Raw genomic sequence first — 142,174 nt, forward strand, 5'->3', positions numbered from 1 at the left:
CCCCCAGCCTCCTCGCTGGTGGGGTGGGGTGAGAAGCAGAAAAGGCCTTGACCCTGTGTGAGCACTGCTCAGCAGTAACAAAAACATCCCTGTATTATCAACGCTGTTTCCAGCACAAATCCAAAGCATAGCCCCATGCTAGCTACTGTGAAGAAAATCAACTCTACCAACATGCGCATAGACGCTCTAATAAATTTTGCTGGGGTTTCCAGTGCATCTTTGTCCTTCACAAAGCTTGTTTAAAGTCTCATACTTCTTTATAATCTTGGCAAACAGTTCCACTGTCTGTCATGAGAGACGTCAATCTTTCCTGCTTCCTTCTCGTGAGAGACAGATGAAGTGGTTGTCTAGCTCAGCGGAACTAAGGAATAATAAAGCTGCAGCGAACAGTGGTGCGGGATTTATATAGGCACAGCCCAGGTAGCTTGCCAAAGGCACTCCGCAGTGCTTCGCTTGTAAAGTCAGTCATAACTAACCGTCCCCCTGAATTGCGTGCAGAATTGTCACAGCGTTTCCTGCTGCTTTACTACACCAAAATGATAAAATAGGAGGCGGCAGAGTAACACTTGCTGCTCTAGGTGCTCTGCCATCTAAGCAGTGATTGCATCTGCCTCCGCACACTCGAAATGAGGGATGCTCTCCGCCGACCGGTGGCACGGGCGGTGATGTTCGGCTGCTGTCCTGCCTGTTCGTTAGCGTCACCCAGGGGCGCATCATCTCATGCAAAGAACACGCCCAAGCTAAAGCAAAGCTCCTTGTTTTCTGTACATTGTCAAGCCTTTGCTACTGGTCTGACTGATGCCTCCCAGGTGCTTACGTGTAGTTAATTACATCTTTATTTCCCTATAATTTGGAGTCTGAACTGCCAGATTAGAAGGGAACGCGTAGTCGGGAATTTATCCATTAGCTCCAAAGCCAGATCTTCCTGTAACAACTGTGCTTCTTGCAAGCTTTTCTCTGCGTGTGAATGCAGAATTGCCTTTGCTGTTTTCTCTCTTTCATGCACTCAGGACTGTTTTCAATACCAGAGAAAAAGAGGAGCGCTCTTCTCAGCACAGGGGGAGTTGTCACGCCTACAAACTAAAGGATGCAGTCCCAAAAGTTCATAGCCTCAGGTTCTGAAAGATAGTCAAAAACTGTGTCTACAGTATTAGGCTTCTCTAAATGCAGCTGTTGAAAAAGAAAGGTGTTTCTGGCCAAGATGCTACTAGTTAGTATTCTCACGGTAGGAGAGCGTTAGACTGACTGGGTGAGTGACAATAAACGAAGGTGGTTTCTCCTCTTCTGCTCTCCTTCCTGCGCCCCAAAGGAACGAAGGAGAAAGTGGCATCTTCCATCCATCATTATTACTAAGACAGGCTGGAAAACACTCTTCAGCTCCAGCCACAGGAGTGTCTCAAAGCATCTGTGGGTGGCGAATGCACTCACTTAACCATGACAAAAGCAAATTGCGAATAACGTGCTTCGGGTTTACAGGCTCAACCTGAACTGGAAGTAAAAAAAAAAAAACACTTTCAAGTTTTACTTCCTTTGGGCATGCGTTGGGGTTATTTTCCAGCTCAAAAGGTAAAGTGGAGCAACTACGCAGAAGACCTAGAAAAGCAGTTAGTTCCCTGATGACCGTAGCTGGAGATCATTTGGGGGGGGAGTTGCCCATAAATATTGTAATTTTCAGTGAATACTTTGGTGAATAATTTTGTTTCAGCTTCTGAGCTTTAACATTGCAAGACAGACAAAACCTCCCTTTGTACCCCCCCAAAAAACTGTAGCTTCCCAAGGAATATCGTAAAATAATTACAAATGCGAATGAAAGCAGTATTGTCTTCCAGAATTTCCCCACAGCCTGAAACAACGGTTCTGAGAGGCACAAATGGGATGTTGAATGCTGAAGTTTTAATGTGATATTTAAAAGCTCAGTATTGCTAATTAACTTCAAATGCTCATTCTTTTAGCGAAATTTGCAGCCAGCGTGCTTCCCCTGCATTCTCACACTGTGAATGTTTATGCTATCGAAAATGCCTCCAGCTAGCCAGACCTTCAGTCCCTCCCCGGCAACTCTTAGGGCAGTTGTGATGAGCAGGACAGGACTTTTCTTAAAGGTAACCTTTCCTGAAGGAAAATTTTGCTTTTCATTAAATAGAGGAAAAAATGGAGAGAATAGAGATGTATTTCAATTTTCCCCAATAGCAAAGATAACTGAATTTAAAGAGTAGTTATAAAAGTAGAAATTAATAAATCCCTGAGTTCATTTCTACAGTAAGAGAGCACAGGAGCTCTAAATCCATATGAACATGCCATTTTTAAAACAACTCTACAAGTGTGACCCTTTATTGCCATTCCTCACCTCAAAAACCGTGCAGCCTGTGGTTGGTGTAAGGTGGCTGATGGCCGCTCCTGTAGCTGCTGTACTTGGAGCCTTTGGCCGCTGCCATGACAGCTGTCCCCAGGGGCTGCTCTTGGGGAGCGTATCGCTGCAGGCCTGCCATCGCCAGTCCCGCCTAGCCCCTTCCCTCACCAGCAGCCGGAGCGTTCCTGCTGGTGCCTTGGGCAGGTGTCCTGAAAGCCTCTTCCCCTCGGAGCAGGGAGGAATGGTCTTGGAGAAGGAGCGTGGAGCCCTGCCCACCATCGGTGCTGACTGACCCACCTCCGAGTGCCTCCTGCTGCTGGAGACCCCCTTCCCTCTCCTGGCTGCAGGCACGAGCTGGGGGATGTGCAGCCCTGTGAAGAAGCAAGGGGAACTGCAGTTCCCCACAAAATACCAAGAAGGAGGGGAGGAGTGGACGGATCAGAGGACAGCACCTGCAAGGCAAGGCTACTCCCTTCCACTGCAGTGCTGCGGGCAACAGCTGCGTAAGAGCTTGCGGTTGTTTGTGAGGTGGGGGTAAAAGGGAATGAGGCCACGAGCCACGGAGAAGGTGCTGATGGTGGTAAGGGGCTGGCCTGGAGGGAGGAGGGTAAAGAAGGTTTGGGATTTTATTTCCTTTCAGTTTAAGCAAGTGTGGGCAGGGGGACCGGAGGGTGTCACCCTGAAGAAGCTTAAGAACATGCTTCATGGACACCTTGCAAAACTTCCTGCGACACATCGCTGTTTCAGCAGACTTCATACGAATTTGCAGTACCGGTTCAAACAGGAGTCACATTCCTGCGGGGGCTGTGCTTATTCACCTTCGTAATGGGCGCGGTGCTTCCCCCAGTCGGGCTGTGGGCTGTGGTTTAAAGGCATTCGTTCCTGTGCACGGCCGTAGCCGGTGAGGAGAGAAGCAATCTCTGATTACGCAGGTTTGCAGGTTGACAGCAGGTGAGGCCATGGGCACAAACTTGAACACAGGAGGTTCCCTCTGAACATCAGGAAACACTTTTTCACTGTGAGGGTGACCGAGTGCTGGCACAGGTTGCCCAGGGAGATGGTGGAGTCTCCATCCTTGGGAGATACTCAGAAGCCTTCTGGACGCAGGCAACTGGCTCTAGGTGGCCCTGCTCGCACAGAGGGTTGGAGCAGATGACCTCCAGAGGTCCCTTCCCACCTCAACTGTCCTGTGATACCCTAAAGTTCAAAGCATGGCTTCAAGTACCCCATTTGGCACTCGGCAGTCAAACGAGCAGATCAGCCGGGGTTGGTACATCTGCAGCTGGCAGACCACCGCTGGCAGGGGAATCGGGCAGTAACGGTGAATATTTCTGTTTGACCAACAGCCAGACACGCATTTCTGACCTGCTATTTAGAAATACTACTTATGGATTGCAAGACAGGAGTTTCTTAAGATTTTTGTTTCTTCCCTGTTGGCGACAGCACAGTTCTAGTTATTAGAGTCAACTTAAAAATAAGAGGATAAAAATAATGAGGATAACAAATGTAAGTTTGAAGGCTTAAGAAGGTTTTAGCTGCATTTAGCATGAAGAAATTGAGACCTTTACTGGATAGCTATGGTATTTATCTGTCCCTTTGCCTAGTTACTTATTGCCCTCAGCAGAGGTCAGATAAGAGCCCAGGTCTCCCAGGCTACTTGATTGACTATAAGGCAACATTAATCCTCAAAGAAGAGAAAAAAGTGCAATTTACAGCTGTTAAAGTGAACTAACTGATATCATGATGCAATCAGTATCATTGAGGGGCTTAGTGTGGAAGATGGAGTCTAGGGGCAATGTCAGAAGCCGCTGTTCTCTAACAGAGCTGTGATTTTAAGTGGGACACTGTGAAAAGCTGATCTCTAAAAAAGACTCCTGAATAGGACAGAGATGATTTTCCAGCCCACCTATCAAAGTTCCTGCGATTCCCCATGCAAAGCTGCCCTAACAAAGCAAATCAAATACGATTGTATGCAGACATACTGCTTCTTGCCAGCACTTTTCTTCTGAAATGAATTCAGCACAGCTGAATTTCAAAGTCTAGTAAAAAGTAACCAGCTTTGAATGTCATTAAAAAGTAGATCTGCTTCTGGTAGTTCAGCTTCCCTATGCCCACTAAAAAAAGCACCTGCACAAGCTGAACCTCAGGGCTCCAGATTAGCTGTAAAACTCGCTTCTCTATATTAATCCCACTATCAAAACATGAACAATACGTAGGTGTTGGTGGCTAATGCAGGGAGCTTTTCATGCTTCGCCATTTGGGGAGATCTTAGATAAGGGTTGGTTCATCGTGGGTGTTAAGGAGGCTGCACGTGCTTCCTCCTCCCCTGTTACTCCTGCGTGATGCTCCATCTGCTCCATCTCACTTGCTAGCGACCGGCTCCACAGCCCCCTTGCGCCCTGAGCCCTGATAAACCCAGCGTTGCTCCTGACGCCGTGTCAGAACACGCAGCAAGCAGCGTGACGAGGTTGCTCACATCGATAGACAAATGATGTATCGTCATACTTCAGCACTTGTCTAGAAAAACCACCTTTGCAGAGCCAGAGGATAACACAGTAATTATGCCAATTAAAACTTCTTTATCTCCTAAGGCTATTTTTCTTAGGTCATTAATGGTGATAGATTTATGATGAGCAGTAACTGTGGAGTGAGACCAGGACTTCGATAATAATTTCATAACAAATCTGAGTAGCAGAGTTTAGATAGCCATCTCCCTCTTTGGTAGGCATTGCGACAGAGTTTAAACAAAATTCTTCTGAGATAATGTTACTCTGTCTTCCTATGGCTTTCCACATTGTATAAGAAATTTGACAATTTTGGAGTGATGTTTGTTTTAAGTATTGGTAAATGCCCATGTGCTGAAGAGCTTGTGTTTCTGGTTACTATAGAGCAGAGGAACCAAAAGGAGGTGGGAGAAGGGTAAGGAGATGAGACAAGCACAGGAGGGCCTGCGGTCTCGGTGTTAAGAGGCCGTGTGCGCTCCTCTGGCAACATCAAGTCTTGGCTAATGCTTGCGTTTTGCCTCCTACCCCTGGCTGCTCGGGGGAAGGTCTATGAGAGGCGTGAGCTGGCAGCAGCTATGAAGCACCTTGGACAGAATAACTTTTGGGGACACAGCCTGGGACCCTGTAAGTCTGCTCTCGTGACTTCCAGGGGGCACGCGGGGTGGGAATTTCCATCTATCGAGCTTTGTTAAAGCGAGCAGGTCCATGTGAATGCCAGAGCGTAGAGGTTAAGATCCCATCAGGTTAGTCCGTCTCTGCTGGCACAGACTGCAGGTATTTTCTACAGCTTTGCTCCTCACTGCCTCTTTCCCTGCCGCTCTTCCACAGTCTAATAGAGCTGTGGTCATCAGGAAGCTTTCCCCAGAAGCAGCCTGTCTCATCATACCTCCCCCGTTCCTAATTGCGCTGCTTTTACTTGCTGCAGTTTCTTCCTCTGCCGGTCATCTGCCTGCGGTGGCTGCGCAGCTGGAGCGGGGCAGGCGGGTGAAGCTGCGGAGCAAGCAGGAGTGGGAAAGCCGAGCAAGGCAGGCGGCCGGGCAGAGGCACTGCTATGGGACCTAGAGACAAGGAGTGGCGGGCAGTGGCAACAGACCATTGTTAAACCCGTTTCATTCGGAGGGAAGCACGCACGGGCTCTGATCCAGGGCCTGGGGAGCAATCCATGTGTTGGCCATGGGATGTTCATGTTTCAAATGAGAATCACTGTCCCCATCCCTCCTCCTTCCTGCTGCCCTGACGTCAATAGGACAAAACAGGGCAGGCAAGTCATAAGGAGGGAAAGCCAAAGCCCTGAGCGTGGTCCCTCACCAAAACCTCTGCTCCTGCCTTGGTGAGCAGGTATTTGTGCAGCAAGAAGCTCCCCGGGAGCGTGCCTGGCGGCAGGAGCAAGGTGAGCAGATCTGTTTGGATGCGCCTGCAGTGGTTGCCCAAAGCACCCTCGGGGCCACCCGTGAGAGCAGCTCTGCCCGCTACGGCTACCGACAGCTTCAAAGCCTGACAGGAGCTGCCACTGCAGAGCACACCCTGCCTGCCGCAGCCCACCCGCTAGTCCACGTCCCACGAGATGCGTGTGCAGCTGGGCCACCCGCACTCATCCGGGCCGGAACCAGCAAAGAAACAAGGTTATCTTTGGCAGGAATTATTTTTTTTGGCCATTCCCAGTGTCTGCATTTTCACCCTCAGGGCAGTAACAGTGGTGAGAAGGCCCCAACACTGCACTGGTTTCCTGAGTTGTGCTTCATTTCTGTCCAGGTGAAGGCCAGCATTGATTAAGTACGGTCAGAACCACTGCATAAATTGGATGTGGCAGTATTTTCCTCTGTTGTTTTTTGTGGATATGTATGTTGGGCTTGATTCGTGCTTCAGTATAGAGCGAGCAATGTACAGAAGCATACTGGAATTTATTTCCAAGAGGAGAAATCCCGCATTGGGTTTTCCAAGGACATTTTGAAGTTAAGACATGTTGCATGTGTTTTTCATATTTGGTTGGATTAAAGAATAAAAGGACTCCCCTTTTATTGGGCATATGCATTCCCTATACAACCATCTTTTTGCTTTTCTGCATCAGAATCACGGCTCTGACAGACCAACAGCCGCTGGTGGTGCCATGGTGGCGGGACCCCGAGGGCCAAGCACGTGCACAATACCCCCTGCTCAGGTGAGCTCAGTTTCTGCAGGTGGTGCTGTGATGGCCCTCTCATATTCCAGTTGCAAATAGATTAGCAAAGGCTGGTTACAGCCCTGTATTTAAAAAACAAAGCAGAACAACATTCAAGCCCACCCTTCTCCCCTTCCAAAGGGAGATCTGCAGGGCAGTCATCACACATGGGAGGAAAAGGTTTCTTTACAGCAGGAACTGCATCATTCCCCTTTTTGTCCGGCTTAATGTTTCCAGAGTAAAGAGGTTTCCATAGAAGCTGTTTATTCATTAGAAGTTACACTAACCTCAGGAAATTTAGTTTTTCTTTGAAGACAGGGAGAGCCTGACCGCTTGCAAAACACTGGCCCGCGTGCCAGTCTTGCCAACTTGCTTCATTTTAACAAGAAGAGCTGAGCAGCACTGTCCACGTGAGATCTAGTTCACGCAAGGAGAAGGGTAGGGAATTTTTGCTTCCTGGGAGAGGGTTAGGCATGGTGTTCACCATCTTCTCATCTGCCAGGAGCCCCAACACACGCTTTGGGGGGCCACGGGAAGGGGAGCTCTGGAGAGCGGTTTGCAGGCAGGGTCTGGCTGCGGCTCCCCAGAGGAGTCCCCCAAGTTCCCCGGTCCATCGTAGGAACAGACAGAGCTGGGCTAACCGGAGGGTGCAGCTGGGGCACGGAGCAACCCTGCAAATCAGCAACTCCCTCAGACTCACCTCCTTCTGAAATGGAGAAATTAATTACCCTTGGGTCAGCACAGCCCCCGACGTGTGACCCTGCTTAGGGGCCACAGGGGCATCGCTCTGGAGTCACCAGCAGTCCAGAGAGGGCTGATGGGCTTATTCACAGGTACAGCACAAACCCACGTGAACACGGACCTCTGGCTTCATTCAGCCCAGCAGGCAGGCAGGCTCCCTGCCCCAAAGTGAATCAATAACGAAAAATAACATCAGATGCTCTTCAGGCCTGCCACTGCTGGTAATTAACATGGGTTTAAGAGCTGTATGTCTTCGGCTGCTGTTTGGAGTACCATGGGAAGCTGTCTGCCTTCCTACAAGAAGAAGGAAACATTTCAATCATATATTCTGTTATATTCAGCTGTGCTAGCAAGCAAGGTAAATGACAGGTCCTGCTAAGCCAACTCACTTTGATGAAGACAAGGACCACCGACACAAGTCGCTGACACCTAAGCAGCATGGAACGGTGTCAGTTAATTTTTAATACTTTGTTCACCCAAAGAACCATCAGGTTCACAGAGCAAACAATACAGCTGGAATCTCTCCTTCTCATGTCTTTTTATACTTTTTTTCATTACGGGTGTTACTTGCGTACAACTTTGAACCAGAGGCGTAACTTGTTAGCTTGCGGTGGTATATCCCTCTTGCTGTACTGCAGCACAACTGAATAGTTACCTACCAAGACAACCAACTGACAATGCAGTTATCTACCCATGGGCAAAGGAGCTTGGTTGCAGATTAACCATAAAACGGTGGCAGAAACTAGTTTGTTGTCACCCTAGTAGCCTCATTCTATATTTTAAATTTATCTTGCAAAGATAAATGCATGAAACACAGCATCCTCCTGCAGCCTAGTTTATTTTGCCTCATTTATGGACTTGATTCACTGGGTTTATTCTGCTTGTATTCTGGTAACTGAAAGTTGCCAGAGGGAAGCTCTTTGCTTTTCCTCAGAAACTAGGAGAGGAACAGAGAAAATTGCCACACATCTCTGGCTTTTGGTTCTTTTTGTCTAGAAGACAAGATGATGTCTTATCAAAGAAGGCGATATCCTATGTATGCCAGAGATGTACCAAGATTTCTGGAGCAGTCAAGCCATAGACTGAGTATTTTGAAGTTCAGAGCAGCTGCGCAACTTTTAGTATGCTTGCCACCTTCCTTTTCCCCCTTTTTTGCGTGTTGTGTATGCTTTTCCCTCCCATTGCATGTCTTGCCAGCAGGTCCCGCGCCCTCGCTGGGACTGCGCTGCGCAGGCCGCCTCGTGAACCCGGCCCCGCGCGAGTCCTTGGGAACGGCTCGCCATCAAACCGGTGAACGCCGATGCACGCTCGCTAAGGGGGGGTGTGGAGACTATCAAAGCAAAAAATATGAAAAGAAGAAAAAATATTGACTGCTTCCTTTTTTAAGCACTACTGAGCTCGGACAGAAGAGCCTCCCTCACCGGCGCGCAGGGGGCTGTCAGCGGCGGGAAGGGTCTGGGCGCCTGGTGGGTGAAGACGAGGACGCTGCGCTGGCAGCACCCGGCCGCCAAGAGCGGGAGCACCGCTTTAAGCCGCCCAAGCTTAGCGAGCAGCAGCACCCCGCAGCCCTCTTCCCCGTGTCCGTTTCAGCCCGCAGGAGCGATGAGGCAGCGGACGACAGCTCCGCGCCCGCCATCTTCTCCACATCGCGGCGAGGACCCGACGCCTCACGCCCGGCCCCGCCCCGCCCGCGGTGACGCCATCGCGCCGCCGGAAGCCGCGGGGGATGGCGGTGGCGGCGGCGGCGGCGGCGGCGGCGGCGGGGCGGGTGCCACCCCCTGGGCTGCGGCGGGGCCGGGCCGGGCCTGGCGGCCGCGGCGGGGGAGCGGGACCGGGCGGCGCGGCTGCGGGCGGCGCCCCCTCCGGGGCAATATGTTCAAGAGAATGGCTGAGTTCGGGCCTGACTCCGGGGGCAGGGTGAAGGTGCGGCCCCGGCCCCGGCGGCGGGAGGCTCGGCCGCGGCGGGCTGGGCGGGAGGAGCAGCGCTGGCCGCGGCGGAGAGCGGGGCCCCTGCAGACACCGGCTTAATTCGGGTTGCGAATAGCAACTCGGCAAATGCCTTTCAAAACGCGTCGGGTTTGTTTTGTTGTTTTTTTTTTTTTTTCTTTTTAAGGGCGTTACCATTGTGAAGCCGATCGTGTATGGGAACGTCGCGCGGTATTTTGGGAAGAAGAGAGAAGAAGACGGTCACACTCACCAGTGGACGGTTTACGTCAAGCCTTACAGAAACGAGGTGGGGCGTTAAGATGCCGGTGGTCGCCGGCCTGTGGAGGGGTGACGGGAAGCCGGTGCCGCTGGCGTCACGCCTGGGCGGCGGGGCGCGGGGAGGAGAGCGCGGGGCGGGCGGGAAAGCGCCGCGCCCGCGGCCCCGCCGCTCTGCGCCCGGCAGCGCCCCGCAACGGCGAGCTGGGGCTTGGGGAAGCCGGGACGCGGGGAAAGGGCGGGCGGCTGGTGGCTTTCCAAAAGGGAAAAAAGAGAGGGAAGGCACTCCTATGCCTTTGGAGTGATCTCCCAGGCCGGGGGAAACTGGAGAGCATTCACGGGGACAAAATAACGACAGGCCTGCGTGGCAGTGCTAATCCTTGGATTTACCGCCTTGCTTTCCTGCTGTTTTTAAAGGGAGCTATGCCAGAAGAAATGATAGGCGCGTGGGACGGATGAATAAACGGTAGTTTGGTGGGCTGTGTAAATAATCGGAAATAACGATGCTTCTATTTCAGGATATGTCTGCCTACGTGAAAAAAATTCAGTTCAAGTTGCATGAAAGCTACGGTAATCCTTTAAGAGGTGGGTTTTGCATTTGGACGTTTGTTCTAGAACTGGGATTTTGATTAGTTCCACTGAGGCTTTATCACCCGTGTGAACGCTTCTGTTTCCTACTGCAGTTGTTACCAAGCCACCATATGAAATCACCGAAACAGGCTGGGGTGAATTTGAAATAATCATTAAGATATTTTTCATTGATCCAAATGAAAGACCTGTAAGTACGCTGAACTTTTAACAACACTTAATTAATTGTGGTGGCCTAAAGCTGTGCTGTAGGATGTTGCTAGTCAAAATAAGTCTCATCAGCCATGGAAGTAATAAAGCCTGTTCTTGTAGGAAAGGTATTTAAATGATTGGCCACATTTTCCTGTTTCTGTGCTTTACTACTGGCATTCATGACTGCTTTTCCTGCACTTGGCTTCTCCGATGTTAACTAATAGGTGACTGCATGTTGCACGTGAACTGGGTGGAGGACCTACTGAGGACTTCTCTTCCATGTAGCTTCCTAGTTTTAGGATGTTTGAGTATTTTAATTATCTTTTTTTTTTGGTCTATCAGATTTGATCGAAATCAGTCAAAAAGCAGCAAAGGTATTATGCTAGCATTAGTCTCTTTCTTAAGAAAACCACATTAAGACACTTCTCTAGTTGAATAAAGCATTGGAATGAATTTCTTTCTTCCCATCCTGTGTTTTAGACATATCTTGCAGGTTTTATTCATCCAGGTTTAGGTAGGAAAACTTGATTACCGTATTTTAGGTGAAGAGGGTGTTTATTTCTGAAAAGACCGAGTTCCTTCTATCACAAGAACTACAGTGATCCTTTTGCTTTAGCCATTTTTTGCCAAATGAGGGGAAACCTTAATTTCATGTTTTCCTTGAGTAAGTGGGAATTGATACTCGACTAGAAAGGAGTTCCTGCACTGTCATGCTCAGTAGCACCCTGACCTGTCGTACTGATTCCGTTCACAGCTTGACCAAACTGACCAAGCTGTCCTAGAGTTGGCTGGGTTGTCTTAGAGTTGGTTGGGTGTTTTTTCTTTGCTGCTGTTCTTGGAAGGCTGTTTCGGTGCCTGTTGTCTTCTTCCTTTCCGGGAAGTACCAGCCAGAGTAAGGTATCGCTCTCTTCCGTGACCATTCATGGGCCTGTTTGTGCAAGGAAAGAACTGTGGGCTGGTGCCCTCTTCCCAGGTCATGGTCCAGGCGGCCAGCGGTTCCTCGGGGCTGGGCAGAGGGCTTCCGTTCCTCTCCGGCTCCTGCCGTTTGCAGTGCAGTAACGGAAGAGTAACTCCGCAGAGAGAAATTTCAGTGAGAAGCTATTCACAGGCCCCCCTGGTGTTTTTCCTTCACAAGAAGGGATGATAAGGTCACAGAAAGCACTTTCTAACTGATTAATTGGCAAAGTCGGCTTGAACTAAATCATCTATTTGGAAATGTTTATGAGAAGGTCTTTTAGTAGCTTTTATACACTAATCCTAAACCACTTGCCCAGACATCTTTAAACTAGTAAGAAGCCTTTGGATAGCTGGTGTGTTTAATACTGAATATTAAATTTAAGTAATTCTACTGAAGTTATATGACATTTATTTTCGCATTCCTAAAAGATTTTTAAATCCTATACAATTGTTTAGTAAGAACAAATACTACTTGTTGATACCTAGAAGATTTGTATTTCCCTATAATTGCCAAACTAATAAAATTTTGTCTTTTTATAGGTAACCTTGTATCACTTGCTGAAGCTTTTTCAGTCTGATACCAATGCCATCCTGGGAAAGAAAACTGTAGTTTCTGAATTCTATGATGAAATGGTAAGCAAATTTTTAATGTAATCCTCACTTTATTTTGAGAAGTATTAGTGATATCATATATTTTCTCCTTCATTAGATATTTCAAGATCCTACTGCAATGATGCAGCAGCTGTTAACAACGTCTCGTCAGCTAACACTTGGTGCTTATAAGCATGAAACAGAGTGTAAGTTGAAACTTAAAATGTTTTCATTTTGGAAATAAACACTAGCTGGTTGTGGTTTTAGGGTTTTTTTTCTGGGCTGTAGCAGTACAATGGATTTGGATGCTGCTAAAAAGTGGTATTTTTGCATTAAATTAGCTTCGACTTTTGCAAAGATACTGATACTTACTTGATAACTTTTAAGATCATCTGATCTGTATGCCTGCTGAAAAGGGAAGAATTATGAATGGAGTATGAAGAGTGATGGCATGATCTACACCTGGTTTAACATCTGAAATGTGTTAAAACGGAGAATAAATCAAGACCACTTTATTTGTGATAAAGTTCTGTTCAGCTCATCAGGCTGTTAACTGCAAGCAAAGATCACACTTAAGCACTGAAATATGGAACAGTTAGTACAGTTTTAGTCAAAGCAGCAACCCTTTTGGGAGGAGTAGTGTCTGAAAGCTCTTCCTGTCTTTTTCCTTTCTGTCTGATTCTTTACCTGTAGGTCGTTTCATAACATACTTCTTCATTATAGCTTAATGTTCTTTGCGTCCTTATCTAATCTGTCTTTAAATATAAACCAGAATATTACGGGAATTAAAGAAATGAAATGAGAATACATTGATTCATAAAATATAATGCATTTAGTGATGGTTTCTGTTCTGATCTTCTGAATTTCATCTCTTATCTTCTACTCTCAGAAAGCAAATGTAATATTTATTAAGCCCAAACCCTACCTTGTTAGCTACAAACTCTAATGCCATCGTAGTCTGGCTCACCTGGCCTTTGGCTTATGTGCATGTTCCCCTGGCAACAAATGTCAGGTCTTTTTAAGACAGTGAATACCTAGAGCTAAGAGTGGTTATGAGTTCGAAGCTCTACAAAGTTAGGGTTCTGGTTTGCCTTATGTCTGTTTGGGTGTGTGGACACGTGAGCTTCTTGTATTTTCTACCTCACTTTAGCCAGTCTTGAGATGGATTTTTGTTATGTTGCATGTTGTTGTGGTTTACGTGTAGAAAATATTTAATAATTTGAATCATAAAAAAGTTGTGTCCAAATCTAAACTTTTCTCACTTAAAATTCCTGGATGTTTCTCCCAAGTGTAGATGGAAATTTTTAGTGGCGTTTTTAAAATATATTCCCTTAATTTTCATCTGCCTCAGTAGCACATTTTAAGATTTTTATTTTTTTGCCACTGCCCACAATTATGCAATGTATGGGATACGAAGGGATATCCATGGCCTTCATAGATTTGTTGGCTTTACCAGCTTTGTCCAAAAACTTGTGCATGAACAAACCAAAAAAAAAAAAAAAATAGGACACCTCAGTAAACCAGATTGAGATGCCCTAATGTCAGATATTCATAAAAGCAAAGGCAGCATTTTTAGATACATAGAATTAAACTCCAATGAGACGAGAGTAGAAAGTGGTGACAGTACATGGAAAAGGAACCACAGAATGGTTGAGGTGCGAAGGCATCTCTGGAGGTCATCTGGTCCAACCCCCTGCCTGAGCAGGGCCACCTACAGCAGGTTGCCCAGGACCATGTCCAGATGGCTTCTGAGTGTCTGTATGGATGGAGACTCCACCATCTCCGTGGGCAACCTGCGCCAGTGCTCGGTCACCCTCACAGTGAAAAGGTGTTTCCTGATGTTCAGAGGGAGCCTCCTGTGTTTCAGTTTGTGCCCATGGCCTCACCTGCTGTCACTGCACACCACATATAAATAATTTATAATTCTCCGTAATCTCCCATTTATTTTCTGTTACCATGTCAGGTTTTTTCCCCACTTAATCATTAAAAAAACTCTGGAAAGTGAGTTAGTGAATCTAGAACTCCATCCACAAAACTGATGGGCTGAATGAGGCCAAAAAACAACAGGGTTTTTTTTGGTTTGTTTTGTTTTTTTGTTTTTAATTCCAGGGTGTTGGGGGTTTTTTAATACCATTTTGAGTACCATCATTGACTCTCTAAGGCTAACAGCAATAGTGGTTTTTTTTTTTCAGGACACACACCATCCAAATTACTGTTGCAATTAGAAAAAAAAAATTACATCTTTTCATGGTACTTACAATATTTATTTTTCTTTATTACCACCATAGTTGCAGATCTTGAAGTGAAAACCAGGGAAAAGCTGGAAGCTGCCAAAAAGAAAACTAGTTTTGAAATTGCTGAGCTTAAAGAAAGACTAAAAGCAAGTCGTGAAACCATCAACTGTTTAAAGAATGAAATCAGAAAACTTGAAGAAGATGATCAGTCCAAAGATATGTGATGAGTGTTGACTTGATAAAGAGCCTATACTGAAAATGGAAGGACTTCAATCATGGAACTGTATGTGTTCTCTTGAATTCTGTAACTGAGACTGTGAATTTCACTTGCAAATGATTGAAGTATGTGGCAAACGACTTCATAAATGGAAGAAAAAAGAAAGAATGTATCCTTCTTTTATAGTTAAAATCTGTGGGTACTTAATGATTTATTTCAAGTAGAAGGGGTCTTGGAGACCAGACTACTTTTTTTTTTTTTTTTTTTTTTTGTAACTGCATTTGAGTGGTATATGAAAACTTTGTATTAAGTCTTGTATTAGTTCAATGTGATGTTACAAAATGCCGGTGTTTACTTTTTTTACTTGTTTTTTCTACTGATTGTTTAGAGATGCATCTTTAAAGCTGAAAATAAAATATGCAGTTTTTTAGTTTAATATTTTATGTCTCTGTCCAGTTGTGGGCTTCAAGAGCAATTGTAAATAGCATACCCTCATTTAAGGCAGAGGTTGAAATATAACGGTATGCAAGTTGCTTAAGTCTGGTTACGGTGATTTCTGCATGTCTGTCTGTTCCCACCACACTGAAAAAACTTTCTGAAAACAGGATTTTAAATAACTTGTATATCTACACATAAGAGTTTCTAGCACCACATCTGCTTTAACATATATAAATGCATCAACTATACAGGTTATGCTCAGAAGCAGGAAATGATTCTGGTCCTGTTTTGTAGAAGTTTGTTTATTCTTAAGTAACTAGCAAGTGTTCCTCCTGAAAAATCAATACATGATCTTTTGCCTGTAACATCTCCCTTTTTTTTTTTTTTTTTTTCGTTTGTAGAGGTTAAAGAGCCTGATAGGGATGGCGCTACCTCAGGTTTTGAAAAAGCTTGGGCATCTTTTCTATTGCTTCAAGATACCATGTTGCAGTAAACTCTGCTAGAGAATCAAACATCCCACATCTCCTCTCCCATAGAAAACAGTATTATCAATACTTTGAGAATAAAGCGCTAATTTCTTCATATTTGAAATAATTGATGATTGGCTTTTACCATGGCTTGGTAAAGATTTAGAACTGCAACCGTTTCACCACTCAATATGTAGGCTTAATTTTTTCATTAAGAAAAGTAACTGTTAAAACTTGGCATATTTTGTTTATGGTGTTATATACACATATAGGCTGAGGAACAGCTTGTAGCAGTGGTGTCCACACAGATCCTTCCTAGCACTGCATACTATCCAAATTTTTCTGGCTACCTAACTGTTTTCTGGCTACCTAACTGGTTTGGTTTATTGATTCAGTAGCCAATTTCCTTTTAAGCAGTAGCTGAAGAAGAACGTGCTAGGCAATTTCAGTACAGTAGAATGTGCCATTTTCAGAGCTGTGCACTGAAAACAAGACTTGCGTGGGCCACAGTATATTACACATTTTAAGGCTGAAAGAACACTTTTAAGTGAAAAGTTAAAAAACAATTCATAGAATTTTATTCTATGATACCTTATTCTTCAGGTGTTTATTTGGCTGCTTCCTTGTCTTTGACGATCATCATCAGATTTTTAAGGAAAAATATAACAGGGTTAGCACAAAGTGAGTCCTTCCACGCGTATTCTCTTAGCTTCCTGCAGATTTATGCCATTTCCTGAGGAGGTTTTTAAGGTCCATTTGTGCATGCTGAAAGAAAAACGGGAACGGAAAGCACAGTTTTGGTGATACTAGGTTGTATTCAACATTATCATCTTCATATTTGTCATTTAAAATAATACTAATGTAGAGTAACTCAGATGGAATATTAAATAGGTTCTGCAAGAGCTGTGACTAACAAGAACAGAGCTGCTGCAACAGGCTTGAACAGACCACAAAAGGAGTCGTACCTTCTGAATTCAACATTTTCATAAGACCCTCAAGTATTCTTTTTGTTCGCATTTTTAATAACATCCAATAACCAGTCTAGTATTCAACTTTACAGAAGCAATGATCCTGGCTCCACTGTTAGTAGCCATCAACATGCTAGACCAGCAATGTAATTTTTGTTTGTGGTTAGCGGTTTTTTCCCCCCAGTTTTTCTTTCAACTTTTTGTATTTTTTTTTCTTCTCTTTTGTGCTCTCTGTAAAGATTATACAAGAGTCATTAGGTTCCCCTATCAATACTAAGGCAAGAAAACGGTGCTAACATCTGTCTGTCCTGAGCAGTTACTGTTGATAGAAAACAGGAAGAACATCTGCTTTACAAAGTTACTTATTATGTTCTGTGTTTTCATTAGAAAAATACTTTCTTCTTCAGATGCTGAGAAAGCAACTGAGCCCTTTATTAGGCAGTAATTAAATTCTGGAAAAAGTTCATGAGAATTAAGTGGTTTAGGATTTTGGCTTGAGAATAAATGTCAAAAAACCCCCCCCACCTCCATGTGTTTGACAAGCAAACTTACAGCTACCTTCTCTACGTGCAACTGCATGGTCCTCAATTAATAGATAGGTTACGTTTGGACCTATGTGTTCTGCCATTAAAAGAGCTGTTGATGCAAGCACCGGAGATAGCATGTGTGCACAGTAAAGGTACAATACAGTGTTGACCTTCTAGTGTTCATCATTTTCGAAGTTACTAGAACTGAAATAGAGTGGGGCACCTGGAGACACAGTTGCATTGCCTCGAAGAAAAAGAAAAACCCAAACACTACACTCTGCTTTATTTTTGGCAGCCCTATGAAGATGTGATTCCAGACAAATAGTTACAGTTTGTGCTTGCCAGGGGTGCTAACTTAAATGCCAGCTCTTTATATTGCTGAGACTGACTTTAGACTGTGGTTGCATCCTGAGTTATAATTGTGAAACACAGATGTATTTAAATTTGCTTTGCAAAGGAGGGGAAAAAAATCCGTCATCGTGCTATAGGTACAGTTTGAGATCACTGAATTGCACAGTAATTTGTCCAATTGCCTACGCTGAACCTTTAGGCTCCACTTGAAGTAACCCTTTGGTAGGTAAAGATAAAACTTGGTTTATCTCAGTTTATATGCTTACTGTTATCAATTTTACCAATGAGGAATGTTTACTTCAGGCATCAAACACGCAAAACTGGTAGTTACTGTCATTGCCGCTTCCACTATAAAGACTTGGGGGTTTTAAGTATTTTAGCTAAGGCACATTAATAGTCATCACAGTAATTTCAAACACTGACTGTTTACTCACTTACTACCCAGTATTATTTATTGCTAGTCCTTTTTTTACCTAGCTCCATCTCATAACTTACTTCTTTCCTTTGCCTTTGGGTTTGGCACACTGTAGTTTACAGTTAGACTGTGAAGTTGTATAAGGCCGTGCCCAGGAGGTTTCTCATCAAAAGTGCCATTATCTGACAGGAGAGGTGTAAATACGCTTCATTCAAAGATTTCCTTGAGAATTTTTGTGGTTAGCAGAGATGGGACTGGAAGGAATGTTAAGTCACCCTGTTCCTTTTCTTTCTAGACAGATGCTGGTAATAACACCAACCTAAAGACACTTTTGCTGCTTATGCATTTAATCCATATTAAATACGTAAATGTTTGCTTGCTTCTTAATGGGAATACAGATTTAAGAGCATTTCAGGTTGTTTTCAGACATAAGGTTGTTTTCCAAACACCAGGTGGCAGGTATGTCCAAAATATTCTCCAGTCTCAACAGCATTTTAATTACTGGGCTTTTGGCAGATCTGTGGTATCTTTGGTTGATCTCATCTGCTTTGAGACTTGATCATCTGATTAGACAACTTGTATTTGTTTCTGTAAAGGTGACCAAATTATTTCTTGCATGTTATGCAACTGCTCAGCAGCCTTGTGAGCAAAGCGAATGTGCTGTGCCAGGAAGCAAAAACAAGCGTGAATGTTTGTTCACAATTTTTGTTCATTTAGCAAGGGAAGCAGCTTTCAAAATACAAATCTCTGAGCCTGTTTTTAGGCTTTTTTTTGCTTTTTCAGGCCGAGACTCTGTGACAGTATGAATGAACAAAACATAACTTAGGTACTCTACTGGACTGCGTATTTTGCTTGCACTCAATTGCTTGCACTCAATTGCAGGTGCAAAATGGCAGGATTTTCCACAAGTAAAAGTAATTACTTTTTTAAACTTGATGTTACTGGAGTTTATACACTTCTTTGACTACTTACTGCTTAGTGAACGCTATGAATGAACCTTTGGCTTCCAAGTATGTTGAAACTTTTGATTTTCCTGAATACAGTAGGGAAGAACAACTTACCTTAAGTAAGGGGAAGAAGAGAGAATTAGGATGGTAAAAAAGAATAGCAACAATGAGAAATTCTTGTAATATATGCATCGTTATATAATAAGTTGGCATGTACTTTAACATTCATTTATGAAACATTTATACTATTTCTGTTTTAAAATGTTTTAAGCTAGAACATGAAACTAAACATGAACACATGAGCACTAAGTTTCTAGTGAAACATTTACCTATGCAAATAGCTAATACACATCCAAAATTAAAATTTACATTTCAGTTTTCATAGGAAAAACCTCTTGAATACCTAGTGATTAGGCCATAAACAGAACTCATTAGCATTGGAATATGCAGTATTTTTCCCATTCCCTCCCTGATAATTACTATACTTTTTAAGGTGTTAAATGAGTGGCTGGCACTTCTTATTCCCACAGTTATGGATAATTCTGTACTTCAGGACAGAAACAAATTTCATCTGATCTACTGGCTTCTGCTTTGCAAATACTTTCACCTGAAGTGATCAACAGCTTTTCTTCTTCAATATTTAATGTCTGGTAAATCTCACATTTTTTCACACTCTACAATTTAGTTTTATTTCAAACAACATATTTCATTTAACCTCTGATGTAGAATGTCATTAAAATGCATGGTGGAACACGCTTCTAAGTTTCTCAGTGAAACAATCTGGTATCTTTATTCATAGGATCAAGAAACAAGACATAAGGCTAAGAAAGGTCGTCTTCACCTGCTGAATTGATCAGACAAAACTGCACCTCGGTTTAGTGACTCCAAACAAAAGACCTGAAAACATTTCACAGTTAAATCATAGTTTCTAAGCTTGCATCTGTAAGCACCAGCATGCTGGGTAAATACAGGTATTAAGAGTTGGCAAAACCAACAAGGTTTATGCCTCTATGCATTTAACAAGGGTGACAGCTTTTGGACTTAAAATTTGGAGAATGAATAGTGCTGCAGCACTCTGCTGTTTCATGTGCTGAGTCTGTTGAATGTAGCAGGGCCAGCATGGCTCCTTTTTCCTGTCTATATTTATTAAAGCAAGAATTAATCCAGGTCATTTTTGTTTTAATCACAGTCATAATTAGAGTGATAACTATGTCCCACCTAAAGCTCCATTCACGTCCTAAGCCACCTGAACTCTGAGTAGGTAATATGGAGAACCTTGAAAAGTTAGGTTTGAAGGGCTTGTGGTTAACTTTTGGTGTTATTTCCTGGTTTCTGTACAGAAGTCTATGTAGTAGTTAAAACATTTACTCTGTAAACTAAATATTCCTGAGGAAGACTGAAGCTGCATCCGCAGTTTTAGAAGTTCTTAAGCATGAGGTCCTGAGAGTACTCTCCATAGCTGCTACTCACAGTGAGCTGTAGACAGTCAGCTCTGCAAGACTTCTCTAGGACCGGACAGGGAACAGGCGAAGGAAAACCATAACCTCGCTTGGTAGTTAGGGCATTGGAGAAAACCGAGTGCTTTTTTTTGAGCTGAATAAAGCCACCATCTCAGAAAAGGGTTAGGTCCTTAGTAAATGAACATGTCTAAATTAGATGGAATTAATTTCCCATTAGCTTCAGAAGTTACACACCCTTTTAGTGACTGCGGAAGAAATGTATATATGGGACAAACTGGAAGTGATTTTTTTCCTACTTGCTACAGGTTAGGCAAATCTGCATGGTGAGGCAAGACAGGATAGGCACTTAAACCAGCCAGACTGGACTCCACCACCCTCCTACATAGTGTTTGGAAATGATCAAAGCATCCGCTGCTTTGCAAAGCTTTGTGGTTGCTCTGAATCTTCCTTTTTCAGTCCTTATCAGGAACAGCCAGGAACTGCAGTGTTAGATGCATTGCCCTGCATCATGACAGAATGTCATGGGCAATGTCAGAGTGCAAAACTGATTTGGTATGTAGTCAACTGCCAGGCGTGCTGCTCCTCTTGGGTAGCAGTTCATACTCTTTGAGTATCTCATCACTCATCGGTCTGCTAGTCCTGCTTCCTGCTAGATTCATTCTACAGTATTTAACAATCATGAGTCTGCAATTTCAAATAGCTAATGCAGTCTAGCTAAATTTAAAATAAACTGTGTTTTGAGTTTTGCTTACTTTTTATTAATAACCAAGCAATGAGTCCTAGTCCTTGTGCATTTGCTGAGGATGGAGAAGATAGATTTCTAAGGCTGTGAATTCTTTCTAGTGCTTTTTTTTCTCCCCTCAAGGATAAAAGGCAGAAACAAAGTTGTAACTGTAAAGATGATGAAATTAATTTGTATGAATTTCAGTGTTACTTTCTTGGAACAGGCTGACACAGTACGTGTATTTTAAAATGGACAAGCAGTAAAACTTTTCATGGTTTCGTTGTCTGAAAAGTGAATTTTAATTAAAGTTTGTTCATAGTCTAATCTGACCCCATATGTGTCGTGGTTTAACCCCAGCCAGCAACTAAGCACCACACAGCCGCTCGCTCACTCCCCCCCGGTGGGATGGGGGAGAGAATCGGAAGAGTAAAAGCGAGAAAACTCACGGGTTGAGATAAAGACAGTTTAATGGGTAAAGCAAAAGCCGCGTGCACAAGCAAAGCAAAGCAAGGAATTCATTCACTACTTCCCATCGGCAGGCAGGTGTTCAGCCATCCTCAGGAAAGCAGGGCTCCATCACGCGTAACGGTTACTTGGGAAGACAAACGCCATCACGCCCAATGTCCCCCCCTTCCTCCTTCTTCCCCCAGCTTATATACTGAGCATGATGTCATATGGTATGGAATAGCCCTTTGGCCAGTCTGGGTCAGCTGTCCTAGCTATGCTCCCTCCCAGCTTCTTATGCACCTGGCAGAGCACAGGAAGCTGAAAAGTCCTTGACTAGTGTAAACTCTGCTCAACAAAAACCAAAACATCAGTGCGTTATGAACATTATTCTCATCCGAAATCCAAAACACAGCGCTCTACCAGCTACTAAGAAGAAAACTAACTCTATCCCAGCTGAAACCAGGACAATATGGTACTAAATGTTTGCAAGTGCCTTGCCTCTGCATTTGGAGCTGGAAAGGCTTAGTACTTCACGAAATAAACCTGATCTTCAATCGTTGTGAAGTCAGTGCATTTCAATCAGACCTCTGGTGAATGAAGATAATAAATCAGTAAAAGAAGAAGCCACATTTTCATAATAGAAGGGCCACTTGAGAAAAAGGCCACTTTAGTAATGTTTTGTATTTCATGACAGTTAGACTTTACAGCATTCCTTTACAAGTATTAAGCTAAGGCTTTTGGAAGGCTGATAGATATCTACGCATAAATTTAAACAAACATTTTTTTCAATTTGTCACCTACCATTGCTACTATATGCCCTCTTGTTGACTTTGCAGTAAAATTATTTTCTAGTAGTGTACTTTGTACATTTGCCCAAAGATTTGCCCTTTGTAAGTTCCATCTCTCTCCTCAGTTCTATGCTACAGCTCCTTCACCACTCAACAAAGAGCACAAAAGAGAAAGGATCTATAAGACCAAAGCAAAGTATAACATGTTTTTGCTGCTGCTGTTAATTCCAGAGCTTTATCTGACACTGACGCTGTAGAGTGCAACCTTCAGATTCTTACCTAAATCTAGAGATAGTTTGTGTGGCAACTCTGAATACATTTTGTAATCGCCTAACAGCTGTCCACACACAAGCATGTTGAACTTGGTTAGCGGCCATTGTACCTCTGTCACCTCTTCATGGCCCTTAAAAATACCCCCAAAACCCCAAACCCTGTGGCTGAACCTCTATTGTAGTGTCCCTGATACAAAAAATAAAATTTGCTGACCTACAGTATTTTAATAATAGTAAAACATTTTGTAAACTGCATCTAATGCTAAATCATTGATGCACTGTGTCAGACACTTGTTATCGTTACAGCTTTGGTTCGAATTTCTGCCTAAAAAAACCCCACCACCAAATAAATCAACTCAGTTACTTGGGTGCATTCTGATCTCTTTACTGCTCTGTAGTCATATCTGTTTTTCGAGGACTGACTGTGGTTTACTCCACTTGGACTAGAATTGCATCCAAACTAACTTCAGTAAAGACACTTTGTAATTGTGAAGCAGAACTGGATTTGAAATAACATTCTCATGATCAAAGATTCTAAGAAGCTTTTGTAGTAATTGGAGAATAACAACTATATAAAATGTGTTTGCCTCTCATATTTAAATTAAGTATAAAGATAAAATGTATGAGAGGTTTATTAAATGAACATAGAGATACTGCATCTGATAAGATCAAAGCAATCGAGTGGGATTTTAATTTAGGCATTTGACTGACTTTGTCTAAAAAAAAATGTTTTTGAAGTAATGCTGGCCATGTTCCATAATATCTGAGAGGTTCTCTCAGTTGTGGATTGCTCCACTGGGCTATTCTCTCCACTGCTGATATATTATTGTTTATATCATATCCTGAGAACACTGTACATGCAAAATGCGCAGGCAGAGTTCCAGGCCTGAAGGCCTTCAATCTAAATGGGCAATATAGATGGGTGGTATAATAAATTGCAGTTCTTTACTTGAACTGTAAGCAATGTCTTTCAGCTCTAAAATTATACCCTTCAACCACTTTGAACTGAAGAAGCATTCAATACAGTTCTCGTCCTGTGGCAACGCAACTCAGTCTGACTATAGTGGATAAGTGAAGAGACTGCTGTCTATGGGTTTCACCATCTTTAACAAAACAGGCTTCTTTTAAAAAATTAGTATTCCTGGAAGTCACTTGCATGAAAATTGTTCTTATGGTTTTAAAAAAGGAGAGATGGAAGTAAGACTTCAGCCAAAATTCTCTGAAAATCTCCCGTTTGTATCAAAAAGGCTTTGGTTTGGGGGTTGGAGTGGGCATGCAGCTGTTTGGTACAGAACTAAGTAGCCTTGGGAAGAAACACTAAGAACAAAAACTCTAAGCATCTCGCTTCATTACTTTGACAAAATAAGCCTGTACCCACCCGCCAATTGTGAATGTAGAACAAAAACCCAAATATTTCAGGCTGCTTCACAGAGGTTTGCACTGACAAGTGGGTTGTAAGTAAGATCAGGATATGCAGCCTGCCCTGAGCTTTAACACGAAGAGCAACTATTTGAACATCTCGGGAAAGGCCAAGGGTATGACAGAGAGAGAAGGAAAAAAACATCAAAGATATAAACTATGGTCCACAGTTTCCAGTTTGGTTCTTCTGTCACAATGAAGGTCTCTTCCGTGAGGAGGCTTTCCGTGAGCTATCTTAGCAGTGGAATGAACTTCCCCAAGAGTCGAAGACTCAAAGCTTCAACTTTTCTCACTTCATCTCAATGATCTCTTTCTTTGGGGTTCTTCAATATCAACACAAGCCTTTTTTTTAATGTCTCATTAAAGCAAAAGCTGTTGTCATCTTTCTCTCCTCCTGCTAACAGGCAGTATGGAAAAACAAACACAACGGGACAAATATCTCTCTACTGTAGAGTTATCTAATCCCGCCTGAGTCACACTGCTTTGGGAAAAATGCCATGAGCAGGACCTCCTCGGACTCCATCCTTCAGACTCTTCCCCACGCTTGTTTCTGCATGAGAGAATAATGTTGGTATATATTTTGATTCTGTCCCTGATTTGGCTTAAAATATATGCTATTATACATAATTGAAGGGAAATCTAATTATTTCTGCTTAAAATAATTATTGCTTAAAACGCCATTAAATTAACAAGTCAGCTTTTATTTCCCTTGTTTCAAGCAATTATGTAGTTTGCTTAGACCAGCTTTATGTGTGAATTTCAGCAGTCCTAAAATTGAGAAATAATATGCTGGCTGCAAAATGAGGCACTGGTAAAAGCAGCTTTCTATTCCGTTACCAGTAATTCTGCTTTGCCATACTTCATCTGTTCTTCTGTGCCTCTTCTGAGGGAACGTGCCCAAAGTTATCTCATAGACTTTTATGTTGGCTGTCTCAGCTCTAATTTTAAGTGTTATTTTTTCAAGAGTTGGAGTGGTTCCTCACCTTGGATGGCCTGTTACCCTCACTTAGTGGTTTCTGCCCACGTGGTAAGAAGGTTCTTGCTTTCCTGAAGGAGCCCACTCCTTATATAGTGGGGAGAAAGAAAAAAACCCTGGCATTTATGTTCTTCTTCTCTTTAAACATCAGGCTGTGATCAGTAGTTCAGCAGCGGCTTCATAACCTGAGCCTTCCCCCAAGCAGGGGTGAGACCCTTCAAGAGAAGGGTAGGTGGTATCTTTCACAGTCCTCCAATTTCCATCTATCTGTATAAATCACGATGCTCAGTTATCCATTCACATCTAGTTGTGATTTTGGAGTATGTGGAACAAAGGCACATGAATGAAGGAGAGCAAAGCCTGCTGTACCAGTGTTCAGAACTGTTGATCTTGCACTTTCTCTGACCACTGCTTTCACTAACAAATTATGATTAAGAGGCAGGAAAGAAGAGTAATCCTGCCAGTGTGAGCTTGGGCTCTCTCTGCGGATTTACTGCTGAGCAGGCAGAGCTCTTTTGGAAGACAAAAAGAGAGTGTGTTTCACTCTTCTTCAACGTGACAACTTGACGTCTTCAGAGAAGGTTTTACTTCTTGCATAAAGTAATATACCAACCCCAGAGAAACTGCACAAGGTCACTGTGGTCCAATTTACTTCACTAGTTGCATCAAAGTTAATTTGAAGTAATTTACTTTATCTTTTGTACTCCAGATAGGGAAAACACTGAATGAAAACAAACACAATTATATCTGATTTTGCTAAGTCAGATCTATCACTGCTAGGGGAAAAAATCCAGGTTGCAACTTTAAATTTTCCTTTAAACGTTCTTCCCGAGCACACCAAAAGGCAATTTTCTTGAAAAAGCCAGGCTATCTCTCTCATTGCACAGGACACAATAACTTGTGTGTTAGAGAAAGGAGTTTCAGAAAGGCAGAGAAGTAACTCTGGTATGTAATGTAGATTAGAATTTGACACTAAAGACCATTTCCCAAAGACAATTCAGTCATTCTGCCAACCACAATGTCCCGTAGTTATGCAAATGACCAAGTAGAGCAGCGATTGTCTGCCAATGCAGGTCTTTCCACACGGCTAACTATACATTTTTGTGAAGGTACCTTCTGTCCCTATAGGCATCGTTTCCCCTCGGAGTCATTTTAACAATCTCTGACCATGAAAAATAGTTTATTTAAATGTAGTCCTGGAACCTGGAATGATTAATCCATCCATTCATGAAAAGCATCAAAAAGATAGTTTCAAGGTTTTATCAAAATGACTTATTCTGTAAGTCATTCTGTAAGTAATTCTGTAAGCTGATGACAAAATACACAGCCAGTAACAGCTGTTCTAGTAAAAGTTTACATCAATTTCCCAGTTTCCTTTTCTCGCTGGTCTCAGATCCTGTATGTTGTCATCCTATGGCCAACTTTCTGTTACTGCAATGCTTCTCCTGACTGGAAACCATAGCAGGACATATTTTTGTAAGGATGCAGGCCCAAGGAGAAAGAGGCGTTATTCTTAACATTTTCGCTCTAGTAGTCACCATTCATAACTTACAACATACACTGTGAAAAGACTGAGAAAACCATTGATTGATTTAAATCTGCCTTAATTTTTTACCAAAGGCAAAAACTGCGCACACTGGTCCTTAATCATACTTTGCATCATGTACAAGCACGCACTTTTCCATACAAATTCCATAAGGTGTTTAATCTGCTATTGCAAAAATACTTATTTGCATACAATCACACCCTACTGTGGTTTTAAATGTTTTCTGAGAATACATTTTGAGCCTATTATCTTAACCTCACTGCCTTTCTACCCACATATAGACTAGCAGACATGCAAACCCTTTAATTTTTATTCAGGCCTGACTGCAATTAAGTTGAAGTGCATTTGTTCTTTAAAACTATAGGACTCAACTTATTCCGTAAGTATTGTTGGTGAATACACTGTCGTTCAGCTGCTGAGCTCTAGCAGAGTCTGCATCTTATAAATAAAAATTCTTATTACAGGAGAAAAGAGCAATGGGCAGTTTGGGTATTTCTGTAGTCTGAATTGTTTGTTCATGCCATGCATGCCAACTGTTGAACAGAAGCAGTCGGTCACAAACAGCACTATCTTATCTTTCAAAAATCTTAACCCAAATACCAAGAAGCACTGACCCTAGTTAGAGAAATCAAGGTGAAGAAGAACACCTTTTTACCGGCTTTCTTGTTGGAGACAGGTTTGATCCAGATGCAGAGAACATGCACTTACACAATCACATCGTGTGACATGGCAGTATGCTAGGTACACTCTTCCCCATCATTCAGTGTCTGACAAACTAATTATATATCATTTGTTTAAAGAAGACATTGGAAGTAAAAAACAAAAACTGTAAGCGTGGACAACAGTGCTCCTGCTATAGCTGCACCCTGACAAACAACTCCTCTCCATGACGTATTTTAACCAAGTATTTTAATGACTACTGTCAAGCCACTAGACAGAAAGTACCACAGCTGGCTCTTGCTTTCTTTGTGGCAAATCCAAAGTGTCTTGTCCCCACTATGTTCTTGCACTGAGTTTTAATATATATTAGTTAACCCAGACCAAATATATTCCAGTTTTGTCAATTAATATACCATATGGAAAAAAGTATAGTTAGGGCACAAGCACATGGTAAGAACCCGTCTTAAGAAGACAAAACCACGTAGGTTGCAGCGGGCCTCAGGAGGCCACCTAGGACCACCTACTGCTCAAAGCAGGGCCAGTTAGAGCAGACCGTTTCTAGTCAACTCTGAGTATCTCCGAGGAAGGAGGTCGCACAACCTCTCTGGATAACTTGTTCCAATATTTGACCACCTTCATGATATAAATAAATAAGTAACTGTATCTAAGCAGAATTTCCCGTGTTTCAACATGTATCCATTCCCTCTTTGGCCTATCACTGTGCTCCTCTGAGAAGAATCTGGCTTCGTCTTCCATCCAGACAGCATCAGTAAGATCTTCCCCTAGCTGCCTCTGTAAGGCTGAACAATATCAGTTCTCTCAGTCTTCTAGAATACACCATTTTTCCAGTCCTCTGACCATTTTGGTGTCTCTCTCCTGTACTAGCTGCAAAATGGCCATACTGTATCAGACTACAGAGGTATGCCTAACTTGCTTCTGATCTTAATGACCAGGACTAAACAGCCAGGAAGAGAGTATAAAGAACAGGTCAGGTACAGCACAATCCTTCTTGATACATATTCAGAGATTTCAGTAAATCATTGGTTAGGGAAAACCTGAACCAAAGGCCACTGTATTCCATTCCATTTACTAGCTGCCAATGCACTGCCTTGCTTTTGAGTTTACTCCCTTTTTGAAAGTAATGATAGTTTTAGCTTCCATATTTCTGGAAGCAGTGAGCTCCATACTTTACTTCTGCAGCATCTGGAAAAAAGACTACCTTTTGGTTGGTTTAAACCTGCTGTCCATTATTTTCTGTGTGCCCACTTACTAGAAAAAGTGAATGAGAGCTCCCTACCTTCTCTCCACAAGCCACCATTTTATATAATTCAATCATCTTCCCTCAGTCGCCCAGGCATTGTCACTTTTGTCTTTTGCAAACTGGAAAGTCCAAGTGTTGGTAGTCATGTTTTAAACAGAAATAATTCTTTATGTTTCATTATTCTTTTCTACCTTTACCTTCTTTCTGACCTGGGAAACCAGAGCTTCATACTGTTCTCTAGATGTGGCCATACCACTGATCTACGCAAAGATGTCACAACGTTTCTGCTCCATTCCGTCTTCCTTTTCTAATAATTCCTGGTATTTTTGACTTGGAGCTGGCAAGGAAGTTTCCAAAGAATTACCTATAGATACTCTAAGAACTCCTTCTTCAGCAACAACAGCATATGTAGAACTTACCACTAGGCACATATAAGATTGGGTTTGCCTGTATGCATTACTTTACATTTATTGAGACTGAATTTCAACGTCTAGTTTAACACCCATGCTGCTCAGCAGAATGAGATCCTTTTGCAACTCCTTGCTGTCAGCTTTATACTCCACTACTGTAAAGGATTTTGCATCAGCAGCAAACTGTGCTGCTTCCTTACTCACTCTCTTTCCAAGACCTTTTCTGAGTATGCTAACTAGTGCAGGTCCCAGCATGAATCCCTGTGGGAGTCCAATCGTAACTCTCCCGCAGTGTAAAAAATTACTATTTATTGCTACCCCATTAACCCTTCTCTTTCAGCTAGTTACTAATTCACAAGACAGCCTTCCTTCCTTCCTTCCTTCCTAACCTATGGCAGCTGATGTTCTTTAGGCAGCACTGGTGAGGGACTGTGCCAAAAGCTCTTTTGAAATCACTACAGTGAATGTATCACCCTGGTTTATCAGTTTGTTGATTTCGTCAAAGAACTTCATAATTATGACAAAGCTTCTCTATCTACAAAAACCCATGTTGATTTTTCCATAGTCTGACGTATTGGTCTGTATGCTGAAGCCTCACGCCAGCTCTCTGTCACTGATTTGCTTGTGTGACCTGAGACAAGTCTCAGTGACTACACCGGTAACAGGACTCAGATGCTGCAAATGAACACTTATGATCCTTAAATCCAAAATTACTGTCTTCAAAATTCTCATCCAGATGCTTTACAGCTATGGAGGTGCTTACATTCCATAAATTCTTATTTCAGTGAGGTTCCCAAAACATCTCTGACTGGTTTAGCCTATAATTCCCAGCAAGCTAATTCTACTCCTAAAGGTCCAGCCCAGCCAGTCACAACTAAACGATTTCAGTGGCAAGGTTAAGGAAGCTGTAATAACCATATGATGGTTATAGCACACCCTGAGTAAAGGAAAATATTAATTTATGTGTTCACAGATGGAGGATGAAACCAACCCAGGTCCCCCACAAGCAGAGTTTTGGGGTTTCTAATCACTGAACTATAGGAAAAGGACAGGACGGTTTCTCCTACCCCTTAAATGTTCACGTCCTGTATAAAGGGACCCCTTTAGGCATCTAACATGAAAGTTTACTGAAGTGAACTCCAAGTAGAGCAAGCAGCTTCTTCCAACTCAGTTAGTTTTGAGGATGTTGAGAGACACACTTGTGAGTTTTGCAGCTGTACTTGCCTGCCTGCTCTGCCTCTGCATTGAAACACCTCCCATGTAGCTGTGTTGGCAAAATGGACTATTTGTCAGTGTCCTGGTTATGAACTTGCAGTGTGGACCTAACTTAACATTCCTGAATTAGCACTGCAGTGGCTGAGACAAATGCGCATAGTCCATCTGCCAATTTTCCAATAGCAGTTGTAATACCTGCTCGTTGGGACACAACAGACACAAGCCCAGCATCTTACAAGATTCTTTGGCACTAAGCCCCAGTCACTGTGACTTCAGTCACATAAATGTCATTGGCCTTTCACAGTGAAAAGTTTAGCCAGCTTCTTGTTAGAGTGGATCCCACTTGATCCCGTTCCTTCACTTGCTTCCGCCACGTACCATATAGCAGCAAGGTTCTTCAATGGTAACTGCCACAAATCCGAGCACTGTAGCATCAAGACCCTCTGTAGACCTAATCCACACTCCCTTGTAAGTAAAACGAAACAATATTTCTTCTCTTGTAACAGAAACACAGAAATAATTCCACTAATGCTAATGAAGTATCAACTAACACAATGACAAATGCCCTAAGAATACCTAAGTAGTTATTCACTGAATGAATAAATAAATAAGTCAAAGGGCACTTGCTGCATGCAGAGATTTAAAATAACCAGCTGTTTTCTCCTGTGAGAGGCATCTCTTCTGTGTCCTGAATGAGGAAGGGGCAAAATAGAAAAATGGTGTATGACAGGCTACTTAATTCTATCCTTTGTGCCCACAAGGGAGTCAAAATTACAGTTGCACAAGTTGCCTCATTTTTAAAAGTCTGACATTGTGACAATGCTCTTTGAACACTGTTTTGTACATAGTACATAGTCAAGTGCGCACAGTTCTGAGGCCCTGAAACTCTGAAATACAAAGGGGTGAAGTAAGGGCATAGCAGCAATCTTCACTGGAATTTCCTTGCTTTTGTCAGCTGAAGTCAAATTTTGAATGTTATTGCAACACACTGTAGCTTTTTTGCATTTAATTAGATTTACATCCCACTTGGTTATCACAGGCTAGTTGGAAACAGACGTGTGTACATTCTACAGTCAACACATCGATGCTCCTCCTGGGAAGCAGCCAGCAAGAAGTTACAGGAACTGCATGTGGCAGCCTTTGTTAGGGGAGTGAAAACAGTTCAATTTGGTTAAGCAAAACATTCATTTGAACTGAATTTGTGTATACACTTGGGAGACTCAAAAAGCAGCTTTGCTTGCAATGATGTTTTTCAGGCTTTCAATATTCAAATGGTAAGGGACCAAATATCTAGCATCTCAAGGAGTAAAATACATAGTATCTGAGACAGCAAGCTTAGCCTAAAATGAGGTCAGAGAAAATACCTATGTTTAAAATGATGTTTTTGCAGCTCATTTTGTTATCTTTAAAAGTCTACTGACCAACTGCCACAGTGACAAGTATGTGTATCTCCTTCACAGTACATTACTTAGAGCTCATGGATCCTTTAACCATGTCAGTGGTATATTTGTACAAGAACAAGACATCTGAGAAAAAACAAATTACAATACAAACAGCCACCTGAGGAATTCTTGAATGACCAGGTCTGCTCCACTTTTCCTGGGATATCACAGGAAAAAGGGCAGGTTTGTCATATTCTAGCAGTCATTTCAGGAAAAATTTCACTATGTGAATTAAAATGTCCAGCTGCAAGATGCCTTTATTTACTATTGGATTGAAATGTCTTTTTTTCATTTTTACCTGAAATGTTGACAACTTAACTAATGATGACAGCATTCAATGAAGTAGTGAACTACTGGTTTAAATTACTGGCTCAATCTTTTACTTCCTTCGGGGGGGGGGAGGGGGGGGGAAGGGGGAGACTATTAACTTCACCAGGACAGTGTTTGTTCTTAAGAAGTGCAGGATCAGGCCATAAGTGGATGGTGTATAGCCCTTACTGTATGCAAAGGCAAAACTTTTTGATTTATATACAAAGGGTCATTCTACTTAGCATGCAACACATGAGGGGAGGCAGAATGGGACGTGACTGGCGTTACTCTGTTCCGCTAGCACATTAACTCCAACTCTCTCTCTTTGTAAATCTGTTTTCCAGCTCCCAAAATGTTACTATAGACTGAATGTGTGGGTTTTTTTTTAAAGAATTTTTTGTTACAGTGTCACATGGATTTTGGAAAGGGGGCGGTCAGAATAAAATTACACTCTAGGTAGCCTCTTACAGCAGTGAAAGAGAGTGAGCTTCTGTACCACATTTCAACCAGAAACATGCTTTTGCTGCTGAGTCATAAACCCCGAAAGACAGTGTTTATAATACAGCCCTCACCTATAGCTGGGTTAGGTGGTGCCTACAGCAATATCAAAGGCCTTCTTTATTACAAAACAAAGTGACTGCAAAGTTCTATGATTTGTCATGAGGCTGTTGCTATGGCTTTATTTTTAAGAGAAACTGTTTACTCTCCTATATTTACTTCAAGAGTAGAATTTATAGTTGAAACATTAAGGATCTGAATCAGTATCCATCTCCAAAAATACATCCGGGCTTCATGCTGGGGTATACACATCCCATACTGATCAGAAAAGACTTCCCTGATGAGAAGACAAACTATATGTGAAATGGGATAGGTTCCAAAGTTCTTGGGAAGAAGAAATATAACTCTTTCACTTCATACCCTTGAGAAGTTTGTTGCCATGAATCTCTGAACAACATATAAAAGGAAACTGCAGAAACACAATGCAGAATTTGGCATTCTATTCCCCAAGCGTCCCTTCTTTGTCAGGCCCAGGCATTAAGAAAGAATACAAGATAAATAAGGGATCACTTTCTTAATCGGATAAGTCTGCTATAAATCTGCTGTTAAAATATTGTATGTGACTGGACTGCTCTCTTGCATTACAGAATTGAATACTGCCTAAATCAACACAGGTCACAGGCAAAAGCACTTGATCTGCAGAGTTCAAATTTCATGATAAAACCCACTACAAAACGTTGGTACCATCTTGTAAGAATCCAGGAACTGGAACAAGAGGGGTCTATGAACCGGTAATGAAACACATTAGGACAGTGAAATGAGAACTTCTGGAAATACAAGCTACAGTATATCTGACACAGTTCAATCTTATTTCCTCTTCAAAGACTAAGAATCTTTTCAAAATATTTATACGACCGTCTAATAAAAAGGAGGTGTTAAACTGAAAATTTTCATTTGGGGTGAAAGTTTCATTATTAATATAGGAGTAAATTCTAAATAGTACTAAAATTTAACACCTTTAAAGTGAACATTAAATTGGGTAAACCAATTATGAATCAGAGAACGGTGAAATGTATGATTACTTTTGTTGCCTCAGAAAAGCCATGCATTTAGCACACCCAGTAGCCACTGTGTAAGACCATATAAGAAATGCCCAAGCAAACAAACTGAAACATTTAGCTACTAAAATAATAATTTTACAAATTTTAGCTACAGGCTAACCACTTATGGAAAAGCTTTAAAGGTGGCAGCAGCATCTAGTTTTTAAAAAGCTATAGTGAAAGAACAGAGGAGGCGTCTGACTTCAAAGCTGATCTAAAGAAAGTTTAGGAAGATCTAAGAGAACTGAAGGATTTAAAGGATTTTTAATCCATCAAAGGATTTTAAAGCAATGTAAGTTCATAATTTGCAGAAGTCTGCAAGCAGCTATGCAATCTTCGAAAGACTAGCAATCTCTACAGCATCTGGATGAAGCTGCAATAATCTCAGTTTGGGATGACAAAAATGATTGTAGATATGACCAGCAACCAATATGCCACAGATCCAAAAGATCTATGAAGTGAGAAAGCAAAGGAACAACAATGTGACCAGTTAGAAATTCCTAGCAGGAACGAGACACAGCAAGGTCTTAAGGAGCCAGAAAACGACCTGGAGAAAGATATGTAACAGCCACAGAGCACAGCAAAGTTCCAGTATCTAAGTACACAATTGGTCTGTCAGTAAATCTGAGTGAGCTGGGTAAGATAACACTCAGGTAAACGCTGAAGATGACCAATCTGACAGGTGAACAAAACCAGCACTTCACCTTTGATGAAGACATTGAACTTGACTGTCTAAGAGATGCTATGCTATCTAGATTTAATAGAAATCCTGACATACAGTTTAAATACAGCCATTCACATGAGCTGGTGAAGGCACGGTGAGAGCTAGAGGGAGTAGAAAAAGAAATAAATGACCCAGCAGAAGAGACGTGTGGAGATTTTGTTCCTTGCTCATCCAGATGCTGCTGAGAAAGGCTACGGAAAAATTGCAAGGTACGAATACTCAGTTGGATGTGGACTCCCAGATCAAAACCAACAACGGAAGCCAAGTAGACTTTAAGGCAAGTCTGCATAACAGAGGACCTGAACGTCACAAGGAATCCTGCAGATATTTGTCTTAAGAGCAGCTCATTGCTTTGTAGCCCACTGATACATGACATTGATGGGATATGAGCATATACAGTATGTTAGATGGAAGAGTTTGCTATGGGACTTCACATATTATGTGACTCAGCTACAGGAAAATCCCATTCACTCTGCTTTATCCATCGAGCTCTCTGAGCACTGACTCACACGCACAGAAGCCAACAGCTGCAATGGTACAAACGTTAAACCACAGTTGCGTTCCCTCTCCCCCTTTCCTTCTAGATATTATCACCTTTCTAGCATGTACATCTGAAGAAAATCTTTGCCTGGGCTTCAGCTTCTCCAGCTCTCATACAGCCTACAGATTAAATGAATATGGGGGTAGTGGAGTACTGTCATCCATTTGCTTCTGCTACAAAGCAGTAACTGCCAAGGGAAGGGAAGAAAGGTGAGCAACTGTCAGAGCAAGATTCTCCATTCTCCCTGCCTAAGACTTCAGATAACTGAAACACAGTGAAAACATGAGTTGCACAACCCCTCAGAAAGTAAGGTACATAGATCAGTTCTGTGAAGCAACTAGGTGCTAGGCATTGTTTGGTGGAGAGGTCAGAAGTTAGAGCAAGGCCAAAGAAGCTAGGCAACAAGAGGGAAACATGTAGCATGATCTGAGACAAAGCTAAGAGTTTTGTGCAGGCTGCTGGCTGCTCTAACTGCAAGCAATGTGTTTGATTTGCGTGATGTTGGGACATTGATCACACATTCAAGATTAATTATAGGTTACAAGGTCTTCTGGCCCAAGACCTGTCACACATATTGGTCTCTAAATAGGCAGCAGACAAGATGACGTATAGGTAGTGACAGTGAGAACAAACGCAAGGTGTTTTTTTGCACTGGCTAACAGGAGTGTTAAGTGTTTCCACAAAACTGCACAACATGCAGGTGCGGCACCTAATCTCACTCTTCTTCTTGTTTCCCACGCTTCTTTTTGCAGTATCTTTGTTTTTAATATCTACGCTGCCTACCTTTGCTTTCAACTGCACGTAGCGTACTTTCTGAAAACAGCACAACTTCAATGGCTGTAGATGAATTACCATAGCAGTGTCTAAAATAACGCTGTAACATCGTGCACAACCCAACTGACGGAGGCTGCCTCGCAAGAAATTTAAAACAAACCACACCAAACCGACTGAGCCATTCCTTTCCAAAGCTGTGCGCGCAATTACACCTTTAATTCTTTTTTATTATTATTATTTTTTTGTTTTACCTGAGGAACCAGTAAGACCCGCTTCGTGGCCGCCTCCCTCACAGCTGGCCCCGGCACCGCTCGGAGGCGCGCTCTCCGCTGCCTGCCGCTTCCCGGGAGAAGCCCTGCCGGCTCCCCCGCCGGCCGGGTGCCAGGCGGGTGACGGGCCGGGGCGGGTGACGGGGACACTGCCGCCCCCCGCGCCGTCCAGCGGCCCCGGCGCCGCCCGCGCGCGCCCCCAACGGCTCCCCGTTGCCGCTGCCCCCGCCCCCTGGCCGCTGCCCCCGGAAGGCGTTCGCGCCGTGCCCCGGAAGTTGTCGCGGGCAGAGTCCGTCCCAGAGCGAGGCCCTGTTGCTGCCGCTATCGGGAGGCGCAGCCGTTACCCGCGGCGCGACGCGGGGCCGCCGTCTCGCCCGTCACAGGCGGCCCGGCCGGCTCGGCTCGGCTCGGCCCGGCGGCCAGCGCGGGGCTCATGGCGGAGGTGGGTGCTGGTCCTCCCCCCTTCCCTGGCTCCTTCACCGCGGGGGTGCCCAGCCGGCTCCGCTGGGAGGGGGCGGCAGCGGAGGCTCCCGGGGCCGGGCCCGGCTCTTCCATGGGCGGGAGCGGCCCCGCGTCTCGCCTCCTCCCGTGGGAGCCGGGCTGGACGTGCCCTGCGGTGGGACCTGCCCTCCTTCCCCGTCCGAGGTGTGGGTCTGGGGTGCGGGGGGCTCGCTGTGGGGGTGGAGAGAGCTGGCTGGCGGCTGCCCGCCCCCCCCCCCCCGGGGCGGGGACCGGCGAGGGCACGGGGTAGGGGCTGCGGCCGGGGGTTGTTTGTGGGCGGGCAGGCCTGTGGGGGGATCACCGCCTGGCTCCGGGGCGGGGGCGGGAGGGAGCGGGGGTGGATGAGCGGAGCGTGAGTTTAAAAACAAAAGAGGAGCCGTTAACGTTGTCCCGGCGGTTGGTTTGCTGGAGGCCGGTCTGGCGCGGGCTGCGGATCCCGGCTGCCTGAGCGCCCGCCTGCTCGGTGCTTGGGGTGTCTGGGAGTCGAGTCTCATCTTGCGTGACCTGTCAAGCGCTTGCACCTTCCTCTAGGTCAGCTGCTCCTGTCACATGCCTCTCAAGACAAGTTTTCTGCTCCACGTCGCCCCAACGAGTCCAGGGGCTGTCGAGGTGCAAGCCCTGAGACTAACCGAGAGCCCTGTCGGGTCAATGGGTTAGGGTCAGCAGACAGAGCCTCCCGAGGGGAGGGGGGTCCTCCGGGCTTCTCACAGTGGTGCTGTGCGTGTGAATGAAAGCGATATGTAGCTTGCTTGCTTGTCGTTTTAAACTCCCCGTTCTCTGACATATCCCTGTATGCGAATGTGGTAAGGATAGATCTGAAGAATCACAAAGGTCAAAAGGTGTCTCAGTACTCGTTTGGCTCGGTTCTCCATCTAAACCTGATTTTCTGGAAAATGAAAGCACGTTTTCTCATATTCCTGGTCACTGCATCTTGTTCAATGTTAACGTGTAAGAAGTGATAATCATGATTAGAAATCACTAGGAATGTTGTTGGACTGTGAGTTGAAAATAATACTGTTATTGCAATGAATACATACTGTAGAAATCAGGGTTGATTTTAGTAAGTGTTGAAAAAGTTGCAAACTGTGGTTTGATGTTAATATTTTTAAAAAGTTTTTTCTTTGTGACTTCTTTGAATAGTCTGAAATTTTTTTAGCTTTTTTTTAGTTAAAGTGCTAGTGACAAAGTGACAGTTAGTGTAATAAGCAAAGAAGTTTTCTGAATAAGTATTTTTTATCTTTCTTTAATGGTGTTAATGTTAGCAGTAATTCTATATTATGAACCTGTCATTAAATCTGCTCTGCTAGCTCTAAAACATGTTTGTATTTAGGGAAATGAAAAACTAATTTTTTTAAGATTTATTGCTGTGTTAAAAGTGATTTGGTATTAAGACACATGGGTTCAGGTCCAAGAAGCATCCTGTTTTCTTGTTAAAGTCAGCAGAACTGCCAGGCAAGTCTGTTGTTCGTTTTCCTCAGATAGCAAGTACATTTGAAAAGCACACCTGTCTATGCCTGCTTAAAAAGAAACCTGTATCAGGGTAAATCACCAGTTCAAGTCCAAAAACTGTTAACTCCATTCCAAATGGAAGGTGATTAAGAACATTATCCTTGACTGAGATTCGCTGAGTTTATTTGCCTCTGTGTCAAGAATGTTTTGAAAATGCTTGTTGAAACAACGTGCCAGCAGTTGTATGTGTATATGGTTAAAAGGCTTTCCAAGGTTTTGCTCACTTTCCAGTTCAGTGTCTTGTCTTAAATGTTGGTGGTGAGTTGTAGTCAAAATAAACTGTTCTCATTTCTGTGTAATTCTTACAGGCAGAGTAGTTTGAAACACTTTTTCATCGTACAAGAAATTTCTGTTAAAGAGAAGAAAGGTTGTCTTAAATTGTTGCAATGGGCAGGTGGTAGTTTGTGGAAGAATCTATCCTTGTAAGAGAAGGAGAGTTTCATAAACTGGAAAAATGTATGGCACTTGGTAAGTTTGCAGATACATGAATCTGAGTCTGCACTTCAGTTGTACCGTTCTTGAACTGTAACGTTGGTATGTTTTGTCTTTTGAATTGATATGATTATGTTTCTTCGTTAACTGGATGAATGTAAACAAATATATTTACTTGCCATGGAGATAATTCCCTGCTAAAACTAATGATCCAGTAATAAACTCTATTGTTTGGAAGTCAGCAAGATTATTTCTAACAGTCTGTCTGTACTCCTACAGACAATACTTCACTGTTCAAAAATTAGCTTGACAGTAGCTATATCCATGTTTATTAGGGGTCTGATTCTGAACTCATTGAAATGAATTTTGTTCCCTTCTGTGACCATTGGGTCTTGCAGTTTAAACAAAACAACTTTTTGAATAGTGGATGAAATTCACTTCACAGCAGAGAGGTTTATAAGACCACTTTAGTCACCTGAACCATTGTTTAAATTCCTTGGAAATACTAAACTACAGTTAAGATAATACTTAACATGACTGCGTTCGTTTTATTACGTGTATGTTCTTCCTATGCAAATATCTGAGGTGATTTAATTAATGATATTTAAAAGAATATCTGGTGAAAGTATCATTAAGTTAGGGTGACTAATGCTCTATCTTCATGTTATTAAACACGAAGAGTGAAACTGGTGAATATAGTGAACTGGCCTCTCTTCCTGCTGCCTGTGCCCAAGTAGACTATGGCTGCTTAGGTTTCTGGGGGAAAAAAAAAATGGGACAAGGTTTAATCTTAGGAACAAATTAATTAAAAATAATCACATTCAGCTGCTCTGGCAAGTTTCTAAATTTAAAATGTGGCGGCGTACAAGTGTGTTTCCGCAAGTGTCATAAGCTGATCAAAACTGGACCTTCTGCCTTCCCAGCCTTCTTCTTCCTCTTTCTTCCTTCTGCCGGTCAGGATTGCACTGGGAGCTGGTTCAGGAAGCTGAACTGGCTGAAAACTACCAACTTTTTTTTTTTTTTTATAGTTAGTTTTTTAATTGACTCAGCACCTTGAACTGACTCACCCTGCAGTTGCATACCTATCACTGACCGTTTGAGCGAAGAGATGGGATCCGAGAAAGGGAGGGGAAGAGCGGCACTGCGTAGGCCTGAACCTGTGAGACTGATGTTACGGGACTCTGGCCTGCAACCTACTGCTTTGCATAGGCGTACAGCCGGCATGGACCAGCTCCACCATTGAAAAACATGGTCCTGTTTGTTGCCACCCTGCTCTGCTGCTTCCTCCTTTGTGCAGGCAAATACTTGTATGGTTATGTGGTGAACTGGGTTGAGGTTTGAACTAACTTGGGGGAGGGGCAGGGAGGGGAGGGTTAGGTTTAAGCTGGATCAGTTTGCTGCACAAACATTTGTGCTGGCGCAAAGATGGGGGTGGAAGCAAGCAGTAAGGGGAGCAGGGTGTGTCTGTTTCTTTTGGTGACAGTGACACATTATGCCAGTTTAAAGTATATTCGATACTGGCCTAATTCAGTGAGGTTAAGCTCATACGGCATTGTGGGTTTGAATACATTGTTCAGTTATGGTTCATGGGCAAATTTTACATCTAGGACCCCTTAATCCTTGGCAGCGTGTCTCTGATTTCGTGATGTACTTCGAAGGGATTTTGAGGGAAGAATCTGGCCTTTTGTATAGTAACTCCAATTTTTAGTATTTTTATTTGGTACCTATTGTTTCTTTTAGTGGTACTTAATGGGAAAAATATGTTCCTGTTTATAACTGCTGTTCATCCATCAAATTCTTGAAACAATGAATTTGTTCAGCATGTATATCGAGTTTTTAAATTTAAAAGACTAAAATCAGAAAAGACAGTGATCAGAGTGTCCACTAAGAAAACTGCAAGATATTTTGTAGTAATAAGTAGATTAAAAAACCCAGACGAACAAACCTATGAAAATGATGAGGCTGGCCTAAGACATATAACTTCGGACAGTTTCCTAGGAGGCAGTATGTGACTTTTCTTCTTAAGTAACTATTTAATGTTTAGTAGTTTTCAAAATCTGTCTTAAGGCTTTCAGGCTATCACAGAAGTTGTACTTAATATTTCAGGATGTGGATAGGCATTGGTGTGTTTTTTTTTGTTGTTGTTGTTGTTGTTGTTTTGTTTTGTTTTTTGGCAAACATCTGTGAAAATTGTAGATACTGTGTCCCCCAGCTGTTTGTCTCTACTGCTGTGCCGTAGATTGCCATACTTAATGATCCTTTCCACCAAAGAAGCTGTATGCAGTGTTATGTGCTTCAGGCATAATCAGCGGTTAAATGGGCAGTATTAGCTCGATCTACCTTCACTGGTCAGTTACCTTGATTAATTTTTCCTTAGGTGGATTAGTGTGCTCTTACACGATTTACTCTCTTGCAAGTCTCTATGGGTGGTAACCTCTCTTTGCTGGGTGGCGATGAGTAACTGTGGGCAGCAGCTACTGCTGGAAGAGGTGACCTATCTGCAGCTTTTCAGTGACGTTTTCTGAAACAAACATAATGGGTTTTATTTTTGTTTGCTACTGAATAACATCATTTTTTTTTTATCAAAGCTATTTGAGGAGCTGTTGGCTGAAAACTGCTGTCCAGAGATATGTGTAATTTCATGCAGTGTATACAGATGGTATTTTAGTTGTGTATATGTTGTAGAACAGCAGTCCTAATAATAACAGACTTTGAATTTTCCACTCTTAAGCATCATCTTTTCTGGTTGGCCCTTCTGTGTAATCAATTAGATGTGAACATTCTATTTGAACTTGAACTGGTGATAAACTGATGTGTGGTGTTTTCTCATATAAGTATGTATGCATATAAATGTGTGTGTATATGACATGTATTCTCCAAGTATAACGTACTCTTCAAAGTTTCCTCTTCACTGCTTCTGGTAAGGTGGCAACAATCATGACAACCAATTCAGCTCACTCTTTATTGAGGCACATGTTCCTGGAGCCCTGTGGTTCTCCAGAATTTCAATCTTTCCCTCAAGCTTGAAATGACAACAGAAATAATTATACCTTGGCTTTAATAAAAAGAACTAATAACTAATTTCTGATGTTTATACAATAAAATTTCATGATTATTGCATGATTGGGACTGACTATGCATTCTTTTCTAATTTGTGCAAATGGCATGGTTACTGACTGTTTCCTTCTCTTGTCTTAGACTACTTTAATTTCATGTCTTATTTGTTGTTCTTCTAAAATGCTTTCACATCCATATGTGGAGTAGTGAGATGAGAAGCTTCTTGTCACATGAGCTGTACTTAATCTGTCACTGACTTCTCAGGTGGTCCAGGATAATCCCTAAACTTTTTGCCTGAATCTCAGTTGACAAAGTAATGCTAATATCTGTGTTAGGGAATGTGTTCCTCTGAATTACTGCAAGTGTAAAATGGTTGTGTTGCGTGTCGTTGCTATCATAGCCGCCCATGCTGGACGGCCACCTTTATTTACGTCAGCTTCCAGAAGCAGCCACAATTACTAGACCTGCCACTTCTTCTCACAGAGCTTTTTTTTTTTTTTTTTTTGGATGTAAAGGTTCAGGTTCAGTATTGGCTGTTGGTAGAAACATCTCTTGTGTTGGTACATTTATGAAACAGGATTTAAAAAAAAAGTCCCCAATGTAGGTTTTAGCTTATCCTTTTTCTTTTCCTTTATTTATGATGAGCGTGTATCTTGTGGCAAAGGTATTTCGTGCTATTCAGCTGTTTCTTGTACATGTGTCTGTTACTGTTCTGTTGAGGAAAATGTGATTCAGAAATAATGTATGAATTGTCTGTGCTTGTAATAAAAGCTGGAAACTATAGGGCAGTTGGCGTATCTGAAATAGTGATGGCTTTCCTGGACTGTACTCCAAACTGAGGAGAGACTGGGGCACCATGCTTTTAGTCTGAAGAACTGACTTCTTTTCCTTGGCTTTTCTTCATAGTGATTTTGGTCCTGGCAGGGTTGAGATGCTGCTGCTGTCATTCATACAGTGGTGACGGTTACTGTAAACCACTGATCCGTTACTGTGTGCTGACTCAATGGTGAAAAGTTGCTTTAATTTCCTGCCTTTTCAAGGGTAAAATAGACTCTCTATCCTGTATGCCGGTACCTGGATTCCTGTGTTTCTAATGGATGATACAGAACTTTGATCTGTCTCTCACTGGAGCTGCAGTTTAAACTGGTGTGTTGATATTTCCACTGTTTTCCTTTGGCTACTGCCAAAGAAGTTAAACTGCGTAGTAGTTCCTATCTGCTGGGATTACTCACCTTGACACAACTGAAGCATTTGTCTTTCGAGCAAATTTTCTTAACTGCTTTGCACAGGGATAGTATCTTCTTGTGCGTTAGTATGACACCTGGCACAATATGCAGGTGGGGACATTTCATTCTTAACATAATTTAATCAGTAAAAGTGATTGTAGTAATACTCTTGTTTAGAATCATAGAATATTGCGAGTTGGAAGGGACCCGTTATGTGAACATTGGAAAGATATTCATCAGCACAGTATTACACGTATTTCTGAGATGGAATGTCTTCATTACTTGCAAGATGTTTGACAGGGTGGAGAGTTGACTGGTTTTGCCATGCCTTAGGACAGTGTGACATCTTTTTCCCAAATGGAAATTTTGAAGCAGTAGCTTTAAAGGGGAAACTGCCACTATTTTTTTTTTTTCCCTGCAGAGATGAAAACTCTGGTTTATATATAAGCTTAAAGTGAAAAATGAATGATCTAGTGCTGTGTTCGATCTTGGTAGCAATGTATCTTATACTGAGCTTTTCTAAAATGACAGCAGTAGCTTTTTGCTTAGCTGCACAGCAAAGCAAAACAGAGCTGACTGTGCAGCAGTTATCCTTCAGACGTGTCTAAATTTTTCAGTCTGTTTATGAGTATCAGCAAACACTTTGTGCATACTTTTGCCATGCGTTGAATGCTTCTATTTTCTTTTAATTTAGCTTAAAACTAGTAATGGAATTCCTGAGGTTTTGAAAGGAATAGCTCTTGGCAAGCCTAGAGTTTTGAAACCAAAGGCAAATAAGATACCAGGCAAACACAGGGAGGGCTACTTCTTCAGGGAAGTATGTTAAGATTCTTCTGACATCTTAGAGTTTGTTGTATTTCTGTTTAAAAAAAAAAAATCTATTTCAATTTATTCTTTAAAGCACATTTGTAATTTTTCTTTTAAAAAAATCTTACTGGAACACAAGGGAACATTTTTTTTTCCTTTATGTCACTCAACAAGTTTAGCCTTTTCAGCCAACCATTAGAAGTAGAGGGTGTAATACTCCTTTCTTTGGAGCTGTCTGTATTTTTCAGTAACTCAAACACTGATCGAAGCATGTAATTAGATTACACATTTTAGTTTAAATAAAATATGCTCTTGATTTTAAATCACTACAATAATTGTAATTGAAAGTAGTTGTTATGCATCTGTCAGGTGGTACAATAGTACAATAAAAAAAATTATTTACATTTTCAAAGTGTAGTTGCACTTTTTATAAAGCATATAGCTAAGCAGCTTTAGCTTTGTGGGAATAAGAAGAGATGTGACGTAGGGAAACTTGCCTGTCTGTCACAGCCTTGTCCCTCTTCAGCATCTGTGGTGCTACTTGCTGCAAGCATCTGCCCTCTTTTGTACCCTCTTCCCACTAATCCTGAGGTGTACAACGTTGATAGAAATCTTGCATGCCATCTTCTTTATTTAGGTTACTGCATTTCTTTGTGGAGTTTCATGGCTCTATGTGCCTTCATTCAGTCCTGCATTTCCTTGCAGTGTTTCTGATTATCATAAACATTTTGAATGTCTTGGAACTCATTATCATCTCTCTCAAACTTAACGTATTTGATTGCCATTTGTGATGCTGCATACAGTGGTATAATCCTCTCTAGCCCAGAGCAGTTGTTTGGGAGTAACTCTCTTTTTTTTTCCCCTCTTCTCCTTGAATCCACAGTCATGTTTTATTCATATCCTTCTTCTTCCTTGTCCAAACAACATTTTCAAGACCACGTTTTCTTTTTCTGTCTTTACAAATGAAGTTTAGGCCTGTATCTGTCATCTGGAGTACTTCAAGTACCTCCTCCCTCTCCTCCTGATATTCCTATCTCTGCACTCTGTTTAAAATACAGCTGGTACGATTTTTCAGTAGTCTGACTGCTAGTTTTCCTCATCAAGCTAAAGCTCATTGTCTTTGAATTCGAAGACCTGCATCTCATATTTCTGCATCATATTCTTCTTTTTCCCTGCTACCCTTGGCGCTCAAATCTATCTTTTTTTCCTCTTTTTTTCCTCCCCTCTCCATGTCTTTACTTATATTTCATGTCATATTCTTCACTTTGATTTAGGACATTTTTGAGTATAATTGTATGTTATGTACATTAATACCACTACATGAGAAAATGATTGCACCTCTGACTTTTCTTCATGGGTATTAGAGCATCCTGTTGCCTCTCCACTTGTACAGATGAACTACATTTTTATCTGCCAAAGCTGACAGGGATGCGTGTTACCTTTGGACCTTTTCTTATAGAGACCTGTGAAATGTATGTTGCTGTGTATCTTCCAAATCCGGTTCGCTTGTCTGATGACTATACTTTTTACTTTAGAGTAAGCAAAGAGCACTGGTGGCATTCTTTAAACTCTATTGTGTGAGTATAATGTCAGATTTTGCAGACTTTTATTATCGTATGTGATTTCAGTTAGTAAATGTTTTCTTCTTCACGTGGCAGGTTTCTTTGGTGAGACAAATCAGATGTAATCTGCAGCTTTTATTTAAATGATACACAAATTGAATTAAACTGGCAATAAAAGTAGTATTAAGTGCCATCTCCTAGACTTGACTCATTGCAGAACTAAAGCTAATATTAACAGAGGTAATACATTTTTATTAATAAGGAAAGCCAAGTGACTCTAAATATTTTTTTTTTCATCTGTCATGAAACTTTGGGTCACAAGGTTTTTGAGTCAGTGACTTGTGTTTTGGATTTGGGTTTTTTTTTGGCTTTTTTTTTTTTTTGTGAAAGTTAAACTTTTGGGGCTCCTCATTATTTGAATGTTTTCGGCTGGTAATACAATGCAAAAAGTAAAACAATTATAATAGTTACAATAATCCATTTTAATATATAGCTTGCTGTACCTGACTTAGAAATGTGTTAGGATAGTAGAATCAAATCGTTGTGAAATTCTTCTGGGTTATGGCAGCTGCCTTGTGTTTCATGCTCTTAAAATCTGAGTAGGCTTTCATGCCTTGAAATTGAGAGTGCGGTGTATGTGTTACTCATCAAGTTGTATTGCCATAAATGTAAAAGGACTAGAGCAGTGGTAGTTTTAGTGGTAATTCTCTTAGGTGTACAAATGTTAATGCTAAAGTAAGCTGGATGTTTCATACAGTATTTGTGCAGCTAGACTGGAGGTAGTCTTAAATGCTTAAATAATTAGCTCCTACTTCAAGGTTCCTAAAAGCATGTACTTGGCAAATGTTTGGATGCTCTGTGTGAATGTGAATGCCTACTTCCTTATCTTTCTGATAGCTGTCTCTTTCTTCATTTACTGTATAAATTTTAGGCGATGATGTTCAGTTCCTGAGAGAACTTCACTTGGAATTTTGCTGAGAAGGATACCCTTACATTAAACTTTGTTGTTACGAGGCATTTGGTTAAGATATTTTAGGTCTTAAAAAGTAATGAACAAGACAGTATTAAATACAATTTTATCCAATAAATTGTGCTCTAAACTTGAACTTTGTTGTATTTATTTAGTAGTATTATAATAATATTGTTATGCCTATATTTAGAGGCATTGAGTAATACATGCCAGTCAGTCAGTCCTGCAACTCCAGAGTACTCCATTCCTAAAAACTGCTGGACTAGAAAAGAATGTATACAGGAAGGGAAAAAGGGAATATGCTACGTAGGCTTCAGACACACTATTTTCTTTTTTCATTTTTTTTCTTCCCACTTCTTCCTTTTTTTAGTAGACAGGTAGATGGACGAACCTTTCTTATCCAGTGCTTATATCCTCCCTCCCCAAGTTCCAGAACTTTTTCTGATAGCAGAGGTGGGGAGGCATTTCCAGCTTGTCCTCTGGGTTTTCAGTTCTAGAGCAACGTGTGTTTCGTCTCAGAGGCACAACATATACCAGAAACTTAGATAAGCTTCTAGTTTCTGTTTAAGTATATATTGTGACTGTTACTTTAAGATACTTATGGCCACTTAGCGTCTTGAAATATTTCTACTAGTAAAGGGCAACAAAGTGCCCTTCAAAATCTAAAGTTCAAGTTATTTGTCTTGGATTTTCTGTGCCTACAGTGAATGTGGATCATTTGACCTTCACGAATGTGTTTTCTTTTACTATTACTTTAGTCCATAAGTGTCAGTGCGTTTGCTTAATAAATTTTTATTTCTTCCTGCTTCAGGGTTCCTTGTTCTGTTAAGTCCATATATACTGGTCCTGTAGAGCACAACTTCATATATGTCTGCTAAATTTAATGTTACAGTTTCTTGAAGAGTTTGTATTTCTTAACGTCAGCTGTAACATAGAATTCTATTTGTTAAATGGATGTAACTTAGTAATTTTAAATGGTATGTTTTTTTAAATAGTTTCATATTAAAGTAAAAAGTAGTTTAATGTTGTCAGTAGTGTGAAACTAAAAAGTACCTTTCCACAGGTTTGATTGTGCCAATACCACATCAGTTTAGCATTTTTCTGTGAATTCTTCACTGCTGATGTTAAAATAAATCAATGCCACTTATTTATACTCAAGGTGACCCCTATCCTGTCTTCCCCCTTGAAAGACATAAGCACCTCTGATTTACCCTGGGGCTCAGCCTAAGGCAAGCAGTAAATGTTTGTGCCCTGGTTTAAATATTTGTGAAGTTTTAAGGTTCACAGGTACAAGCGTGTAAAAAATTAATTGGCAAGCCATTAAATTAAGTTTTATGTTCGCATCTCACCTCTGATAGCTTCATGTACTCTTTATCTATTGATAAGTAAATTGGAGCACAGCTTTGAGCAGCTCTTTCTTTGTTTAGATCCTGATTCATGTAAGATTTTGCTTAGTGTTTTGACTTCCCATTGAACTATAGGTGATAAAACTTAGCGAGATATGTAGAAAAAACAAGGTTCAACTTAATCATATGCCGGTCAGTTTGGAATTTACTGGTTATAAGCTCTCCTTAGGAAGGATGATTTCTTTGTAGTTCAGAGTAGGAAGATGTCTGAAGAGGAAGAAACCTGTACAGCTGGGGCTTTGAGGACAGACTGAAGTACTTAATAAGTAGCATACTCTAGGGAAAGCTCTTCATAAAATGATTAAGTGTTGACTACCATGAAATACTTTATACTAATAAGTAGAGTGATATTAACCAGTTGTTATGTGATATGTCAAACTCCTCTTGCATTGATCAGAAGATGACTGGTTGCAGTGGTACTATTAGATTGATTGGCTCTAGTGCTGACTTACAAAGCGAGCAGTGCATTAAGGATGGTGCATTGGATTCTTATGAAGTGTTCTATCATAAGCATCAGTTTTTATATTGTACACGAAATATGTAGTTTTAGACTTTTGCACCAAAAAAAGTTAAGTATTTGTTTCAACGTGTATGCATTTAGTAGCTAATTCCTTTGAAATTGACTGACAGAGTTTTTTTATTAACTGCTGTACTGCTTGATTACATACAGTTCTAGATTTTTTTCAAGAAAATAAACATATTTGAAGTAAGCCCTATTTTCTAATCCTGCTGTCAGATGTCAAAATGTCTAGAATAGGTATTTCTTTATGTTGCTTTCCAATGCCCCACATAAAAGTGTGTGACCTAGATGTGTGTGGGTTTTATTTTTTCTTTTAATGGAGTTATGCAAGTTAACATAGCTTTTATTGTTGATTAATAGCTAAATTTTCTTTTTGGGGGGTAGGATGGGGAAGGACAGCTAGTGTTCATTCTTTTATAGAAAGAAAATCTTTAGCTCTCTTCCATCACTTGAGTGCATTCAGCTTTATGTTCTGCTCCATCATTAGTCTGTAGAAATGCTAGCATTCAGATTGTCAAAAATTGGACATAACCCAGGAGCTGAAAAGAATGTAAACTCTTTTATAATGAAATATATAAAACTTCCTTGTCAGCAGAATAAGTGAAATACTGTATTAATGAGGTTTTTAAGGAGTTAGATTTTAGGTTTGTTCTGTATGAAATGTTATTTCTCAAGTGTGCTATACCAAGGAAATGTAGCTTCAGAAAGCCTTCTATATTCTTGACTTCAGAACAAACAAGGAACTATCACAGAAGAATGCTTGAGACGATGGAATAATAAAGCCTAGCAGTGTATGGTGAACAGTAGAAGTATTTTACGTATTACTTTGAATAGTAAATATTGTGGGTTGGCTGTTAGTGATTTTAGAGAGATCTTGGTTTACATTCATTGTAAAGGCTTTCTATGAATTAATTCCAATACAAACACAACTTCAGTGAAGTTACATCACTGATTACCTTTCATTATGAATGGACTATTTTGAGGTGGGTAGTTATAGGAAATTTTGTAACTACATAGGGGCATGTAAAAAGAACATAAAACTAGAAAGAATAAGGAGGTGTTGTCTTTGAAATGCAAGTCTAGAGTCATGAATAAAATGTACCTAAAACTGTCACCAAGATGTTTGATGTTAAATTTTGTATGTTAAAAGCTACTTGCCGAGTTACTCTTAGTCTAGCCCTAATAACAAACTTTATTTAAACTTTCTTTGGGCTTCAAATCTGTATTTGTGAATATACTGCTTTTATGCTACTGGTGAGAGTAAAACCATTGTCGAATGGAAATGTGTTAAAAATCTCAGAAACCTAGAAGATTAGTTTCTTTTGCTCTGTGCTAAAATCCCATCACACTTTCTTTCCAAATCAAGATACTGAGAAGAAGAAAATTCCACTTTTTTTTGTTTGTTTGTTTTGTTAAATAGTGTGTAATTCAGGACTAGGGACTTTTGCTGTTTTTAAAAAAAATATTTTTATAGAAAGGCGTTATTACTGAGACTTGAAATTTTTGTGCTGGTGCAGAGGCACAGTGAGTAGATCATTCCCACTTCCTCTAAAGATATTTTTAAGTTGTTTGAATAGCACAGTTTTGCCCAGCTGCTTTACACTTGGGTGAAGTGTTAACAGTTAAATTGGGTGTCAGTAGGTTTTGGTTTTTTATTTTAACTCAAAAATAGTGACAGCATAGCTTGGGGAAGGCAGTGCACTTTTTTATACGGTTTGCTTTGCATGATCATCTTGTATGTGGATGATCAAACTATTTGTAAATCAGTTTACGGTATGCCTTACAGTATTTTTTGTTTGCTTGCTTTAAAAGGCCATGATGTGAACTGCAGCAATTTAGCAGCTGATTCGTGAGTGGTTCAGTGTTTCGCTCCTGAATGAGGTAGGGATTTTGCTGGGGGGCTGGCACCTTGTGAGGATAGTGAATTTATCCACTGGCTCCTTGGTGATGGTGGTTGCTACTTCCCAGAACTTCATTTTATTTCCAAGAAAACTGTAAATGCTTCCCTAAGAAGTGTGTGCATTCATAGGCACACATTAGGACTGTGCCTAATGTAATGAATTGTACTAGTGGGTTATGTGGTGCCCTGCAACTTTTCATACAGATTTTATGCATTATTTATACATCTATTTTAGTAGTTTATTTTACTAAGCTACTAGATGTGCTTCATCTAAGGTTATATTTCACTATTGATGGCATAAGTCTATAGTAGTGACTTGGCAGAGATTTTAAATGCTTGCAAATGTAATTAAACTGCTCAAAAGTGTCAACTATAGATGATTCTCTAGGGAAAGCCTCAAATGGTTCATGTACAATACCACACAAGTAGTAGACTGAGTTTTGAGGATCGTATGATTACTTGTTCCCTAGGCTATCTGATGGCAAGGAAGCCTAGATATGCTAGAGATTAAAGAACTCTGCTATTGCTTCAGAACATAGTGAGTTACAAAAATGGCTAAAATTAACATACCCATACAATTTTGTTCTATCCAGTTTGGCCCTAGTTCAGTGAATATAATAGACAAAAGGTATCACTTCAGCAACCCAGAATTAATGCATTTTAGATTGAATAATGTAAAAATTACACCACGGAGGCTAACTGATCCATGTTGCTGCTGTGTAGGGCTGTTAGAATGGGGAAAGTTAACGTGCTCATGATCCTGCTTGAAGTAGGCTAGTGCGATAGGACTGCCTGCAAAGGTCGCTTTCTCTGCTGCAGAAGAATTTGCATCAGTCTGTAGCACTAGGCAAGTTTCAGAATTTGACAGCAGCCCTCCTTGCAGCATACCACAGGGTTTCAGTTGCTGGCACAGCAGAAGTGAGGGATGAATATAATCTGGCTGTGGTTCCATCATATATTATTTAGAAGTTTTCCAACTGTTTGTTTTCCCTTCTGCACTAGACTTTGCTGCCCTCTCACTTGTGATGTTATAGATGTATATAAGGTGACTGAAATAATGTAAATCAAAAGTCCTCTCTCCTTTCCAAGGAAAGTAACATCAGTACACGTGCTTTGCATAATGTTCTTGCTTCTCTAGTTACTTTCCAGAACACTTGTTAAGCAGTATTGACTTCTAAATGAAAACCAACAATTTTCTCCTACTGTAATTTAGTGGGTAACGTACAGAAATTGATCTGCATATTCAGATAGTCAGCATAGATAGGTTGGAATTTATGAAGGAGCGTAGGGATGTTAGGTTAATGATCTTCGAAATGTTCAGGGTTAAATAATTTACTTGAAGTTGTACACAGTATCAAAGCACATATGTTTAGAATAAGCAAATTATTAGTGTGTTGTAATGATCAGCTATTATAGAGAATACATTCAATTCGGATGTAGAACTGGACCTGTGGAAACCTGGGGTGTTTCACATAGGTGAGCAGCCCAAAGGTTGGTGGAGTTAAACAGAAGTTGTAGGAGCTGGCCAAGATAAGATAAGGTAGTGGATGAGCATAGGGAATTGAATGGGAACTGATAAAGAAAGGGGACTAGGAATCAGTTAGGAAAAAGCTTGTTTTTTGTTTTTTGTTTTTTTTTTTAATATTTTGAATTTTGGGTACTTGACTTAATTTATCCTAATATCACCTGTTACATATAGAATTTGAATTACAGTGTTTTACTGTCTTACCAGTTGCTAATTGTCATGTTTCTTAGTTCTAAATTACTTTCAAAATATCTGCAATATTGTTAGGCAGGGATAAGTGGCTTCTGTGCTTTTGTTTTGGGGTGTCTTCCAGTGTAGACAAAGGGTTTGCAATAAATGGATAGAATATCTGGGATTAAAGTGCACCGTAAGTAGCATAATGGTTATTTCACACTGCTTATGTAACTGTATCTAAATTTTCTTCAGTTTCTTTCTATTTCTGTTCTAGAAAATAATGTAGCTTTTGCAGATTTTGTTGTTGGATTGCAGTTTCTGTAACGTACTCTTGTTGACTAATTGCTGGATGTAATGTGTTGCTTTGAGAGAAGCTTGTGTTTTGTTTGCTTGTACAGTCTGAGACACACCATTTTCATTTGCTTTTGAATTTTTTATATTAACTGCAAAAGTACAGAGAGAAAGAATAGGAGTCATGGTTTATCTTGGATTATCCAAACTTGCTTTGGAACATTATTGCCAAAGGCTATTACGCTTAGTGATTATTATGTTTATGAAGTTGTTGCATTTTCTCAAACCACAATTCTTGTAAAAGGATAATTAAGTTAAAACTTGGGCTATTCTTTGCAGATTCTGTGCCAGCGCCAAAATATTTTCAAACAATATGTAGTTATAATTTCAAAGGTATCCTTTTAACTTGAAATACTAAGTAGTGTAATAAGTTTTTAAAACATACTACTGTCCTTCTAGTTTACTGAATATTAATTTTAAGGTGAAAGCAAGCCATTTATCTTGCACTGCCATTAGAAATCAGATGTGGAATGTGCTACTTCATATGAAGGTTTAAAGTTTATGTTCTTGCTCTAAATTAATCTTTATGCTGTCGATCACAGAGAAGGCCTGGTGGGTGATATGACGTTTGGAGGTCGTCTTGGGCATAGCGGTTATGAAATGACAGAGTTTTTGATTCTTGGAGAAGGAGGGGGGTCAGCAGAACTGCTGCCCTGGGCTTCCAGAGGGCAGACCTTGGCCTGTTCAGGAGCCTGGCTGACAGAGTCCCTTGGGAGGCAGTGCTGAAGGTAAAGGAGTCCAGGAAGGCTGGACGTTAATTCAAGAAGGAAATTTTAAAGGTGCAGGATCAGGCCATCCCCATGTGCCAAAAGATGAGCTGGAGGGGGAGAAGACTGGACTGGCTGAACAGAGAGCTTTGGATAGAACTCAGGAATAAAAGGAGAGGTTATGACCTCTGGAAGAAGGGAGGACTCAGGAGGACTACAAGGATGTTGTGAGGTTATGCAGGGAGAAAATTAGAAGGGCCAAAGCCCAACTAGGACTTGATCTGGCTACTGCTGTAAAAGACAATAAAAAATGTTTCTATAAATACATTAGCAACAGAAAGAGGGCTGAGGACAATCTCCATCCTTTACTGGATGTAGGGGGAAACATAGTGACAAAGGATGAAGAAGAGGCTGAGGTACTTAATGCCTTCTTTGCCTCAGTCTTTAACAGTCAGACCAGTTGTTCTCAGGGTACCCAGCCCCCTGAGCCAGGAGACAGGGGTGGGGAGCAGAATGAAGCCCCCATAATCCAAGAGGAAATGGTGAGCGACCCGCAACACCACGTAGACGCACACAGGTGTATGGGGCCAGATGGGATCCACCCAAGGGTACTGAGGGAGCTGGTGGAGGTGCTCACCAAGCCACTTTCAACCCTCTATCAGCAGTCCTGGCTAACCTGGGAGGTCCCAGATGACTGGAGGTTATCAAATGTGACACCCATCTACAAGAAGGGTTGGAAGGAGGACCTGGGGAACTACAGGCCTGTCAGTCTGACCTCAGTGCTGGGGAAGGTCATGGAGCAGATCATCCTGAGTGCCGTCACGCAGCACGCACAGGACAACCAAGGGATCAGGCCCAGTCAGCATGGGTTTATGAAAGGCAGGTCCTGCTTGACTGACCTGGTCTCCTTCTATGACAAGGTGACCCGCTTAGTGGATGAGGGGAAGGCTGTGGATGTTGTCTATCTGGACTTTAGTAAAGCCTTTGACACTGTTTCCCACGGCATTCTCCTGCAGAAGCTGGCTGCTCACAGCTTGGATGGGTGTACTCTTTGCTGGGTAAAAAACTGGCTGGATGGCTGGGCCCAAGTTGTGGTGAATGGAGTTAAATCCAGTTGGCGGCTGGTCACAAGTGGTGTTCCCCAGGGCTCAGTACTGGGGCCAGTTCTGTTTAATATCTTTATCAATGATCTGGATGAGGGGATCAAGTGCACCCTCAGTAAGTTTGCAGATGACGCCAAGTTGGGTGGGAGTGCTGATCTGCTGGAGGGTAGGAAGGCCCTACAGAGGGACCTGGACAGGCTGGATTGATGGGCCAAGGCCAGCTGTATGAGATTCAACAAGGCTAAGTGCCAGGTCCTGCACGTGGGTCACAACAACCCCATGCAACGCTACAGGCTTGGGGAGGAGTGGCTGGAGAGCTGCCTGGTGGAAAAGCACCCGGGGGTGTTGGTTGACAGCCGCCTGAACATGAGCCAGCAGTGCGCTCAGGTGGCCAAGGCAGCCAATGGCATCCTGGCTTGTATCAGAAATAGTGTGGCCAGCAGGACCAGGGAGGTGATAGTGCCCCTGTACTCCGCACTGCTGAGGCCACACCTCAAATACTGTGTTCAGTTTTGGGCCCCTCACTACAAGAAGGACATTGAGGTGCTGGAGCGTGTCCAGAGAAGGGCAACGAAGTTGGTGAAGGGTCTAGAGCACAAGTCTTACGAGGAGCGGCTGAGGGAGCTGGGGTTGTTTAGTCTGGAGAAGAGGAGGCTGAGGGGAGACCTTGTCACTCTCTACAACTACCTGAAAGGAGGTTGTAGCGAGGTGGGGGTCGGTCTCTTCTCCCAAGTAACAAGTGATAGGATGAGAGGAAATGGCCTCAAGTTATGCCGGGGGAGGTTTAGATTGGATATTAGAAAAAATTTCTTCACAGAAAGGGTTATCAAGCAAGACTTCCCATCCCTGGAGGTGTTTAAAAGACGTGTACAGGTGGTTCTTAGGGACATGGTTTAGTGGTGGACTTGGCAGCACTAGGTTAACGGTTGGACTCGATGATCTTAAAGGTCTTTTCGAACTTAAATGAATCTATAATCTTTTGTGGGGTAGGGGGGGATGGACAGACAGACAAAAATCTTGCTGTTCACAGCTGTTGTTGCTCAACACTTCAATAATTAGGTTTAGCAAATCACAAACTTCCAGAGGTTTCATGCTGTGTGTTTATGTAAAGTATAGTGTAAATACTGAGTTGGATAATGCTTGAGCTGGAATTTGTAAGGATGCTTGACATCTGTAGTTGACTTTTGAAAAAACGATGGGAATGACTTCCATCAGTCAGATGAAGCAGCTTACATGTCAGGAGCTTAATCTTAACTTGTACACTTAAATGAAGTTTTATGTTCTTATTTTGAAGGAAATGCAAAGTAAGTGGACTTTTTTTTTTAAAAAACCAAAATCTGTACTGAGTAAATGGTCACTAATCCTGTTCCTAAACATTGAGGAACTTTTGCAGCTGTATTTATGCAGAATTTTTCATACTTTTACTGCAGTGTAAATGGAAGTTAGAAATAGCACTGCTAGCAGTTTCAGAATGCCAACATGCTGCTTGTTTAAGTCTAGGTTTCATAAGCCTTATCAATACTATTCTTGATATTGCAACTGAACTGCTATGTCTTTTATAAAAATCTTCCTTTTCCCAACTTTTAAACAGATTTTAGTACTTGCTTGAAATTATACTTTGCACACATAACTGTAGCTTTATATGAACTTACCTTTACATAAAGTACGCTGAAAGAAAGCAGTTTTGGAGGCTACAGCCTGTTTTCTTTTCTGTTAGGTGTTCTATAGGTTTCTGTAAAAGTGGTATATTCTGTAAAAGTTGATCTATTTTAGCAGATCCCTGTAATATCTCTTTACATTATAATGAAGCTGTATTTTCGTGACCACTTTAAAATGGTCAAGGTGTGACCTGTTGCCAAAAAAGAAGAGTATGATTTCTCCTTAGGCTTCATGGTCCAGCCTCCCTTTTGTTGGTACTAGTAACAGCGTGGCCTTCTGATCAGCAAGATGAGCACAGTGGTTTGGATTGAAGCTTGTCTGGCTAAATAGAAGATTAGCCAGAGCAGGGAAGACCATGTCTTTCAGCTGCAGTCACCTTTAGATCAGCTGAAGGTAACACAAAATAGCATTCTGAGAAAGAGCACAGCAGTTAATTTAAAATATCCCATCTCACAATGACTGTTCAATTCACAAAAGGAAAACTTCACACTACTGGATAGCCATTCACCTATTGTCTATACATGGGAAGAAATAATAGTCCTTTGTTATAAATTGAATTTGTATTATCTCAGAAACATAGGCTTGGTTTTGAAAAGGGGTGTTTTTGTTATCTCTTACCTCCTGTCAGTTCTATTAGACATAATTCTAGTAGAGACTTTAAAATAACGATTTATTTTTGGTATTTTTCTGGGCTTCAGTGTCAACATATAAAGAACAACAAGTTGAGTGGGACATAGATATGTAAATATTAGTATTGAGTCATTTGGACTTCTCTGTGATTTCACAACAGTAGTAAGAAATTATTTTAATTTTTTTTTTTTCAGGGAAGCAAGCAGGGGTTGGCAGTGTAAAAGTTTATGGAGTAGTCCAATATTTAATCTGCAATATTTAGAGTGGCCTTTAGTTAGTGTTACATAACTGTTTTGATTATCAATATTCACTGGTTTAGCTTTTTTTTTTTAAAGGCATACAGTCATCTTAGTTATTCTCTTTATGTAACTAATATCAAATGCTCTGGTTAAAGTACATCAGTACTACTCATAATGGAAATGATATATGAATAGAATACAACTGAATTTCTTCTGTAAATGGGATTTTTTACGTCCTTTTCCCCACCTCCCAGTCATTCCTGTACCACACATACTTAAATATGGCTACTGGGACACAATTAATGTAGTGTGTTTTTTTTAAATTGTGAAAGAGAATATTTGAGAGAAACTCAAAACTTTTACAAGTTTAGCTTTAATCTTGCCTATATGGTTAAAAGAGCTTTTGCAATTCCAACTGTTTTGAAAGCTGTCTGCCTGTAATATTAAAATCGTTGACATAAAATGTGACCCTTATTAACATGAGCATCTGCTTATAAGAGTAGAAAAAGCACCCATTTTCTTTAACCTTAACCTTAATATTTTCTTTTAAGTATAAATACTTGTTGCTACCTATAAATTAATTGTGCTTTTGGTTATGTTCAGCCTTCTCCTGTTCTGTCTGCCTAGATTAGTGCTGTTCCTTTGATGTGCAGAATAAATTAAGATGCAAAATTATTTGGGATTTCTCCTCACTGTTAAGTTCAGAATGATCGAAAGATTATTACATGAAACTTAAATTCTTAATGCTAACTTGTAGTTTTACTGACTGTGAGGGGTGGTCTTAGACACACCTTTTCACAGGAATTTTTTTTCTCTGTTCTCCCCAGAAACATCTTATCTGTTCCTGTTGTTTGAAGGCAACAGAAGCCCCAGGTTTCTGGGGTTGCACTGAATCAGTGGCAAGCTTGTGATGTTAATTGCATATTATTAGTAACATCTGGTTTTGCTGTTCATACTGCTGTCTTTTTCTGGATAGACTAAATAAGCAAGAACACTTAAATACTTCGAATTTGAAAGCATCAGTTTCTGGTAATTGAAGATGTGGCTTTTAAGGAACGACTTGGAAAACACATATACATCTTAATGGCATCCTTTAATGGTTTATATTTATCTTGATATTGTTTAAAATGTTATTATATTGTGTATATAAGTAAATTTCTATGGGAAAATGTGCACAGAGTGTGATATACATGCCTGTGCTACCATTAATTTGTTTGACTGTTTTTGGTGGTGGTTTGTGGGGGATGTTTGTTAACTCAATGTGAAATGATAATCTTTGTGTTAGTCCTCACAGATCCATTACAACTTTTTGAGAATGCGTGTTTATGTTTACAAGTCGCATGATTTATCTAGCTAGCACAGGCAGCAGCAACAGCAGTGAAGAGATGGAGGCACAGGCAGGTAGTTGGTGCCTTAAAGGTTCTAGAAGGCTCAAAGAGACTACTCCATTTTACGAAATGAAGACGAGCAACCTATTTCAGAGTTAGCACTGCAGATACTATATTTGTGTGTTGTGAGACCACATGTAAAATCCATCCTGCTTAAAACCAGTCACACTGGGTAACTGGGGGGTTCTTGTGTGTAGTAAAGCTTTGGAAAGGAGAAACAGCATGCTCAGGAACTAGCTGTGCCTGCATTACCATGCCAGTGGATACAAATGATCATGTCCTTCTGCTTGTTTATTGTGTAGTTTTGGTAAAGATTGACCTTTTTGCATTAGAGACTGTTAACTTGGATAATTCTGTGTATTTTGGGACTAAGTAATTAATGGATGTTTCAATCCAACTGATGACCAAAGTTCTTTGAACCTGTCCAGCGTACCTGCTGATGTTGTTTCCAAAACATGCCAATATCCAAAGTTACAAGCTTGTTGGGCCCCTTGGGCAGATTGATGAGGTAATTTTTGTGCACTTGGTAGAAATAAGTTGTACCGTCCTAATAACTATTCATTGACGTTCTCGATGGTTGTTCATGGTGTAATCCATACTGGTACATGCTCAACTTCATCTGCCTTGCAGTAACAATTTTCTTAAATGTTTGCTGGGTACATGGTCTCCTGACCCACCTTCTCTACTTGCCACATAGACTTTTCCTTGTATAGCCCTCAGATTGTAAGGGAATGGTGAGAGACTTTTTGACAAGATGGCCTTTCTGCCTTAGCATATATGAGCAAAGCTCTAAAAATGGCTATGAAAAAGATTTTAATCTCACACTATTGAGCCTCCTACATATGGACCTTTGGACTCACTAGTCGTATTATCTCTAAGAATACAGTTCCTGTAGGAAAAGTGAACTACTTCTGGCACAGCATGTCTTGAGAATGTCTTTATTTCAAGGTCTTCCACCATTACTTTTTCTTCCCTTTTCTCTTGTACTGTTGCAAGACAAAGGTTTCAAATAAAAATTAAAAAGTGGACTTTTCAGCACTGTGTGCTGACTGAAAGTAAGGTATAGCTGCAGTTCCTTAGGAAGATTTGTCTAAATCAAGTTTACTGACAAGTTGTACGCTTTCCCCTTTCAGGCCTGTATCCATCAGCTGTATGTTTGATGTCTTTACCGTTGTGGTTTTGAAGGGTTATAAGCAGTACAATATCAAATAATACCTCTATTTAAGCATAGAATTGCACGTAAAAACTCATAACTTGTACTCAAATTAAGGGTGAACTGCAAGGCACTTAAATTGTATGATAAGCATACCACTGTTTTAACACGGTTGAAATGAGTCTGCTCATTGTTAGTTCTTGGACAGAGCGTATTTTCACTGCACAGGAACAGACAAAAGCAAGAAGATAGCTGTGCCATAGAACAGGGATGCCAGTTTAGGCTGATGGAGGTGTTCCTGCCAAGGAATTGTGGCTGGACATACAGTTTTCATGTCTGTTACGGTGCGTATAATGGTCAGCTGAAATTACATCTCTGTTGTAGTAGCTGCAGTATAAGTATTAGGGCAGGGATTACCAACTGTTTTTTAGAGTTTGTAGTCTAAATGGGTAAGACAAGCATGCAAAATGAGAAAAATACATGTATTTTATAAGTGATTGTAGATTAACAGCAGTGGTGGTAGCAAAGGTCCTGGATATGGACTAGGGATGAGCTGAACAAAGGAAATGGAATGAGAGGCAGATAGCTGAGATGAGGTGTGGTGAAAGGAGAGGGAGCAAGGGAGCGAGATGAAGACTGTAACAGAAAGAAAAGGTCAAGCCAATGTAGGAAAGACAGTCAATGAGGTGTACAGAGAGTCTTCCAAATGTCCTGGAGACCAAAGGTCCTGGCCTTGGTCACCTCTCGTCCTGTCACCTGGGGTACTTGTCTGGCGTCATCTGACTAGCCATCTCCACTGGACAGAATATTTGGCAGTGTGGTGATACTTATCACCCTACTGATTCACTAAACCCCAAAGTTGGTACAAAAGGGCCGGTTGTTATTTTCAGGGTATTTCCCAGTGGAAGTCCCTGTGGCAGGAGATGGAATGCTACAGGAAAGACAGGAAAAAAAACCTGAGGTAGACAGAAAAAGAAGGAACACTGTGTTCAGCAATCATGCTTTATGAATTGTCATATAAAATTGTCACCCGAACTATGTACTTCTGGAAAACCTCCTCTTATACAGTACAGCGAAGTTTGTTTGGTTTTTTTTTTATTGAATAGGTGAAACTCATTATCAAAGATACTGGATCAAAAGTGCCAGTTATGTTAATGAAACCTTAAAGTTTACACTTCAGACTTTGTAGCTTTGTTACATAGCAAACATTTTGATTTTTCTATCCAAAGATGCACATACTTTCAAGCCATGTGTGTTCATTGGTGTTTTGTGCACCGTTCCATGTTTTAAGATACTTAGTAATCACTTCTGTAATTTATATCAGTCTTGTATGTAATGTGGTGATATGCTAAAATGTAGTTCTTGGCAGGAATATATTTCAACACCAAGTTCAAATGTAGTTTTTATTCTAAAACTGCTTTTGAAAATCTTTAAATATTGGAGAAAGGGGTTGTTTTTTGTTTGTTTTGGATTTTTTTTAATGCCAACATTTATTCTTAGTCATAAGTTGCTTAAGGCTAGAACGGAGGAACCAAGTCTCGCTCCTTTGTGTTCCGATAAGATACTACATCTCACCCATTTACTCTTGAATTGAAAGCAGTTAACTTTCTACCTAAATAATGTATTCCAGAAAGTTATCTGACCTTGATTTCAGAGCTACTCAAGACATCAAAGCTCCACCAGTTTTCTTGTCAGCTTATTACAGGCATTAATTACCATGTATTTATTATATGTTTAATTGTTTGGTGGTTTTTGTACTTAATGGTTTTAAAAACTTTTTTTTTTAAATTCTTAAAGGTTCTATCGTTATCTCATCTTGAAGTGTGAACTTTTTTTTTCCCATTTCACCAATGATTTTTGGGTGTAAATATTTATTTAACTTTTAATCCTAGAAGTCCCATCTTAATCCATTTGTAATGAACTTACTTAGGATAGAACAGCTCAGGTATTGGGCAATATCCCACATCTCTCAAACACAAGGGAGCACCTAAAAATCATTACTGCGTTTCTCAAAATAAAACACCATACAGGGGTTTCCAGTGACAGGGTGTTTAGCTAATAAAATATATATGAAATAGCTCCTCAGAAATTACTTTTAAATTGCTGTATTTTGTTATGATAACTAGTAAAAACAAGTCTTCTCTGTGGACAGTGCTGTTTCAGTTTAGTTGGTTTAGGCTTTTTGTGTATCATTCCCTGGCTGTTCCTGGGCAGTTGAAATGTGTTGTAGGGAGTGAGAAGATCCTTTAACTACTTTACAGGAGTTTGAATATTAACAATGGTAACAAGCAATTTCCCTTACTTAAAAAAAAAAAAAAATTCCCTAAAAAATATACTTAACTGCAGAAATGTTAATAAGCTGGAGTAGAGAATCATAACAAGGGCAGTCAGTACTTTATATAGGTATTTTACTGCTTTGAGTTTTCACCTAGAGAGTAAATCTAGAAGGGACTTAGTAAATCATCTTCAATATCTGTTGGAATTGTTTTTTAACTTGCATTCATCTGTATTTGAAGTCTAGTTTAAGATGTTGAATCATATAAATTAATACTAAATTTAAAATACAAATCTAGTTCTTAGAATTGAGCGAATTAGAATAGATTTTTGTTTTCTTTCCATTCTTGTCTAAGTAAGTGCAGGCAAGCTTTATGGGCTTGTTATTTAGATGGGTTTTATGCCACAACATTTTACATCCTGTGTTTTTAAACAAATTGTGCTGTTTTGCTAGAGACCACTGAGTTTTCACCCACAAAATGCTCTAGTTGTAGAATCTGTGAACAATATTTTATTGTGTCATCTTTGGGCAGACTTCTAATACCCTGAAGCAACAAATTGGTTGTTTATGTAACTAATGCTATCTGTCTTCTAGAAAATTGTTGGATTGGGGTGGTTTCCATTTTGCTTGTTGCACCTGCTTTAAAATTAAGCTGCAAGCCCCGTGGATGGGTCAGAATTGTAACTTTTTAAATGTTTCTGGTTAAAAAAAAAAACAACAACAAAAAACCCCCACAAAAACAAAAAACCAAACCCTGCCTAAATCTGAATTCTTCTGTGTCCTGTCCTTTCTTTCAAGTTTTCTGTGACTTTTAATTGACAATAAAGTGTGATTGATTATTTAACTGCAGCACAGAATAGAGTAACTACAAAGGTGTATCTGTGGGCGTAGTTTCAAAGAGCATTTCTCTTTGTGGTGCTGTTGGTATAAACAGTCCCACCCCCTTATTTGTGTTTGGGTGTTCATGTGGTGAACCTGATCAGGAAGCTGGTCCAGATTGAAAAATAGCTGAGCAAGGAAAATAATGATTATTTTTAACCCAGATCAGTTATGAGTGACATACTGATGTTTGGAAGTGATGGGTAACTGAAGAAACATTTCTAGAAAGTAAAAGCTGAGATAGCTGAAATTCAGGTGGGTATGGGGTTTTCTTATTAGTTTTTTGTTTGCATTTTATTTCTCAGTAGCAATAAATTACATTTTGCAGACGTTTAGGTGGAGATGTTCACATTAGCTGGTCAGGTTGTGCTAAGGAAGCTGTGATCTGAGTATGGCTTGAAGTCCCAGCTGAGCTAAGCACGCAGCTAATTGTAGTCCTGCTCCCCCCTGCACATTCCTGCCTTCTCTTGGTTGTGCCAGCTCTGTCACTAGGCCAGCAGGGGGGCAGCTCAGGAAGCTAAACTGGCTGAAATGTAACCTTCCAAAAATATATTTTCTGCTGGCCTTGCTCCATGCAGCAGCTCACCATGGAGACCGATGAGAGCCAGAGCTCACCTGTGGCCCGGAGCAGCAGGAGAGCCCATCCCTGCACCTCCGACTTGTATAGCCTCCAGACAGCAGGAGCGTGGCCTCCTGAAAGGTGGGTGCATGTATTTCTAAGCAGCCCTGCTGTCCTGCTGTCTGCGCTGCATGCCTCTCCCTCCACGCAACCGCTGCGTGACCCTTGCCTGGTTTCCTCTCCCCTCTACTCGCCTGGCACCCTTGCAGTTCTCCATCGCCTCCTGCGAAGTGCTGCTCAAACTGGAGGGGAGAAGAGGAGGGGCAGGATGATGAAATGAGCCTTGAGCTTGTGGACTTCAGTTTGAGGAATGCTGGTTTAAGAGATGGGGTGGCTGGCGTGTGAATAGGGACTCTTCATAAAGGAGACAACTTGTCTGCTTTAGCCAATAAAGCAGTTAACATCAAAAATACTTCAGAATTGGCAACTCCCATGGAGGTCTGCAGGCCTTTCAGAGCATCAGTAGTACATTTATTTTGTTTCTTGTTTGCAAGGCCTTTTTGAAGTTTAATAATAAAATATAACAGAAGAGCTACTGTTTGTACCTTTTAAGCTAATGTACTCTACCAAGTGGTACTACTTCAGTATCCATTAAATAGCACAGCTGGCACAGAATAATGGGAGTGTGATCTGTTTGGGTAGTGTTATTGATGAAAGAGAGTATAATATAAATACGAAGAATTAATGTAGTGTACCCTAGGAGTACACATGTTGGTTGGTACGTGTGTGTGTGTCCCCTCCGCCTTCAATGTATATATTTTCCACTGTGGAAGTTCATCAGAAAAAAAATAAATTGCGTAGCTGTGGAGGGTAAATTCTGGAGGCTTTAGTCCCAAGTAAAGACAAGACCCTGTTGTGGAATTGATACCATTTTCAGACGCTGCTATGGGTGCTGCTTTGGCGTAGTCATGGCTAGTAATGGTAATAGTCTTCGCATCTTCAGCGGTCTTTAGAATTAATCCTTTACAAAAGAAAATGGGCATTCAATATAGCTGTCAGATGCTAGCAAAATGATGGACAAGGACAAGCTTGTCCATGCTAGCTATAAACCAAATCAGCTTGTTTTCCATATGCAAGCGTGTGTGAAGTTTTAGTGTGGTATTTTAAACTACATCAGCCTCATTCTTAATGTCTAGACGTTGCAGAAGTTTGCAGCATGTAAGATTCACTCATAAAGTAACACAGAATCATAAAGCCAGCGTGAATTCGTATGTAGAGATTACCACTGAATGCAGTTGACAAAGAAACAAAAAAAATCTATATGAAGGCTTTGAGGGCTACAGTATTTCAGATAATATTTGACACTGTACAGTACTCAGAATTCCCATAGCACATAGAGGTGCGTGAGGTTTGTCTGAGGCTGAAACTTAAGGCTACTGTCCCAGCACCAGGAAAAGTGAGTACACTTCTTACGCCTTTCATTTAGGATTTTTTTTTTTCTTTAAACAGAGTTGTGTCGCTCTTTTGCTCATTCAGAGAGGATTAGAGGTGAGTCTTCATATGTATTTATGAATCCCAATCTTGGATATGACTGCTATGTGAGAGCATATGCTGCACATATTCAGGCATCATAGTTGTTGATTAGAAAACATGCATGTACTATCGAGACGAGAATCCAGAAAGGTTATTTTCATCCTTAAAGATTATCTGCCACTTAAGATAACAGGTGATAATTTCAGTACAATAAAGTGAATATGACACTTCTGTGTAGTCGAAGGTACTAATGCTGATAAATGTCATGTGACACAACAAAGTCAACAGTTTAATCCTGGAAACCTTCCACAGAAATTGTTTTCCAAATGACACCTAGTCAAACTTGTTAATGGACAGAACCTTATGGAAGGACTTGTTTAAATAAAAGTATACGTGACTTTTTTGGTGAGAGAAGCTTCGTTTTATTGTAAGCTTCTGTTCTTCAAAATGGGCACCTTCACTGTACAGTCTTTCAAACTACAAATTTGGGACAATAAAATGCCTGCAGAATAGCCTTCAGTAATGTCTTGGGAAGAGTTAAGTCTTACAAAAAGATGAATAAAATGGGATTTTTTGCATTTCCCACCATCTCAGATCATCTCACCCCATATAATACTCTTCCATGTAATAAAGATATAGTTGGTAATAGAGATTTAGAAAGGTGTCCCAGGGAAAAAATAATTATGTAAATAGTAGCAAATAATGAGGTCCACAGCTGATGGTATTGAGGAATTTAAAAATGTGGCTGGGTTTGCAAGCCATGTGTGCATTCTTACGTTACAATCCGTTAGTTTGAAAAGTAAAAGAGAGCAAATGGTTACTCGAGCTAACTTTGTAATGAAACCGGTGGTTCTGTGACAATTATTTTACAATACTAATTAAAGATAAAATTAGTTTATCTTTTTAGGAAGGATGGTATAACAAAATTCAGTTCAAGATCCTATGGAAGGGCTAGGTGGTATTTGTTTCTCTGATCTCTTAGGTTACTTGATGCTTGTTCTCTGACAGATTTCAGTTGCCTGCACTCTTGTGTCCACTTGCTCAACAAGCAGCAAGACTTGTGCCCAAGTAGTTTAGCCAGGATCCCTTGTGAGTGACACAGGACAAGAAAAAAGCTGTCAAATCCTGATGATATCTCTGGGGTTCCTCTTGACTAGTAATGCCAAACTAATTTTTGGATGATCTTTTATATCTTTTGACCATCATCAGGTGTTGTGGCGTGTTTGTCTCAGTCTTCAGATTCCATAAATCTTGGGATGGGCAGCTGTTCATGGTCTGTTTTTCCTTTTTTTTGGGAATATATGTTCTAAATATATGTCAGCAGTCTGTTTTGAGGATGGGCTAACAGGAAAAGGAACGATACATGCAATGTGATGCAACCTCAGTGCTGTCCTCCTTGTGTTAGGCTGCAGGCTTTTCCAGTGGCAAATCGTCTGCGCTGTGGTCTGATCAGAGATCAAGCCTTACTGCTGGGACAACTGTTGTGGGGACGGTGCTCTTTCTTATTAGGACAAGCTGATCCTTGTTCTGCTGCTTGTTCTGGTGTGTAGACACTGATGTACGCACACACAAACACCCACGTTTCCATTCATGTTGAATATCCTTCTAATATTACTTTTACAGATCTTTACAATAGTAGGAAGAGATTTATACAAAGGGCCAATTCATTATGGATTCTGTAGAAAGGTATGTTTATTCTTTGCTAGAAGAAAATGTTGCGTGATGTTAACATTGGACAGCAGTTGTCTAATGTGGCATAATAGTCACCCAACAGAATAAAGCTTCGTAGGGCTCTATATTGAGAGAACTGGGTCATTACAGAAATTTCTGTAGTGTTTCAGCAGTGTTCAAGAAGGAAACATTTTGAGACCCAAAAAGGACCTTTTTTAAAAAATGGAAATATAATACAAGGAAATGGATCTTTTAGCTGTGTTAGTTGTAAAGCACTAAGAAAAAAGATTTTTTTCCTTTAATGGAACTTCGCTCTCCACTGTACAGGCAGATCGAACTACAGTTTTTGGTAACTTCCATTTCAAATAGGAAAATAGTTTTTAGATCATTGATCATCTAGACTAATGGGGAGTGTGTTACACCACTGACAAAGGGGTACTCAAACCTAAAGATGTTGTAGGGAGGATGAAAAGTTATTTAATTGCATAGAAGTTCATTGTAAGAGATTCAGCAGTGAAAAGAAGAAAATGGTTGCTTGGATGCCCAAATATGATTATACTTGGGTTTTACTTAAATCTGCTGGGCAGATACTAATAATCAGAATTTTAATCAGTTGGTGCAGCCCAAAGCAAGGACAGGCATCTACACAGTCAGGTTGCCATGCTTTAACAAATCAGCCACATTAATTAAATGTGCTTATGCTGTTCTTCATTGCAAATGCAAAGAAAAAAAAATTAACTTAAACCTGCTTTTTGGCAGATGCAGTTCAGTGGTGACAAAAGATACCCTAAGATGATGGATCTTACTTCTCATCAGCTACCAGTGAAAAGTCTACATAGTTTTGCTTTAGAGGAGTAACTAGCTAGTGTTAATCTTCCCCTTTTGTACAATGAATTGAGGTCACAGAGGAGGTAAAGTTAAATGATTATTAGAATTTCTCCTTAAAGTGGGAAGAAAAAATGTACAAGAAGCACATGAGGAGGCATGGAAATGGAACTAAGAAAATCAGGAGTCTTTCAAATGTGATGAAGAGAGTTCTGTGCAGAAAGGGAGAAATGGTAAATACAGAAGACAAACTGTTTTAAAAAAAAAAAACAAACCAGATTTAATGATGTCTTGTGAGGATGGGATTGTCAGTTTTCCAAGAAATAAAAACCATGTATAAAAGCTAGATGTTCAGGTAGGGCCAGGTTCCTTGTGTCCAAGTGCTAAGAACTTGCTGGTAGCAAAAGAGGAACCAATGGATGGATGAAGAAAGGCACATATTGAGAATGCACATTGAAACTGTATTTATCTATTTATTTTTATAAAACACAGTGTTGTGGTCTTGGTTTTGATAACATCTTACTGAATCTGCTTAACATTTCGGTAAGAAAGACCTTGCAGGCTTTTCAGTGTTGTTTCTATTAATGTATTAGAAGACTGTGTGCAAAACATGTCAAAAACATAAAAGCAAAACTTAACCTTTCCTGAAATGTTTGAATGAACAGTATTTCAGAGATTAAAATATTAAAAAAATATAAACTCAATGCCATTTACTTAATTACAAAATTTGGCACTTTGCTGGCTTTGAAGACTTGGCAGGAGCTGTGGGGCTCAAGTTTGAGGAGGCATTTGTGGTTAAATATTGGAGGGCTGACTCACTATTTAAACAGTTTCAAGCCAGGCATCCTTTTCAAGAATAAAGCTAGATTCTCTCTTCCTCTTAGGCTCCATTACTTGACTTAATTGTTGTAGCCTTCTACTTTATTTTCCCATCTCCTTGCCTTTCTCCTTGATCCTATATCCAAAAAGCATTTCCATAGCAGTGATGCTTAAAACATCAGTCCTGTTTCTGCGGTTTTGTTGTTGTGTAAAAATTATGCTTTTTGTATATGTTGTTCCTCAGAGGACATTTTTTAAGAGATTCAGCATTTCCAAGAATAAAATAATTTAGTAGTGCTTGCGTGTTTAATGTAATGTTGCAGTTTGGAGTTTGATGTTCTGGCTGTTTCTTTTAAAAGGATGTAGTTAATCTGGCAGACATTCACAGAAAACAATATGGTGATGTGGATCTGGAGAAATTGTTTTAGTAAGAAATTGAAAAATATTTGCATGTGTGTAAGTTGTTTTAAAAATGATACCAAGTAAAATATAAGTCTTGTTTCTCTGGAAGCTTAGAATAAGAGGATCATTTTTTGGAGAGCGATTAGAGTAGAACAAGGAACATTGTCCCACATCCTCAGAAGATGGGGATGGTGGAGCAAATGGCTTGTATGCTTCTGTTCAAGATGCCTGTTCATTAAAGACCTAGAGTTTTCGAAATGTGCTGAAGTGAAGAGTTGAAACTCCATTTAATGCCGTGTATGCATATGTGTGCACCTATTGAACAGAACAGTCGGATCGACCTAGTACCTGGATGAAATGTGTGGTTACCATTTATATTGCATTAGGATCGGCCAAAATATGGGGTGCCACACCTCAGGGTAAGGGAATGCGGGTCTTAAAATCTCATGCTAGAGGAAAGTGGAGAAGTGTAGGATCAGTGGCACTTAAATCAGTCTTAAACGCCATGAAGTATTTAAGTGTTAGCACAACATTGCTGCCTGCTGCAGTTCTCTCTGCTCATCTAACTCAGCTGTTTGAGTTGGTCTTTAATCTTCACTTCTACTGTAATTGTGGTGAATATAAGAGTTTTTCTTCAGAATGACCATTTTTTTTTTAAAGAATTACTGATGAACAGTGTTCCAACAAATGTTTAACTAACTTACCTATATTTGAGCATTTTGCTAAAATGGTCACATTTAAGGAGAACCGTAGAGAATTAATTTAATACTAACATGCCATTTCAAAATTTTACATGATGACTCTTCAAGACCAGTTAGCAGTCCTGAATTTAAACAAACCAACAAGGCTCCTAATTTGCTTTTCTTTAAGTGTTTTTTTTTTTCTGTATGGGGTATTTTTCTTATAGCACCAAGACAGGGTGGGGTGAGGGGGAAGAAGTAAAAAGTTGCTAATCACTTTGAATCCAAATATACTGAAACATATACAGCAAAACAGATTGAGTCGTGAGGATCTGGGTGTTAAAAAGGAGGAGTAAGAAAAGAAAAGAAAGCCTCCTGTGAGTTTGAGGAGCAGGCGGCTGGCAGCGTCAGGAGGTGCCGGCGGAGGAATGCTGCTGAGAGGGCAAGCTCCCGGTGCGATCCTGCATCAGCCTCCTCGCCGCGTGTTCAAAGAGGGCTCCGAGGGCGGTGCACCGAAACGGCAAGCTTGTGTGCTGAAGCTTGTGTGTGGTTGCAATAATTTTGTTTTCATAGGAGCCAGAAGGCTTTACAGTTTAGCTTGAGTTTTGCCAGTTTTGTATTTTGGTCCCCCCCCTCCCCTTTGGAAAGGGCTAAAGAGAGAAAAGGAGTGTACATTTATTACTGTATTTTAATCATAAGTCTGACAACATGTTCATTTAATAAAAAATCTTGAGGTAAAACTCTACCTGTTAGCATAAGCAAAGTTAGAAACTACATTCTGCAACTTCACCTCTACCATTCATAGTTTGTTTTCCATAATTGCAGCCAGTGGAACCAAGCTCTTTCTCAGCATGTTTAGTTTCTTCTTGGATCTCCTTCATTGTTGTTTTTAACTCTGTTATGGTTTGTTAGCACTGCTGCTTTTTCATCCTTCTAGTACTTAGGCACCTTCAATATTAATTTTCTTAGTAATCATTGCCAAGTGGGTGAAGGGCAAGGATTATGAGTGACCTTAGTTCAGCTTGCTTTACTATTAAAACACCATCTCCCCAAAATGTATTCGCTGTTTGGGAGTGAATTGTTGTTACGTCGTCGATTGTCAGACTGTGCAAGGCAAGGGCCTTCCAGGACACCTGAAAGGTGTTGATTTGAAGGATGGCGGCATGCATGGGCAGGCAAGGAGAGCATTTCATGCCCCTTTTGCTGTATTTCTCAGGGGTTTCTTCCTATTCTGCTGAACACTCGTATCCCTTTAAACCCCTGTGTTTCCATGGGAGAACATTCCAGTTCTGGCACCTCTTACGTCTGTTCTGTCTCCAAACATTAAAGTGAATTAGTCAGTCTTTGCTGATGTACAGATTTTTTTTGGTTTTTTCCCCCAAAATAATTATAAAGGTCCTTTTTGTGACCATTGGGGGAATGAGGCTCTTGGAGCTGACCACACTCAGTAATTACTAGTTCAGGGCAAATGCTTTATTTTGGTGCTACATCTTTTATGTGCATGTGAGGTCTGGTACGTGGGAGTCCCGTGTTCCAGAAACCGAAGTTTTGTTTTCCAATTGAAAGAACTTGGCTTCATGGTAGTGAAGATATGCTAGCCAAAATAAATAGAAGGTCAAAGTATGGGCTATTTTAAGTCCTAAGTAGGATACCAGAATTCTTAAATCATATAGAATTTGCCACCATGGATTACATCATGACTCTGAAGATGCAGGATTTGCCACATCAGATAAACAGGTTATCCATTTAATCTGTTGTATTAGCCAGTTATAAAATGGGCAGTATTCGGCTACCAGCAAAACTCAAAGGACTGACTGCAGTACCATTTCAGCCTTCTTCACCTATCTTCTGGAAGGAATAATATGGCAATAAAACAATAATTATTTTACTCAGTAACATTTTTCTTACGTGGTAAGTTTCTTCCTCTCTTTATTAGTCTGTTTGCTGTCTCAAATGCCTGTTCGACTTCCACTTTCATCCAAAATTTGTTTTCTGCGGAAAAATTAAAGCTGCTTTGCTGTAGTGACAACTCTGGTTAATGAGCAGACGATGTAATGAGTTACTTAGAAATTGTCTATGTGTAACCTGAAACACTCAGATTTATACTCTCAGTTTGTACTGAATCTCTGAGGTGACGGTATTCAGGTGAAATTATTCCATGCTGTAGAATAACCATTAGCATCAACAGTACTCAAAAACTCTGAGCTGAGAAAATTACTTCTCATCATGTGTCTGTAGGGATTTGGCTGTGCTTTCTTCAAGTATTTCCAATTAATTGTGAGAGTTTAAAAGAGGAGAAAGATATACTGGAATGAGCTTTGGGGAGGGGCAGGTTCTGTGCTCTGTGGCTCATCATAGGGCAAACAGAAAACAGAAGTTGAGTGGAGTTGCTAGCATTCGAAGGAATTGAGTATGTAAGCTTCAGGTTCTGTCATCAGAAGATTTTGGGATGGTAAAGATTAATGCAAATTTTGACATAATTTGAGGTGAATTTTTAAATAGAGGATTTAATCCACAATTCATGCAGTATCTGTTAAAGCATGTTTTCCCTTTGGCGTATCATGTCCTCAGTATTCTTCATGAAGGATCTAGAAAAATAGGTTGCTTTATAAATTGCATCCCATCCTTGCTTCTTATATTTTGCAGGGTGAAAATTCACTGTTAAACAAATCTAAATACACCAGTTGTAATCAAATATCAAGCAATATTTAACATGGTATGCAAAGGTGGAAATGATGAAACATGAAGGATGTCAAATCTGAAATAGATCAATTTACATTTATTATCATTCTGTAAAAAGTTTATAAGGAAAAATAGGTCCTTAAGGGAAAAATGAGGGACAGAGAGAGAGATAAAAAGTAAGTTGCAGAGTGGTTTGTATCATGTAAATGTTTGACAGTTATTTTGTTTCCATATACGGAAAGCCATAAAAAAAGATTAAAAATAACTTCTGTTTTAAAAGAAATCAGTGTTAAGACATCTGTAACGTTCCTATAAGAAGCCACTCATGCTACTGTAATGAAATTAGATTTCTTGATTTGAATAGGTCACCTCTGTCACCAAGTATTTTGTGTGTGAGATCAGTCTTGCAGCCCGTGCCAGGCAGGTATACTGATGGTTGCTGTAGTACCCGCTCTGAACTGGGGATGCTTCTTGCCTGAATCCCTGTATAAATGTAAACATTCAAACACTTGAGAACCACGAATTTTGAACTTTCCAATTTCAATGTGTTCAGATGCCTAGCAAATTATTTGTGATGTCTGCTCCTAGTGTCTAGATGCAATTTAGACAACCAAAACTTGGACTCTGTTTCTTACACGCTAAATGGAAAGAGGTCAGTCTCTGTGGGGCGAAGGCATTGATTGACAGCGTTTAGGTTAGTGACCTAAAATACAAGATGAATCTGGTGTCTACTTAAATAATAAAAACCTTTCCTCCGTGCTCCCTAGGTTTTCCTTTGCACCTTTCCACTTGAAGTAAAGAATTTACTTTTTAAAATTTTTTTATTTTATACCCCAGGTGAGGTAGAAAAAAAATGGGCCTGTAAAAGGCAAAATCTAGAAATGTGATGGGTCTGTTCCTGCACAAAGTATTTTAAGTGTTAGCTATCTTAAGTGATACTTTTGAGGAGAAAAATATTTATTTTTAAGGAGTTTTATAAGAGGTGACAACATTAACATGCTTGGAGGAAGGGAGAAGGGGGAGTTTTACTTAATGTTAAGCAATTTGTACATATTTTTATATAGACACAAATAATTTGCCATTGCCATCACTTCTGATAATTCCTGAACTCCAAGGCATCAGGAGAAAGAGCTGGCTTTCTGGGCTTGGTATGATCCTTTGTGGAGAGCTAATTCTACCTTTAAGCTGCAAATACAACAGAATTCATGTCTCTCAGTGGAGACTTCATGGGTTTTCAGAAAAAAAAAAAAAATCGTTGTCTCCCACTTGCTTCTGTAGTTTGTAGTTTGAAGCTACATCCTCTTACCTGAGAGGAGGTTAAGGAGGGGCACCCTCAAGCTCTCCCATTTCAAACAGGCTCACACCACAGGCGTCAAGGAACAAAAAACCCGCTCGTAGCTTGCTTGTGCTACAGTTTATGTGGAGAGATTCAACTATGTGGCAGGAAAACATGGCTCCACAACAAGGTCCACAACAAGGCAATTGTAAGGCTTCAGGAAGGCTTCCTAGAAGTCTCCTGATTTTCCTAGGAGGTCTTGTCCCTACTGCTGTTACGGCCATCAAACAGAAGGATGAAATTTAGCTTTCAGCCAGATGTGCTCCACTTTACACAAGTTGTTATATCTTCAAGGTCACGGTTTCTGTGAAAAATACCACTTTTGTTAGATATTCAAGTAAACTTCTGTATTTCTATTGTGTGGGCAATTGCCAGTTGTACTTGAGATGAGAGGATGCTTCATGATGAAAAGTGCCCAACATTGATGACCCTAGGATGGAGAGTAATGTGCAAGTTAAATTTTTCCTTTTGTGGTAAAGCGTCTTTTACATGATACATGTAAATTCAAACATGGCACAATTTGAGTTTGAAATAGCTTGTAGAATCCATTCTTTCAAAGTTTTAAGAACTCAGGAAGAAAACATGCTGGCCAGTTTTAAACTTTCTTACTCCCACAAACACTGGTTTCAGCAGAATATTTATTTTTTAAGTAACAGTTGTCTTTTCATACATGTATCTCATGTTCCCAAATAACTTCAACTTTTAAAGAGGACCCAAATTGGGCAGGAAAATAAATGGTTCGTCTCCTGCTTTGTCATTATTATGATCAGGTGACATGAAATTGAAAAGAGCTAGCAAACAAAACTCTGCAGCTAAAAGAACAATTTGAAAAAGTGAATTTGAAAATATCTGGGAACTTGTTTTTTAAAAATAAATAAATGTTTGTCATTCTGACTGTCCCCTAGGCAGTAACCTGAATTTATTTCACGGAAGGCAGCGATGATGTTGAAACCCTCCTAGCCTTGGTACAGATGACAACCACTACATTGTCTGTTCCCTCCACTCCTAAGTATTGGGCTTTTCCCTTTAAAAAACTTAAGGATTTCTCCTGAAGCTGTCAAGTACAACTCATTTCCATTTTTTTGTTTGTTTATTATTTTTACTTGATTGATCTGAGCATTAACTATGAAGTTAAGAAAGAAGCAGGTGTTGAAACCATTCATATAACTTGCTTTTAAAGAGTGTTAATAAAACTTGAAATTGAATATAGTCTTTTTGTTCATTCTTTGATAGTAAACAGCTGTGAGAACCCAATTCTGTAGTTCCGAAATACTCAAGTATTATAGCGCAGCTGAAAAAATCTTAAATGGACTTCATTTTTGAGCTTGCTGAATTGTAATGATTGATTTCAGTGTTGGTGTAAAGCACGGTGGCTAACATGTTTCAAGTTTAGGTAAACCCTGGCTAACACTTTACAATGGTTATGGAACCCATTTTGAGAACTGTATTTTAGGAAGTGGCAGAGTTTAAACTATGAAGGTAATGTCCTTGCATTGTTATTGAAGACAAAAGAAATATGAAGTGCCAGGCAGTTTCACGTTTTAAAAATAATTAACAATTTGAAAAATATTATTCTACTCACTATGCTAAATAGAATTGTTTAAAGAAATGAATGAAAAAGGTGAAATACTCCTGATTTTGACTTATCCATCTGTCAGTGAGTTTGCAATTTTTATCATTACCGCTTTATTTCCACAGAAATTGATGTTAAGTGTAGAGGGTTTGATAATACTTCTTTTTACTCTACCTTTTTAAGAAAATATTTTAAATAAGAGTAGGAAATAAAAGCGCAGAGGAGTTCAGTGTTCTAGTGGTTGGGATTATGTCCTTTTATTTATTTATTTTTTTAAATAGCATAGGCCAAACAAGAAACAGGCTTTGAAAATTGTTGATACTGAGACTTTAAATTTAAAAGTAGATGCAGTCTTCTAAATTGGGTGATCTAGAATGTTACAGGCAAAAATGGCAGTAAATAAGTGTGTGTTTATAGTGCTTAGCTGTGATCAAAATATTATCAAGTGCTTGATAATATGTGAATGAATAGGTTCAAGTGCTTGTCAGCCTGAGCGCTAACAACCTGTACGCAGGCACGTTTCTCCAGTTATGCCATTGTATTAATTGGGCTTTCTAGATATTAAAATTTCTGAAGGAGGAAAAAGCCCTAGTAATCTTTTTTCTTTTTTTTTTTAAACTACGATTTTGTGGTATAAAACACATGAAAATAATGTTAATGCACTTTAGTTATGTTTCTGCTCTCTGCTTGTAGGACTGACAGCAAGACATACAGAGGATCTAGCACTGTGGCAGCTAGTGGTTTGAAAGGCCACTTTTTCATTTGAAAAGAGTATGTGCAAAAGAGTGGTTTACAGACAAGTCACATTTGCTTCTCCCTGCCTCTTCTGAGACACGCTATGGTTTGGGGTTTTTCCTTCACTGATTTTTAAAAGGTGTGTGCTAGGAATTAATGCGTACAGAAAATATCACCCAAAGTTAATGTTTGATTGTGCAACCAGAGCATGCAGAACTAAGTTAATGCCAGTTAATAGATCTGCTTTGCAACTGTGAGCAGACTTTAATGGGGTGACCAGTTATTGTGAGCGAAAGGAGGAGTACGATTGCAGCTTGTCCACATGGCCTTTCTTACACAAGGGGAACGCACACGTTGTTCAGACCATTCCCAACCAGGGGAGGCTGCAGAATTCCAAATGTTAGAATTTCTACAAGCTTTTGACTGTGACTTTAAAATAATAAAAAAAAAAAAGTATCTACTGTGTCTGTACTAGTGCCGTGTCTTCCTTGACTTTTGAGAGATTAGCCTAGCTTGTTGCCACTTTTTAGTCTATGAGGGAAAGAGACATCTTTTACTTTACAAAGCCGCGTAATAAATCTTAGTGTAGTTATGGCAGCTCCTAACTTTCACTCCTGTTAACAAGGTTTAGATAAGTGCTGGTCCTGGTTTGTCTTGCCTGGGTTTTTTACCTTGCAGTGCAGTAATGAATGTGTTGGGGAGAAGCAGAAAATACTCTCCATCCCCTTCCCCCTCCTTGCATGACTGCACCCAACCACCACTGATGCTTCATGAACGGGAAATTACAGCTCCTAAATTTGACATTGTAGACATAACTGAAAAGATTAACTTTTAGGGTTGTGACTGTGAAAATGTCTACCTCGCCTGGTATGTTTAAGTTTGGGTAAATATTTTGCAATCTGGGAAGATTTAACAAAATCCCAAACAGTAAATAGCCAACTTGTAATTGGAAACAACTGGTTGGAGAATTTTATTATTGCTTTACATTTAATGGAAGTTAGGTGCTGTAAATTTGCATGCTTTCTTTTATCCATAAAAACTCTGTTTAGATCATTTAAGAATCATTCTTAGGTAGCTGAAACAGCCTAGTCTGCTTTAGGCAGCCAAACCATGTGAAGGCTTTAAAATTTTACGAGAAAAATATCAGGGTAAATACCAGTGCAAACACACCTGCATTAGTGTAGCTTGCCTGTGAAAATTTTTAATTTTATTATTTTTCTAATGACTACCTTTAAGATTCCACCAGAGTAGGTGGGTCAAGCTTTCTGCTCCGTCTTTCCTTTCTCCTGTCCTGAAGATTTCAGCAGGGAATTTGGTAAATTAAGTAAATCCCTGTAATTAGGGAAGGGGCTAAGTTTTCTGAAAACTGGGCAGAGGTGACTAAGGCTGTGATTCTGTCCCAGCTGGCTCTGGCACTGGCTAGACTCTCTGCTGAGCTGGTTTGGTGTGCTAAGACAACAACAATCTAACCTGACCAAAAACCATAGTTAAATACTACCAGCTAGCTTGGGTAGGGCTATCACAGAACCAGAGCCCGTGCGTGTTGCAGAGGGGTAAGTCTTGAATACAACTGTGTACAATTTTGTCCAGGATCAAGAAAACTTGTGGCTAAAGGGCATGTAAATTATAGGAAGGGTATGTGACTTGCTGCAAGTTCCTGATACTAAATAGCACTTACACACAGTAGAGAATCTTTATGTTTAGTATGTGTATGCAAATATACATATCTATCAAGCAGTTCAATAAGTTTATCCTTCGGTATCTTTGTGAAATCTAGGTTTTAGTTTCAAGTTAAATACAAGTTGTTAATTATGTCTTTTCCTAATGTCCTATGACAGTGCACTCAAAAATTTATGCAGAGTCCATGTCATCCTTTTATGTTAACTAGAATGGCTTTATTGGGTCAGACTTGAAGCATCGGTTTGTCCGGTATCCTGTTTCTGACAGTGAATAGTAAATTCTGACAGCCAATAGTAAATATATAGGGAAGGGAATAGTAAGAAGGAACATTTTATGATCATTCCCTAAGACCCTTCTAAATATCTGCAGCTTAGAGACGTTTTGAGCCAGATGTGACATCCTTGCGTTTAAAAGCTCTTCATGGAGCTTGCATTTGTCCAATTACTTTCTGAATCTTTAAAATTTTGGAACTCATTCCCACAAGATGTTGTGGATCACAAAGTTGAACTACATACTATGTGCAAAAAGTAGTTTTTTGTAGTTTTTTTGAACCTCCCCTTAAGAATGTCAACTGCTGCTCCCTAATGCTTGCATTTGGAAAATAGTTGTGCTTTATTTATCTTCTCCATGTCACCTATAATTCTGTACTCATCTTTTCTGTCCTGTGTGGTCCCTTTTTCCAGGCTGAGCAGTCCAAATAGCGTATTTCTGGTTTTACTCTGTCTTTTTTGACAGGGGGAGGCACGGTTGCATACGTTACTACATCTGTGGGTGCACTGTGGATTCATACAGTAGAATTGCATTTTTGTTTTGGCTCTTTTAATTATTTCTGAACAATTCTGTTTCATTTGCTTTATGATAGCTATTGAGCTAGTGTTTTCATTGAACTGTGTGACTACATGACTGATCTTTCCTAACAGATAGAGCTCCTTTGCTAGGCGCGTTATTTTGCATTTACCAGTATTGAATTTCTGCTGTTGTCTTGCACAATCCCTCCGCAGTAAGAGTGTTCTGCAACTGTTATCATGATGCCTAGGAGCTGGAATGAGTTTGGGACTACATTACACTTGATACTATGCAAAAAAGAAGAGTGCTTTGGGTTCCTAAAATGCTTTAAATCCAGGTGCAAGGCAGAGGACAGTAGATGAATACAAAGAATTGCAGCAGTATTGATAAGCAGAGCTGCAATGGTCTCAAACAAGTTTGCATAGTGATCCTGAAAGGCTGATAAGAAAGGCTAATAATAAAGTATTTTTCTGAGAATTTAGTCTTTCTCTCGAGTTTAAGAAGCAGCGTCAAAGGAAACATCAAGTGCTCGTTTGGCAATTTTACAGAGAATGAAGGCTGCCAACTGTTAGCCTGATGGAAGCAGCAGTTGAGTTTTCGGTGTTAAATGTGAGTGGATAGCTAGTATGAGAGTAATCCAGGGGGTGAGGGGGGAAGTGAAACCAAGCAATTTGTGGTTAATGTAATGGCGCAAGAATTATGAGGGAAGCAGAGAAAGGGTGTTGTGTTAGCCATACAAGTCAGCATTTGTATATGTTCAGTAGGATAAGTAAGAGGGAGTTAAGCAGAGTAAGTTGTATGTGTTCTTCTGTTTGTCTGCACTGGTTTGGTTCGGTATGTGCTAAGGATAACAGGAGCTTCGCATCTGTCATTTCCACACACTAAATTGGTTAAGGAGTGAGTGGAGAATGAGTGGAGTCCCCAGTGTGATGGGCTACACTGCAGAAAGGGACACCAGATTATTTTCTTCCAAGACCCAGCTAGGCACTGAAATGCTGGGGGAGCTCTAAGAGATCAGTCTCTTGTCTAAAACTCTACTTCAGATGCGTCCTAGCTATGAAGACCTCACTTGACATTATACTGCCAAAATAAAAAAAAAAAGTATGTATTTTTGTTAGTTTACTAACTGGCACCTTAAAAACAAGAAAAATGACATTTTTATGTACTCTTCTAGTTCTAGGTCAAATGATTAATTCTGTGACAAGACAGCATGACACTTTGAGTATGACAGAAGCCCTGATGCTGCAGCAGAGGCTGGGAATATTAATGGCCAAATCTAGGTGAGTGATTTTTAATTCTGTCAATTCCCTAGCTGTTTCATTTCTTCCTCATAGCCTTGGTTCATATCTCTCCTTTGAAGCAGCATTGCAGTTCTTGGTTTTCTGAAGTATTAATATTAGAATATATTGGAGGCAAAATAATGAACTTGTATGATTATTGATTACATACCCTTTCTTTGTTGTTCTTGAGATACAGTGGCTGTACTTCAAACACCTTCATATGCTACAGCTTTCTACTTGCAACTCTAGTGATTTTTCCCAAACTACTTTGCAGTTAAGGTTTTTTTAATTGGTTTTTAAGTTTGCAGGCACCTGCCTCCAACAGATTTGATCAGTTATTTTATGCTGAATGCAAAGAAAGTCATGATACTATAACAGCATTCTGTTATCTAGTTCTGTTTCCACTTTGTCAAACGTTTGGGGAGGTCTAAAACTGGGCTTTATTAAGTGCAAGCATCTGTGCCTGAAGGCTGCTAGAAGCATCTGCAGCTATGACTGCTGTATGGACCAGAGCTTGAAAACCTTTGCTGCAAATTTATATATTCATTATTAATCTGCATTGCAGCTATTGTCACCTGTTGCTCTTTTTAGCAGTGCAGTCTCAGAATAAGTAGGGTAGCATCAATAGGCTAACAAGACCAACATCTGAACATTACTGTAGTGAAGCATTGTGGAGTGCCAGGGAAGGAGATTAGTAATAGGCGTTATTACCTGTATCTCCCTTTCTAAACAAACCAGGCAGAATTCATAAGCAAAAAAATGGAATAGTTAAAATGACAATAGAATGTATGCGTGAAGACTATTAAAAGTAGTCTTTAATTGAGAGAGTTATTGGACTGATTAATAAAATTCAGGACTTCACTATGCAAAAAACCAGCTGTGTGTAGCATAGCTTCTCTCTGCAACAGTACAAGCAAACAACCAAGCCCCCCAGCTGCATGTTGAGTTGGGGAAAAAAGCTCTGTCAAATTAATGCACGTTTTCATGTTATGGCCAGAAATGACATTAGAGAATCCGTGATTTTGACTGTGTCTGGCGCTCTGCTGCTTTCTTACTGGGTTAATCCAAGCCATGTTGTTACCCTTCTGTTGTCTGTTTCACCTCTGCAGGGGTTTGGTGGCGGATTTATACAGATTTATACAGTCTCTAGGGTAGCAGTATCTCTTTTGAGTGGATTTGCTGGTCAAGAAGAGGGGAAGAGTTAGCTGCTCTTCATTGTATTCCTTGCACCTTATTTCTCAGCAGACTGAAGTGCTACTTGGATACTACTGCTGCATGCTAATATAAATGCCTGTCTAGCAAGCAAGTCCCCATTTTCTTAAGGTGACATCAGATTTTTTCCCCATGTAGCCAGGAAAAGTTATCAACCAGTTCTGTCTTCCTTCTTGATTCCTAGTGTTGTTATCTCTTGTTGACTTACTAGCTGTCTTCCAGGATTTTGCCCTACTTTTCATTTGCGTAGTGGAAATGTTAGTTCTTATCCAATATAAAGATGGTGTAAATGGATTAAGTTTTCTCTTGTCTGACTTTCTTGTATTTAAGAAATGCAAGACTTACCACCCTTGGCAAGGTGGTAGAAGGAGGAGAAGCAAGTTGTGAGACTTGGTTCTACGAGCATTTTATCATACCGTTTTATGAAAGTTCTACCATACATACAAAAATCTTTAAGTGAAAATAACCAAATTATCAAATATTTGTTTTTGCTTTCCTTAATTTAGCCTTGCTGTTCTGTGCTAGTTGTATATTTTACTGTTTTATAGCAAATGAAGTAGACTCTGTAACACAATTTAATCCAAACGGAACTTAAGAGAAATAAAAACACAAGCTTTAAAATATTTGTGTTGAACGTGGTTTTTTTTCCTTCCCTTGACTTTGACTACATAGTTTTATGTGCATTGCTATATGGGAAGTATTTAAAAGTGGAAGCACAGAGCCTCACTGCACGGCTGCCAGCACAGGGCTGCCTCCAGGCCTGGAACGCCTCCACCCTCTATTGCAAGCCAGCCCTGGAGCTGCCAAAGCCAGGGCAGCCTTTCAGGATTGCCATGTGGGCTCTTTGTGTTGCCTGTGCCTGGTAGCCTCCTGCAGCCCAGGGCGCGTATGGGCGTCACTAGGGCTGCGCTCAGCAGTCTGAGCCGGGGAGCGCTCATTTAGACAGAACTGGAATCCAGGTAGTTGCCTGGTGCAAAGGCCCTGGTTTAGGAGACGGGAATCGCACCCAGTAAGTTGTTGGGTTTTGTTTTCCCCCAAGCTGCTACCATGGGAATTAAGGTGACAAATCAAATGGGTCTGTTTGGTAGTAACCTCGAGTTGAATTATTGGTAGGACTTTAACAGCTCGGTGTTGCCACTCCTTAATGCCAAATCCACCTTACCTATTTAAAAATATTTGTAATATTTATGTTGATTTTTTATTACTTATGACTGCAACGTTCACCATGAAGAATTGTAATTTCAGAGAGCAATTTGTTTTGTCGATGATACTCTGTTCTTGCTTCAACTAAGTGATCATTTTGGGGTGCTTTTTTTCCCCCTTTAGAGATCACATGGTCTTCTAAAGAAGTCATGGGTAGCTGTTGTAGCTGTCCAGATAAAGAAACTGTCCCAGATAACCATCGAAACAAGTTTAAGGTAAGCAACTGACATGGTATGCTGTGAATTATTGTGTTGCTTTCTTGCAGAGTAGGTCTGTGATGGAAAAAAAAATTAAATGAAAATAGGGTGAGAATTACTGAACAGTTAAAACATTGCAGAGTTGCAGGTGTCCATGGCTACAGGTTTCTCTTGCCCCTTTGAGAAATCCTCTTTTACCAGAGTGTGACAGGAATTCTGTAGACGGGGTAGGCTTTTTTATGACAGTTTTGATCTTCAGGAAGGAGCAGCAGCCCTGTGCTTTTCATCCATCTCCATTTCAGTTGGTAGTGCCCAAGTAAGCGTTGCCTCTGGGAGGTTATGGAAGTTAGGAAGGGAGTCGTAAGCATAAGCGAAGAGCTACTGGAGAAGTGTGATTATGAAGCTGGATGCGGGGTCAGCAATGGAAAATTTTAGGACTGCTGATTTTACTTGAAGGTCACTGCTGATTATAGCACTTTGAGACCTTTTTGTCCTTTAGTTGAAAAAATTTTATTTATAAACATGCTTCTGTCCTTAATATCCCTGGAATTTATAAGCTTGTGAACACTTGTTCATGTGCATAACGTGCTTAACATCAAGCTGCTGAAGTCGGTGACTTTAAGTAAACATACCTTTGCATAGTCACACAAGTCAGATTTGCTACCGTGCTCCAAACTGTCTCTGTGAGTTGGCAAAGGAATGTAGTGCTTCCATAGTGAAAAATGATTCATGCGTTGCCTTAGGGCAACACTGAAATGAGCTTTAAAGCCATGGGAATTTCTGGAAATGTTTAATATTATCAGTACAAAAAGCTGAAGGATAAAATATTTTTCTGTTTTATTGCTTTTTATGCTTTTGACATCACTTTGTGTAACTAGTTCCTATTTTTCTCCTCATAGAATTTCTCTATTGTTTGTGTGGGTCGCTGATTTAGCAGCAGGGGGAGACAGATGAAAGAATGTAATTTGCAAAATGAAGAAAGTTGGCATAAGCCTCAGTGGCAGGAAACTATTCCTAATTCTTTTCAATTGACTAGATTTCAAGTTGAAAATGTCTCTTTAAGGAGCAACATTAATTGATACCATAGGGAATATTTTTGGTAGCCTTCTTACTGAATAAGAAGCAATCCCACTAAAAGCAGCATTGTGAGATAAAATACATGCAGAGGAAAATATACATTGTCCGAACTCCGTAAAGGATGCAGATGACCTCAAACTGGTTTAAAAGCAGAAAAAAAAAGTTTAAGCTTTATACACATGTTTTCACGCAAGGTAACCATAGGGTATTTGAATTATTTGTTGACTTTAAAAAGGCAGGAAAAAAAATCTAAAACAGTCTGGTGATTCAGCACAGTGCAAGGCTATACAGGTATGTGAAGGAAGCTTTATCTTGGAGCCCCTTATCCTTTTTCATTCCTTTTCCCAACTGTAAGTGGGGTTATATGACAAAGCAAATATTTTTTTTTTAGAAATGGGGCTCTGAAAGATTCCATTATCTGAGGTATGCCTTATCCATGTGGAAATACTAGAATATGTACATAAAGGTAGTTAAAAAAAAAAAATCTAACTTACTAATCTCTTCTATTTTAAATTTCTCTTCAGATTTTACAATAATGTTATGCAGTCTCATTCATATTGCTTTTAAATACGTATTATTTTAATTCAGGGTTGGGGGAGCAAAGGAACTGGTTTGGTTAGGTTGTTTTTTTTTTTAAACTTTTACCTTAAGGATCGTAACTAATATGACAGAGCAGATGAAGTGCATCAGTGAAACATTAAGATTATTAGTAGTGGTATTGGTGCTCAAAAGAGTACTTAGCCTAATGTTATTTAACTTCCTTTTTATAGGTTATTAATGTGGATGATGATGGTAATGAACTGGGTTCTGGCATAATGGAACTTACAGATACAGAACTAATTTTGTACACCCGTAAAAGGGACTCTGTAAAATGGCACTACCTCTGTCTCCGTCGCTATGGCTATGACTCAAATCTTTTCTCTTTTGAAAGTGGCCGAAGGTGTCAAACTGGACAAGGTATGTGGAATTTTTGTATATAAAGCTTTTTGGAAGTTTATTTGATGTTGGAAGACAATTTTGTTTAAAAAAGTGTATTTGCCTGTCCTTTGGCAAGGGTTATAAAGGCTGTAGTTTTATATGTGAATGTGGTTTCTGGAAAAAAAGTAAGTTACCTTTATGAGGAATGGTCTTATGGTAAAATGAGGATTTGAGTTGCACATAGTTTTTGGCATTGTAGGCCTGGAGCACTTCATGCTTGTATGTGTGGATACTTCTGGTCAGCTTAGGAGGTGGTTTTGACAGGGAAATTCTCCTACCTCAGAGGTTGACTTAACGTTCAGGGAGGGGCAGTGAAACCTGGAACTGTGGAGGAATCTCCTTGGAATTAAAAGAATTCTCTATTTTTAGATTTTAAGACTGCAGCACTGGTATGAACTAGATATCCCTACCCTATTACTGCCTTCAGTACCACACTTGTGTTTTATCCTCTTCCTAAAACAAATACCACTTTCATTAATATCAATGACATCATTCTCAAATTTTGACACATTTTTGTATGGAGTGTGTAAACTTCCAGCTACGCTCAGGTATTTTCTGTGTGGCTTTAAGTGGAAAAAGTTGGTTACCTTTACAGTTCCCAGATCATGCCTTCCTTGACCAAGGTTGGCTCCCAGTGAGAAGATTTAGGCTTTTTTCTCTCTCTTCACTGCAGCAGTGCCAAGGGAATAGCTGTTTTGGTTGAGGTCTCAGCCTTGTTTTGCATCTTTCTACTGTGATGTAGCTGGGTGTAGTTAGAATTCTTATGTATTCATACCTTGTGAAATTATGTTGCATTTTTATTTTCTTACAGATTTTTAGCATTTACTAGTGTTTTCATCTATAATGATATTTAGCAATTGCAATTTTTTTATTTTTTTAATTTCACTGTAAAAAATCAGGAAGATGAAAGAACTTGATCATAAACAAAGCTGGGCAATCTTCATTGTCCAAGCAGAGGTAAGGGCAGACAGGGTTTTTTTAAGAAGAGTTTAAAAGGCATTCTCAGTTCATCTCCTAATAAGAAATTGAGGTATTTTCAAATGTTACAGCATACTCCATACTAAACTACATTTTCAGACTTCTAAGAAGAAAGTAATAAACTTTGTTTTGAAGAAAATCACCTTAATTGATTTTGCAGGTTTAATTTACTGCTTCTTCTAAACATCTAAAATAGATACTAATAAAATTCAATTGAAAATACTATTTTGAAGGTTCTTTTCCACAGCCTATTAGCAAGTCTGCAAAATTTTCCACCAAGTCTAATTGACTTCTCTGCTTCCCTCACAATTTCTTTTTTTTTAAATAGAGAAGATTAAGCAGGCTGTGTAAGCAGCAACACTTTCTTCTCTCTTTTGTTTCTTGCCTTCCTAACGTAATATTAAAATACTGTGAATATTGAGAAAAAAGAAATGTGGCAGAAAATGTTCTCTCCGCTGCGTTTTTGCAATGGAGCGTTGTTCCTGAGACCTACACTGAGTTTTGCGGGCACAGTTGCAAAACTTCATCTTCACTTGGTGAGATGACCGAGAAGTTTTTTGTTTGAGAATACCCTGAATACTGCCCAGCAACTTTTACTGATTGCATTAGCCAATATTCTTGTTTGTGTTTTCCATTTAATCTCAAATTATATCTATTGATAAGTTGTCAGAATGCACTGATCGCGAAATACTGACTTTGTGTTAGGTATTAAAAACCTTGAAGACACGTTTTGGGAGCACAGCTAATAGATAATTCAGGATAGAAAACTTGGAATAGCTGGTGTGTCACTATATTGTGTAAGTGACAGATCACATTGTATTAAATGTGAATGTATTTAATAAAAATCAAGGTTTCATCAAGTTGTTTTTGCTTGCAGCTTCAGTGCCAATTTGGTTCACCTCATATTTTAAGGAATCAGCAATTTGGAAGCACTTTTTTTAAACAAAGGGGTAAAGGCAGCTGAATTTCTCGGAAACATACTGGGAGCTTTTTTAAAGTTTGTGAACCTAGATTTTTTTAATTTTATTTTTTGTCCATTAAGATTTAAGTATCCAGTGTGGATTTTCAGAAATACACAAAAAATTAAACATGGACTATTGTACTTGAGCTGGATCATGGGTTGGGGAAACATAGTAGAAGCTCGACAGCTGCTGTGTTGCAAGCATGAAGCTTATTCACTGTCCCAGCTGCATATTAATTGTTGAGCATCATTCCTCTTAGCGCATTTGGTATATTCCCAGCTGGGTTTTTGTGAACTTCTGCCATGTGGAGCATTTCTGGTAGTTCTGATCTGTCACAGTTCTGCGTCCTTAAATAAATATTAACAGCATATACATAATTGCACTTACAGAACTAGCTATATGGGTAGGTAGTTTTTAGTAAAGAGTGTTTTAAGATTGTAATACTCACTTTAAAAACTGAGCACCTGCACCCCCGTTTAACAAGCATGTCAACTTTAACTTCATGCTTTCAATGGAAGAATAATCCAAAGCTGCGACTTTGCTGGTGAGGGTAAGTTGGGGCGCTCCCTGCTGTTTAAAGGCAAAGTGGCACAATACACACGCAAAATACACGGTATTGCTGCTAACTTTGTGTTCTGTGTCTATCCTTTAGCCTGAAGCAATTGGTTTGTTACTGTCTGTTTCACACAGTTTGTCTTACGAGCTTTTCATTTTAATCTTCTTAAAGAAACTAAACTTTTACCCAGTGTTTAAATCCTTCTTTCCTGTTGTGCAGGTATCTTATTTTTATGGTAATTTAATAGAACCCTGGTTTAAAAAATATGACCTTGTAGCACCACAGTAGTTTCATGTAGTGTCTTTATTGATTTATTTATTTAACAGGTATCCTTTTTATCAGCTTAAAAAAAAAGAAAAAAAATCTTGCCCTGTTTTGTGCCCTTTTTTTTTTAACCACTCATTTAGCACTCAAAACTTAGTCTTGCTTTTAATTGAATCAATTTTCTGTTCTAATTTAAATTTTGGTGCATGGGAAACTTTTTCTTCTATTAGATAAACACTTTAAAGGTTCTCACAGTAATTTTGTGTGTGTTGTTGCAAAATTTCTTAACATTTTTGCTTCTCTGACAGGTATTCATTATGTGGATTCCAGTTCTATTGTTTGAAAGTTATATACATTGTAAGGCATGTTTCTTACGTTAAAGGATTTTGATTTTTTTCTTGTGCATTTATAGGAATCTTTGCCTTTAAATGTGCCCGTGCAGAAGAGCTATTTAATATGTTGCAAGAGATAATGCAGAATAATAGCATAAATGTGGTAGAAGAACCAGTAGTAGAAAGGAATAATCATCAAACTGAGTTGGAAGCTCCAAGAACTCCTCGAACGCCTACCAGTAAGTATGGTTATACTGTCAGATGACATACCTGAATGTAATGTAGTACTTAGCTTTAAATTAGTTTTCTTTTTAATTAAAGATTTAATGCAAATTAAATGCTATTTTCAGCTAAGAGGCGAATTACCAGTAATGCATTCTCTTGAGGTACTTGCTGAGGATTCTCTTTTGAGAATCCTAAGTCTTGGGAGCAAAACTGCCATAGTCAAGTTCTTCAGCTTTAAGAAATAAGTTTGGGGAATGTAGTTGTTGCATAAGAACACTGCTTCAGTGTATACCTATTGAATTGCTTTCTAATATATCACCATAATTTATTTGTAGCATTTCTGAGAAATGTTAATGTTGGGCAATGTTCCAACCTTTTTATTAGGAAAAAAGTAATGGTAATATCACATCTAGAGTGAGTTTGGAATCTTTCTTTTGCTATGAGTAGATGGATGGGTAGAGTGAAGTCCTTTCAAAAATACCGGAGGATTTTGAGTAATCCCAGGCACATGGCTTGATATTTGAAACTAGGAATTCCAGGTTACTGATCATTTCAGACAAAAGAAAACTTAAGTAAATAAGTCCCTGTCTGTTAGGGAGACATGTTGTTAGTGGTAGAAAGAGAAGTTGGATAGGGAGTTTACTGGGAGGACTGTGGTGTGTAATATACCTAGATTTCAGTGGTTGCTTCAGACATGTTTCCCGGTAAACACTGGGATGATATACTCCGCAATTTGCTTTCCCTTTCCTTCCCCCCAGCAAAACTGAGTCTTGTGAATATTTAATACTGTTTTACATATTTTAGTTTCTCTTTTGAAAATAAAAAATTAAGATATAAAGCATCTTACTCATATACAGTAAAATGTTCTATTTTAATATGGTTTTGCTTGTTTTCTAATTGAATCAGCTCCTGGGTTCAATGCACAAAGTTTACCTAACGGCTATCCCAGATATCCATCTTTTGGAGATGCTTCATCACATCCTTCCAGCAGACATCCTTCTGTCGGAAGTGCACGCCTCCCCTCTGTTGGTGAAGAATCAACACATCCTTTACTTGTAGCAGAGGACCAAGTGGGTATTTTTTCCCCCTTATAATTTAGGTTCTACATTAGTTCAGATTTTTCTAATGTTTTTTTCTGTAGGCTTTTATTTGTGTTTTTCAGAATCAGGTGTAATATGTTTCTACCATATGTTAGCTACCTCAGAAAAGTGTTTGCTTTGCCTCTTTAATATGATACTTTGTAGGATAGCTGGCTTAGGAAGAGTAACTATTTGAAGTTGCTCTTCATGTTTATATACAAATAAAGATAGAGAAAGTATGTACTTGCATATATTATTTTCAAAAATTTCAGTAATTGTTTTTAAACACATAAATTGTATTTTATAATGAGAAATCTTGGTCAAAAAGCTTCTTTACATGTAAGTCTTCTATTTGGCAAATAGAAATCATGGAATAATTTAGGATAGAAGGGACCTCTAGAGTCCCCCAGGTCAAATTTCAAAGTTAGATGAGGTTGCACAGAGCCTTGTCCTGTCATACTTTGAATACTCCAAACAAGGGGATTCCGTAGTGTCTCTGAGCCATGTGTTCCAGTGTTTGGCCACCTTTGTTGTGAAAGAATTTTTCCCTAATATGTAACCAGATTTTTTGCTGTTACAGCTGGTATCTGTTGCCCCTTAGCCTTTTGCTGAACATCTCCAAAAAGGGTCTGGCTCTGTCTTTTCTTTATCTATTTGGTAGCTAAAAACAGCTATTAGGTTTTTTTCTGGTCTTCTCTTAAGAGCGAACAAGGATGGCTCTCTCAGCTTCTCCTTGTATGTCACATGCTCCAGCCCCTCTAATCATGGCCCATTACTGGATTTGCTCCACTGTAGTGGTGTCTGTCTTGTACTGGGGAGCCAATTACTCCAGATTCAGTCTCACAAGTGCTGAATTGATGGTAATAGCCTCTTTCCTTAACCTGCTGGCTGTGCTTTTGCTAACATAAATGAATGCACATTTGGTTCCCATTGCTGCAAGGGCACACTGCTGACTCACATTCAATTCACCATCCACCTGGACCCCTGGTGCTTTTCTGCAAAGCTGTTTTCAAGTCAGTTGGTGCCTAGCCTGTACTGTTGGTGGTGTTCCATGCCAGGCCCTGGACTTTGCATTTGCTGTTGCTGAACTTCATGAGGTTTCTGTGAGGTCACTTCTCCAGGCTGCTGAGATCTGTCTCAGTGGAAACCCTACCAATCTGGGATAGACTGAAAACTTTCTGAGGGTGTATTCTATCTCATCATTCAGGTTGCTGATGAAAATGCTAGTCAAGTTTAATAAAATGTAATGTGTTTTAGGAAGACTCTTGTGCTTGACAAGAAACAGTGTTGGAAACGAGAGAAGGTAACCAGAGCAAAGTGCATTGAACTGTCTTGTGGGAAAGGATTTGTTACCAGCTCCCACAGAAGAGTCCAAGTGTTGTTGTTGTTGGAGTTATTGAAGAGTAAATGAGTTTAAAGAATCAATGTAGGAGTCAAGTGAGCTGTAAATAACGCTTCAGGTTGTAGAGCTTGACAGAGAAGTTGGGAAGGCTAGATAACTGCTGCTGTAAAATCCTACTTTTGCTGTTTGGGTATCCAGACACAGAATTAAAATTTAGAGAAAGAATCCATTACTTCAGTCTTTACCTTTCAGCTTCGTGTTGATCCACTGTGGGGACTTGGAGGCATAAACTAGTGGTGTACTCCTGGCTTTCTTAGTGGCATCTGGTCTAACTCGTGCTCCTTTTAAATTCTGAGCGCCACAGTTCTTATGGAAGTGTATGTTTGTCTGTTTCAGTTTCTGGTGTTAGGAGGCTGTTGGCTCTTGAAGAAAGAGTGGACTGTTTTGCCAGTAGAGCCAACCTCTCTTCTCATTGCTTAAGTAGTACACAAGGCGAGATCCTGTGGCTTTTTTGTTTTGTTTTTTAAATGGACAGTAAATTTCCTTTGCAGTGTGGAAATTAAAGATAAATTTAGCCGAAGCAACTATTGAACTGTTGGTCACTGTCATGGTAAGGGACAACAAAGTAGAGCTCTGTTTCGCTGATCCATCCAAGTGAACTAATGAGCTAAGTTGGAGCAGCCCAGGGTTGCCCTGACCAGAGCAGAGCTGGAATAGAACCTGAAAAGCTGTAACTAGAGCACAACTGGGATAAAACATCAAATCACATCAATACTTGTTAATGTAGGATGTAAATTGCGTTCTTTTGTCTGCCTTGAGTACCTCTAATTTTATTTAGAGTAACAATAACAAAACCAACAACAAAATTCCAGGGGAAAAAAACAAAGCTGAGCACAGTTCAGCAAAATGAGAGATGACCCTTGCTCTTAAACAGCTGCTATCAAAAGATTTGTTTTTCAGGTATTTTGATTAGAAAAGTGGGGTGTTAAGGAGGAAGGAAGTTTGGAGGGGGGGAAAAAGGCGCAAATAGCATTTGAATTTCCTTTTTTTTTTTTTTCTTCCCCTTTTAGGTGCACACTTATGTCAACACTACTGGGGTACAAGAGGAAAGAAAAAATCGATCAAGTGTGCACGTGCCACTGGAATCAAAGCTTTCAAACACTGAAACAACTAAAGTGAAAGAAGATCAGATGTGTACTGATGACAGAGACGCTCAGGTTCTCCTGGAGCCTGAAGGAGTCAAGTTCGTTTTAGGACCAACACCTGTTCAAAGGCAGTTAATGGAAAGAGAGAAACTGGAGCAACTTGGGAGAGACCAAGTTAGTGGCAGCAGCACAAACAACACTGAATGGGACACTGGGTACGACAGTGATGAACGTAGAGAAACACCATCTGGTAATAAATTGGTGTATGAAAATATAAATAGGTTATCAATCCCTAGTGCCTCAGGGGTCAGGAGAGGTCGTTTGACATCAACCAGTACCTCAGATGCCCAGAACGTTAACAACTCTGCTCAGAGGAGAACTGCGCTGTTGAACTATGAGAACTTGCCATCCTTGCCTCCTGTCTGGGAAGCCCGCAAGCTGAGTAGAGATGAAGATGACAGTTTAGGACCAAAGACCCCATCTCTGAATGGCTACCACAATAACCTAGATCCAATGCATAATTATGTCAATACAGAGAATGTAACAGTACCAGCAAGTGCTCATAAAGTAGAATTTACACGACGTCGGGACTGTACTCCAACAGTCTTTAATTTTGACATTAGGCGTCCAAGTTTAGAACACAGGCAGCTCAACTATATACAGGTTGACTTGGAAGGTGGCAGTGACTCCGACAACCCTCAGACTCCAAAAACCCCCACCACTCCACTTCCCCAAACTCCAACCAGGCGCACAGAGCTGTATGCTGTGATAGACATTGAAAGAACTGCTGCTATGTCAAGCTTGCAGAAAGCACTGCCCCGAGATGATGGTACTTCTAGGAAAACTAGACATAACAGTACTGACCTGCCTATGTGAGCCTGGGAAGCATTAAATCATTTGCACCTTTTGTGAAGTTTATAAAATTGAAGATGCAAATACTTTGCATTTCTTAACACTAACGCCTTTTATAGACTAATAGAACTTTTTCTGCATACTTCATGTACTTGTCTAACTAAAGGGAATTAACGTAGAGCAAGTATTCATTTAGGTAACACTATTTCATTCTACAGTAGTAGTAATTACTGCATAGCAGCATCACCACCTTTCACAGTGCCTCTTTAAATTGATTAGAGTCTGAGTGACATGCCAGTTTTTTGAATTTACAAATATTCTGGTCTGGTGCCTATACTCATTAATGGCATTTATAACACTTTTTAAAGCCTCTTGATATGTGCATTATTAGCAGGTAAACCTAATCTTTCAAGATACCTATCTTGCATTCATTCCTCATTGAAGTGGCTCCTCCAGAAGGAAATGTATGTAATGCATTAATTCACTCAGTTTGATGTACACAAGATATATTGGTTCATCTCAAGGGATATAAACACCACACCTTCTTTTGTCTGTTTGTTTTTTTTGTTTGTTTTTGTTTTTTTAAGACCACGTGGGCAAGAAGGCCTCTAATTCCCGATAGTTTTCTTAACTTGTGTGATATTTGAGAGGTCATCTTGAAGTCCGTTGATCAGAGCTATAAAAGCATCCAAACCCAGCCTTAAGCTCCTTCCGCTAGACGAGAATTCCGAGTGGTGTATCGAGATCCCTGTGAAATCTGACAGAATTTTAATCTCATTAGAATTTTGGGGTTTTTTTTGTGAAGGAATTCACAGGTTGGCTGTATGAATTAAGGCTCTCTTGTAATTTCTTAGTTCAGTGTGCCTTTCTTTCTTTGCATTTGTTTGTTTCTTTTTTATCTGTTCCATAATGGTCTTGGTTTAAAAGTCAAAATTGTGTACATAGCTTTAATTATTGTTCAGAGTCGTTTATGTGTTTGTCTTACTTTCTGCATTTGACAAAGAAAGACTCTTGAAGGTCAAATGGTTGTCTTTGTCCAGTGTTCTACTTTTTTATGCTTGACAGATATCCCAGCTCTCCAGCAGCATGCGTTATTGCACAACTGGAAAGGTTTATTATGCAGTTATTGTCTTCCTCTAAAGCATCAGACACAGGTTACACGGGAGGCAGGGTACTGGACTTGATATTCTTTATAGAAAATTGTACATTCTAGCAATGTGCATCCATAGTTGATAGTATAATTTAGAAAGATACGTAGTAAATTATCTGAAGCTAGTATTATCTACAAGCCTACTTCTTTTCCTTTTGCAGTTGGTGAACTCGGTTACAATGATGGCTGCTCAGTGTTACAGGTACATCCAGGTAGAATGTTGTTTGTTGAATATGCCAGATGTACCCTTAGCAGAAGTTTTGGGGTTTTTGGTTTTTTTAATAGTCTGAATAATTTTAGAATTCTGGCAGTACTGCAGGTACACCTTGGTACTAGCAGCAGAAGAGATTACTCTTGAGCCTGTCATTGCAAAGGAAGTGACACTTGTGTGAACTGGTGTGATTTAAAATAACCCTTAAACTGTGAGTGAGGAAAAACATTCAAGAAAAGCCATTTGGAGATCTGAAAAAGAATTATGGGTCTTCATGCAATATTTTAATTCAAGTTTTATAAAAAACAAACTACAATTATTTTCAGTCTTTTAAATTGGAGTGTATTCCTGTTCCTTTGTGAACTTTTTCTGTGGTCTTCTCTGTGTAGTAGTGGCAGCAGTGGTAGCACCAGAAATACATGCATCTTGCCACGCCGTGAAGGGATATCAGGCAACCTTTTCCCTCTGACTTTCCTTGTTTCTTACAAACTGTATGGTACTGAAATACCAGATGCACAAAGACCATAATTTGCAGAAGTAAAAGATGGGAGTCATTGAGACCATTATGAGGAACTGAAACGAGATTTAAAAAAAACCTCATTAATGATTTCACGGTCAACCTATGCAGACTCTTGTGATAGACCTGTTGGCTTGTGGGGAGACCTTGGTACTCAAGAAGGTAATGACTACCTAGAGCTAAACATTTTACAGGTCTGCAGTGTTAGTGCTCCTTCACATCTTTGCCATTGCCACACCTTACCAACGTGTTTGATCTAGCTAGCTGCCTAGAAATATTTGGTCCTCATCTATATAGTATGGGTGTTTCAGAGATACTAATTAATTGGACCCTTAAAACACACCTGTGAGGCAGGGAAGTAATTTTCTTAATTGACAAATAGGGAAACAGAGGCTTCCGGTAGATCCTAAGGGACCTGCCAAAATTACAACAACCAACTACATCCCTCCTTAGTTCCGGTGCACTGTCCTGTGTTTATCCCAAATAGTCTCAGGTACAAGGGATGGTCTGAGTAATTTTTTTTTATGTTGTTGCAAGTTTCACAATACTTCATAGGGGGTGTTTTCTTAGCTTCGGTCCCCAGAATTGAGAACATACTGAAATTCCAACTTTCTGTAGCCTTAATTATATTAACTAGTCTGACGACATGTTTTCCAGGGCTATTTTTTTTACCCTCTTACATTTTACAGGTGGGATAATGCTTAGTCATTTTGTGTACGCTGCAAACACTGTGTAGTTCCTGTTACCCGTGCTACTCATCTTTAGCATTCCTTATTTTCTGCCCCTTGAAGTAGATGTAGATGCAATGCACTTTACCCTTTGAGACTTGGTAAATATTTTTTCAATTCAGTCTCTTTAAAGGCTGTGATGTTAGGTTTAATGTCTGTAATCTAGGATTCAGTTTTCAGCTGAAATCTCTCCACAGCATTTAGAATGCCTTTATTTTGGGCCCACGGGTGTATAGATTGAGAAACTACAAATATGTAACCATTTTCTTTAGTAACTGAGACATGTAAAGTTTACATAAACTAGGTCCTGCAAAAATCGCAGCATCTCTTATCGGTTCTACTCTTCATCCATAACATGCAATTGGCTGCTACCCTTCAAGCACATTTGACAAGGGAAAGCCTTTAACTGTAGGTATTCCTGTAATGCAGTGATTTGGGAAAGACATATGTTAGTGTATCTTCTAAACAGGGAAACTGAGTTGATAAAAAAGATGAAACAGCGACCAAAAGTACATGATAAAGATCATACTAGAAATACAGTTAGTGAGAATTTAATCCATTGGTTATAGGAGGGAAATATTTTTTTTTTTCTCAAATTGATGTCAAGAGGAGGACCATTTTTTTTAAACTTTGTGGTGTTTCTTGGTGACTCCATAAAACAATATAAAAAAAGACCATTCTGAAAAGCTTAACTCTCAGAACATTTTTTGTTTCCCCCAATAAGTACATTTTGCATATGGCAGGGGTTGAATGTAATGGTGTGCATTGAAGCACTATTCCTGTTCCTATTAAAGTCTACAGAACTTTTATGGAAATCTTAAGTGTTCAAATAGACATTTCATATCATAAACTGCTTAATTTGCCCCCCAGATGTTTTGATATTTGTGTGTGTGTTTACACCTCTGACTAGGGCTTGGGTGTAAAAAGGGCTCCAGAAGGGTGTAAGTTTTACAAAGTCCAAACCAATGTCAAAACAGGGCTGCTCTTTTGCAGGTGACAGACCAGGAATTGATTTTGCTGGTTTTTTAACAGCGTCTATTGGCTCAAAATCTGGCTATCCTTGGTTTTGGTTTATATTTAATCACTTCTCAATGAGACAGAGTCAGGAGAGAGCAGATTGTCTTTATTCACTGTTCGTGAAGTAAAAATGCAAGTTCTGATTAATGTCAGTACTACTTTGAGCATATAATGATGTATCTGATTTGGACCTCTGTTTCTAAGCAGTATTCTCCTCTTCGTGTAAGGTGGGATCAATGGTGAAATTCCATTTCTGCACTGTACTAATTTATTTAATGGCTGCAAATAAGATGAAACTGATTTAGTAGGAACTAATAGTGGACTTAAATCTGAAATTCCCCTGTTTCCCCTAAAGAAGTTTGGTCCTTCAGTTTGATAGGTAGAATTAGGTATTTTTGGAACTTAATGATAAAATCTTTCCCATCTTTTCCTTGAGGTAGCAATTCAGGCATTTATATTTGACAGTATTTACTTAATATAAACATAAGTTCATTTATGGTATCTTTATTTTAAATTCATATACACTCCAAAAAAAAAAAAATCCAGAAGAAATTCCACCACAAAAAACTGCGTTAAGATGGAGTCAAGGTTGCTGATGTCCTTCTTACAGAGCATACACGAAAAAGACGGGAAGTCATGAGTTAAGGTTCTTTTGCAATCTTTAGGAATTACTTCCTCTTTTGGACAAGATAAGTGAATAAGAAAAAAAAAAACTTAGCAGCTGTAACTCTGACCATGTATACATTATTTCTTGTGATACTGTGCTGTAAGGTATGTGACGAAGTCTGTCAGATGTTTTATGAGGATATTACCCTAACACAGTGTTTACTCCAAATTAACGCAGTATTTTGTTTGGAAATATGTAGGTGTACAGATAGAAATAGAATATGAGAGATAAAGTTACCTTTAAAGTTGATGAAACAAGTGTTGGACATTTCTATATTTTTATATATTACAAAGGGCATTTTGAAATTTTTCTTGCAGTTTTAGTAATTATTTAGTGTGGTAATATGCATATATTGTGACAACGTTTTCTGCTATATCCATTACTTTGGTGTAATTCTATTTTATGTAGCAAATATGTGTATATACAAAGGAGATTATGTAAAAAATATGATTAAGAAATAGGCTCAAGCCCTTCAGAACAGGGACTGTCTTCCTCTCTGTCTGCAAAGTACTTAATGCCTTGGGGTCCCAGCCGCAGCTCACATCTGAGACCCGTGGTGACCGAATTGCCAAGCGATGAGCGTGGCGGAGCAGCTCCTCTGCTTTCCATGAGAAGCCTTAGTACAAAAGGTGCCATGAAGCTCACCTTGCCACTCCCTGGTGCTGGGGCTGTGCTCGACATGGTCATTCCCTACGCCACCTGCCAACAACCCAGAGCCCAGAGCCGGTGTGTCCTTTGCTCCAGCCTTTCCCTTGGCAGTAGGAAAGGAAGTCTGAGGTAGGAGCTTTGATGTCATCAGGGAATCTTCTTTGTTAGCAGGGCAATCCTTCCGGAGCTTGTTTGGGCCTCGTGCAGCGTCCTTTGAAGCCAAACGAATGATTCGTGTTGACTTCAGGGGCCACTGGGTGTGTTCCTACAAGATCAAGTTCTGCTGACATAACAGCTCTGTTACACCTGAGGACCTGGTTGGTCAAGTTCTTCAGGAATGGTCTAAAAATACTGTAAAAATATAAATATATTTAAGTACATGTACGGAAAAAAAAAATCCTATTTGTTGTGGTCAGAGTTCAGATTATTATGTGAATTTTGATTTTGTAGTCTTACTTGCATATATATTGCTTTAACTATTATGTATGAAAGAGGAAGTGATTCTAAAGTGTGTGAAAGATCAGGATTACACCTGTTTTTTAATGGTTATGTTATTTAGGAATGGATGTCAGCAAATTTAACTCCATATTAATGCAGTTTTTTTGCATTAGAATACGTGTGTATATCATACACCCACATTTTATATATAATATATTATATATTTGGTACTAACTTTGTATTTTCCCTGAAATTTTGCCAAATCTCGAACACAGATGTTCTCACTTGTAAGACTTTGGTACTTAATCACTGAATGTATAAGAAATGCTCTGGTATGAAAGGGAAGAGTGTTGTATGGTGTCCCACAATGCAGATGTCTCTAACCAGCAGGCACGTTGCCTTTTTCACATCTCGCTTCATTGCAGCGTCACCTTTCGTCTCCTGAAAAACAGTCTGTGTTTTTAACTAAACTGCAGACCTGCCATCACAGTACAGCTGAATACCGCTCTAGCTTGAAAGCTGACTGGTAGTAGTAAGAATACAATAGTCACCAGTGTGCCACAAATGCATTTATTAAATGCAGAAATAGACATTTCTACAAAGGCCAAAATCTTATGTTGTATGTTCCTTTCTTGTCATTACATTGTATGATACTGTAAGATTATTGTATGTCCTAATTTGCATTATAAAATGTTTTTTCCTACTTAAAGGCATAAATATAGCAACTTTGTATAAAGGTAGCTTTCTAGATTTTTATTTCTTTTATATAAAAAAAGTCTAAACAGTGGGACCATTGCCAAATTGTTTATAAAATTTCCATTAATTTGCCCTGTTCAATGAATTTGTTTTTACAAACATTCCATATTTCTTTTATGAAAAAAGTGATATTATACTATGCAGAAAGAGTGTATTTTTATGCCATTCCACATTAATCTTAAAAAAAAAAAATTCACTTGTTTTAAGCTGTCATTATTGAGAAAGCTTACCAAATGTGCATTTTTTTTTTTAAATGTATTATGAGAACATTTTTCCCCTTTACCAGTGCCAACTTCATTTGGAAAAAAAAAAAAAATTGTAGCATGGCAATAAACTATTGATTTTGCATTGAAAATCGTCTGTGGGTTACTTCAGTATTTCCCAGTGTTAGTGTCACTGTACTGTATTTTGTTAGTATCACCTTTTTTGCTTTTCTTTAACTCATTGACTCGTTGCTTCAGGTACCTATCACCCCCTGCTGCCCCTTACATTCCACTCAGTGGTAAAAAAAAAAAACAACCAAAAAAAACCCAACATGATGACCTGCAGTCTGTAAATTTTTCTCCAAGCTTTTGTTTCATTTCTACTAGTATTCTGTCACATCTTTCTCATGTATGTAGACTTAGATTTTTTGTTGTTGTTGTTGTGGTAGTACTGTTGCTATCACTTACTGGCTGGTGAATCACATGCCAGCAATTTGAATGTGCTCCTTTCTCAGTTATTAAATGACTAAGATTTCACAAAACCCAAATGGACTTCGTTAGCATAGTACTGATAAATTCAGAAAGAAAGTAATAAGAAACTACAAGGTTGGACTCCCGTCCAGATGGCCTAAGATTTCACAAAACCCAAATGGACTTCGTTAGCATAGTACTGATAAATTCAGAAAGAAAGTAATAAGAAACTACAAGGTTGGACTCCCGTCCAGATGGCCTTTTCGCTTTCTTCTGGAGACTATAAAATATGGTGGTGATTTATAGAAATTCAGTATTTCCTCTTTTCTCCCTCCCAAGTCACAGTTTTAAGGCATGATTTCAAGATGTTTCTAGCCAACAAATGAACAAAACCCTAGAAATGTCAGGAGATGTGGTTTTCAGAGACTCTTAAGAAACAACATTACATGGTCCTTGCACAATGTTGATTAGATAACTTACACACCTGAAAACTCAGTTCTCAAGAAGGTTTTCATATCTCTGGCCAACAGTTTTGCAGCTTTCCTAACGGGAACGGCTGCTTAGCAGTCCATTACATGTAACATTTCTATACTAACACGATAGTAGAAACTTTTGGGTTCTTTGTACCTTCATTTCAAATAGAAAGAAAGCTTCCCAGTAATGTTTGCTTGAAATGCTTCAGTGCACCTGTTCTGATGTGACAGTAGGTAGAATACATGCAGTTAGAGAATTAATTGCTAGCAACATTATAACTAAAACATCACGCAACTGATGTAAGTGATTCCAATTACAATATACATATGCCTCGCATTCTTGACCTGATGATGCTTTGTTCTGAAATAAAATTTTGAAGCCAGCTCAACATTAAAGAGCCGACCTTCCAGCCGTATGTGCCCAGCATTAGGCTTTCCGATATGCTATAAATTGGCCTTGTTAAAATCCCTGTACATAAATCACAATAATACATCCGTTCAGTTGGGAGCACCTGAAGAGTTGGATTTTGTGAAGAGTGTCTGTTTTCCTTCCTTCCTCAAACTCGTATCTGCTCAGAGGCTTAAGTTTGACTGAAGTTAAGCCTGAAACTAGGTACTGTGACCGATGCCTGCGTTGTTGGTCCCAGAGAAACCAGGGAACGGTTGCTGTTCTATTATTCCTACATCATTAATAGCTCAGCTGTAAGCAGAAGGTCTCAGTCTGAATTAAAGTGCTGTCAGTAGGTACTGAGACACGTGGAGGTGCGATTGAGAATCCATCCCTGAGCAAACAAGCCTGTGCGTTGCTGAGCTGTCCCGTGGGTCTTTGGGACTGAAACACACCCTATTTCTCAACCTTGAAAGAGATGAGGTGATCTATAAAGTATATGCTTTTATGAAAATATTAAAATGAGGCACTTCTTTTTTCCTTCACTTATTCACAGTGTGACCTTAAAAACTGCCATTGGCACAACAGAGGTGAGGGCGCTGCGGAGCTGGAAGTGAGAGGCAGGAACCCAGAAGTAGCGCTGGGCTCTTCCTATCGGGGCGTCACTACTTTCACACATTATAAACCATAGCTTAGCAATAGTCAAAAGCCCCTTAACCCAAACTTACAAATTTGCTGTAGTAAATTTTTCTATGAGCATTTGATCTTCCAAAGGCCATAACTCAGTTAATTGTCCGAGACGCTTTAAAATCTTTTTTCCCCCAGTTCACACCACAGTAGCAGCAAACGCGAATTAAAATGAATTAGTTCAGTGCAAATCTTTATGAATGCTCTAATTCTGAGATAAAAACAGTTAACATTGTTTTAGTTGGGTTATTAGCCCGAGCCAAAACTTAAGATACTTTTCTACATAACTATGAAGAAAACTGAAGATGTTAAAATTCAATTAGTACTCTAGTTTTCAGAACAAGGTTAGGGGGGATAATATATCTAACTCTCTGAAGAAAACAAAGGAAGAAGAAGCCCAAAGAACTCAAGAAAAATACTGAGTATCGACATACTAACAACCAGAGAAAGATGTAAAAGTTGGCAGAGTTTTTGTCTTTGGCCAGTTTGAATCTAGAACAAACAGCTTTGCATATATCCCAAGAGATTTGTGTCTGGCAGCGAGAAGAGGAATACCAGCTAGAATTAATTCTTGAGGAACAAGTCACACAAACTAATTCACTTTTTTTATGTATGACCGGGTAACTAACAGGCTTTTTGCGTGGAGGAAAAGCAGCGGCAGAACGAGGCTCGGATGTGGTCTCACACATCTGCGAAGCTGCCGAGAGAACAGTTACCGATTTTTTAATATTGAAATGAAGAGCGTATTGAGCGGGATCGTGCTGGGGTATCTCCTGTTGGCTGATTTTAATTGGCGGCGGGGATGGTACAGTAGCAGATACCTGGAATGGTCTGGCAGGCGCGCTGGCGGCCAGGGGCGGTAATTTAAAATGCTTTTGACCGGGTTGAGAACGGACCTTCAGGAATATGACGAAATTAAACTGGGGAAACCGCCAGCTCCTTTGCTGGGGCGGAAATACCTTGGTGCAGAAATACAGCGGGAAGTAAGCGCCCGGGCGGCAGCTCTTCCCAGGAGGGCCGCTGTGCCGCGGCGCACGGCCAGGCAAACCCCGCTCACGTGCTGCCGCACGAGGGGCCGGCGTCACGCGGAACGACGCAACTCGTTACGAAAAAAGGGGAGCTCCTGCCCCAGGGCCGCGCACGGCCGGTGAGGGAGCGGGGCCGCGGGCGGGCGCCGCCGCCGCCTCCTCCTGAGGGGCGGACTACGGCTCCCAGAGTGCCGCGCGCCGCCGGAAGCGGCGGCTCCTCTGACGCCACTTCCGCCAGGAGCTCGTAGCGGGCTGCGGGGCCGCGCGCTGGTTCTCTGCTGGAGGCGGCGGTTGGCAGGCTCTCGGCGGCGGCACCGGCACCATGGTGAGCGGCGGGGCGGCGGCGGTTTTGCCCGGGAGGAGGGTGGGGTGGGGTGCGGTGCGGCGGGGCCGGGCCGGGCCGGGCCGGGCCGGGCGGGGCGGCGGCGGCGGCGGCCGCGCTCCCCGTGGAGACGCGTGCGAGGGCCTGGCGGTCGCGCCCTTCCCCCACGCTTTGTCCGGCGGCGGTTGCAGCGCTCGCGTGGGGGCGGCCTCGCGCGGCGGGCGGGGCGGGGGGGAGGCGGCGGCGGCGGCGGCGGCGGCGGCGTGTTGGGCCTGGAAGGTTCTGGAGCGCGGGTGAGGAGGCTCCGTCAGGGCGCGGCCGGGCCGGGCCGCCGTGCGGCAGCCGCCGCGCCTGCAGCGGGGAGGCCCTCGGCGGCTCCCGCTCCCGTAGGAGAGGCGCCGGCAGGATGGAGGCGGGCGGGAGGCCGCTTCTGCCCTGCCCTGGTCTCTTCAGAAGAGCTGGAGAGGCCGCGCCGCGACCCCGAGCGTGAGAGGCCGCTGGCGGTCACCTCCTGCCCCCCGCGGCGTGGGGTCTCCTGCCGCACCCTGGTGATCTCTTTTGTCAAAGCCGTGGTGGAACCGACACGGAGCTGGTAGAAAAACTGCGTGCTGGTCACGCGGCAAAGTAGAAAGTCACAGAACTCTCTTATGAGGGTCGATACATTTGTTCTTTTGGCATTTGATCCGAATTCGTGTAAGGCCTTGAATTCTTTGCGAGTATTAGTCTTTAAAGGCATATATTCATTATTGCTATAATTAATTTGCATGGAAATGCGAAAAAAGATAAGGGTTCAACACAAACAGCAAAATATTAAAGACCTGGTGTTCTCAGTAACTAGGTTTTTTTAGGTTCTGCTGGTTGTGCTTGTGTTTGAGTTTTTTGGATCTGATGGCTAGCCATGCAGAACAGCAACACAGCCACTGCCATCAACTAAGGTACTGGTAACGGCCTTTCAGGCTCGTAGATCTTACCAGAGAATATGGTATGCAGTGTCTTGGAGTAGATTGCGATCGATCTTGTAATCTCTTCACGTGATTATGAGATTGCAAGATAGATTGTTAAGATAAATTCACCTTGACTCCAACTTGAATATACCGTTTATCAAAACCAAATGGGGTATAGAAATAAATCATTGTAATAATGAAAAACGTCGTTTAAGTTGTTAGCGTTAGGGATTTGTTTTTAAAATGCATTGTTTTATTAAAGCTAAAGGAATATTCTTATGTTAACTCTGTTTTAGGCATCCATTTCCCTTGCTCCTGTGAACATTTTCAAGGCAGGTGCAGATGAAGAAAAGGCAGAAACAGCTCGGTTGGTAAGTTTAATTCTCTTAAGGAACTGGTAGTGCTTGGGGTAATTAAACTTTGTCTTTTCTGCTGTTAAATGTACTTTATTGTGATGTGAAACTTCATCTGTCTCTTACTGTTTTTTCTTGTTGCATGTCTGAAGATAAGGTAAGGGGAGTGCTGTTTATACTAACAATTAGAGAAACTCCTCATAACTGTTCAAAAACTAAGTAGCTCTGTAACTTAGCTCAGAAGATTGGTGTTTGTTGGAAGGCATTTCTTTTGGCCGTGAGACAGGCTTTTATGGTTTCTGTGAGAATTAGGTATATTTGATCTGGTTGTCAAAATGTAGCACTTAAGAAACTTGGACCCAGACTCTGTTGAAAGAAGTGTGGCTGTGGAAGGGTTGGGTTAAGATGTCCTCTTGGAAGCTATGGGCTAGCGTATAACTCTTGTATTAAAGTAGAAATAAATTATTCTCTAAGGTACGTTTACTTTCATTTCAGTCATCCTTCGTTGGTGCCATTGCTATTGGTGACCTGGTCAAGAGCACTCTGGGGCCTAAAGGCATGGTAAGAGAGCTGCAAGTTCTCAGTGGTCTTACCTGTTAATTTAGTTTTAATAGTTACAGTACGTTTTCAAGCAGTATTCTAAATCTTGCATGTTGTAGGACAAGATTCTGTTAAGTACTGGGAGAGATAGCACAGTAACAGTGACCAATGATGGTGCAACCATCCTGAAGGCTATTGGAGTTGACAACCCAGCTGCCAAGGTCTTGGTTGGTGAGTTTTTAACAGCTTGTCATTGCAGTGCATGGCATTTCTTCATTTTTAACTTCATTATGTAGTTTTTATTTGTTCTTAGAAAAGTATTCTTCAAATTATGTGAAAAATTGAAGGGAGGGGGAGCAGAATTCCTGAAGTAAGGAGGCCAAGGTGTTGCAAGAGTTGTGGAACTCTGCAAAAGTAAAATTGAGGTATATGCTGCTCTTGCAAAACTGTTCTGATGTCTCCTGGTTTTCCCTCAAACCTGATTTGTCCCAGGAGTCGGAAGGGACAAAAGGCAGCTGCGTGCCCCTCTTTTTTTCACCAGGAAAATTCAGAGCAGAAATCTGCTGGGGTACAGAGGTTCTCTCTGGTTCTCCCCGATTTAAATCTTTTTTTGTCACTTAACATTGTACTCTGGACAGAGTTTACCTTTGATCAGCTAGCTCTTGACCGTTGCCAGGCTGGAACTGGTGTCTAGGTTGCAAATAAAGAGCATGGATTTGAAGGATGCTGAACTTGATTTGCATCTCAGGTTTTTCTGTGACTTATAGAGTGACCTCTTTAACCTATTGAAGAGTAATGTTCTTTTTTCTTCTCCAAACTAATGTGAGATAAAAATAATTGTGTGTGAAGCTGGTACTGGTGAGCATAGTGTTTTGAATCAAAACATTAATACAGTGTTTTCCTTCCTTAGATATGTCAAAGGTTCAAGATGATGAAGTTGGTGATGGAACTACATCTGTCACAGTGTTGGCAGCTGAATTACTGAGGGTGACGTATTACAGTTTCAGATGTGTTTCTATTTGGCAGTGTACTCCTGTGATATCAACAGGAGGGGTGTTATTTGATGTTTATGAAGAGGGTTCCCAAAGTGCAAGAATACCTTGCTCCATTGCTGTTGAAATTGGTAGGAAAAAAAAACCCGTGGGTATTGCATCATCAATTTGTTTGTTTGTTTGTTTAATTTTAAACTATATTCCTTATTTTACTATTTATAAGTTCACAAGTATTTTAATTTGGTACATTTTAGAAAATTACTGCCTCTTATTTCATTATGCAAGTGAAGCAGAGAAGTATCACTCTCACAGGTCGCTTCCTGGATGTTGTGTTGGGCAGCATGCAGAACTGCTTAGTTGTGAGGTTCAGTCCTCTGAAATCCTTTTCTATAGCATTAATGAGAAAAAAAGGCATGTTAAATTCTGTTCTTGTGCGCACAAGACCTGAATTCCTATTGTCCCTTTAAACTCTGCGTGGTTTTTATGTTTACATAAAAGTTTACACTGCCAAACTCTGAATCTGAAATTGGCGTGAAAGAGCCTTCAGAAGTGAGGAATTCTTGTTAGCAGGGCTATGCCAGTAAATCTAATCATCTCAGATCCAGTAACTGTGATCAAGAGCATCTGAGAAATGGTCCATCAGCTTGCCAAGTTCCTTGCAAAAAGGGAGTTTGGAGATTTTTTTTTTTCCCAACTACACTTAAAATTGCAGCTATAAGTGAACAGGAAATGGATCTCAAACATGAAGTGAAAGATTGCTGTTTTGAAGTGTATGTCTGATTGCTATTCATATTGGAGTTAGGATTTTTTTTTTTTCATTAATCAAAATTTCTTGATGATGTTCCAAGGGCAGATCATATTCGCCTAGATTGGAAAAAAACCTGCCACTAGGGTGACTTTAATTTCATTGTTATAGCTCTCTGGCTTTTACTGCTATTCAGAATTTTCTGATTACTTGGAAGTGTCTTTTTTAGTTAGTGTAAATATACCTTGGGGAAAAAAAACTAATTATTAATTTCATTTAACTAGGAGGCAGAATTACTGATTTCAAAGAAGATTCATCCTCAGACCATCATTGCAGGCTGGAGAGCAGCCACAAAAGCTTCAAGAGAGGCACTTCTGAAAGCAGCTGTGGATCATGGGTTAGTAATGTACCATTTGCTGTAACTCTTTATAAACCAGTCAAGATTAAAACATCAGTGAGAATTATGTGCCATTGGGAAATTCTTTGCTCTCTTTTAAGTAGTGTAAAGGCTGAACATATGAATTTTAACAGTTAAGAAAAAAAAAGACTGCTTTTTTTAGATGAACTACAGAAGCTTTATGAAATTATTTAAAATTGCTTATGATGTGCAGAAACAAAACACAAACAGTTTGCTCCCCAGAACAAAAATCTGAGCTGTTGCTTCAGATTTCATACTCTGATTTTAAATGTGACTATTTTCTTTAACCAGCTCTTTGAGAGCACAGACTTGCTAAAGCTGGATGCAAAGGTTCTCCTAATTGAACTTGTATTTCAAATAAAGGTTGTATTCTGGGACACCGGAGGGATTCTGTGTAGCATTCCTTAAAACGGAACATGGTATATGTAGATACAGGGTAGAAGCAGCAGGGAGAGACTCACAGGGATAGGTTAACAATAGTTAAGGCTTTCAGACTTTCCACTTTAACTGTACTGACTTTATTTTAGTGATGATGAAGTGAAGTTCCGTGAAGACTTGATGAACATTGCGGGAACGACTCTTTCATCAAAATTACTTACTCATCATAAAGATCACTTTGTCAAGCTAGCTGTAGAAGCTGTTCTTAGATTGAAAGGTTCTGGTAATTTGGAGGCTATCCACGTCATTAAGAAACTTGGTGGAAGTTTGGCTGATTCCTACTTAGATGAAGGTAAGTCTTTGTATGTTGGCTGTAAGTGCGCTTGAGAAATGAAGTTGTTAAAAGTTACCCTTCTCTGTACAAATCTGTTCTAGGAAACATTGCTATGTTGTTATTAAATTGAATAATAAATATGAGGGGGGGTTGTAATAATTTAAATGAATTGTTCTCCTTTTTTAATTTGAAGTCTTACAAGACCTTTCTGTTACTACAGGGTTTTTACTTGACAAGAAGATTGGTGTAAATCAGCCAAAAAGAATTGAAAACGCGAAGATTCTTATTGCAAATACTGGTATGGATACAGACAAGATTAAGGTATGTTGCAGAGCTACTGTTGTGAAACGATGTTTTTGTACATGGAATTCATTTTTAGACTGAACTCTGTGTTCTTCGATTTAGATTTTTGGCTCTCGCGTTAGAGTGGACTCTACAGCAAAAGTAGCAGAAATAGAACAGGCAGAAAAAGAAAAAATGAAGGAGAAGGTAGAGCGTATTCTTAAGCATGGAATAAACTGCTTTATTAACAGGTATGTATTTTCTTGGAAAAAGGGGAGAATTACAAAGTAGCAAGATTTTAATATTGTGTCAGTGTGAAGAACATTATTTATGCCTGTATCTGTAAAATGAGGTGATCTTGCCCAGTGCTTAATTGATTCACCTCACCGAAGTCCATGTTATTTCCTGTGCTTCCCCTCATGCACCATGCCCCCCCCCCTTTTTTTTTTGTTTTGTTTTAAAGAGGAAGAACTAATGTTATTTACCCAGGGATCCATGTTTAAGTCCAGCTGAAGCAATGTCAGTATGCTTTTATACTAACTGATTTATTTGGTTAGAATACCAGCATCATCATCCACATCTATATTCCCCCTTTTGGGGGGAAATTGGTGCTGAAAGAGTCTGCTGCTGAATGCATTGAGTTCAGATTGAACCAGCTATGTTTTATCCTGCATTAAAATGCTGGTGCTGGAGTACTGCTCCAAATTCAAGAGTTTTTCAGAGGCCTCTCTGCTCCTTGCCATGAGCCTTTTATACACATCTTTGAAAGATAACCATTTTCATGTAATGATTCATTCAGCTCATAAGAAATGTCACAGTCGAAGTTACTTATTTTTGTTAGCAGTGACCTTCTCTTCTAAAAATTGTCACAGTGCAAAAAAAGCATTCCGTTGTTTAATGATAGGAGAAATGCTTCTGCCTTTCAGTAATTCTCATTTGAGTGCAACTGCCATAGGTACAAGCAGCTTGACACTTGGTGTTTCAGCTCATTGTGTAGTCTACGAGGAAGCTGATTAGCTAGTACTACACCAAAGGATGGGAGTTGTAGGAGCAGCACTGTTTTCCACAATAGCAAAGATTTTTTCTTTTGGGACATAGTGTGTCTTATAACTCGCCTTCAAAATTTGTGTTAAATATCTGTAAGAACCACGGACAGACTGATGAATCTCATAGTCTCTCCATCTATGTCATGTTTCACATACATTGCATACAAGTGTAGGCAAAATGAGTATTCTGTCTACAAAACGAGTATTCTGTGGTACAAATAGAAAGACTTCTAGAGTCAGGAGTCCTGTTGGCAAACTGATGGAAGAATCCTTTGAGGTATGAAAAAAAAAAATAAAAAAAATCCTTAAGTGCATCGCTGTTACCCAGTGTGCTTGTAACACAGGTAGCTGCCCTAAGGAAGCTTGGGTAGCAGTCAGTCACTGTAGCCAGGCTAGTGGTATTCCAGTTAGATTGACTCTTGACTTTCAGATTTATTCCCTGACAAAAATTGCTTCTGCTTATAGGCATACTGTAGATCCACTTCCTATCTGCTACTGTAAACGTTAGCCAGTTAAATACCTCTGAGGAGATGCTTGACAAAAGTCAAGGCTGTATGGATGCAGAGTTGCGAGAATCTTCTCTGTGCATACCTAGCAGCGCCAGTTGTCTCTTTTGAAGATAGATGAGAAACATCTTTGTTGACAGAGATGGCATCTCCCAGCTGCTGCCGAATCTCTACAACATTTAATCTCTAATTTGGAAGGGAAAAATAATTTGGCATAGCACTTCTGAGTGGTCGTTGACCATTCAGCTTTAGATGACTACTTCGTTCTAGAGAGAGTGGAATACATATTAATAAGGGAGCACATACACTTCTCTGTGCTCTGCTATTTGTGTATGTTACAAGGCTGGCCATTTATTGTTCCCAGAGAGTTGTTTACTGTTTGGATTTTGTATTGGTGAGAGAATTAAAGACGTTACTTCATATGTTATTCTAGTGCGCTCTGCTAGAATAGGCAGTTAAGTGTCCAGCAGGCATTTAAGATCAAAGGACTGAGAATTTAAAGCATATGGGCCCCTGTGCATTGATAGCGTGTCTTCAGGGGAAGGTTATTTCAAAGAGCTATAATAGTTTGAATTTTTAAATTTTTTTTTCAGCTGTATATGTTTTCCTGTCACTGCATTTGCTTCTGTGTGGTTCAGCGTTCTGCGTGTGACAGGTGCCTCACATACTGACGGCTTTTGTAGCTTTCAGAAATCTGTCCGTGTCCATGCTGCTGAGACTCAGGTGTCCTTTGTTACTCTGGTACTTAAAAGGTTTGTTCTGTGTGTGATGAGAAGATGTGCCTGTGTTTAATTGTAGGCAGTTGATCTACAACTACCCTGAACAGCTCTTTGGAGCTGCTGGCGTCATGGCTATTGAACATGCAGACTTCGCTGGCGTAGAACGTCTGGCTCTTGTTACGGGTATGTAGAGCACCTTGTCGTATGAAACTTAAAGGGTGACATTATTTGTTTGATCTTTAGTGAATGCTAAGGCTTGATCACCTAGTTTGTACTTTTTACTATTAAGCAGATCTGTGAATTTGAAAAGTACTCCAAATAAGCTTTATTTTACAGTACTTAAATACAAATGTGTATGGAGGACCTTATGAAATTAGCCATAAGAAACTTTGAAATTACTTCATTGATTTATCAACTGCTATATAACTATCAGATGTTTTCAGGAGTGGGTAACTCAGTTTGTCTTTAGCATGTTATACTTCACATGTAAAATGTCTGTTTTGATTCTGAATCCTCCCTGCATAATGATTTAAACATATTTTTTTTCTCTAGCAACTGCGAATAAAGGATCATAATGCCAACTGTGGAATATAATTTAGCCAGTTAGTGCCAGTTAGTAATTTTCTTTCATATTTAAAAAATATTTTCAGTTGAGTCCCTGCTTGATAAACTTTTGAAATGTTTGTTTTCTAGGGGAAAGATGAAACTTAGTGATAGAATACGATGATAAATCCTCAAGTTAATTAATACCATCTTGTTATAAGTGGCTGTTGTTTGATTGTAATAAGAGACGACTAAAGAGTCATCCTTCTTTAAAAATGCGGGCCTGAGTCATCAACTTGAGGTGGACTTCAAATGACATGAGCAACCTGGATATTTTTAGTAGTGGTTAGTGTAAATGTGACTCTAGTAACTAATGCAAATGAAACATCTGGAATGCTACAGATGATTCTTATTGCCAAAGTTAGAGGTAGTTAACTGGAGCATCATAAAAAATGGATTATCAAAGTGATCAAGAGAACTGATAAATTGCTTTGCTGGGAGAAGGGAGAAGATACTGACTTGTTCAGCTTAGCAAAACTGAAGTAGCAATTGTGTATAACTCTATAGGCACATTGACACAGGCAAACACTTTATTGAGATGGACATTGCTTATGTTCTGGAACAAATTCAAAGCAAATTTTGTAGGCAGAGCAAGTGGGCCATATCAGAGCACGCTAGATCAAACAGAACAGCTGAAAAAAATAGACAAGCTTTTAGTAAGCACAAACTCTCTACTACACGTCTTGTCTTTCCTTGTACTGCTATAACTACAGCAATGCTGCAAGCTGATGTGGAATAACTGAGCATGCATTGGGAGTGAATACGTGTAAATGGTTTTCTAATGCAAAGAGCAAAGTACTAGAACAATATTCCCTTCGGAGATGTTTTGGTCTTTGTAATACCCATTTTGTTTACAACATGGGTGTTTACGAATGGTGCACTATATTGCTCCTATGACATGGCACGAGACTCATGATTCAGGAGAGTGGTGGCCAGTGGTTCTCAGGCATCGTCACAGGCAGGCAAAATGAATGCTGGCGCAAGCTCAGGTTTGAAAACATAAGGAACTTGATTTAGTATTTTATAAATACTTCATCAGTAAATATTACTAAAACTTTAAACAGGTTGACATTTTAATACTGGCAAATATCAACATTTAGTCTGTAATCCAGACAGAACTCAAAAGCATTACAGCTATTGTAGTTCTTGTGACGTAAAACAAAATATTGGTGTTTTAAGGACTTGTCAACATCAGTAGAAGGTTTCTGGTGCCATATGCTGACATTGGAAAAAATTGGCTTATCAGTATTGTTAATTTCAATTTATTTTTGGGCAATTATGAAGATGGGGGATTTTTCATCTTCCCCCCACCCCTGCCTTGGTTAGACCTTGCCTGAATGGATGCTTTCATCGTGAGCTCTTTGGCTTTTGTATGATCTTACATTTGTAGGTGGTGAAATTGCATCAACCTTTGATCACCCTGAGCTAGTAAAACTAGGAAGCTGCAAGCTTATTGAAGAAGTCATGATCGGAGAAGATAAACTCATTCATTTCTCTGGAGTGGCAATGGGTAAGTGTTTTACCACTCATGACATGTAACGTTTGTGTTAACCCTCTGCTAACACTGTTCAGTTGTCAGGATGGCATAGGAATTTTTTAATGATTCATGTAAGCATTTTTATTAAAGCCTTGCTCTTCAGTAAAAATCCTGCAAAGATGTATGTTCATGGTTGAAATTGTTCATCTACATAACATTAAACATATGGATAAACATTTGTAAGGATGGGAACCAGAATTTCTACTTTGGGAGATTAAATTGACAAGAAAAGTAGCAGCCTGTCATACTTCAAGAACTTGAGAGTTTGTTCTGTAAATGCCCATACCGTAAGTTTCCAAGGGGTTGTTCTGAGATAACATCCATTTTCTATTAAATAAGGTGGTGTGGAACAGTTCATTGATAAAAGCAATAGCATAGTGTACATCACTTCATTCTACTTGTGAAATGTCATCGTGCTTGCTTTTCGCCCCAAAACTGATCTATGTAAAACTTGATTGCAGCGATAACAAAACCATTACAAATGCTTCGCAGTAGCCTCTTTTTGTGTCTTTGGTTTGGTTGTTTAATCTTTTTGCGTTTGCACTTTTTAGGTGAAGCTTGCACCATAGTTTTGCGTGGAGCAACACAGCAGATTCTAGATGAAGCAGAGAGGTCTTTGCATGATGCTCTCTGTGTTCTTGCCCAGACTGTGAAGGACACAAGAACTGTGTACGGTGGAGGTGAATATTAGATTCTTTGTATGTGATACACATTTCATATTACTGTTCAAGTCAGATAAAAACATCTGTGTGTCTTCAATGAATAGGTTGTTCAGAGATGCTGATGGCTAACGCTGTTGCAGAACTTGCCATGAGAACACCTGGCAAAGAATCTGTTGCAATGGAGTCCTTTGCTAAGGCTTTACGAATGGTAAGTTTGTTCAATCAGATTGCTGGATTAATAGATGTAAAGTTTCACTAAGCTGACTAACTTCTGACATCAGATAGGGTTTTTTTGTTTCAAAGTTTTTTGGTGTTCTAAAAGTAAAAAAAGTGAAATTTAGCAACATATCTTGGATGAACAAAGGGGGAAAAGTTACTGGTTTTTCTTTTAGAAAAAAGAGTATTGGTGTTTTAATAATTCTGCAGGTTATAGAATGCTGAATGTTCTTACCTGCAAGGCTAGAAGTGCAGCAGAAATAGCACATAAAAATCTCAGCTGATTCATTTGGAAACCGATTTAGAAAAGAGAAAAAGAGCAACCCTCCTGTTCTATTGATACTCTAGTGCTATTTGATTGTATTCATGCTCTAGTAATATGTGGAAGTTTCTAGACTTGCATTGGAGATTGCATATTAGTAGGAAATAAGAGTACTACAAGAAATGTTTATAGAATATTATTGTGCTAGCAGACTGTCAATTTGAGAAAAATTGCCTTCCTGTATATTAGGGAAAAGCTTTCTTAAGAAATGAAGGACCATAGGAAAATATTTCTCCCAAGAAAATTTAAATTAAAGAGCATTGTAACACTTAGCATTACCTCCTCAGAAATAGTCCTTGTATTAGAAATGGTGTGGCCAGCAGGACCAGGGAAGTGATCGTCCCCCTGTACTCAGCACTGCTGAGGCCACACCTCAAATACTGTGTTCTTTTTGGGCCCCTCACTACAAGAAGGACATTGAGGTGCTGGAGCGTGTCCAGAGAAGGGCAACGAAGTTGGTGAAGGGTCTGGAGCACAAGTCTTATGAGGAGCGGCTGAGGGAGCTGGGGTTGTTTAGTCTGGAGAAGAGGAGGCTGAGGGGAGACCTTATTGCTCTCTACAACTACCTGAAAGGAGGTTGTAGCGAGGTGGGGGTTGGTCTCTTCTCCCAAGTAACAAGTGATAGGATGAGAGGAAATGGCCTCAGGTCGTGGCAGGGGCGGGTTTAGATTGGACATTAGGAAAAATTTCTTCACCGAAAGGGTTGTCAAGCATTGGAACAGGCTGCCCAGGGAAGTGGTTGAGTCTCCATCCCTGGAGATGTTCAAAAGACGGGTAGATGTGGTTCTTAGGGACATGGTTTAGTGGTGGACTTGGCAGTGCTGGGTTAATGGTTGGACTTGATGATCTTAAAGGTCTTTTCCATCCTAAACGATTCTATGATTCAGTCAGCACATGCAATTTGCACTGCTGTCGCATAAACAGTGAACAGAATGATCTGGTGGTTAATGCTTTCCAGCAAGCTTATGTTCTTAAAATGAAACCATTTCTCCAGTTGTAGTCTAAAATGATAACAGAGACAGATTTCTTTCTGTCCATGTAAAATGAAGTGACAAATCTGCTAATGAGCTTCTGTCCTCTCATCTACTGTCTTAACAAGGTCTTAAACAAAATCCTTTGAAAGGTAGTTTGATTTTTGCCCTCCCACCCCCAAACTTCTGATCACTGCAACAGGTCATCTGCCACATCTTTGAAACTTTTTCTTGAAACTTCATAGTAAACTACAAATACCAAAGTGTGTTTCATGTCTACTATGGATCAATCCCTGCATTCGTTGAAAGCAACCTGTGTTTATTCCCTTAGATCCCAACAATAATAGCTGATAATGCTGGCTATGACAGTGCAGATTTGGTTGCTCAGCTCAGAGCTGCTCACAGTGAAGGGAAGACTACTTACGGACTTGGTAAGGGGCTTGATACTACTTCTGTTACTGGATTGGTGTTTGGGAGGGGGCTTAGGCTTATTAAACTTGATCACATCTGTTTCACTGATATATTCAGCTGGAAGAACAGAATACATTGATTTCTGTTTGCTTTGCATAGAACGTAGGCATACAATGTTACATTTATCAGTCTACCAGGCTTTTCACAATAGAGTGAAAAGCTTTGTTTTTGAGGGGGGTGGTTTCCACCTGTAAAACCACTTTCCTTACTTACATTGAGTCTAGTTATATGAAGCTCAAAAAGAAAGGTGCCGATTTAAAAAGAAGCAAAGAACCAACACAACCCAGTCCCCCCTCCCTCCTTAAGAAAAAGGTTTTGAGACAAATCCTGAAGTTGATATACCTAAGGAAATAGTGCTGAGAGTCCTCTTGGAATCTTGTCTCCTTTTCCCAGTGTTTAAATTTTTCAGGGTTAACTTTTTCATGTAATCGCAACATGGTAGGCTTAAATCAGAAGCCTTGAAGTGAAAAACTGTATTTAATACTTCCCTTACTATCAGTATGGTTCATTTGAGCAGGTAAGTTACCATACTGTCAGCTTCTTGTCATTTCCTTACAAAACAAAACGAAAAGAAGTTAAAAAAAGCACCCAAACTCTTAATGTGTCTCTTCTAGATATGAAAGAGGGTATCATTGGAGACATGGCAGTCTTGGGAGTAACAGAAAGTTTCCAAGTCAAGAGACAAGTTTTGCTGAGTGCAGCTGAAGCAGCAGAAATGATTCTTCGTGTAGATGACATCATTAAAGCAGCACCGAGGTATGATTTAAGTATCTGCATTGGTCAGTTAAAATGGTATAGAGTAATCTTCTGTGAAAGAGTAACTGGAGAAAAGTCTAGTTCTAAAAAATATTTTACTTGACATGAAGACTGACATCTGACATGCTAACGTTCATGTGATGTGGGGTGTTTTGCCTTAGGTGTGTGAACAGGGCTTTAGAGCCATCAGTGCACTTAAATTAGCGTGCCTGAGCAATGCCTAGTTAATCTTAGGTCACCAGCTATTCATGTGCCGTATATAGTACTGAAACATCTGCAGAAGTGGCTGACCAAAATGTAAGGGATCATGCTGCTTTTTTTTCGTTTGGGAAAAATTGTAGTTAAATGTGCAGCTGCTTCTGAAGTGGAATCAGCAGCTAAAACAAAAAAACGTTTGATAAAAAGTTTGGGAAGAAATTCCACTTGTAGGCAGATTTATCCCCATGTGTGCCCGCTACCAGGTAGTATGTGCTGTTTTGTGAATCACAGGTTTTTACTGCAGTCAAAGGTGGTGTATTAGCTTTGAGATGATACTGCTTTTTGTGCTGTGAGATAAAGCTAGCACTGAACACAAAACATCAACTAAAAATTAAAAATAAGGGTGGGTGGAGAGGCTGGCGTTAGGGGGAATTTTCTGATTTTTTTTTTCCTTCTTTTCCCCAGGAAACGCGTACCAGACCATCGCCCATGTTAAATTTTCTTCAGTAGCTGAGGACGTGTGGACCAGATCTCACCTAGTAACTTTTTTAATGATCTAATTTTTGTGAGGTTATGGAACAGAAGCTTGAGCTGAGCATCTCCATCACTGGCATGAAATAACTGTCTGCAGTTGGTTTTAACTTATTTCAGTTTATCTGTGTTGTGGGGAAGATTCACTTTCAAGTAAAACAGGGGTTTTATACAACCCTGTTCCTTCTGTGCCTCTCCAGGTTCCACTTAAAATACACAGAAATAAATAAAAAAGAAGAATTCAAATCCATCACAGTTGTATTTGTCTTTGTGTAGAAGCAAGAAGGGCAGTTTCATGAGAAGAGCGGTGGTGCACATCCTCAGATGCTTCAAGCTGTGACCAGGCAGTCAGGGCTAAGGAGAACCTCGCAAGCCTTTGTACCTTGCTGCTTCGGGTTGACTTGGTGCATTTAGTGTGAGCCGTTTATTCCAGTCCTGGCTGCGTAGGTTTTGACTTGGGATCCCTGAAATAGGCTCTGAAGGTAAATGTTATCCTTCTCTAGTGATACTGGAGTATTACTAATTTTTTAATGATGAAGAGAAAAAGCTGAAAAGGAACCTTGGTCGGTGCCTAGAACTACAACTTAAGGGATTTTACAGCTTTTCACACCACAAATTTTACGTAGATAGGAGTTCTGCTGGGGGAGGGCGTGAGGGGCGAGAGAGGAAGATGCAGTTTGGGAGAGAGAGCGGCACCCTGCACAAAACAGCCTGTGTGACTGTGAAGTACTGGGCACAGGCTGACTTTACAAACACCTGTTGCTGTGATAGAGGGCAGTTAGCAGAAAATGTGTCAGGCTGCACTGCATTCCCGTTTTCTCCCCCCGCCGTTCATGTCTATTGTGGCCTACCTTTATGTTCTCTTTCCTATTGCAGTAGTTGCTGCAAAGGCAACATGTTTCTTAATTGGAGTAGTTTATGCTCAGGTCGTAAGGAAGTCCGTGATGCCTGCAGCAGTCTTCACGCAGATTCTTGATGACTGTAAGCAGCGACAAGCGGAGGCGCCCCATCTGCGTGGGAGCCCGTCGAGAGGCGCCAGCTGGGCACTGTGACCCTTCTGGCCCTTGCAAGTATCACGCAGCACCTTGGCAAACACCAGGGGAAGGCCGCCACAGCAGGAAGATAAACTGGAAATCAAGAAAATACCTGTGCAAACATTTTTCTCCCTTGGGTTTCCCGAAATGAAGAGAATCTGCTTACAGAACGCTCCTCCAAACTCTCAGAACAGGCTCTTTTCAGATCTCCAGAAGTGACAATACCGTGTAGAGTGCGCCGTGTTAAATACAAACCACTGACAAGCAGGTGAAAGCACCTCCTTCCCCACCCCCTCAGATAAATAAAGTACCGATCGGTTCCATAGGAGCTGATGAACGTTGAACTCGGATGTTAAAAAAGCCCCAAACTCTTGTCCTGCTGAATAATTGTGTTTTGTAGGAAGAAATAGTTGACAAGGTTAACAAGTTAAACAAGGTTAGATAAAGAAATTGGACACACGGAATTCAGTTAATTCCAAAGAAGGATGGCTTAATTCAGCGAGATGCTTGTACGCTTTATTTCATTTAATGAATAGTCGGCACGCTACGCGGGTGCCAGCCGGATCCAAATTCAGACTTCATTTAACAAGACAGCAAGTGCTAGCCGAGTCTGTATATTTCCAGATAATTTTTCAGGCATGTAAATGACATTAAGCAGTCACGAACTGGCATTGAATCAAACCTTTTCTGGGAAGTCAACTGCCGCTTCTGCAGGCTGCGCTGGTGAGACGGTTCCACTGACGAGCGAGGCGGAGGGAAGCGGCTGTTCTGTGCCACCAAGGGCTCCCCACCCTTCTTAAAAAAGCTGTCATTTACCACGCTCAATGATCCCTGCCATGGAATCAAAAGCTAAAAATGTCATTTTAAGTCAGATTTCTGTGTTACACAATTAAAGCAAAACATACGAAACAAACAAAAAAAAAAAAAAAGGAAGAATTCAATGTGTTTCCAAGGGGAATCTGAACCAGTCCAAGTTGCAAGCTGGAGAAATATGCAGCTGAAGTCAACTGAGTCAAGTTCGCCTCGCCTTCTGTGTGAGCCTGTAGTGGCAGGCTCCCAGCCCCGGGTTTTATTCATGCAAGTTTACCTTTGCAGCTCTCGTGGTTTCTCCGTTTTAGTCAGGCTTTGATTTTCTTCTTTTCTACTCGGCGTGTACAGCTGCCCTTACAGGCAGCGTTGTCCGTAACATTAAAAACTAACAGCGAAGCCTCTGGCTTCGCCATCGTTTACAGTGCTGCTTGGCAATAACAAAACAAGAGTGGTGGCTAATTTTCCAGGAAGAAGGCAGCAGTGGTAAGAGGAGAGCTCGCGGGTACGTACGTGCCGTTTCCTCAATAGTGCATCCAGGGCTCCGCTACCGCTTCCCACGCGGCCGGCAGGGAAACCTTCAAGCTCCTGCTGCTGCATTTCAGATCAGTCATTCGGGACAAACGCTGTGGGTTACTTCAGAGCTGTGACTCTCCGCAGCCATCACCTTGAACAGTGGCTTCCAGCTGAGCTCGGACACCTCAGCAAGGTGGAGGGGAGAAGAGCGAGCCCATGGGTAAAGAGCAGTGAGTCTGTGCGTGCTCTGTGCAGTCCACCCATGGAAAGCATCTAAACTGTGTCTTCATCTCTACCGCGAGCTCTGAGCGGTCCCCGCGTGGGAGGAGGGGGAAAGGGAGGAAGTCTTTGTTCTAGGGAGAGTGCGGGTGCTGCGCAAAAGGAGGTGGCTGCACAAGAGAGTTCTGCCGTCACCTAGGTCTGAACTGGTGCACCTACTCCTGAAGACTAGCCGGTGGCATGGTGCTCCCTGGACACCAGCAAGCAAGGGAGAGGTAGAGGTTGTTGGGTGGTGTGGGTGCATGGTGCCTTTGCCAGCATGGGCAGCTGAGCATCAGCAGGGCTCGTCTTCTGGCTCGGGCTTGGTGGCAGGAGGTGGTGATGGTTTCTCATTAAGCGTGATTTCTATCACCGCCCCGGACCGCTTGCGGGGTTCAGGGCTCTCCTCTGACCATCTCCCCACCCTGCGCACCCCTTTGGCCACCTTGGGTGCGTTCCTGCAGGGGTTGTGGTCGTAAATCACCAGCTTCAGGCTGGGCAGGTGAGCCAGGCTGGGGAAGAAGCGGATGGAGTTGCGATCCACGTCAATCACCTCCAGACAAGGCATGTCCAGGAGCACGGGGGGGAACTCGGACAGCAGGTTGCCCGAGAGCCAGATGGTGCGCAGCTCCTGCAGGCACCGCAGCTGGGCGGGGAGCGTGCGCAGCGCGTTGGAGCCGGCGTGCAGGGTCTTGAGCAGGCTGAGCTCGCACACCACCTCGGGCAGGCACTGCAGGCAGTTGGACTCGATCCAGAGGGTCTTGAGGTTCTGCAGGAGCCGGAGCTCAAGGGGCAGGCTGCAGAGCTTGTTGTTGCCCAGGTAGAGGATGCACAGCTGCTTCAGCGTGCACACGACGAGGGGCAGCGCTTTGAAATTGTTGAAGTCCAGCGCCAGGATCTGCAGGTTTTGCAGCTGCTCTAGCTCGGGGGGCAGATGGTTCAGGTTGTTGTCGCTCAGGTACAGCTTGACCAGTTCCCTAAAAGAGCAAATGTGCAGAGGCAGCCGCCTCAGCTGCCTGCCACTTAGATCCACCATTTTATCCACTGGCATCTCTTCTAGGTCTTCCAGGAGGTACTTCTGGCATTCATCGGAGGGCACAAAAGCAACTATGGCTTTCAGACTGTTGCCCATACCGGGACTTTCTTTGTTTGGGGATCGCCGGGACTGCAAGGGACAGGGGCCCGCCTCGGTCTTCCCCTGCTCTGCACTGGCCTGCCGGTAACTCCGTCTTCCCAATATAAGGCTGTGTTTACAAGGCACCAGCCATTAATCTCAAGGGCTCTGAAATGTTTCTGATAACCGAATGAGTGTTTGGTGACGGGGATTACGGACAGGATGACTTAGAGCGCAGGTCTCCCTCTCTCGCCCACGCTCCCACTCGCTCCCCCCCGCCCTGAAAGCATTCCTTCTCGCCTCTTCCCGCACGCTATAGATGTTCTCCTATTTTGCCCCAAACTGTCGTCCCGATGCCCCAGCCCCTCACCTCTCGCTCCAGCTGTGCTGTCTGTGCAGCTGGTGCTGGCGGCGGGGATTGGCTCTGGAAAGTAAACACCACAGAAGACCAAATTTTTAAACTCAAATGTTTAGCTTTCATGGAACTTTCAGCAGAAATGTCGGATGTAATCAAATTGTTGTTTAAAATACCTGTCAGGACTTGACTGACTTTCCAGACGAGTGGCACTTTTAGGGATTTACTTTGCAAGGTGCCAAATACATAATTTCAGAGTGTAACTTGCCACCCAGTACTTATCTTAAACCTTTAACACAAATACTTGGCAAACTGCTATCTTGAGCTGTTCTACTGTTTATGTTCCTAATTTAATGGTGTTTACTATAGCCTCTGGCACTCTTGACTGTGTAGGGCCTTTTTCATTATATGATGTTTTGCTTCTTGTCTGAATACCCGTTTAATACGCTTGCTATCACAACCTGCCAAGGCTGTTCTCCGGCCGCCTTCCGACTGTGCTACTGCAGTGCCTGTGTCCGTACCAAAACCTGGCAAGAAACTGCCATGAGTCTCCATCCCTGGAGGTATTTAAAAGAAGGGTAGACGTGGTGCTTGAGGACATGGTTTAGTGGTGGACTTGGCAGTGATAGGTTAACGGTTGGACTCGATGATCGTAAGGGTCTTTTCCAACCTTAATGTTTCTATGATTCTATGATTTAATTCCATCAAGATTCTCACTTGTTATGAGCGAGATAAATACGATGTTAAAAGTTTAGATGTGACAGTGTAAACTGTTCCACTTCTTCTCTCCGCAAGACCCATTGCTATCTAGGTCGGGAGCACCTCTGATTTCTAGGAGGAGCCTTCCCATGTGTAGGCACCTCTGCATACTTTGGCTTCTTGAGCTGCTGCTGTTTTAAGCTTTCTTGGGGATTGTCCCACCTGTGCCTTGGCCACGATCTTTGGGTTTGAAAGCTGGCAGAGTGTTTTAAGGTGAAATAGCCTTTCTGGCAGCTGGCTCTCTACTTTGATATCTACAGCTCACTGCTGTCATTTTCCACACTTACGCTCTCATTTAGGGAGGATACTTTCTTCAAACAATCTACAGTCGGTTTCTGGGCATTAAGTGCTACACAACCAAAATACGTGATTGCTGAGAGGCAGGTATTCTTGGAAAAACAAAAGGCAGAACAAACAGAAGACAGAAAAAAAGGCAATATCAAACAGTTAAGGTGGCCTCTGGATCTCTGGTCCAATCTGGTAATACGGGTTTGTATTACCATCACTTGCTTTCAAAAGTAAAGCAGCTCTTATGTATAGGCTCTTGTGTATTAGGCTATAGGATGCTTACGAGTCTCTTCCGAGTGGCTGTGGCATGCAGGATGAAGGATGGATGGAGGGTTTCCTGGGGGAGGAGAACAAAAGAGAGCGCATCTGGGGACCAGCATTGCAGCAGGATGGAGAACAGCAAGTGCTGCGACCTGAGCGCCATAAAACAGGTTTTGGACGGAGAAGCTGGGCAGAATATCAAGCCTGGAGAACAAAGATACGGTGCAGTCATCTGTGGCCATGCTGTGGAAGAGAGGCGCTGAAAATACTCCCTTTCATGTCAGAAGGCAGGACATGCTGGGCGCAGCGTGCCAGCGGCAAGAGCGGGTTGGCACTGAATGAGCATCTCAGAGTAGCCACTTCTTTACTGCTTTAACCCTACGCGCCCTGTCAGAGGACTGCTGTGGGGAACGTGTCATTCCTGGATTTCACAGGGCATCCTTTCCCAAGCAGTTACCCTGGAATGAGATCTGACTTTTAAGAAAATATTCCCATGGCCCTCAGCAGGTTTTTGTATTTCCATTTCTAAGCGTCTGCAGCACCTTCTAAAGGCAAGGTTCCTCGCCATGTCGAGACACTGTATGCTTCAGCTGTGGGAAAGCAAATGCATTTGATGTAAATAATAATGAATTTACATCCATGGCAAAGACACGTCCCTTGGACAAATCCCTTTGGATATCCTGCTGAGCAGAACAACATAAAAGCCTGAGTAAGAATATGTTAATAATATAGTTTAGGTACATTTTTCCTCTATAATCCATATGGCGAAAAGTAACTTTGCAATATACCTTATGTCTATAAACACAGATACGTATATATTTTTTTCTACTTGAATTATTTCTTCTTAATGAAACTTTTAAGCTGCAGACAACTATTTCTTAGGGATCCTCTGCATTGTAGTTTAATCATTATTCCAGCTTATCAAAAAAAGTCACGATGACCTTTTGTTGTTGCATTTTGTACCTCTGTTGGCTAAAGGAATGTCTGCTTGGAACACGCTGTGAGATCAGAGTATTTGGGAAAAAAATGACCTTCGTGTGGTGGGATAATAAAGGGCTACATCTGCAATAAAATGAACAATCTTGATCCTTCTGAGAATCAGTGACTCAGCGGAGGCCCTAAGGCAAAGGCAGTCTCCTCAGTAGATCTAGGGTGGTGTTTTGAAAGCCGCTTCACATCTTCAAAGTTATCCTGATGCCCTCCAACGTGAGCGTTCCTGACTTCCCAGAAGCATTTGTGGCATTTGAGGAAAAGTTCAAGCGATAAAGGCGCTCAGCACAGACGTTGTCTTGCTCTTGTCAAAGCGGCGCTGCCCTACCAGAGGGCACGACATCTGCTCCGCGTCGACTGGCGCGTGTAGGCTCCTCGAGAAACGCCTTTGCTTTCTGAAAGTTCACAAATGACCACAGCTATTGCTCACCGTTCTCACTTCCAGCATCCAGCTCCTGCAGCTCAGTGGCTGGGATGGCTGTGGCACAAAAAACATGGTTGCTGAGAACATGTGTAAAACCTCTGAGTCTAGAAGAAACAGGGAACACTGCTCAGAGCTAGACAATTAAAAAAAAAATCACAATAAAATGGAAATAAATATAAAAGCTGTGTGTTGTTATTCCTGCATTTTTGAGATTGTTTTTTTTTTTTTTTAAATAGAACATTAGAATAGAGATAGTGGTGCTTTTTCAGATCCAAAGCTCTGCACGCAGCTGTGTGATGACACCAGGCTCAGCCTTTGCTGAGAGCAGGTTGTGTAGCCCTCACAATTTTGGAGGTAAGTTTGAAAAAGCAAACCATGTATTTCAAAATGCAGGGGACGAATGAAGAGAGCTCTAAAATCGTTGATTTTTAAGCCTCTCATGCCCCTCCTTAATCAGCCTGACATAGCAAGGAAGGAGGCTTAAAGGAATAGTTTTTAAGAATGTCTTCAGTATGTGCTCATAATGATTTGCTTTATATTTATTTAAAGTCTGTGACAGGCATTTAGACCCCTTGTTCGCTCACAAATGCTGTGTGCTTAGTTTTTTCTGCTGTTTTTTCCTTGACTGGAGCATTGCCGCTGGAGCGGATGATGACTCCTGCCTCCTCCACGTTCTCAGCGTTCATTCTTTGCTACACACTGTCACACATCTGCTCTCTTTTGGAGGGGTTACTTAGTTCCAGTTCACCTTCGTGTGGTGAGCAGTCTATTTTAAATAAGCGATATATTGCAGGGGAATAATCAGTATTGCTCTTTTCCCAGCATCCTAGCTGGGTCTTTTGAACAAAAATGGCTGATTATTCAAATTTAGCCTTAATGTATGCTAGGCTGCAGTATGTAATTGCTCACCGCACTTTCTCGTGCCGAGGAAAGATTCAAAAAGTCTCGTAAGTAAATTGCAGACTCGGTGCTGAGCTTCCTCCCAGGCAGCTAATGGGTTTGGGGTTGCTCTCTGTCAGATCAGAGTCTCTTTTTGACACCATTATTTTTCTGCCAGCTTGATTTGAACCTAAGTGTCAGGCAGGGGTGGGAACCGCTAACCTCAGGACACTCGCAGGAAAATAAATCCAAGCGAGTGCTTCCAAATGTCTTGCTGAAATGTGTACAAAACCACTGGCTGTTTATTACCATATGTTGCAGCCTGTCATGTTTTTTACTTTTAGGACCCATTTTTTGGGGTGGCAATAACATTTATGTTTAGAATGGAGCTCTCCCGTAAATAGGGAATTAAACCTCAGTTGTTAGGGGATGACTTGTCACAACCCTATCAAATGTCCATCTGCTCAGCCCTGCTGAAATGCCTCCAGGTAAAAGGGAAATGGTTATATGTTATGTCCTCTTTCTCTGCGGTGGACACTTCTGGGCCTCTTGTCACTAAAGCGAGCTTGAAAAGCAGCTTACTTGGAGGGCACCAGGCAAGTCCTTGGACTGCCTCCTCTTCCCCATGCTAATGGGAGCAGAGCTCGCCTCATTTATTATATTTATGTAAAAGACATTAAGGATTGTTAGTAAAATGTTTGTTTGGTCTAGACTGTGCCCTGGTGATCTGTGCCTTAGTAGCTTTACTGGACACCGATATTTGCACAATCCAGCGGTTACTCTGAGAGCAAATTAATCGGTTTGCTGCCAAAGCACTGACCTCCTGTGATTGATTGACCTGGCGAGCAGCCCTCTGCTGACAACGGGGTATAAAAAAGGGACTTCTGAGTAAATGAGTGTCATTAGACTCCGAACCGCTTGGAGACATGAGGGTGATACTGTTGGCTGTGGTTTACATCCCCTTCACCGTGGCCATGGAACGGTAAGAAAACATGCCTAGCATCACTGACGCATGTCTCAGCTGGCTTCCTGGGGTTACTTGTGCTTGTTGTTACCTGAGATCTCAAAAAAGAAACAAAATTTTAAAAAAAGAGTATATGAGAACTCTAGAAAAGAGATCCGGTTAATTTTTGTGTGTTTATTTTATTTGCATAGAATCCCTCTCATTCGATTCAAATCTATTAAGAAACAGTTGAAGGAAAGGGGAGAATTAGAGGAATTCTGGAGGAATCACCACCCTGACATTTTTGCCCGGAGGTACCTGCATTGCTTCCCTGCAGATATTGCTTTATCAGTAGGAACCACTTCAGAAAGGCTGTATGATTACATGAATGTAAGTACAGTTTTGGTAACGCAATCATAAGGACTCGCTGTTCTCTTGAAGGCAGAATTTTTTTCCCAGCACGTTTGAAATCTAGTCCCTCAATGAAATTATAGGGCTTGAGATGGCTCGTTGCTCTACACTATAAATACTAGATCATAAAAAATTAATTTACCAGTCTGCAAAATAAAGCACATATGGATTTAGGTTAGCATGGGTGGGACCCGGGTAGAAAGCTGATGTAATCTATCAGCGCTAGTCCTGTGACAAGTTTTATTTGTGTATAGACATGTATTGGACTTGGTTGGGTCTCCAAGCAAATATGGAAGGTTTGCCTCTATCAGTCTTGGTTTGGGATTGGGTTTTTAGTAGCAGAATCGGATTACTTCGTTTAGCTATATTCTATTTATCAGAAACTTGGATATTTGTGTGTTATAAAAAATCCCCCAAATCTCATCTATTTGATCATGTAGAGTCATAAATCAGTGATAACAAAGACCAAGTAGAGTTTTTATTTTTCTTCTTTTATCTCCTGAGCTTAGGGTCTATTAAATATTTGAGACTGACCTGGGTCTCACACTAACCTGGCTGAATTTACCCTCTGAACTGAGAAAGGAAAAATATGAATTTCACTGGATCTCAGACAGGCAGGTCAGCGGGTCAACCATTTTGTAAACTGTCTTTCCTGGGTTTAGCATTTTGTTCGTTTGGTTGGTCTCTGTTTTCTATTTTATTCAGTTCTTCTGTTATGCTTATCTAAAGGAAAGCTAAGTTGCAGAAAGGTTGTGGAGGCTGCAGCTCAACAGGGAGGGGAAGGGAAAGCCAGATTAATTCAGCAAGAACTTCCTGACGCTTGAGGGCCATAAAGGAATGTGTCAAGAGGAGCTAGAGATGTGTGTGAAGAAGAACAAAGGAGACTGAAAAACTTCAGCCTGCTCTAAAGCTTATCAAAGAGGGATAAATATCAAAAAAACCCAAAGCAAAATCCACGTCCTCAGCATATCCAGCTAGCACAAGGAACAGTTTTGTGGAAGTTTCAGTGTGGTGTGTTTGGGGGGGTTTTTTGGGTTGGTTTTTTTTTTGGACCAACATGAGTTAGAGCTGCCTTACTTTACAGATTAATCAATAAAGGTTTGTTTAATACAGGAAGGAATAAAATCCTGCTATATAGTTGGATATTCTCTTAAATGGTGCGCTTGCTCGCCTTTTCATGATTATCTCATTCAGACTGTAAACTCCGGGGTCAGAAACCATATTCAGTGTATTATTTAACAAGTATGCACTTGAAGATACATATTCAAATATTTGTATTGCTACAAAAGGCTTGGCACTGGGTATTGCTTTTCTATCTGCATTTGAATTCCAGAAATGCCTCTTCCTAAAAATAGGTCTCTTAATGCTGAAGTGCTCTTCCAGGGCCAGATAGGGGCACTTAGACACTTGCATTTGGGATGTGGATAAGCTCTTCACTCCAGCATTCACGTGTTCACAGACTATCTCTAGCTTCAATTGGTATCCAAGGACGGTCAGTGGTTTCTTTATCCACTGGATGAACTTTGTTCCATACACCAGATACAGTCTCTGCAACAGAATTCATTTTTTAACTTGCTAATAGCGGCTAATTACAAAGGAAAAAGCCCACCCATCTGTGACAGCATTTGTGCCACAGGTTGTAGCGAGGTGGGGGTCGGTCTCTTCTCCCAAGTAACAAGCGACAGAACGAGAGGAAATGGCCTCGAGCTGCGCCAGGGGAGGTTTAGATTGGACAACAGGAAAAATTTCTTCACCGAAAGGGTTGTCAAGCATTGGAACAGGCTGCCCAGGGAAGTGGTGGAGTCCCCATCCCTGGAGGTATTTAAAAGACGTGTAGATGTGGTGCTTGGGGACATGGTTTAGTGGTGGTCTTGGCAGTGCTAGGTTAACAGTTGGACTTGATGATCTTAAAGGTCTTTTCCAAGCTAAATGACTCTACGATTCTATGATTTCTTACTGACATCAGCAGGGAGCTGCCTGAAAGCCTGCATGGTCGTGTAACAGCTTTGTCTTGGGGCTGACCTTGCCACCACTAAAGTCAGTGCAAGAGGGCTTGCCGACTTCATGGGGAACCTGACCAAGCATTTGCTTCAAAGGCTTTAAAAATGCTGCACTGTTATGCATGCAGCTGGAGTGAAATCTGCTGCCCGCAGCCACTTGCGGAGCCAGACACACTTCCCTGTGGCTTGCATTTACGTTTAGACGAAATTGCACCGAACTCCCTGAGAAAGCATTGTGTGATGCTCCCAAGTCTGCTTTTTCCTCAGGAATAGCTCACCGGGAGGCAGGCCGGGGCTGACCGGGTTTTTCCTCCTCCAGGCGCAGTACTACGGAGTTGTGAGTGTCGGCACGCCGCCACAGAGGTTCACCGTCGTGTTTGACACCGGCTCCTCCAATTTTTGGGTCCCTTCTGCTTATTGCATCAGTGAAGCATGCAGTAAGAAACGTCACCCTCCCTTATGCTCCTCGTGTCTCGGGTACCTTGGCCATTTCTCCTTTCCCAAGGAGCTCGCCTGCAGCTGGGATTTGGGAGGGGAGGATTTGGAGCACCCCCGAGGGCCGCTCTCCCCTCCCCATCCTGCTCCTCCGTCTCTGCCCCTCCGTGCTGCCCCGCAGCCAGGGCAGGCGCTGGCTGCAGCTGCCGAACATCCCTCCACACCACGAGGTGCCTGATGTAAAAGGCATGAAAATAAACCTGGGAGAGCTACAAATAGCCGTGGAAATGCCCATTTTTGTTTTGATTTGCCTTTGAAACCCAAAATAACCTCCGAGGTACAGAAAAACAGGGTTACCTGTCGGGGAACAGGCACCTCCATCAATGCCTTTCTTGTAAGACAAGCAAACATCTGCCTTGCCTGCATCTTGGCCAACTCTGCGTCGGGGAGCAGGCGCGGTGCCAGGACCTCCCCTCGGTGCACAGGTGTCGTTTGTTTTGTGTAGGGGTGCACCAGAAATTTAAGTCCTTTCTGTCGGATTCGTATGAGCACGGAGGGGAAGCTTTCTCCTTGCAGTACGGCACGGGACAGCTTCTGGGCATTGCTGGCAAAGACACGCTGCAGGTGAGACTCCGCCTAAAATGGGTGTCAGCCTCCAGGTCAACTGTTTTCAGGGCAGTTCAGTTACTGGCCTTGCCCTAGAAGACCTTACCTGGTTCAGGCAAGGGCAGGGGGATGTCCCACCAAGACAGGTGCTGAGAGGTGTGGGTGCTGCTCTGGCTTTGGGCTACCCAAATAAACCCCTAAGATTTTATTTTGCATTTCTGCTTCTCTCCTTGGGTCCTGTCCTGGGTTTATGAAGAAACATCCACAGAATTAAGGTATTAAAAGGAATCGGTGCAGCCTACCTACCAAACGGGCACCTGCTATGTTGATGCAAGTCACACAAGGATATCCAGGCTTTATAAACTGAATGAATCCATTGATATGGATCTGAAATGTGGCTAATTTCTTGTTACTGGCGGTGTCTTTACTTTCACTTGTACCAAACAGATAAGTAACATCTCCATCAAGGGACAGGACTTTGGCGAGTCGGTGTTTGAGCCAGGAACAACCTTTGCCCTTGCCCACTTTGATGGCGTGCTGGGCTTGGGCTACCCCTCCTTAGCAGTGGGCAATGCTCTGCCCGTGTTTGACAGCATCATGAACCAGCAGCTGGTAGAGGAGCCGGTCTTCTCCTTCTATCTGAAAAGGTCAGTCTTTAAAGTGACACTGCCAAAAAAGAAGCAAATCTATTTTAATTGTTGAGACAACCATGCATCTGTATAAGTCTTCAATTCTAGAAAGTAATTTTCCCCATTTGTTTGTTTGTTTGTTTGTTCGTTTTTTCAATTTGACACTGAAAAATATGGAGTGAAAAGGAAAAATGTGCTGGGGAGGAGTTATTCTTTTTGGAGCTGGTCATATAAGAAAAGCTCCCAGCTCAGACTCACCATGTCTGAGTTGCCAGAGGTTTCCTTCTGGCCAGTGGAGATGAACAGAAATGCTGTGCTACACCCAAGTAGCCACATTTCAGAAAATAAATGTTGTTACCCCATCTGGACCTAGCTGTAACTACACCAATTTATCTAGTGTTTATTCTGAGGTGAGAACAGCCACTGGCTCAGCCTGCTCCTGATGCCTGTCTTAGCCCTTGGCAGCCTACAGTAAGTCTTCTCAGAGGTTGTTTGGAGGCTCTGAGTTGGGATATCCACAGTTATAATTTAGAAATAATCCCTTTCAGCCATCCATATCTGAGTTTAGAAAGGGCTGTGGTTTGTCTTTTGCTTTTTAAGTGTAATCTCATTGGTACGTTCTGGGGCACTCCCATGTCTGTGTTAACCTGTCTTCTGCTTTCAGAGGAGATGATGACACCGAGAACGGTGGTGAGCTGATTCTGGGGGGGACAGACCATTCCCTCTACAAAGGTTCAATCCACTGGGTCCCAGTCACGGAGAAAAGCTACTGGCAAATACACCTGAACAAGTATGTATGTATCTACGTATGTATGTATGAAATACCTAGTGGAATCACCTCCCCAGGTAACACCTGCAGAGACAGAAACACCTAGCCATACAGATGCAGGAGGACTCGGCTGCAGTGTTTTACCCTTGTGCCTGTCAAAGAAGGGGTTCACCAGGATGAGACCGGGGCTTATTAGCTCTCTAAATCTGCTGTGACATGGGTAGCTGGTTTCTGGGAGAGCACGTTAGTATGTTTTAATATGATACACCACTGGTCAAGTTGACTCTTGGTGGACTATTCAGTTAAGAGGTTAAGGCACCCAGGAACTGAATCCAGCTCCAGGTCCTGCTCTCATCTTTCCTGTTGACCTTCGTCAAAGTAGTCAGCGTCCGTTCAGTCCTTCTTCTGCTGCACAGATCCATGAGGACACATACCTGTGGGTGAGGACAAATTCATCAGCAGGCAACAAATAATTAGGGTTGCAGGAGTCCTGAGAGAGAAAAGCGGTTCCACAAATGAGAAGTCTTCCTCATGCTGTTTCCTTTTATTATGTCCTTGTCTTTTAAAGATGTTGTTTTCTTTTAAGACTGGGAAAGCCTGGCAGCTAGTTTTAACTTCAGACCATACTCTGGTACTTTAGCTGGCAATAATATGCTTCTTCAGTCACAATGTATGTGCCATTTGCTTAAACATGCTTTGTTTTTCATTTGCAGCATAAAGATCCAGGGCCAGGTGGCATTTTGCTCCCATGGCTGCGAAGCCATCGTTGACTCAGGCACTTCTCTTATCACCGGCCCCTCTTCACAAATCAGGCGATTACAGGAGTATATTGGGGCAAGCCCGTCGCATACTGGAGAGGTAAAAACTATACAGCCAGAGAGGAAGAGAAACTGGTATTTGGTGCAAAGAGCTCATAGGGTGGGAAAAAAACTGAAATAATTGCTCAGAAAGGTCTCAGTGAAAGCCTTGTTTCCAGGACAGCACTGAACTCAGAGCCATGCTGGTTTTGACCCGTCTGCCTTGCTGCCCCAGCCCTCCTCCCGCATGTCCACCTCCTCTCCCATACTCACCAGTACTGGTGTGTAAGGAAATAATGGGGGCATCAGTTTGAGGAACTGATCCATACTCTGCATCAGAGAGAACTTTCTTTTGGAAACTCAGAGGAGCACTTCCTTTCAAAGCCCCTGGCTGTAGCCGTTGGCTCACTCAGGCCAGGAGGGGTGCAGTGCTGATGGCCAGCCCTGTCAGTATCAAATGGGAAGGGAAAGGTATTGTAGTTGCAGCCCCGCAATGGTTCCACCGACAGCATCTCTCACCGTCAGCTTGCAGCAGAGCAGGCGGTGTCGTGCTGGGGCTCCCGGGAGGGATGCACATCTGTGATGCTCACAATGCCGGCTGCGGGCAGGTGAGCCACGGGGTGCAGGACCTGCCTCTTATTCTCCCTCCTGAACCTTATTCCTCTGTCTCCTCGCTGGTTTTCCTCTCTTCCTTGCTGCTCTCTCCTGCGTCCCCGTTACTGACACTCCCCACCAGTCCACCCTGTCCCTGCCTGCCCTCTGAGGAACACCTCCACCTCCTCCAGCAGGCCAAAACAGCCTTGATGCATCGCTTCGTGGCCTCTGTGGCCCCACACCTGTGGTCCCCAGCCCCCCATGCCTCTTGGGGGGGCTTGCGTGAGCTGAGGTTCCTCAAGGTAGGTTAGGCTTTCCCACCGCCTTGCCTGCAGGCCAGGCTGGGATGTCTCTCTGCCACCCTTCGCATCTCCCTGCTGGCAATTTTAAGATGGCATGACCAAACCCTTGTAATGTCAAAAGCACTGAGATAACAAGTCTGAAACGGCTAAACCCACCTGCCTTCAGGGAGAGAGCAGCTTATTTTTACTGTGCCTTATTGCTGGCCCTTGGCTGACTCCCATGGCTAATTACCACGTCCCCACAGCTCCAGTCCCCCAAGTAAAGCTGCCGCGTATGGTTGCTGTTAACTTCGCGGTTGTCTTGATCCTGACACAAAACTGCACTTGGAAGAAAATGAAGAGTGTTACGGTCGCCCAGTGCACTGGGCAAAGATCAAAGTCACAAGTGGACTTTTAATCTGCCTCCTTTTGTAAGAGGAGGACTCGGAGCAGCAGCTGTGTAACTAGTGAAGCTTCTGATTCTTTCTCAATTAAACCTTAAATTTCATTTTTATTCAAATCTTCAGATACATGTCAAACAGTATGCTTTAATAACAAGTTGGTTTTGTAATGGTACATACTAATGGATAGAGATAAAATATGTATTTCCAGTGCACTTCTATTAGTGTAATATAAACAAGAAACAGGTCATTGCAGTATAAGTTCATATACTCCAGTGCTGACGTAAGAGCACTCAGCCAGCGTCTCAGATTCTGCAAAAAAACATCCTGAAAATAAGACTTTCTATGACCATTTTTGTAGCAACCACAGACAAGCTGAGTATATTGGCTCGAATCTATCCCAGTGTAAATGGGTGCATCCATCAGTCATTTTAGCAGAACTTTTATCTCTTTCCAGCAAGGATTAATTTGTTCTGGACGTACTAGCTATGTAAATGAATTATGTTTTGCTTCTCGTATGCTACAAACCATTATACTGGCCTTTTTACCTTTGCCCTCTGTATCCTATGGTTTATTTTGTTCTAATGGTATGACACCTGATAAGTATACACAAGATGTAGTGTGTAAACAACAAGAAAAAAAGTAGCTTCTTCCTTATAGGAAGCCTCTAAAACAATGACTTTAAACACTACAGTTTACAGCAAAGATCCCTCTGGGGCTTGGAGCATTCTGCAGTGCCATTTAACACGCCAGTTGTTTCATGAAATAACTAGAAAGGCCAGGAAATGGTCTTCTGTGTTACTGTAAGTGAATGCATTATTTATGGAAATTAATGGCCATGTCAGAGTTTAGTCCTTCTTCTGCTCTTTAAATACCACTCCAGGGCAGAGTATAAAGTGCCGTATTCCTCGCTGGCTTTTTTTCCCCACAACTATGATGTTACGGGAGGGATTGTGGTGAGCTGCAGATGCAGGGTGCTCCCTGCGTGGGCTGGAGGCCGCTCCCTCCACCCAGTCCCATCCAGAGCATCGGAGGACTTTTGCTCAGCAATAACATGGGTTCACTGGGTCTCACACACTCAGTTTTGCTTCCAAGTTGTACAGGGGGGACGTCAGAGTCCTCTTTCACCTTGTCCCTTTTGGGGCTTGCGAGGATTTTCATCAGCCCTGGGTCCCCAGAGGCTTTGGTGCAGTGGTCTGGGCTGTTAGGCTGGTTTGACCCAGTGCGGGAGCCGGGAAGCCGGAGGGCAGTGTTGGGCCATAAGTCAGCCTGATGCTGTTACTCTGCAGTAAATTCACTGTTAGTGCCGCAAAAGTCTTGCATTCAAAGGGCAATACTTAAAAAAAGGCAAACCAATCCCATCTCAACCAGTGTGTCGCATACAGTTTCTCGTAGACTGCAGAAGACTGTCCAGCTTGCCTCACATAAGCTTCACGATCAGACACCACGAGTACAAGCTGACAGCAGAGCAATACATCATAAAGGTGTGTATCCGTGGGCTCCCTGCTCCCCCGTCCCCGCTGCCCGAGCCGGGGCTGGAGCAGGCGGCCGCAAGGACATGTGCTTTCCTTTCCAGGAGTCTATTGAAGACGAAAGCTTCTGCATAAGCGGCTTTCAGTCTCTCGACATCACCACTCGCACCGGCCCGCTCTGGATTTTAGGAGATGTCTTTATGTCTGCGTTTTACTGCATTTTTGACCGTGGGAATGACAGAGTGGGATTTGCAAAAGCTGTTCATAGGAAGGATTACTACTGAGTCGCAATAGCATTTATACTGCCTTAACCCGACTGTTAATGTAATGATCTTCAATGCACATGTGAAGAAGGGCTTTAACTGAAACTCTGCACCTAAATGCAGTCATGTTTGGGCTTTGGGGTGATCCTTGTCCCAAATTATATAGTTTCGTTTAATCTCTATATGTTTGCAACTGAGAAACAATTTTTCCTGAATAACTGATGGACACCACAGCTCTCAGGATGAAATGAAAACAGCTCAGCACTCAGATTTGCAAAAGAGCAGGAAGGATAAAAATGCTGAACAGTGCCAGGCTGACAAGATAGCAGTTACGAGTGGGGGAAACTAATCCCAGCCTGGTCTGGTCTGGGTACACTTTTTTTTCTTGTGTGCTAGTTTCCACCTCATTTCCTACTGCTTTCCTTTTCCTCGCTATTTTCCACGGTTGGGGTTTTGTCCAACCTTGTTTCCTTAGTGCCATGCAAATTCTTTTTATATGGGCTTGCTCCAACCAGTTTATATAACAGGGGAATTTGGCTGATGCCTGTGTGGCCACTTATTTCCACTACTGCTCCTTGCATACAATATCCTGCTCCTTATGCCATCTCGCAAGCCTGCTTTTTCGCTTGGGTTCATTCTCACTTGACACTTTTTTTCCTCTTTTGGGTCTCGGTTGTTTAATGTCCATGTCTTAGGTCAGATGCTGCTTTTAGCATCTGACACCCCTGCCCCTTGGCAGCGTGGGCAGCTGGGAGCAGCATCTATTCGCATTGCACAAACCAGACCGCAACCCTTGCAAAGGGACCTGCAAAGGGACACCGCAGCGTCCCTCCACCTCAGATGAGTGACGAATCCGATGCGCCAGCAGTAGGCTTCTACTGCCCTTTCCTCAGCCACTTCTTGCCGGCAGCAGCAGCAGCTTCAGAGCTGGCAGGGGTGTGAAACAGCCACAGGTAGCTGCACTGATTTGGCAAAAGAAGATTCATCTAAATTATACCCATTGGAGTATTTGTTCGGATTGCTAAAGCTGATACTGCCACCTTACATGCGAATAAAACTTAACCAGGCAAAATCTGCTTTGGACTTAGTGCTGTTTCAGTTTTATTTTATGTTTTCTTACAGTAGTTTCTGTGTAGTGAGGCCAGACAGGAGGGCGAGGAGAGGGTGCAACCGTGATTGAAAATCCAGCTTGCTCTGCGGCCTGGAGGAGAGAGATGGGACATGTTGGGATGTTGGGGCTGCTTGTGTCTCCCTAAAGCCAAAAAATGTCTGCAGCCCCGGGCCCGGGCCCCGGGTGCCTCCCAGGCAGGGTAGGGCCATGGGGAGCTGGAGACTGGCATCGCTGGGGCAGGGGCTGGTGGCCCCAGGGGACTTGCTGCTGCTGCTGCCTGTCTGGATGTGCTTAACACAGACCAAACACAACATCCATTACTGGCCTTGGCAGCGTTACGACCATGGCCCCTGAGGTTTTGTGGCTTCAGTTGTAAGACTCAATAAGTATTACTAAAGCGAGATGGTTTGCCTGTAGGTATCTCTGAAATACTGATCTTGCCTGCCAGTATGAAATACTCCCTCTCCAGTGCACGTTTTCACAGCTCTCTATTTGCAGCCACATTGTGTTACAGGTTTGGCATCCAGGCTATCAACCTCTAGCAACGGGGACTCTGCCGCCAGTTGTCTCTTTTCACAGACAAGACTGAGCTGTACGAAGTCACCATGTATTTCAGGCCAATCTTGCCTTGTTTGCCCTTTGTCCATATCACTCTTAAAGATCAGAGTGACCATGAGCTAACTTATTTATCTAGAAAATATCATTTGTTTGGTTGTAAACCAAGGCAAACAAACATCTACAAAGCCCTATCACTCATTTAACAGCAGCTGGGTATTTTTGTTTTCTCTACTATGCAGCAGACTTACCACTCTGGTACATTTCCATTATTTCTAAAATACATATATATTCCTCAAACATGAGCTTGCAGTCAGAGATCTGTTATTTACGACGGAAGATTTTAAGGGTGGTGGGACGTGTTCCTACACCCTGTCGGTCCCTGCACCGACACCTTGGTTCTATGAATTCCAGTGCAGGGTGCGAACACATCCTAGAAATAGGTGAAAAGTCAGGCAGCGCGTGCAGGGACCAGCCCTCTCTTCATTCTGATATATCTCATCCTGATCAGGATTAACACGATCTGATGGGAGCAAGCTGCTGCTCTGACCTATTTGTCTATCCTAGACCTATTCTCTCCTCAGTCTTTTCCAGCTTTGCCAACTTCTGTAGGTCCTGCCTTGCTGTTCCTGGTAGACATCAAGTTGACTTGTGTGGTAGGTCGAACCTTTGCCAGAAGTGCTTCTTGACAGTTCAGTACAGTCAAGATGACTGTGTTTCTCAAAATGCCTTTATTCATGCAGTAATTTTACATTGTTTATACCAGTGAACGTGAACTGTAAATTGTTGGGTTTGCTAAAATAGTCCATTTACTATGCTAAGGCAAATAGTTTACTGAGAGAAGTGCCTAACAGAGCACATCATAATCCCAAAAGATAATTTAATACAAATCAGAGCCTGCAGATGTTTGCAAAAGTGAGATAACAGACAAAATGAGGAGAGGAATTTTTTCTGATAACTCATCCCAGCACCAGCTTCTTTGCAAGCAATGAACAGATTATAGGTAACCTAGAGCTGGCCCGCTATGTGTGAAATGCTATTTGTGTATTGCAGATTACATCATGGGACTTCGGAGCTGTCATTCCTAATTTAACATGTGTCTACATGGCTAATTAATAGACACCTCTGTGGGACTTTTAACTGAAGCTTTTATCTACCTAATGGTGACTGTGCGGCCACCCTTGGCCTCCATTGACGAATGAATACAGTTGCTAGGCCAGGCAGAGTGACTGGGAGAGGTAACAAAATCATTGCTTGTGAGATGCATAATGTCCTAGTGGAAAGCAGCTGTGTGCACCCTAGGTAGCGGCCAGGCTGAGAAGAAGATGGTGGAAGATCAGTAGAGCTGGATGATGAGAAGCTGGGAACGCTTCTTCAGGCTTAGCAGTGCCGGGATGAAACATGCTGATGTCTGGGTTGGGGAGGATGAGCACTTACCTCCAACACCTTAAGCCCTGGTGGAAGCTGTGTGAAGGAGGAGAGTGAGGAGGTGTGATGGGACTGGACCCTCAGTGCGGATTTGTAGTGGGCACTTTACAGTCATCTCTAATTTCTGGCTTAAATTCCCTTACAGAGAGAAGCACAGTTCCTCAAGCTTATCTACTGTGAAGAGAGAGCTAGATAATAGGCCAGACTTTCTCCATAGCTGCTGAAGACCCTTCCTATACATGTGCAGCTGGGAGGAGTATGGCCAAACTCCCTCGAAACTTGTAGTGCTCTCCTGTCTTTAATGAAGCGCTATGGAGGCGTGCTTCAGGCTCCCAAGGAGAGCAGCAGCTACTTTACCTTTGGGTCTAGCTGTGTGACTGCAGCTGTCCGGTTATCCTTAAAACTTCTCATTTATACTTTAAATTTGCCATTTGTTAAAGGTAAGCTCATTGGTAAATGGTGTTCCTTGACAGTCGCAGATGCAATTAAATTGAGAAAATATTGAATTGAAAAGTGTGGCTTCAGCTAAAAAAAGAAATAGGGAACAGAGAAGAAAGAGGGAATGCTGGAGGAAAATCTTTTTTTCTCTTTTGATGTAGGGAAGGGAAAATAATGTGTTTCCAGCATTGTCACAGGCCATTGTCGTCTTCCCCAGGGACAGTCAGCAGTCTGGGGCTCTGATGACTGAAAAACTAGCGGGTTCTGCCAGAAGCTGGATATTGCCTAGTAAGGGCCATCCAGAAAGTAGGACTGCCAGGCTAAGGTGCTGTTTATTTCAGTATAATTTCACTTTGTTGGGGTCCTCATTGTATTGGTCAAACCTGAACATAGCAACTTGATTTGCCTGAGGATGTGTTGTGAAGTGGCAAGGGCAAGGCTGCATCAGAACGCCTTACTCCAAAACTGTGATCAAACCTCACTACTCAGCTGCTGTCAGACACCAGTGTCACCTCATCTCACAGCATGAAGCAGTGCCTCCGTAGGTGTCTGGGAAATCTGTGCTTGGCTTTTCTGCGTATCTGAAATTCCCATAATATGAGTTTAAACAGCTCTTCCTCGAGCTAAGTGTCCTCTGCTTCCTAAACTGATGGGGATACATGTGCTTTTGCCTAGTGTCTTTGAAGGATTTGAAAGGGTGGCACTGCTCAAACCATGTCTAACGCACACCAACAGGAGCCGGTTGCCAGTCTGAAACAAAGCTGGAAGAAGTAGAAGTGGGGAGGGCAGCTGATTTTTTCTTTTAAAAGCCTACCCAGATGAGATAGCAGAGTCCTGCTGTATGTGATAGCCTACTGGAAGGGCTCCTCACCTAAGCTGTTGGCCAGAGGAGCAGGAGCAGGCAGGTCCGTTCATTCCCTTCCTGGCTTCAGGGGGCCCTGAAGACTCCCAGGAGCCACTGGTGCTACCAGTTACCCTGGTAGAGATGCTGGTTTGTTTTCTGAAGTGCAACCTTCTGAGCAAGAGAGCTGGGTGGACTTGCTGTCCATACAGTCCACACCGCTTGCTGGCTGCTGGAGCCCTGTTGTTTTCTGTGTGTCCTCCTCTCTCTGTTCTTCCCAGCCCCTGAGCTACCTGGTCTCTCCCTTGTCTAGGGAGATCATCTGCTTGGATACTCACTCATGGGGGAATGCCAGCATCACGCTCTGGACTGCGTTCATGTAGATGTGGGTGAGAGCTAAAAACCAAGAGCTGCCGCTGCTTTCAGGGCCTGCTTTGAGACTTCTTGCAGGAGTGGCAGCTGAAAGGCCAGGTTGCTACCAGAAGGTGTAGGGAGGTGGCAGTCCCGGGCCACTTGGTTTTCTCCCTGGGATGACTGCAGCCTGTGCGCTTCTGGCTGAAGATCTCTGCAAGAGTGGAGCCCTAAGCTCAGTTGCCCTGCAGCTCCACCACCTCTTGAGTGCCACAGCTCTTTCATCACCAGGGAGTCCACCTGGGAATGGCGTGTTACAATAAACAGCCATTAGGTACGCCACATACACGCTGCAAGGAGCAGAGCCCAAGGTTCAGACCTCCCATGTCCAGGTTATCAGCAGTTTTGCCTCTTCCATTTTTCTTAATGAAGTTAAACATGTAATCCTTTTATTTTTCCACTCTACAGTGGCACAGCTTCAGCAGCAGTGGTTCAGGCTTTTGCCCCACACAAGCGAGGAGCCTGATTTTTCAAGTGTTCCTCCAGGCAGTGAGAGATGGTGGATTCTCTCCAGGCTGAGAAGGGAATTGAGCCCACACCTCCCCTTCTAGCCACTTGAGTAGAAACCAAAACTGTTGGTGGATCTTACAATGATGTCATGGACCTTAATCTGAAGGAGCAGCCAAAGGTAGCAGCATTCAGGGTGGATCCAAAGTGGACAGAGCCACCTCCGCTCTTCTGATAGCCTTAGCGTTTCCTCTAGGTGAGCCTACACGGCTAACTGCTGTGTGCGCTGGCTGGTTTGCATCCACTCCTGAGGCACCCAGTTCTCCCCACAAATGTTTTCCCCACAGGGTCACAGATGTCAAGCCAGTGACCCAGTGGCTTAAAGCATGTCACCACAATGCCTCCTATTTAGGTACCCAAATTCTCTGTTGGATCTTGCTCAGGACTTGTCTGAACATCGTGTCTGCCTTTCTGCAACTTTCAGCAAATCTGTGTAAGAACCACTTTCAAGAGAAGACAGGAAGTACAGTCAGACCCAGGGGCATCACGGTCAAAGTTTTCTTTCACTTTTCTCATTAGAAAATTCTACTATGGCTGTTTCTTTAGTATCCAGGTTTTCCCATAAGTGCTGCATCTCAAGCGTCTCTGGAGCAGCAGCAGAAGTAACATTTTTTCCATCACTGAAGGTCCTTTGTTGTGAAGTTGTCCCAGAATCTGTTGAAGGTGGTGCAGTGTTGGCATCCGACACTGTACTATGACTATGGAAGCTTGGTAAACTCCATCGCTGAAGGTTTCTCTCATTATCTGTTATGAAACCAGCTATGTTACTACTGTGGGGTTCTTGTCTGGGCTGCCCTATCACAGTAGGAAGTGACTGATGCACCTCAGAGCCTGGGAGGTATGTAGTCATTTCCGGGGGGAAAAAAGGATGGTCCAGAAGAGTCACATTTTCCTCGGTTAGGCTCCTCTGGAGCTGCTCTTCTGGCATGCTTGTGGTGTGCTCTGTTTGCAGATCTGGTTTGCCCAGCACATCAGGTGCTTTCTCCTCGGCTTGAGAGACGATGACCTCAGGAACTGGCTTGTTTGTCTCGGATGAGGTGTCACTGTCGCCAAACTGTGCCTCATTCCTTGAGGTTTCAGTTATGGGTCCTAGATCTCTGCTACTATGAAATCTGTTGCTTCTGTCAACTCCTTCATGTTTCTTCTTGAAGCTTGAGGTAGAGTGTCTCCCTCTTGTGTGCATTTCTTGCAACCGTCTGATGTGCCCCTTTTCATCTGCTGGGAAAAACACCGAATTCTCACTTGTCTGCCGACTGTAGCGCCGGTGAGATGGGGATGAAGGGCCCTCATGGACGCTGAGAAATCTCTTGACTCTTCTCAGCACTGAACGTTGTCTTCGGTGTTTCTCTTCTTCCCAGGGCCACTCTTCTCCATAGAGGAATTCGGTATCAGCCAACCTGCCAAATAAAGCCAGGTAGTATGTGTCACATATAGGAAGTGTGCCGTCTACATGCACATATATCCTGCTGTCTCAGGAAGAAGACGTAGGAACCAAGGCCCTAGTGTGTCCCCAAGAAAGAGCATGGAAAGGGTGAAAAAGGGGTGAGGGTGCCAGGAAATAGTGCCTGCGCCTTTGGACCAGCCGGATCAATGAAAGCTCTCCATGTCCAGGTGTTTATTCTCCTGAGGGCATCCATCCCATTCTCCTGGCTGGGAGGGCATCCAGCCAGGCACCTGGCCCCATTTCATATTTGGGCTGCAGCCCTCTGTGACAGCTCCACATGGTTGGGCTTGTGCTTAGGGTGAGGAAAAGAGGAGAAAGAAACTCCGCTCAGTGCTGTAGATACTTTTTCAGGAGAATCCTTTGGGGAAAAATGACAACAGTGAAAAAGCTACTCCTGGAAGCAAAGTGCGACGGTTTCAAAAAATGTTGGAATTACTCAGATGGCCAAATCTCACTTACTTCTGGGGCATGACAGTGTACTTGAAAGTCCCACCTGCACGTGGTACTCTTCTCCTGCCCAGCCTCGGTGGTTCACGAGAATGGCTATTGCTTCGTCTGCTAGGCAATTCAGTACATATTACTGACTCAGTGCAGCCCAGAAGACAAGTCAAACTGTCCCATTTACCTGTCCTAAGGGCAAGGATGGCAAAGGAGCTTGGAACAAACCTGAGGCGAGGAGCACATGGAGGCTACGCTAACCTGGAGGGACAGAGGAATTTCATCCAGCATTTGTGAAGATGTTGGCTTGAAGGGACAGGAGAAGACTTTGGATTTGGGCTCAAGTTTTATATATTTGCTTTGGACTTGGATGAATCCTTAGGCCTTGTTTTTGAAGTCTGCATAAGAACTACCCATTTTTTTAGAGATGAACAGAGAAACAGTTCAGAGGATAAAATAATTAATAAAAAAGTCAACACATCAGAGCTGTTTGTTTGCATTTCACAGGGGCTAACAGGGAGATATTTTGCATTCACACACCCCCTTTCATTTTTTGTGTGAAGTGCTTCTTACTAAAAAATTGTTTGCAGACTTAATAATGTTTATTCTTTTCTTGGCCACTTTTTTTCCCCTGGCAATTGCAGTAAAATAAATTATATTCTATGGATTTGTCTTCTTTATTGTTTTACTTTCTTCTTTAGTTTTCTTTTGGCCATCTTATAGTTTTTCCAGAAGGAAATAAATTCTGAAAAGGCTGTGTGTGATAAAAGGAACTCATGTAAACCATTGTTCTTTGTACTAGATTGCATGCAAAAAGGAAAAATAAGAGCAATAAAAATGAGAAAACAGCAATTTCCAGGCCAAATGAAGCAAAAAATTAAGCACATATTGTATTTTGATAAAGGCTGGAAAACGTTGGAAAAACTGAAAACTTCTTGAGATAAGTTTTAAAGTGAAAAAAATGGCTACTATAAAGTTTTAAAAAAGATTTTCAGATAAAAATGTCTACTCGCCCTGGTATTTGTTCAGGCATGGTGGTATTTACACTTACTGACCTGTTCTGTATTACAGCATGTCACGAGTGTTTGAACTGAACAGCTTCTAAGCTGACTAGCCTATCACTGATTTCTCATATAGGTCCTGACAACACCAGGCAATCCTATATCCTCTATATGTTTCTTTATAAGGATGGTTCTTGTGTTGATCTCTGCAAATAACTCCTCCTCTTTAACTCTTCACGAAATCTGATCGCTCCAGCTTCCATACCTAGATTATTAGCCAATGAAAAGTGACACAACGTTTAAGATAATTTCTTGTTTATCTTCACAAGAATCTGGACTGATTTTAGCCATCATCTGCTAACAAAACAAGCAAAGCAATAGCTATTTTGCTAACTGGGGGTGCATGAAGAAGCTGTAGTAAATAAAAAAATATTGAGAAAAGTCAGTCATTATCTTCAGGTGCCACCCTGTGCTCAGAAACTATCAACAAACCGTCCCTCCAAACATACTCCATTTATTAATTACACAATTTAAGCTATGGGTGCACAGTTCATATGAGCACATGGACCACTGGAGACATCATCCCACCAACACCAGTCTGTTCACTCTCTCCTAACATCATCTCCCATCTCTGTCTTCCCTGTTCACACTATCGTCACAGCCCGCAGCCCCGCGCTGACTGTCTGTCAGTCAACGTGGCCTGTAGGCGTAGTGATGTTTCTGATGGCATTAAGGACCTTTAGTGCCACTCACCCCATTTCAATAGTCGATCCAAGAAATGAAGGAATACAGTAATCAGCAGCTGCTTTTGTGTAGGGTGGTCGAGCAGAGGAATCGTTCCAGTAAATGTCTTTCTCCATCCTTGGTAAGTTCATATGCATCTCGTCCACTGCCAGAAGTGAGACCTGATTTTTTTTGGTATAAATCATGTCACTTTCAACATAGTACAGTATACAAAATAATCTGCTTTGTACTCCCTGGGTCAGCATTTCTTTCAGAATCCTTTTAAAGTAAGCTGTGTATGTTGGCCTGGGCATTGGGAAGAGACTCATTATTATAAAATATACCCCCTATAACCTCCTATACTCATTAAAGCATAAATTTTATTGTAACTTGAGTCTTCCATGCTGCAAAGATATTTGCGTCAGATTGAAGCCCTTTCCTCACGTGTGATGTAGTTAAATGGACATGTGATCCTCCACGTGCTATGGGAAGTATGTGTAGAGTATTAGTTGTACTTCTTAAAATGTTCAGAGGTCGAGAAGCTTTCTGATAGGCTTCATCCAGATTTTAAGACATTCAGAACCAAGTATGTGACCATCCTGTTCTAGGGCCTTCCAATATATTTCATATAAAGAGCTCTGAGGCACCGTAGCACAAGCAGCCTGAAGTGGTGTTAAGCCAGAGAACATCTTTGGCAGCATGATGGCCTTTGCCACTCCTGTGCGTACCTGCATTGCTTGCTTTGCTTAACATGCTGGTTTGCTTGCCCTTCTCTTGCTCCCTCTAACACTTGGGCTCTGCTTTTCAGCCTCAGCGGTCCCCAGCAGACGTGGGGTCTGACAGCAGCTTAACCCTATGCTTGGCTCTACCTGCAAGGGGAGCAGTAGAGTGCCATGGGACCTCTTCATGTCTTTGGGCTCCTTCATGACATGACAGACAGGGGCTCTTGGGGAATCGGGGGTAACTGCAATAAATCTGTACCCTGGCCATCTCACAGCTCTTGCCACTGAGGACACTGGCTCCTGCGCTGACCACAGATGCTGCCATGGGCGGCAGCATCACAACATGAATCATGGCATGGGCCCTGCTTATTAGTTCAGGGCCCTGCTTGGTCTTTTTGGTATCTTCACTGCCATTTTTTTCTTCTTAAAGGAAGGTTCGTATACAATATTGCAATCTCTAGACATTCAGATTAGCAAAATGTGTTCTTATCTATGTGGAAATAGATGGCTTTTGGATTTTGCAGGATTGACCTACATTACATGTTTTTCCAGGCATAAGGTGAGCTTATAGTTTGAGGTCAGCTGTTTGCATGTTTAGTCAGGCATCATAAATGCCAAATACCAAAATCAAGATGCATTAGCTTGTAAAAACAAAATCTGGGGATCACAGCCATAGGTACTCCTTCAGGGAAAGAATTTGTTTTGCTGACACTTGTTGCCCTTAATTTGTACCTCAATATAAGAAACAGGATTAAATGTAATGATAACCTATGGTACAGTAAAGATGGAAGTAGAAATAACAATAGCAACCTGTAAATTTCTATCAATGCACCAGTTAGTTTCAAAATCATCATCATCTTCTCCAAATGGATTAATAAGTTGTTCAGCGACCTGAAAGGAAAATGAGACAGTGAATAGAGGTTGGCACGCCATGTCAGGACTGCTGCCGCGGAGAAAATAGGATCGGATTTTTTTCTCTCTCCCTGCCTGTCACTTGCAATCATAGCTTGAGCTCCTGTATGATGGTTTTGCCAGCCTAGTGAAGGAATATCTTGCTTTCCCTATAGAGTCATATCTCCGTGCCTCGTTGGTGCTGTCAATCATGATTGTCGGTGCTGGCCTACTGGGAATTGAGACATGTCTGGGCCACGGTAATTGTCATATAACATAGTCATTATCTTCTCTTACTGTTGTCTTTGGCTGATTTAAATGCATGGTTTAGCAGCTAGAGGCTCTGTAATTGCATTAAGGTCCACGATACTCCACCAGCCTATTGGGTCAGTATTCCTGAGCCCTGCAGCTGGAGTCTGCAGGAGGGAGTACAGCTCATCTCTCCGGCTCAGCCCTCAGACCCTGCTTCTTTATCGGGGGTGATGCTGATGGCACCCCTCTGAAGCTTTTCAGGAAAAGCAGCCCACCACAAGAT

The 142,174-nt window shown here is 41.4% G+C and overlaps 6 protein-coding genes and 1 long non-coding RNA gene across 12 annotated transcripts in view; 4 read left to right on the forward strand and 3 right to left on the reverse strand.

Moving 5' to 3' along the window:
* The first annotated feature begins 9,185 nt into the window (after nucleotides 1-9,185).
* Nucleotides 9,186-15,167, forward strand: YEATS4 (YEATS domain containing 4). Of its 2 annotated transcripts, XM_087767864.1 has the most exons (8): nucleotides 9,186-9,673; nucleotides 9,864-9,983; nucleotides 10,471-10,537; nucleotides 10,636-10,734; nucleotides 11,517-11,629; nucleotides 12,230-12,322; nucleotides 12,399-12,486; nucleotides 14,569-15,167. In XM_087767864.1, the coding sequence occupies exons 1-8, from the start codon at nucleotides 9,353-9,355 to the stop codon at nucleotides 14,736-14,738; spliced, it is 1,071 nt and encodes a 356-aa protein (XP_087623990.1). In that variant the 5' UTR covers nucleotides 9,186-9,352; the 3' UTR covers nucleotides 14,739-15,167. The 2 variants fall into 2 exon arrangements, with proteins under 2 accessions (XP_087623990.1, XP_087623989.1); XM_087767863.1 differs by lacking the exon at nucleotides 11,517-11,629 and having other exon boundaries at nucleotides 9,194-9,673; nucleotides 10,636-10,730.
* Nucleotides 11,720-35,902, reverse strand: LOC148054555 (uncharacterized). Of its 3 annotated transcripts, XR_015706992.1 has the most exons (5): nucleotides 35,662-35,902; nucleotides 16,228-16,401; nucleotides 14,539-14,607; nucleotides 12,653-12,685; nucleotides 11,720-11,858 (listed from the first exon to the last, which is right to left on the reverse strand). It is a non-coding gene; the product is annotated as an uncharacterized LOC148054555 (long non-coding RNA). The 3 variants fall into 3 exon arrangements; XR_015706993.1 differs by lacking the exon at nucleotides 12,653-12,685 and having other exon boundaries at nucleotides 11,723-11,858; XR_015706994.1 differs by lacking the exons at nucleotides 11,720-11,858; nucleotides 12,653-12,685 and having other exon boundaries at nucleotides 14,535-14,607.
* A 70-nt stretch (nucleotides 35,903-35,972) lies between these two features.
* FRS2 (fibroblast growth factor receptor substrate 2) lies at nucleotides 35,973-91,167 on the forward strand. The gene is made up of 7 exons (XM_087767850.1): nucleotides 35,973-36,121; nucleotides 78,108-78,213; nucleotides 80,752-80,843; nucleotides 82,673-82,859; nucleotides 86,053-86,211; nucleotides 87,104-87,267; nucleotides 89,689-91,167. The coding sequence occupies exons 3-7, from the start codon at nucleotides 80,778-80,780 to the stop codon at nucleotides 90,637-90,639; spliced, it is 1,527 nt and encodes a 508-aa protein (XP_087623976.1). The 5' UTR covers nucleotides 35,973-36,121; nucleotides 78,108-78,213; nucleotides 80,752-80,777; the 3' UTR covers nucleotides 90,640-91,167.
* Nucleotides 91,168-100,187: 9,020 nt separating this feature from the next.
* CCT2 (chaperonin containing TCP1 subunit 2) lies at nucleotides 100,188-114,093 on the forward strand. Its single transcript, XM_087767849.1, has 16 exons — nucleotides 100,188-100,322; nucleotides 101,560-101,634; nucleotides 102,112-102,177; nucleotides 102,276-102,387; nucleotides 103,067-103,143; nucleotides 104,178-104,290; nucleotides 104,839-105,041; nucleotides 105,244-105,344; nucleotides 105,429-105,556; nucleotides 107,656-107,759; nucleotides 109,570-109,689; nucleotides 110,268-110,396; nucleotides 110,483-110,586; nucleotides 112,219-112,318; nucleotides 112,973-113,114; nucleotides 113,778-114,093. The coding sequence occupies exons 1-16, from the start codon at nucleotides 100,320-100,322 to the stop codon at nucleotides 113,806-113,808; spliced, it is 1,608 nt and encodes a 535-aa protein (XP_087623975.1). The 5' UTR covers nucleotides 100,188-100,319; the 3' UTR covers nucleotides 113,809-114,093.
* Nucleotides 114,094-115,371: 1,278 nt separating this feature from the next.
* On the reverse strand, nucleotides 115,372-120,791 carry LRRC10 (leucine rich repeat containing 10). Its single transcript, XM_087767851.1, has one exon. The coding sequence runs from the start codon at nucleotides 117,588-117,590 to the stop codon at nucleotides 116,754-116,756; it is 837 nt and encodes a 278-aa protein (XP_087623977.1). The 5' UTR covers nucleotides 117,591-120,791; the 3' UTR covers nucleotides 115,372-116,753.
* Nucleotides 120,792-122,454: 1,663 nt separating this feature from the next.
* LOC104010999 (cathepsin E) lies at nucleotides 122,455-131,150 on the forward strand. The gene is made up of 9 exons (XM_009463197.2): nucleotides 122,455-122,510; nucleotides 122,684-122,861; nucleotides 125,202-125,319; nucleotides 125,823-125,941; nucleotides 126,371-126,570; nucleotides 127,217-127,342; nucleotides 128,035-128,179; nucleotides 130,780-130,878; nucleotides 130,971-131,150. Exons 1-9 carry the CDS (start codon nucleotides 122,455-122,457, stop codon nucleotides 131,148-131,150), a joined length of 1,221 nt encoding a protein of 406 aa, XP_009461472.2.
* Nucleotides 131,151-136,888: 5,738 nt separating this feature from the next.
* The window catches only part of BEST3 (bestrophin 3), a 21,711-nt gene continuing 16,425 nt past the window's right edge, over nucleotides 136,889-142,174 (reverse strand). For all 3 annotated transcript variants that reach the window (XM_087767847.1, XM_087767846.1, XM_087767848.1), the window contains 3 exons: nucleotides 141,559-141,639; nucleotides 140,057-140,208; nucleotides 136,889-137,817 (listed from right to left, as the gene is read on the reverse strand). In XM_087767847.1, the coding sequence (XP_087623973.1) occupies nucleotides 136,911-137,817; nucleotides 140,057-140,208; nucleotides 141,559-141,639 (1,140 nt within the window). In that variant the 3' untranslated portion in view covers nucleotides 136,889-136,910. The remainder of the gene's footprint in view (nucleotides 137,818-140,056; nucleotides 140,209-141,558; nucleotides 141,640-142,174) is intronic.

The sequence above is a fragment of the Nipponia nippon genome, unplaced genomic scaffold (assembly GCF_047370975.1).
Source record: "Nipponia nippon isolate SJK-2023a ecotype South Korea unplaced genomic scaffold, ASM4737097v1 scaffold_3, whole genome shotgun sequence".
NCBI lineage: Eukaryota > Metazoa > Chordata > Aves > Pelecaniformes > Threskiornithidae > Nipponia > Nipponia nippon.

Bases quoted from the DNA above. Each gene is read 5' to 3' on its own strand.
- LRRC10 (XM_087767851.1), bottom strand. From the start codon at position 117,590: ATGGGCAACAGTCTGAAAGCCATAGTTGCTTTTGTGCCCTCCGATGAA.
- YEATS4 (XM_087767864.1), top strand. From the start codon at position 9,353: ATGAGGCAGCGGACGACAGCTCCGCGCCCGCCATCTTCTCCACATCGC. The intron at 11,630-12,229 runs GTATCGCTCTCT...GTCTTTTTATAG, and splicing joins GAAGTACCAGCCAGAGTAAG to GTAACCTTGTATCACTTGCT. The intron at 12,323-12,398 runs GTAAGCAAATTT...CTCCTTCATTAG, and splicing joins CTGAATTCTATGATGAAATG to ATATTTCAAGATCCTACTGC.
- FRS2 (XM_087767850.1), top strand. From the start codon at position 80,778: ATGGGTAGCTGTTGTAGCTGTCCAGATAAAGAAACTGTCCCAGATAAC. The intron at 80,844-82,672 runs GTAAGCAACTGA...TCCTTTTTATAG, and splicing joins ACCATCGAAACAAGTTTAAG to GTTATTAATGTGGATGATGA. The intron at 87,268-89,688 runs GTGGGTATTTTT...TTCCCCTTTTAG, and splicing joins TACTTGTAGCAGAGGACCAA to GTGCACACTTATGTCAACAC.
- LOC104010999 (XM_009463197.2), top strand. From the start codon at position 122,455: ATGAGGGTGATACTGTTGGCTGTGGTTTACATCCCCTTCACCGTGGCC. The intron at 127,343-128,034 runs GTATGTATGTAT...TTTCATTTGCAG, and splicing joins TGGCAAATACACCTGAACAA to CATAAAGATCCAGGGCCAGG. The intron at 130,879-130,970 runs GTGTGTATCCGT...TTTCCTTTCCAG, and splicing joins CAGAGCAATACATCATAAAG to GAGTCTATTGAAGACGAAAG.
- CCT2 (XM_087767849.1), top strand. The intron at 105,557-107,655 runs GTATGTATTTTC...GTTTAATTGTAG, and splicing joins ATAAACTGCTTTATTAACAG to GCAGTTGATCTACAACTACC. The intron at 112,319-112,972 runs GTAAGGGGCTTG...TGTCTCTTCTAG, and splicing joins GAAGACTACTTACGGACTTG to ATATGAAAGAGGGTATCATT.